The following is a 141,051-nucleotide window of genomic DNA, read 5'->3' on the forward strand; positions in this document are numbered from 1 at the left end:
CCAGGGATGCCAAGGGGGTCTTCGGGCGGGAGAATTTTGTCTGCCAATTTCCTGGGGCAAAACAACAAAGAATAGGCAAGCTGCCATTCTCCAGCCCAGCCCTTTGCATTGAACGAGGACAAAAATCTAGCTGGATTTGCCTGGATTTCTACCGATGCAATTTTATTCTATTTTCACTCTGGACGCTTCACGGCCAACGAAGCTTCTCCGTTGGCAGAAAGGCAGGAGGGTTGAGCGAATAATAACCATGCAGGGACAGTAATAACAGATGATGGGGAAGAAGATAAATGCTCGGGAAGTTAAAATATATCTTTCACACGGGGGCAGGAAAATCCAAATGACCGGGTTTTTTTAAAAGAATGGTTTTAGCTTCATTAAAAGGCTGCCGAGGGAGGGCGGAGAGTGGCCTCCTTTCTGCCCCGTGAAATCTGCCCATTTCGTGCTGTTTCAGAAATGGGTTTCTGTTGGTTTGTTGACTGAGCGGGAGATAAACGCACCATTCTCGTATGCAGAGTGTGCAGAGTAGGGGACACACACACAAACAGACACAGAGTCGGTGTTTGCTTTACTCCAGAATAAGGTGGGGGGTCTTCAGAGGCCTGCAATAACAATGGCATTTGCACAGGCTTAACACGGATCACCGCAGCCCCCACCTCCCCCCCGCAAACACATGGAATTTTAAAAAGGGACATTACTTTTAAGCAATTCCAACTTTCTCGGGTGCAGGAGGGCTAACCTCTCTTCCAAAGGAGCCAATTTGTAACCTTCCAAACTGGAGTGACTCTATGGAAGGAGGAACAAGAGAAAAGGCGATCGAGACAGTAGAGTGGTAAAACCACACCTGGAATCCTGGGTGCCCTTTTGGTCACCACAATGTAAAAAAAGATATTGAGACTCTGGGAAGAGTGCAGAGAAGAGCAACCAGGATGATTAGAGGACTGGAGCAGGGGTGAAATTCACTTACTTTCCCTGCTGGTTTGCAAATGTGCGCACTCCACATGCGCGCTGTAATCCGCCCATGCGCAAAGCCTTCTGCACATGCTCAGAGGCTGCAAGAGATGAGGTTGGTTGATGAGAATTTTCTATTATTGCTATTTTATTGGCTAGCTTTGCTGGCTGGGGAATTCTGGGAGTCGAAGTCCACCCGTCTTCAAGTGGCCCAGGTTGAGGAAGTCCTTTGTAGAACATCTGATAATTTCTCCATTCAGTAATGTTGGTTTCCCCTAAGACTGGGGTCATGTTAAGAGCTTCTCTTTGTTCTTCCTTTTTTTTCCCCCAAAAACCAAGCAAATAAAACAAAATTAAAATACTGTATTTCCCAAGGTTACTTTAAAAAATAAAATAGAAGAAAAAATAGACTACAGAGGAGTTTGTATGAATTCATATATGACATTCAGTTAATTGGAAAGCTGAGTTTTCTAAAACAAAATTCAATGCTGCCACATTATTTTGACAAACACACACACAGCAAGAGAGAGAAAGAGAAAGAGAGAGAGAAATAGAAGAGACACACAGAGAGAGAGAGAAACAGAAAGAGAAAAAGAGAGTGAAAGAAAGAAAAAGAGAAAGGGAGGGGGAAAGAGAGAGAAAGAAAGAGAGAGAGAAACAGAAACAGAAAAAAAGAAAGAGAGAAAGAGAGAGAGAATGTGTGAGAGAGAGAAAGAAAAAGACAAAAAGAGAGGGAGAGAAAGAAAGAGAAAAGAAACAGAGAGAAAGAAAGAGAAAGAGAAAGAATGTGTGAGAGAACGAAAAAAAGACAAAAAGGGAGAGAAAGAAAGAGAGAGAGAAACAGAAAAAGAAAGAGAGAAAGAGTGTGTGAGAGAAAGAAAAAGATAGAGAGGGAGAGAAAGAGAAAGAGAGAAAGAAAGAGAGAAAGAGAAAGAATGTGTGAGAGAAAGAAAAAAAGACAAAAAGGGAGAGAAAGAAAGAGAGAGAGAGAGAGAACAGAAAAAGAAAGAGAAAGAGAGAGTGTGTGTGAGAGAAAGAAAAAGAGAGGGAGAGAAAGAGAGAAAGAGAGAGAAAGAGAGAAAGAGAGAGGGAACAGACAGACAGACAGACAGACTCATCTCTTTGCAGGATTTTTCAAATCTGTTTCCTGTTATGTTAATTTTTTCAGGCAGAGCGATGTTTAAATACCAAAAAAAAGCTAATAATGAACATGGCATTTTATTATTTCAGTGTTTCCTAATCACGAATCTAATCTATTTCTTGTGGAACATTGTTTTATAAGCTGTAGAAAATACGGACAATAAACCAATTGGAGGATTCATTATGAAGGATTGTTGACTCTCTTTAGCAAACGGAATGATTAATTGGGAGGAAGGTAATGTGTATCAATTTGCTTATAATGCCGGCAAAACCCGGCTAGAGAAAGGGGTGATTTATCCTGTGTAATTTTAGCAGCATGTTCATGCCAGAAATAGAACATTTTTGTGGTCAGTTCACAAAGACTGGCTGAAATGGATTTTTTAAAAAAATATGTGCCGAAAGGACCCAGCGTGATATACAGGTAGACCATATAATTTTGAGCCCAAAATTTCCTGTTGTTAAGTGTGACGTTTGTTAAGTGAGTTTTGCCCCCATTTTATGACTTTTCTCGCCACAGTTGTTCACTGCAGTTATTCGGTTATTAAGTGAATCCAGCTTCCCCCGAAGACTTTGCTTGTCAGAAGGTTGCAAAAGGGGATCGATGACCCCGGGACACTGCAACGGTCATAAATATGAGTCAGTAGCCAAGAGTCTGAATTTTGACCACGTAACCATGGGGAGGCTGCAACCGTCATAAATGTGAAAAACGGTCATATGTCGCTTTTTTGGTGTCGTAGCTTTGAATGATCACTAAATGAATGGTTGTAAATGCTGTCTGTTCAGATCTTGAATCATTTCCCCATTTTTAAATATATTTTTTTTAAAAAGACTCATACCAACATTTTGGGCTTAATGTAAATGTTTTATTAAAGATATTTCCTTGATTCTGAATTGCGGGAGTTCCTCCTCATTTAGGGTTTCCTGCCTAGGCAGGGGGTTGGACTAGAAGACCTCCAAGTTCCCTTCCAACTCGTGTTATTCTGAGATAATCTGCATTTAATCAGATGTTCCTAACGGTTTGAACTGATGAGCCCTAATCATCGTATGAGAATTTTTTTTTTTAAAAAAAATGACGGAATATATTTGAAGCCGAGCTGAATCCTTTTTGCAAAATGCATTAAGCGGGAACAGGTTTCCATTCAGGATGAGACCTCTGATTCCATAAAATCCTCTTTCTTCCCACATTTATTAAGTTTAAAAGAAGGAAGGCTGAAGAACGAGGATAGAGGAGACAGAACAGCAGGCAAAAAATGGTTGCTTGTACTTTCTAAACTTTTCAAGTCCATTGCAAATATGGATCGGAGGGAGAGTAGTCGATACGTATTTTTAATGTCAGAGAAAAATGACACCGCCTGGGCCAACGGGGAAATCCAGTGTTAAATTGAATTTGTACCTATTGATCAGGAATCAAATTCTAATTGATGGGAAACGGTTGTCCTAGCAGAAAAGAATCAAATTCCTATTTGAAATATGGAACCCTCTAAACTCCCATTTGCTCTGGTTTATGCCGTGTGTTGTTGCTGCTTTTTTTCTAATCCAAGTTGGGGAGGGGATTTCTTGATTTTGCAATGATGTATATTCCGATAGGGAGGGGAAGGGGTTAAAAATGATGGTGGCCACAGGCAGCAAATGAATCTCTAACCCAGGGGTCCCCAAACTTGGCAGCTTTAAGACTTGTGGGCTTCAACTCCCAGAATTCTCCAGCCAGCAGTCCACAAGTCTTAAAGCTGCCAAGTTTGGGGACCTCTCTGCTCTAACCTTTTATCCATTGCAAAGCGTATCAACGAAAGCTGAGCTTCAATCGTTTCGTTGCAGCTGCCATTTTGACTTTTTTGACACCTCCCCCCCTTAGACATCCCTGCAGCTAGAAAATTCACGCCATGCGTAAGATCAAGAAAGAGACGAAGGGGCTGGAGGCAGGGAATTTTTTTAAAAATAGAAATTTAAAAAGCATAATCTGTTGAAGTGCAGGTGTTCTAACTACGCCGTGAGAATGTAAAAAAAATGTTATTTTATTCCAAGGCGGCTGCAATTATGTTCAGCACCAATTTCCTATTGTTTTCACATCCCTGGTTTTTTTTCTGAAGAAACAGCAAATGCTGCTAATTAATATTGTGTTGTGTTAAGTGTCGAACGGAATGTCCAGGGTAATTCCGCTTTTTTGCAGAAAATCCAACGCAGGCAAAAAAAAAAAAGGACTCTAGGTGGGAATATTAGAAGCCGACGATTTAATTAGGCAGTTGGGGAAAAGGGGGAAAAGAAGAAATTGTGTAAAAAGGCTATAACTAGAAAAAGAAGAGGCCATCAGACAGATGAGAGAGAGAGAGAGAGAGAGAGAGAGAGAGAGAGAGAGAGAGAGAGAGAGAGAGAGAGAGAGAGACTGGGGTCTCCTCCCCTGCCTGCCTTGGGGTGGCTGTTCTCAGCAGCCTCATAGAGTTGCAGAGCTGGAAGGGGCCCCCAAAGATCATCTAGTCCAACCCGGAGACGATGCATTTTGCTTCTCCCCTGTGTTCAAGGGTGGCATCTGCCTGTTTGCTGGGAGCACCCATCATCCCTTTTGAGGGAAAGGGGATTTTGTCGGGGGTATGGGGGAGGAGGAGGAGGAGGAAGCTGCTGTTGGGAGTCTGTGGCAAAGGATCACAAGAATCAATTGTTTTCTTGGGCATCTTTGCAAGAAATAGTAGTTTGGCATCCCTTTATAATTTATATATACATATACATATACATATACATATACATATACATATACATATACATATACATATACATATACATATACATATACATATACATACATACATACATACATATATATCCCAAATTGCAGCACAGAGTTGTTGCTTTTCAGCAAGATACAGAAAGCCCAGAAACTTTTATATATATATATATATATAAAAGAGCGGTGTTTCTCAATCTTTGGCAGCTTGAAGAGGGGTGGACTTCAACACCCAGAATTCCCTGGCACTAACACATTCCTTTTCATGTACATCCCCCATGTGGCCTGCTTGCTCTCTTGTAATCCCTTCCTCTGCAATCTCTCCCCTCTAGGGAGTAAGAGGGGGAAAAAAACCCAGGCATGATTGACTGGAGAATTCTGGGAGTTGAAGTCTACTCCTCTTCAAGGGACCAAAGCTGAGAAACACCTGTGCTAGAGAAATGTTTTTTTTCCAGAAGGAGGGGGGGACGGACACAATGGACGCAAAGCACACACCCAAACACACATACACACACCTTTAATCCCTCCCTGTTTTCAAACAGGCAGGGTTGAAACCCAACCCCCATCTTCTGCAGGGGAGGGGTACCCAATCCTTCGGCCTGATTTCCTGTCATCTACAGGCTTTAGGGATTTTTTTTCTGGGGGCGGGGGTGGGGGGGAGGAGCATGCAGGTGTGGGGATGCCGAGGTCTGCTCTCCCCACTTGTGTGTGTGGGGGGGTGTCTCTGCTATGCTGAGATGGCCCTCCTTGCATGTTCAGGGCTATTGCAGAAAAATCTGGCATGGCATGGCATGGTGCTGAATGCATCCTTGTCCAGACTCCCCCCCCCCCGCAGCTCTTCCAGGAGAGGGGGCCACTCTTTTCAGGAGAAAGGGCTTCTCCCCCCCCCATCCTCCCCCCCCACACATATCTAGAGAAGCATCTGTGTTCCTCAGCATTGTGGCTTTTTGCAAAGATAAGCTCAGAGGTTAATTAAGATCATGGCTCCCCAATTAAAGTTGGTGGGGAAAAGATGCGGGGGGAATAGGTTTTCTGGGGACTTAATTGTCTTCGGAGTCCTTCAGGCCCATGCTGCAGTGGGGGGGGGGGGCGGCAAGCGGGCTCCTTAAACAGGATAATTAAACAGCTTCTCCTGAGCAGCTGTGCGTGAGGAAGGGAGGAGTGTGCTGTAGAGAGAACCCTGTGTGTTGGATGGATGGGTGAGGGGCTTGGAGGAGACCCCTCCCCAAGATAGAGACAGACAGATGGGGCCTTCTGTCTCTCTTGAACATATCCATGCCTTTTCGTGTCCAGAGCCCGCAGCTGAAGAAATAAAACACACAGCTGTGTTGGAACTACGCTACCCAGAATTCCCAGCCAGCAGGACTCTTAGTCAATGACCACTCTGTCCAGGCTGGGGATTTTGGGGTGCTTGTCCTGCTTTCATCCCTCTTGAGGCCACGTCTGTAGCTGGGAGGAGGTGGGGAGGGGTCCCCTCCGGTTTAAATCGCCTTTAAAAGACCAGATACAGGTACCCCGATTAATGGGGGAACCTACCTAGCCCAACCCTTTCAGCCGGTTGCAATCTGTTTGGGGGTGTCCACAGGGAGGGCAGTTCAAAAAAAAGTCACAATGGTGGGCACAATCCTGTAATCCCAGCCCTGCCCTTGTGTGTGTGTGTGTGTGTGTGTGTGTGTGTGTGTGTGTGTGTCCTAAGCAAGACAACACCTGCAAGGCACTTAAAAAGGGTCAGACTCAGGGGTGAAAATAATCCAGCAGGTTCTGACAGGTTCTGGAGAACCGGTAGCAGAAATTTAGAGCAGTTCGGAGAACCGGCAAATGCCACCTCTGGCTGGCCCCAGAGTGGGGTGGGAATGGAGATTTTGCAATATCCTTCCCCCTGGAGTGGGGAGGGAATGGGGATTTTGCAGTATCCTTCCCCTGCCACGCCCACCAAGCCATGCCCACAGAACCGGTAGTAAAAAAATTTGGATTTCACCGCTGGTCAGACTTCGATTGTGCCCGCCATCTTGCCTCCTTCAACCCCTTCTCAGGGGCGCCCCAGAAGCCCTTCAACCTCAGGGTAGAGGGAGAGGTTGGGTGCTTGGCTCCATACTGCTGGAAGGAGGAACGCTTCCCCTATAGGAGAAAACCTTCTTGGGGGGTGGGGTCCGGTCTGGGGCAGCCCCCTCACTGGGAAGGAGGTTTGGGGGAGAGAGAAGGAAAAGACGCAGACTAGGCAGCTGAGTCCATAGCAGGGATGAGGGCCTGGCAAACATCTCGGAAGGGAAGGACTATCCTGTTGCGGCCCATCAGCGGCCTGTGTGGATTGTAGCTGATTCCGACAGCGAGGAGGCTGGTGTGGTGATGTTCCAGCAGCCTGTGCAGCTGGCGCTCGAGTCGGACAGTGAGGAGGCTGAAGAAGATGTGGTGCCAGAGGCGGGGATTCAGCCAGGGCCTTCAGAACCTCCAGAAGCTCCCATAAGTGAAGAGGACGAAGAGGAGGAGCCTCTTTTCGATGCACGGGCGCGCAGAGCTGCCAAAAGGCAGGAGTGGCTCCTCAGGAGGAGGTCTCCTCGAGAGTAAGGCTTGGGGCTAATTGGCCACTCCCTTAGCCTATTTAAGGAGGAACGCCGACTGAAGCAATTTGTAGGGAACAACTTTAGTTTACTCTCCTTCCCGTCTGGATTCTCTGCAAATTGCTTCTGGGCTTTCTGCCAACCTTAGTAAGATTGTGATTACTTTATCTTTGTTTTTTTGTAGGCTGTTAAGAAAGTTAATAACAGCCTTCGTTTGGAAAAGACTGAGTTATTTTAGTAAATTTAAGTTTTGTACAGACTTTGTGTGTGCTGCGTTCTTTGGGGTCCGTACACATCCCTAGTTTCTCGGGCTGCAAAGGTGGGGGGTGAGGGGGGGAAAGATCTACTTTTACAGCAGCCAAAAAGGCAAATACAGTCCTTGGTTGTATAATCAGAGGCATAAAATCAAAACCGCATGAAGTAGCACCGCTTCATAACACCACACCTGGAATCCGGTATCCAGTTTTGTTTTGTTTTTAATTTGATTTATATGCCGCCCTTCTCCGGAGACTCAGGGCGGCTTACAATGTGTTAAGCAATAGCCTTCATCCTTTTGTATATTTATACAAAGTCAGCTTATTGCCCCCACAAACTGGGTCCTCATTTTACCTACCTTAGAAAGGATGGAAGGCTGAGTCAACCTTGAGCCTTGGCGAGATTCGAACCTGCAGTAATTGCAGGCAGCTGGTCTTAATAACAGGGTGCTTTAGACCACTGTACTACCAAGGCTACCAAGTTTTGGTCATCATGTTGCAAAAAAGACGTTGAGCCTTTGGAAAAAGTGCAAAGAAGAGCAACTAGGATGATCAAAGGCCTGGAAGCTAAAACATACGAAGAACGGTTGCAGGATTGGGGTTTTGGCCAGTCAAGAGAAAAGAAGGACTGGGGGTGGCATGATATCAGTGTTTCGGTATTTGAGGGGCTGCCCCAAAGAAGAGGGAGTCAAGCTATTCTCCAAAGCCCCTGAAGGCAGGACAAGAAGCAATGGGTGGAAACTCATCAAGGAGAGAAGCAACCTGGAATTAAGGAGAAACTGCCTAACAGTGAGGACAATTAACCAGTGGAACTGCTTGCCACCAGAAAAGTTGTGGGTGCTCCATCACTTGGAGGTTTTTAAGAAGAGATTGGACAGCCACTTGTCTGAAACCGGTCTCCTGCTCCTCCGGGGTTGGACTAGAAGACCTCCAAGGTCCCTTCCAACACGGTCATTCTCTTCTGCTCCTGCAGTCCCAAACCCTGGAAGAGCTGTGTGTATGTGTGTGTATGTGCTCCCCATCGTTTCAGGGACTTGCGTGGATTTCCAGGCAAAAGATTTCTACAGAGAGAGAGAGAAATTATCTTGCAAACCCAGCCAGGAGACGGGGGCAGCCTCATTAAGCCCCTCGCGCTGTATTTTCCACTGTGCCCTGTTAAGATGGATTAAAGGAAAGCGATAACTGTCTGAGATTTCTCCGGCTCCAGGGGACAAAGACATATTAAGGGTATTAGCTTTTCTGTCAAGCTTGATGCTAATTCGCTACTTGGACGGATCAAGAGACTCAGGGGAGGCGGCAACTCCTGTGTTCAGCCAGCGGGACCCTGGCCTTCCCCCTCCCTCCCGCCCCCAGGACGACGGATGTGGGTCACCAGGGAGACGGGATGCTTGGATTAAACTGGTGGCACTTGGCTGGGTTGTGCAAACGATGCCCCTGGCTTTGTCGTGGTTCTTAAATCTGGGCCAACCGAGAGAACCAAGCTAGAATTAAGAAATTTATTTTTTTATTTTATTTTATTTTATTTTTATTTATATGCCGCCCTTCTCCGGAGACTCAGGGCCGTTTACAATGCATTAAGCAACAGCCTTCATACATTTGTATATACCTGCTTAGTAGGGCTTTTGCCCCCCCCCAGCGGTGTTCTTTTTTATACAAAGTCAGCTTATTGCCCCCACAATCTGGGTCCTCATTTTACCTACCTCAGAAGGATGGAAGGCTGAGTCAACCTTGAGCCTTGGAGAGATTCGAACTTGCAGTAATTGCAGGCAGCTGGAAGCTAAATACTACCTTTAACAGTAGCATTAGTCTGCTGAGCCACTCAGGCTCTTATTAAGAAATTATTAAGAAATAATTTCCTGACAGTGAGAACAATTAACCAGACTCGTCTTCAGATGTTGTGGGTGTTTCATCCCTCGAGGCTTTTAAGAAGAGACTGGATGGCCACTTGTCTGAAATGGTATAGGGTCTCCTCCTTTGGGCAGGGGGTTGGACTAGAAGACCTCCAAGGTCCCTTCCAACTCTGGTATTCTGTTAATTCATCAATCAATCAATCAATTAGTGGGATGGCTTACCTCCAGTCCAATATCTAAGGATCTGCCTCAAAGAAGAGGGCTCTGCCTATTTTCCAAAGACCCTGAAGGCCGGACAAGAAGCAACGGATGGAAACCAATCAAAGAGAGAACAAACCTAGAAATAAGGAGAAATTTCCTGATTGTGAGAATTGTTAGGATATGGTTTGAGCCTAACAAGTTGTCCAGGCAATATCTGTGTTCTGTGACTTTAATATCAATATGTATTGTGTGACTTTAAAGTTTTACTGCTGATTCATTGTAATGCTAAGTCATGCTGTAATTAGATAATCACTGGTTGTAAACGTATTTAAGAAAGGTACTGTAACGTATTCAGTTGATGATATGCTACCATTGTGTGTGGAGTTGCTACCATTGTGCTATCATCATTGGATGGATCTGCTACCATCGTGGTTTGTGAACCAGAGTGAGTTTCTTATTCTAATCAACTACTGTTTGTGTGGTAAGAAGAGTTTTTGTATCACTGGACTGATTTAACTGGCAAAGACTTGGATTGATTTAAAAACTATGAGATTATTTTTTCACTATAAAGTAAACTTTTGATAAACCAGTTTGCACATCTCTTATTCATTGCTTCTCTGTGCTCTACACTCTGCTGGTTGGTAACACAACAACAATATCCTTAACAAGAACAATTAAGCAGTGGAACGACTTGACTCCAGAAGTTTAAGTTTAATGCGATTTACATGCCGCCCTATCTCCAATGGACTCAGGGCGGCTCACAACAGTAAAATACACAATAACATTAATACAATATAAAATTAAAATGTCCGAATTAAAACAATTTAAAATCATTTAAAAACTATTAAGAAACCCCCCCTCCCATCAGTCCAGGCTACGAAATAACCAGGTCTTCAAATCACGGTGGAACGAGCGAAGGTCCGGGGCCATCCGGAGCTCCAAAGGAAGTTGGTTCCAGAGGGTGGGTGCGCCCACAGAGAAAGCTCTCCCCCTGGGGGTCGCCAGCCAACATTGTCTGGCCGACGGCACCCTGAGAAGTTGTGGGAGCTCCATCCCTGGAGGCTTTTAAGAAGAGGCTGGACAGCCACTTGTCTGAAATGGTATAGCGTCTCCTTCTTGAGCAGGGGGTCAGACTAGATGACCTCTAAGGTCCCTACCAACTCTGTTTTTCTGTTCTGTTCTGTTCTATTCTCCAAGGTGCCTAAGGGCAGGACAAGAAGCAACGGATGGAAACTAACGAAAGAGAGAAGCAACCTGGAACTAAGGAGAAATTCCCTGACAAGTTAGAACAATTAACCAGTGGAACAGCCTGCCTCCAGAAGTTGTGGCTGCTCCATCACTGGAGGGTTTTAAGAAGAGTTTGGACTGCCATTTGTCTGGAATAGTATAGCATAAGGGTGCCCAGCCTTGGGAACTTTAAGACTCAAGGACTTCAAGTCCCAGAATTCCTCAGCCAGCATGGGTTCTAAGTTCTGAGGTTGGACACCCCTGGTTTGACTTTCCCCTGCTCAAGCAGACGGTTGGACTAGAAGACCTCTAGGGTCCCTTCCAAGTCTCTTATTCTGTTGTTGTAGGCATCCAAAAAGTCCTGTGGGAAAATGCCACCCCTCTGCCAGGGCTGAAGATGCCACACACTGTGCGGGCACGGAGATGCTCTTAGGATTTGGAGGGCTGAGTGCAGGGAGCAGGTTTGGGGGCCGCATAAGCGCATCACTGACTCCCTAGAAATTGAATAAAAAGAAAACATGAAAACAATGTTAACATTCCAAGAACCAAAATTAGCTAGTCATAGACTCAGAATCTATCCCTCCTGGAGAATAGAATAGAATAGAATAGAATAGAATAGAATAGAATAGAATAGAATAGAATAGAATAGAATAGAATAACCGAGTTGGAAGGGACCTTGGAGGTCTTCTAGTCCAACCCCCTGCCCAGGCAGGAAACCCTACACCACTTCAGACAAATGAACAGACAGACAAATACAGGTAGTCCTCGACTTACAACCACAATAGATTCTAACATTTCCGTTCCTGAGTGAGACAGTTGTGCATTGAATTTTGCTTGCCACCGTTCTTAAGTGAGTCACAAAGTTAAGTCAGTCACACGGTTGTTAAGTGAATTTGGCTTCCCTGTTGGGGTTGCTCGTCAGAAGGTCTCCAAAGGGGATTGCGTGATTACCCCCCCCCCCCCGCAGGATACTGCAGCGGTCATAAATATGAGTCAGTTGCCCAGCCTCTGAATTTGGGTCATATGACCACAGGGAGGCTGCAACGGTCGTAAGTGTGAAAAACAGTCATAAGTTGCTTTCCTCAGTGCTGTTGTAACTTTGAACGGCCCCAAAAATGAATGGTTGTAAGTGGAGGACTTGGTTGTAAGTATTCTGTTGCATAACAGGGCAGGGGGTCGGTTTGGAAGGCCTGAACCGCAAGCATCCATTGAGAGGTGTGTGTGTGTGTGTGTGTGTGTGTGTGTGTGTGTGTGTGTGTGTGAAAAATTGACAAAAGGGCAGAATGGTGACCACAATTACGGTATATAATCAGTACCTGCCCTGTTTCTACACGAGTAATTCCTAAATGCCTCCCCACAATTACATGGCTGCCTTCAGACAACCTCTTTTAACCCGTGTTCGTCGGTGGCACCACTTCCTGGAGCCAAGCCAACATCACCCGCTCCGAAATTAACCAAAGGAGCCGAGTTTGCACCACTCCGGAGTCATGAAAGATGAGCATTAACCAGACTGAGTTGGGTTGTGCGAATTTAGCTCCGTTAACTCATTGTCAGGCAGGAAAATTGGACCGCGCATTGAGTTCCCAGTTAAGCTGACTTACTGCTCACTCCTATAAACAAGAATCTAGTTGAGTAACGGTCAGCAATAATTGGCGCTAAATAAAAGTCAACAAAATTCCAGAGGAATTAGAGTAAGAACGTTTGTGGGAATGCAAGGACTCCGGGCTAATGACTTGCTTAACTCCACCCCGTCTCTGCCTGCTCTTCTCTTACACTCATTGTGCAAACACTAGTTGTCTTTAGGAGTTGGTGGTGATAGCAAAGCCATTTTTATTTCGTTTCTTCCCAGTCTGTTCTTGAGCCTCTTCAGGACAGAGTTGAGGCCGTTCGCCGGCCGGCAGAGCCAGGCATGCCGGTGGGATCGCGGGACCAATTTTTGAACAATCCCTGCCCGACGAAATGATTTCCCCAACAATGCTGGCTTGTCTGTGTTATTTAGTCAAGAGCAATTGCCGTCTTAATTGTATATTCTCCAGATAACACCTACACTGAGCTACTGTAGTATTTATTTTAATTGGCTAATTGATTAATCATTTGAAAGAAGATGGCTAATTAGCTAAAGGACCGGAAAGTGATTGGCAGCTCTGGGATTATTTATTTTTTTTTTTTTAATGGTTTGAGGAATGAAAAAAGGGGGAGAGGGAAACACCCCAAAGGGAACCCTCCAGGCCTTACTCCCAGCTTATGATTTCAGGAAGATAAGGATGGGGGGGGGTTTCCTTGATCCGCCCTTCAGCCCTGGCTGCTGGGGTGCTCTAAAGTTGCACCAGATTCTCCTTAGTAAGGCCACACCTGGAACCCTGCATCCAGTTTTGGTCCCCACATTACAAAATAGATGTTGAGACTTTGGAAAAAATGCAGAGAAGAGCAACTAAGAGAGTCAAAGGCCTGGAGGCTAAAACATGTAAAGAACGGTTGCAGGAGCCGAGTATGGCTCAGTATTGAAGAGATTCAAGAGAAGGACTAGGAGGGACGTGATAGCAGTCCTCCAATATTTGAGGGGCTGCCCCAAAGAAAAGGGGGTCAGTACCAGAAGGCAGGATAAGAAAACAACAGATAGAAACTATTCAAGGAGAGAAGCAACCTGGAATTCAGGAGAAACTTCCTAACAGAGAGGACAATTAACCAGTGGAACTGCTTGCCACCAGAAGTGCTCCATCCCTGGAGGTTTTAAAGAGGAGATTGGACAGCCACTTGTCTGAAATGGTAGAGGGTCTCCTTCTTGAGCAAGGGGCTGGACTAGACTAGAAGACCTCCAGGGTCCCTTCCAGCTCTATTCTGATTGATTGATTGATTGAGTTATCCCATCTCCAATTGCCCCCTAATGAGCATCTTGGTTTCCCTTGGCAGCCTTTTTCACCGAGACCCCCCACGACATGACCGCCCGGGCTGGGGAAGATGTGGAGATGGCCTGTTCCTTCCGCGGCAGCAGCTCCCCTTCCTACTCGCTGGAGATCCAGTGGTGGTACGTGCGCACCCATAAGGACTGGACGGAGAAGGAAAACTGGGACTCCAATCAGGTACTGCTGCCCCCGACTGCCTCTCCCTACGTGTAGCCGGACCCTCAAGATCTGGCTCTGCCAGTTTGGTTGGGACCCCAGTGGGGGAGAGGGGCAGCCCATCGGAGCGGGTTGATCGAGGGACAGCGGACCCCACCTCCCCCCACTCTGCCCCTGTCTTTGTCTTTTAATGCTGATTTTAATTATAATTTTAATTTTAACTGTACATCAGAGGTGGGTTTCAACAGGTTCTGACCAGTTCTGGAGAACCGGTAGCGGAACTTTTGAGTAGTTCGGAGAACCGGTAGTAAAAATTCTGACTGGCCCCACCCACATCTATTCTCTGCCTCCCGAGTCCCAGCTGATCGGGAGGAAATGGGGATTTTGCAGTAACCTTCCCCCGCCACGCCCACCAAGCCACACCCACAGAACCGGTAGTAAAAATTCTGACTAGCCCTGCCCCCAGGGGGCCTTCTCTGTGGGGGCACCTACCCTCTGGAATCAGCTGCCCCCAGAGATAAGGAGAATCCAAGACCTCGGTGTCTTCCGCCGTGCCCTTAAAACTTTCTATTTTCAGCAAGCCAGGCTGGCTTAACATATTTTTTAACATATTTTTAATTTTTTAATTGGTTTGTTATCTTAAATTGGGGCCAAATTAATATATAGCCTTTTAATTGTTTTTAATGTTTGTATTGTATGTTTTTATCTGGCTGTACACCGCCCTGAGTCCCTTGGGAGAAGGTGCGGTATATAAATTTGAAATAAAATAAAAACATAAAATAAAAATCTATTCTCTGCCTCCCAAGTTCCAGCTGATTGGGAAGAAATGGGGATTTTGCAGTAACCTTCCCCTGGATTGGGGAGGGAATGGAGATTTTACAGTATCCTTCCCCTGCCACGCCCACCAAGCCACACCCACAGAACCAGTAGTAAAAAAATTTGAAACCCACCAGTGCTGTACATGCATAGATATTTTTATGACTGTAAGCCTCCCAGAGTGACCTTAGGGGAAGACGAGCAGCCAATAAATTTTATAAATAAATAACGGATTGCAAAAGGAGACTCAGAAAGTAGCCTCCCTGGTTTCTCAGCCTGTACAGGCAGTCCTCAACATACGACCACAATTGAGTCCAATATTTATTTTGCTAAGCGAGACATTTGTGAAATGAGTTTTGCTCCATTTTACAACCTTCCTTGCCACAGTCGCTAAGTGAGTCACTGCAGTTGTTAAGTTGGCTTCCCATTCACTTTCCTTGTCAATAGGTCGCAAAAGGGGAGCACAAGGACCCCAGGACACTGCGACCGTCATAAATAGGAGCCAGTGGCCAAACATCTGAATTTTGATCATGTAAACATGGGGAGGCCACAATGGTCCCAATTGTGAAAAATGGCCATAAGTCGCTTTTTTTTCCCCCAGTGCCGTTGTAGCTTTTGAATGGCCACTAAATGAACTTTTATAAGTTGAGGACTACCTGTATAGGAGAGATTTGTACTTCCAGACTTCTGCTAAAGGAGCCTTCCAACAGAGTAGAAAGCGTTCATTGGGTCATGTTTCCTGCCAGGTCATTTGGGAAGAAAGCTGATTATCAGCCTTGCAAGACAAGTCTGAAAGGGTTAGGGGCAGAGGTCTTCAAACTTGGCAACTTTAAGACTTGTGGACTTCAACTCCCAGAATTCTCCAGCCAGCTGGCTGGAGAATTCTGGGAGTTGAAGTCCACAAGTCTTAAAGTTGCCAAGTTTGGGGACCCCTGGGTTAGAGTCTTTCGTCCACCTTACGGAGGGCACCCATCACAGCCAGGTGGTCTGGTCCTCCATATTTAAAAGGCAGAGCCGACGTTGGTCCAGAGCCAGCAGGGACACCCCACCTGTGTGCAGAGAGGCCACAAAGCTGGAGAAAGACACCAGACACCTGCAAAATCAAGTGAACCCCTCATTAGATGCTTCCTGATTGATCCGTGCTCTTTTATATTCCCCTGTTTATCACTCGTATCGTTTCAAAAGCCGGTGGCACTGTCCTTTTGCAATGGACCAAGGGGACCGCAGGAATCTCTTCCGACAAATGTCTTTCAAACTTGGCAACTTGAAGAATGGGTAGACTTCCATTCTGGGAGTTGAAGTCCACCCAACTTCAAGTTGCTAAGATGGAAAAACATTGGGCTAGATTAGTATTTCTTGACTCCCTCTGATCTTTGGACCAGATCTTTCAACTAACACAGCTCTCCTCTTACGATGCCGAATCAGAAGAACAGAAGAACAGAATACCATAATAAAGAATAACAGAGTAACAGAATACCAGAGTTGGAAGGGACCTTGGAGATCTTCTAGTCCAACCCCCTGTTCAAGCAGAAGAGCCTATAGCATTCCAGACAAGTGGCTGTCCAATCTTTTCTTTAAAATCTCCAGTGATGGAGCACTTACAACCTCCGGAGGGAAGCTGTTCCACTGATTAATTGTTCACACTGGCAGGAAATTTCTCCTTATTTCTAGATTGCTTTGCTCCTTGATAAATATTCGTCTGTTGCTTCTTGTTCTGCCTAATCAGGGCCCATCATCCCCTGCCCAGGGAAGACCCTTTCCCGACTGAGCCTCACAAGAGGCCGATTCAGCCAGGCGAGTCCTGAGAAATAAATTTTCAGGTTTTTAGTCCGGCCTGATCAAGCCTGTCTGGCTCCATAAAGATGAAAGATGGATCGTTTCTATGAGTCTCTCATCCGCCAGTTTTTCTTCTTCTTCTTCTCAGAACCAGGAGAAGGTCCTCAAAGTTCATGCCCCCCCCCAGGAGCACCTGCTTCTTCTGGCCCCGAAGGTGGTCACCCTTCCGTGCATCCAAGGACACGTTTTGGATGGTGCCACCCTGAAGCATAGAAAGGGCAGCCAGCATCCTTTCCTGAACCTGTCAGGAGGCTCAAGAGACTCTGGGGGTTTTTGCTGCTTCAGATCAGGTTGCTCAGCCCTTGGCCAATTGATGATGGGTGGACTTCAATCCCCAGAATTCCCCAGCCAGCCAATCTGGGTTGGGTATGGAATTCTGGGAGATGAAGCCCACCCATCTTCTGGAGGTCCAAGGAGGACAAACACTGCTTTAACCAAGAGCTGAAAGCAAACTCTACTTTGGAATGAACCAAAGTTGGTCAGATGCTGGATACAGAGCATCTGAGAACCCCCAAATCCATGTCAGCTTCTGGGAGAATTGCCCGAGTCATTTTTCTTCCTGCCTCCCCAAGAGATGCACCCCTCATTTTGATGGACTCAGCAGAGGTCCTCCTGCCTTATTTGATGCCTCCCTTCCCTCCTCTGAGGCCTTGGTATTTTCAGACCCCCCCTCCTTTTTCTCCTCCTCCTCCTCTCCACAGACTCCCCCCTTCCTTCTAGCACTGATGATGTTGCTTAGTTGGGTCAGTAAACATCTGCAAGAAAACCACCAAGCTCGGAGGGCACCAAGGAACCCACACTCCTCTTATTCCTCCTCCTCCTCTTCCTCTCCACAAACCCCCTTCCCTTCTAGCACTGATGACATTCCCTAGTTGAGTCATGAAACATCTGCAAGAAAACCACCAAGATCAGAGAGCACCAAGGGCCCCACACTCCTCCACCTGTTTCTCCTGCTCCTTCTATTCTCCTCCTCCTCCTCCTCCTCCTCCTCCTCTTCCTCCTCTTCCTCTCCACAACCCCCCTTCCCTTCTAGCACTGATGATATCTAGTTGGGTCATGAAACGTCCCCAAGAAAACAACCAAACTCAGTGAGCACCAAACACCCCACAGTCCTTCTCCTCCTTCCTTGCTCTGCTCTCCATTCTCCGCAACTCGGTGCTGAGATACCCTCCCCCCCCACCATACTTAGCTAATCACAGATGATATAATTGCGTTTTCTGCAGCTCCTCCAAGCCCTTCAGTCATTTTTCCCTGCTGTCCCATCATCTGATGCTCAGAGGTCAGGAATAATCACACTGAGATCGGAAAGTGGGACGTGGCAAATTACAAAAATCTCTCGGAGAAGCTGAGGTTGTTTTGCTCGTTCATTGGGCCATCGTGCAGCTGCACCCCCAAGTGGGTGAGGGCCAGGAGAAGGGCTGGCCCCACGCACCAGGAGCCCCTTTGCAGAAGCTTCTTGCGAAGGGAAGACTCATGATTTTCGATCGTATGTTTATTTATTTATTTATTTTATTTATTTATAATTTAATTTATATACCACCCTTCTCCTGAAGGACTTGGGACGGTGTACAGCCAATTAAAATGTTAAGGATTGCCAGTCTTGCAAATGACAAGATTTAACCCCGCCCAAAATTTAGAAATAATTTCAGACGATCCCATGTTCGTGGCTTATAAAGCCCAATCATTAGACGTGACTCTAGGATTATGGGAAGGTTCTTCCTGAAATCCCTGATCTCCGCTCGCATCGACCCCAAACAATGCCAGTGCGACTGGGACCAAACAAAAATTATTAGCCATGCCACTACAGACCACACACGTGAATTCGTCAAAGCCTGGTAATCAATGAATGGGTCAATCAATAAACATATTGATCTGCAACCAGCCTACAAGTCTATAAGAAGACGGATCAATTGAGCGATCAACCAACGAAGGCAATGACCCCCAGCCGACTCACATGACCTCCAACCAAAGGGACCTCACCACCAGATGACCCTCACATGGTGTGACCACTCGGTCATGTGACCAATTGACCACACCAGACCTATAAAGGCAGAAGAGAACTGAAAACAAGACCACTTAACTGAAGTTCAGCTGATGATGTTACCTAGCCTGGTGACAAAACGTTTGGAAACTGAGCAGCAAGCTCGGAGAACAAACGCCAGCGACCAAGTTCTCCCTCTCCATCCTTCACTTTCTTGTGTGATGGAGGGAGAGGAAGAAGGAATGATGGGAATGACCGGAGCAGCCTGGCATTGCCAGTCTTGGCAAAGAGGAGAGAGAGAGAGAAGTGAGCGCTATTCTTAATGATTTTATTTATTACATTTGTTTGCCCTCCGTCTCGCTGTGGAGAGATTCTGGGTGGCTTACAACATTGAAAGCAGTTGGACCTCTGGTCCCCAACCTTTCTGGCTTTGTCACAGGGGGATGAGGAGTCAATCTATTTTTCAAAGTGCCAGAAGGCAGGACAAGAAGCAACGGGTGGAAACTAATCAAGGAGAGAAGAAACCTGGAACCAAGGAGAGATTTCCCGATAGAATAAGTGCAATGACCTGCCTGCCACTAGAAGTTATGGGAGCTCCATCACTGGAGGCTTTCAAGAAGAGATTGGACAGCCATCTGTCAGAAACGGTGTAGGGTCTCCTGCTTGGGGGGGGGTTGGACTAGATGACCTACAAGGTCCCTTTCAACTTTGTTATTCCAAAATGGTATAGGATTCCCCATGGTTGAGCAGGAGGTTGGACTAGAAGACCTCCAAGGTCCCTTCCAAGCCTATTATTCTATGTTCTACCTGATGGAGTCAGCAGCATACCTTTGTTGGCTGACCAGGGGTGGGGGTGGGGGGGCTGATGTAATGGGACGAGGGCAATTGACAGGTAGCCTGCCCCCCCCAGGCCAGTTGGGGTTTTATAGGGCACAACAGACACTTTGAATTGGACCCAGCACCCAATGCGGCTCTTTGCTCCCCGTGCAGAAAAATTAAGCCGGGCCAAGTCCAGATTCCCAAGTCAACCCAGGCAGCTTTCACCCTCCTCCGCTTTCCTTCCTGCAGGGTGTTGAAAAGATCCTGTGAGTGTTGGACTGGAAGCCCCCAAGGTCCCTTTTCAACTCAGTTATTCTGATATTCATCACTTTGGGGAGGCCCCCCTTACTTTTTTTCTTTTTTAAAAATTTGATTTATATGCTGCCCTTCTCCGGGGACTCAGGGGGGCTTACAATGCGTTAAGCAATAGCCTTCATCCTTTTGTATATTTATACAAAGTCAGCTTATTGCCCCCACAAACTGGGTCCTCAATTTACCTACCTTAGAAAGGATGGAAGGCTGAGTCAACCTTGAGCCTGGTGAGATTCGAACCTGCAGTAATTGCAGGCAGCTGAATGTCATAACAGGCTATAGAGTGAGTTGAGCCCTGGAAACATTGCAAAAATGGCTGGGAGATCTGGGCTTCATCCCACCCACCCACCTATCCCCCCACCCCATCCTCCCAGCCCCACTCAGCTTGCAGGGTTGAGCGCCCCTCCCTCCCCCTCCCCTTAATCTCCGCTCTCCTTCCACCCCCCCTCTAGTTTTGCCTCTGAAGCGCCCCTTAAAGGCCAAAATGCCAAGAGGTTTGATGGGCTTCCCCCCCCTCCCATGTGCCCCCAGGCCGCCTTTCTCCAAGCTGAACTAATGGCTTCTCTCTTCTTCTCTCCCCTCTTCCTCCCTTCCGACAGCTAAAAGCATCTCCGCAGGAAGAAATCGGGAAAGACGCCACGAAAATAAGCGTGAGTTTGTTTGGTTTTTTTCCCCCGATAATGACTTTTTTGGGGGGAAGGATTTAAATCAAGATGCCTGCCTCTCGGGCAACGTCGGGCGCCGGGCTGCGGCCAAGGTGGGGGGGTTGGGGGGAGAAGGAGGGAGGGGGCGGGGAACGGGGAAGGAAAGGGGGGGTCTGGAACTTCTGCGCCCCAAATTCTCAGCCGCTTCCAGCCGGCAGGGGGGGCTGGGCAGGAAAGGAGAAAAGGCTGTTTGCGCTTTTCAAGAGAGACCCCTCCCCACCGTCCTTCCTGGAAGCACCCCCCCTGCCCCCCTCCCACCTTTTCTCCCTGGAGGGGTCGCCCCCATTTTCTGTCCCTGCTCTCCCTCCCCCTGGAATCGCCTCCCCACCCCTTGCGCCACCAGGAGGGGTCCCTCTCCGGGACCTTTCCCACTCCCCCCCCCCGCACCAAAGCGGGACCCCTCCGGTTGGGCGTCTGTGCGTGCCTCGCCCTCGGCCTTCTCCGGCAGGGGAGGGGGCCCCCTCGGCTCCCCCTCTGGATTGAGCAATGGCTCTTTGAAGCTCAAATGATGGCACCGGCCGTTAATTCAGCTCATTGATTCTGACGGGGGAAGATTTACAGACTCCGGGGCCTGGGACTGCCGAGCCAGACTTCTCGCGCAGCTTCTCGGGGGCGGGTGAGGTGGAGGGGGGTCCTCGAGGGCTTGGAAACCCCCCCTCCGCCCCGTTCAGCGCAGGGATCGGTCGGCGCTGCCTTGACAGATGGCCTCGAGGCCGCCGGGGGATGAAATGGGTGAAAACGAGGCTCGTTTCTTAGCGTCTCTGGATGCCTAGCGATCCTGAAGCGGAGTCGCAGCCCACCCGGCAGAATTCACTGAATAACTAGGGTCTCTAGCAGCCTCTCCTCGGTGGGGCTGCGGGGGTGCCTGTACCGGTCCAGGATCGGATTTCTTTCACCTAAACGACGCTGCGCTCCGATGGCCCAGAGCCCTTGCTATCCGAATGTAGAGCTTGGTAACCTTCCTATTTTATTACCTTTTTTAACCCAGGTGAAATGTCAGTGAGCGGCCTTGGGTGCTTCCTGAGCCCGGTGGGCTTCCTGCAGACTTTTCATCACCCAAACTAGATAACGTCGTCAATGCTAGAAGGGAGGAGGGTTTGCAGGAAGAGGAGGAGGAGGAGGAAGAGGCAGAGAAGGACTATGGCTTCCCTGATGCTCTCTGTGCTTGGCTGTTTTCTTGCAGACGTTTCATGACCCAACTAGGGAACATCATCAGTGTTAGAAGGGAAGAGGTGTTTGCTGAGAGGAGGAGGAGGAGGAGGAGGAGGAGGAGGAGGACTCTGGGGTCTTTGGTGCTCTCTGAGCTTGGCTGTTTTCTTTCAGACATTTCATGACCCAACTAGGGAACATCATCAGAGCTAGAAGGGAGAGGTTTGGAAAGAGGAGGAGGAGGAGGAGAAGGACTGTGGGTTCCTTGATGCTCTCTGTGCTTGGCTGTTTTCTTGCAGACGTTTCGTGACCTTAATTAACCAGATGTGGATGGAGATTCTCAGTCATCCAGGTCATGATTGTCCCAAGGTGCTTTTCAAAAAGCAACTGGAGTTTGTTGTTGTTGTTTCCTTGAAGGCGTTCCACTCCTTATCCAAGAAGCTTCTTCGGTTCTGACTGAATGGTGAGGAATGGAAGGATTGACAGAGGATTCCAACCTAGAACTAAGGAGAAATTTCTTAACTGAGCAATCAACCAGGGGAACAGCTTCCCTTCAGAAGTCGTGGGGGCTCCATCACGGGAGGTTTTCAAGAAGAGACTGGAAAACTATTTGTCTGAAATGGTAGAGGGCTGTGATGGCGCACCTATGGCACGCATGCCACAGGTGGCACACGGAGCCATATCTGTGGGCATGTGCGTGTTGCCTAGGTCAGCTCCAGTGTGCATGTGTGCACTGGCCAGCTGATTTTGGGGCTTCTGGGCCCACCAGAAGTCAGGAAATTGGCTGTTTCCAGAGGGCCTCCAGGGGGATGGGGAAAGCTGTTTTTGCCCTCCCCAGGCTCCAAAAAAGCCTCTGGAGCCTGGGGAGGGTAAAAAACGGGCCTACCAGGCCCATCGGTAATCTTTTTACCGCCGAGGGCCAAAAGCGGGAGGGAACCAGGGGGAATGGGGTCCTGCGCACATGCACAGAGGTGCGGGGCATGGGGGGCATTGAATTATGGATGTGGGCACACACATGCATGACCCCCCCCCTGCACTCCCCCTGCTTTTGGCACATGATGGCGAAAAGGTTAACCACTGGTAGAGGGTTTCCTGCCTGAGCAGGGGGTTGGACTAGAAGACCTCCAAGGTCCCTTCCAGCCCTGTTATTCTGCCTTCAAATGACTCTCAAGAGAGCTAACCACTGACCTTCAGCCTTCTAAGGACCAAAGACCAGATGGCTGCAAGGAATATAAATCCTTCCATCCTCCACCATTCAGTCAGAACTGAAGAAGCTTCTTGGATGAGGAGTGAAACGCCTTCAAGGAGAAAACGGAATCCAGTTGCCTTTTGGCAAAAGCACCTTTGGCATTACCCAACTAGGTAACATCCTCAGTGCTACTCGCCCTTTCTGCTTGCCCCCTCCCCTTCGTCCCAATTTAACTGCTGGCTCCGGAGAGGGAACTTTCTCCAGCAGATTGGGGGGGCGGGCTGGAGGTGGGAGACGTGCTCTCCACCCGGACTCCTGCAGGAGGCTTCTGCAAAGGCTGAATATCGCCGTCCCCCTCAAGGGATCGGGAGGGGGGGCAGAGTTAAGCAGGTGGGGTTGGAAAGAGCTATCCGAGCTTCGACTTCCCACGGCTCCCCGGTCTCTATGAACTGCCATCCCAGCAGAGTCTAATTTTCTGAAGTTTATTACTTCAAGCCCCAGTCAGTTTTTCCCCCCTCCGTGGGGATGCCTCTGAAGTGCCCCTTTCAAGCCACGGAGGCGGCTGATTGCAGCCCTTCCCGACTCCAAAGGCTGCGCGGGATTCGCGGCTCCCGTGGCTCAGATGAAACGTGGCTTAAAGAAGGTTTGTTGAGCTCCCGTGCGATCAAACACACACACACACACACAGAGCAATCCAAATTTTGTCCTTAGAGGTTTTTTTTTTCTTTTTCTCCGATTCATTGTGGCCTTCTGGTGCTTTCAATTCAGAGATTTTATTCAATTTATTCAGCGCATGGCATATCATACGCAGACTTGCCATATATATGAATATTTCTACATGCTGTTACTTCATACCTGTGCAAAAGAGGCAATCCCCAAGCCCAGCGAGAGAACAGAAAGATCAAAAGACCCCTCCAGCACCAGCAATTGGCACCCCGGTGAGCAGAAATTTAACTCCAAGATTAACATCAGAGCCACCATCAAGAAGTAAACGGGACCCCAAATCAAGGAACCGCCAAACAAGCGAACAGGAAACAGCCCAGCCAAAGAACCCCCAAGACCATCCCCACCAACACTGACAGGGCAAGCCGCCAGAATATAAAACTGACAGCAAACCCCACTCCCTTCTAGCACTGATGATGTTACCTAGTTGGGTCATGAAAGGTCTGCAAGAAAACCACCAAGCTCAGAGAGCACTAAAGACACCACATACCTTCTCTTCCTTTTCCTCTTCTTTTTCTTCCTCCTCTCATCTCCCTCCTCCTCCTCCTTGCAAGCCCCACTGGCTTCTAGCACTGATGATGTTCCCTAGTTGGGTCATGAAAGGTCTGCAAGAAAAGCACCAACCTCAGAGAGGACCCGGGACCCCTTCAGAAGAGGTCCCAATTGGCACCTTTCCCTTGGCCGACCCTCAATCCTTAACTCCAAGCAGAGGCTGCGTTTGGGCTCTTTGCTGGGGAATGGGACACCTCCCCACAGCCACCTTGCCGAAGGACAATTTAACAATTCAATTTAATTATTCAAAATCAGTAAAAAATTATTTACATTTTTTGCCTTTCACATTTCATTCTGTCCCTCCTTTAATTATTCCCTTCCGCCGTTTCTTTGATTTTGGTGTAACTCTTGTCCCGCGGCGAGCTGGCGAATTGTCATAGACCCCCTTTGATTCAGAGAGGGGGCCAACCTCTTTTCCCTTCAGCTCAGACAATGCCCGGATGGTGTCAGGGTCCCCTTGTGCTCCCTGCTGGCTGCACCCCCTTATGTCACAGCAGGACCGCTGCAGTCAAATAAACCGGGTTGGGCATTTCCCCTTTCCTGGAGAGCCTCAAGGTCCAGCTGTATCCACAGCTGCCGCCGCTGTTGTGCCCGCGGATGAATCACAGCCCGAGCGCTGTGCGTTGGCAGACCAAGGGCAGCGCCCGAAATAAATCGCATCTGCCAAGATCTCCTTGCTTTGTCTGTCCTTTTGCTCAGATGCCAGGAATGCCATGCAAACTCTCCCCACCTGGGCACAGCATTGTCGGGGGCAGGAGCCTTCCCGGTCCTGCCCGGATTTGGCCTCCTGCTTAGAACCCCATTTGTCGAAGCAAACATGATTAATTTGCGATGCAAATTATGCAATTTGCATAATGCATGCTCTGAGATTCGTTGCCCCTTGGGAATTCAGGAAGCTGCACCTTGTTTCTTACCAAATGAAGAATGGAAGTCCCGGCTGGGAGGACCTTTTTTTGCCTAGTTTATTTGGAGTTTATTTATCTGTTTGTTTATTTGTTATCCTGTCTTTATTATTTTTACAAATCAACTCAAGGTGGTGAATGTATCCAGTAGAACTTTTTTTTCCTGTTTTCCCCACAACAACAATCATGTGAGATTGGTAGGGGTGAAAGAGAGAGAGAGAGAGACTGGCCCAAAGTCATGCTTAAAATGGGATTAGAACTCACCATCTGCTGAAGATTGGCCCAAAGTCATCCAGCTGGCTTTCATGACTAAGGCAGAACTAGAACTCACCGTCTCCCGGTGATTAGTCCAAAGTCACCCAACCAGCTTTCATGACTAAGGTGGGACTAGAACTCACCGTCTCCTGGTGATTGGCCCAATTACACCCAACCAGCTTTTGTGACTAAGGCGAAACTAGAACTCACCATCTCCTGGTGATTGGTCCAAAGTCACCCAACCAGCTTTCGTGACTAAGGCAGAACTAGAACTCACCGTCTCCTGGTGATTGGTCCAAAGTCACCCAACCAGCTTTCGTGACTAAGGCGGAACTAGAACTCACCGTCTCCTGGTGATTGGCCCAGAGTCACCAAGCCAGAACTATTGAGGCAGGATTTGAACTCATGGCCTCTTACTTTCTAGCCTGGTGCCTAAATCACCAGACCAAACTGGCTCTAAATATATTGGAATAGGGTTTCTCATCTTGTATTTCCTTAGAGAACACAACTATTGTATAGCATGGAACATTCTAGGGCAGCCTGGTCTTCCAAAACCCCCTTGAATTGCCTGTCGGCACAGTCCTTGGCACCACAGGGAACTTCTACCGGGATACAAAGCCTTAGCAGAATAACAGAATACAGAATAATAGAGTTGGAAGGGACCTCGGAGGTCTTCTAGTCCAACCCCACTCCTCAAGCAAGAAACCCTGTAACATTTCGCTTGAAGTTCAGCCTGCTTAGTCTCTAAAGCATTGCCTAAATGTCACATTAGCTCTCCCTGTTAGGCAACGCAGCCTCACAACTCAGCGCAGTGTTTCCCCACCTTGGCAACCTGAAGTTGGATGAACTTCAGCTCCCAGAAGTCCCCAGCCAAGTGTCAGAAAGTGCCAAGGCCTCGGAGAAGGGAAGGGAAGGGAGCCATCAGTCACGGCAGGAGGACCATTGCTGAGTCCAGCAAAAAGAGGGGTGGAGTTCTTGCAGAGCAAGGAAGAAAAATGAGACCCCGGCAACAACACTTGCAAAGACCGGCAAAAATCTGGAGGTTCTCAGTTGCTCTGGGTCCAGCATCTGACCAACTTTGGTTCTTTCCAAACTAGAGTTCCCTTCAGTTCTCAGTTAAAGCAACGATTCTCATCCTTGGGCACTTAAAGATGGTGGACTTCAATTCCCAGAATTCCCCAGCCAGCTTGGGCTGACTTCTCCTCCTCCAGTTTGACTGGCTGGGGAATTCTGGGGGTCGAAGTCCACCCATCTTTAAGTGCCCAAGGATGAGAATCGTTGCTGTAACTTTGGTTCATTCCAAAGTAGAGTTTGCTTTGAGCTCTTGGTTAAAGCAGGGTTTGTCCTCCTTGGACCTCCAGAAGATGTGTGGACTTCATCTCCCAGAATTCCATACCCAACCCAGCTTGGCTGGCTGGGGAATTCTGGGGATTGAAGTCCACCCATCATCAATTGGCCAAGGGCTGAGCAACCTGATCTGAAGCAGCAAAAACCCCCAGAGTCTCTTGAGCCTCCCGAAAGGTTCAGGAAAGGATGCTGGCTGCCGTTTCTATGCTTCAGGGTCATCCAAAACGTGTCCTTGGATGCACGGAAGGGTGACCACCTTCAGGGCCAGAAGAAGCAGGTGCTCCTGGGGTGGGGGGCATGAACTTTGAGGACCTTCTCCTGGTTCTGAGAAGAAGAAGAAAAACTGCTGGATGAGAGACTCATAGAAACGATCCATCTTTCATCTTTATGGAGCCAGACAGGCTTGATCAGGCCGGACTAAAAACCTGATAATTTATTCCTCAGGACTCGCCTGGCTGAATCGGCCTCTTGTGAGGCTCAGTCGGGAAAGGGTCTTCCCTGGGCAGGGGATGATGGGCCCTGATTAGGCATTGCGGGAGAGAGCGGTGTTAATCGACGGGGTCCAAAGATCAGAAAGAGTCAAGCAATTCTTCTAGGCCACTGTTTTTCAATCTCGGCCGCTTGGAAGTGGGTGGACTTCAACCCCCAGAATTCCCAAGCAGCCATGTCCATTTTTTCCCCCTCCTATCCTTTACAGGGGAGAGATTGTAGAGAAAAGGATTGCAAGAGAGCAAGTAGGCCACAATGGGGATACACATCAAAAGGAACGCATTAGTGCCAGGGAATTCTGGGTGTTGAAGTCCACGCATGATGTCTAGGGCTTTCTGGACGTTGGAAGTCCATGCATGCTGGCTGGGGAATTCTGGGAGTTGAAGTCCATCCATCTTCAAGTAGCCAAGGTTGAGGAACACTGTGGTAAGGTCTGAGACTGGCTTGTCTTATAAGGAGAACTAATGCAACATCTGCAGCCGAATCCTAGCTCTTTCGCAAGCACGATGGTTTGTACCCTAGTTACCTTCTTCTCTTCCCCTTTGCAAATTTTGAGCCAGAGAAACTCGCGGGAACGGGAGTCAGCTAATTAGTTAAGAAAATACACGTTTTTCACCTGCCCTCTTAAGGCTCCTTCTGTGCTCTACTCTGACAAGGAGGAGCCCTGAAAGCTTTTGCAATTATTTCCCTGCTCATTTCAGCAGCTGGTTTTTTGCCCAGGATAAATATAGAATATTTTAAAAGAGCTGTGCTTCTCACGTGATGTTATTTTAATACCAGCGAATCAGGCCCAGATTCTTGTAAATTGCAACGAGGCTTAAGAAGTATGGACTTCGACTCCCAGAATTCCCTAGTCAGGGCCCTTCAGACCAGGGGTCTCCAACCTTGGCAACTTTAAGACTTGTGGACTTCAACTCCCAGAGTTCCTCGCTGGCTGAGGAACTCTGGGAGTTGAAGTCCACAAGTCTTAAAGTTGCCAAGGTTGGAGACCCTTGCTTCAGACCAAAGGAAGGCACTCCAATCAACTGTAGAAGTTGTCCTCGTCTCACGACCGTCATTGAGAACGGCATTCCAGTTGCTAAGCGGGTCACTGCAGGACCGTGTCTGATTTTACGACATTTGTTTTTGTGTGTGTGGCCGTCATTAAACAGACGCCACAGGGTTAATGCCAGGTGCGAAGTTGTGAGTGCTGCATCCCTGGAGATTTAAAAAATAAAAAAATAAAAAAGGATGGGGCAAACGTTTGACAGTGATGGAATGAGGTCTCCTGCCTTGAGCAGGGGGTTGGACTAGATGACCTCCAAGGACCCTTCCCAACTCTTGTTATTCTGCACAGGCGGTCCTCGATTTACGATCACGGCTGAGCTCTTGCTAAGCGAGACCTTTGTTAAAGGAGTTTTGCTCCATTTTGCAACCTTTCTCGCCACTGTTGTTAAGTGAAGCACTGCAGTCGTTAAGGTAGTCAGACGGTTGTTAAGTGAATCTGGCTTCCCCCATGGACTTTGCTCGTCAGAAGGTCGCAGAAGGGGATCGTGTGACACACACGCATCCGGGGACACTGCGACCGTCATAAATATGAACCATATTGCCAAGTATCCGAATTTTGATCATGGGATCCTGTTGCAATGCAATGGAACGTAAAGTGCGGAAAAACAGTCATAAATCACTTTTTCCAGTGCCGTTGTAGCTTGGAAGGGCCACTAATCAAACGGTCGTAAGTCAAGGACTACCTGTATTCTGCGAGAATGGAAGCAAACGAGTGGTGGGATTCAAATAATTTAACAACTGGTTCTATGTCCTAATAACCGGCTGGGTGGGCGTGGCCATGGTGGGCGTGGCCAGGGGGTGTGACAGGCAGCATTCGGCCTCCTGCACCCCCCTGGGAGCAAAAACGGGCTGCCTGAGGGGAGGGTGTGGCACCTCTCCCCCGCCCCGCTTTGGGCCTAGTTGGCCGCCTTGCACTTAACTGGGAGCCAAAATGGGGCGCGTGGAGACTCCTGGAAGGGATGGGGAGGGGAGGGGCCAGCCAGGAATTTAACGACCGATTTGCTTGAACCGGCTCAATCCCACTGTTGAAGCAAACCCACTTTGGAAGCCTGCATTTCCTGCTTCTGAAGCCAGAACCAGTTTCCAGAAGAGAGAGAGAGAGAGAGAGCGCTGCCTCTCCAGCTTGGGGGAAGGACCCCCGTGGGATGAGCGGGGCGCATCCATGCGTGGGAAAGCCACCTGCAGCCTCAGCCATTTCTCCCCTCTGAGGGGTTCGTGCGCTGATGATTCAGAAATGGGGCAGCACCCAAGAGAGCCCCCGCCAGGGTCGTCTTGGGGAGAGGAGCCCGTAAATCCTGGCCAAGAGCGAAATTAACTTTTGTGCCGACTTCCTTGGGAAAGACTCAGGGGTCCCGTAAAGAACATTTTTGAGCCTTCCATGACTGAAATGGAGCTCTGGAGTTGTCAGGATGTAAAAAGAACCAGCGAGCAGATTTGCGGCCAAAGGCCAGCTGGGAACTGATCAGTCCAGCTTCCCAGGATGCTCCTATGGCTGAAAGGACTCCATCCGAGTAATCCAGCTACTCTTGGGGCAAATGGCAGTTTGGGGAAGAGGGAGGGGGCAGCATAGAATATAGAACAATAGGATTGGAAGGAACCCCAGAGGTCTTCTAGTCCAACTCCCTCCCTATGGCAGGAGATCGTATATTCTAGACCAAGGATCTCCAACCTTGGCAACTTTAAGCCTGGAGGACTTCAACTCCCAGAATTCCCCAGCCAGGTGGCTGGGGAATTCTGGGAGTTGAAGTCCTCCAGGCTTAAAGTTGCCAAGGTTGGAGACCCCTGATCTAGACTTCCTTTGGGCTTCATGGGATGAATACACAATTACACATGATCCTAGAAGAGTAACAGAATAACAAAACAGAATAATAGCGTTGGAAGGAACCCCAGAGATCTTCTAGTCCAACCCCTTGCTCAAGCAGGAGACCCTAGATCATTCCAGACAAATGGTTGTCCAATCTCTTCTTAAAAACTTCCAGTGATGGAGCGCCCACAACTTCTGGAGGCAAGGAGTTCCACTGGTTAATTGTTCTCACTGTTGGGAAGTTTCTCCTTAGTTCCAGGTTGCTTCTCTCCTTGGTGAGTTTCCATCTGTTGCTTCTTGTCCTGCCTTCTGGTGCTTTGGAGAATAGGTTGACCCCCCTCTTCCTTGTGGCAGCCTCTTAAATATTGGAAGCCTGCTCTCATGTCACCCCTAGTCCTTCTTTACATTAATATACTCAATTCTTGCAACCGTTCTTCATATGTTTTAGCCTCCAGTCCCCTAATCCTCTTTGTTGCTCTTCTCTGCAGTCTTTCTAGAGTCTCCACATCTTTTTTACATCGTGGCGACCATAATTGGATGCAGGATTCCAGGTGTGGTGTTAACAAAGCCTTGTAAAGCGGTATTAACACTTCACATGATTTTACTTCTATTCCTCTGTTAATGCAGCCTAGAATTGCATTGGCTTTTTTGGCAGCTGTACTACACGGCTGGCTCATATTTAAATGATCGTCCACTAGGTTGGACGCCAAGATCAGGGGTGAAATGCTCCCGGTTCAGACTGGATCGCCTGATCCAGTAGCGATGGAGGCGGGTGGTTCGGAGAACCGGTAGCAAAAATCCCTGCTCCCCGCCCTCCCCCATGCCCAGTTGAGCCGCGCAATCATCAGAGGCTTTTTTTAAAAAAAATTAAAATCATTTTTTCTACAACCTCTTCTGCCGAAAAAATGCTTTTAAAGAAAAAAAAAGCCTCTGATGATCGTGCGACTCAGCTGGGATCATCAAAGTGATTTTAAAAGCTTTTAAAAATGCTTTTAAAAGCCTCTGACGATCCCAGCTGAGTTGCCTGATCGGCAGAGGCTTTTTTCTTTTAAAAGCCTCTGACGATCCCAGCTGAGTTGCCTGATCAGCAGAGGCTTTTTTTTCTTTTAAATTCCTCTGACAATCCAAGCTGAGTTGCCTGATCGGCAGAGGCTTTTTTCTTTTAAAAGCCTCTGACGATCCCAGCTGAGTTGCCTGATCGGCAGAGGCTTTTAAAAGAAAAAAAGCCTCTGCCGATCAGGCAACTCAACTGGGATCGTCAGAGCCTTTTGAAAGCATTTTTTTACAACCTCTTCGCCGAAGAGGTTGTAAAAAAAATGGTTTTAAAAGTAAAAAAAAATAAAATTGGCCACGCCTACCCAGTCACATTAACCCTCCCACCAAGCCACGCCCACAGAACCGGTAGTAACAAATGTTAGATTTCACCACTGGCCAAGATCCTTCTCGAAGTTACTACTGTTGAGCCAGGTACCACCTACACCAGTGATGGCGAACTTTTTAGACACCGAGTGCCCAAACCGGAAGGCATGCACATGCCAGAGCACCGGAAACCCACGACCAGCTGGCTGAGCTGGGGCAATGGTGCGTGTGACCACAGAGAGGGCTCTGCGTGCCACTGGTTCACCATCACGGACCTACGCTATACCTGTGCATTTGATTTTTCCTGCACAGGTGTAACACCTTCTCACCATTGAATTTCATTTTGTTAGTTAGGGTCCAGTATTTGTTAAAGTCCTTCTGGATCTTGAGCCATTCTTCTAAACTTGGTAGAGCCTTGGTAGTACAGTGGTCTAAAGCACCCTGTTATTAAGACCAGCTGCCTGCAATTTACTGCAGGTTCGAATCTCGCCAAGGCTCAAGGTCGACTCAGCCTTCCATCCTTTCTAAGGTAGGTAAATTGAGGACCCAGATTATGGGGGCAATAAGCTGACTTTGTATAAATATACAAAAGGATGAAGGCTATTGCTTAACGCACTGTAAGCCGCCCAGAGTCTCCGGAGAAGGGAGGCATATAAATCAAATTTAAAAAAAAAAAAAAACTTAGCGTTGCAGCCTAGGCCACAATTAGATGTAAGGACTTCAGCTCCCAGAATTCCCCAGCCAGCCACAATCTGTCTCCGTTTGGGGAAGTCCAAGACTTCAACAGAGCTATTGGTTTTAGAGAACAGATTGGGGGGTGGGTGGGTTTGGGAACAGTACCCTCAAGGGGGGGCTCAGCCACTCCCAAAGTCTTCTGGCTCCCCAGAAATTCTCCAGTGCCTCTTTTCTGAGCCTCTTCCATCCGGCCTTCCTCTTCCTCCCTCGTCCCTTGTAGGAAGGGGAGCTTTTGCCCGTGACCTTGGCCCACTCTTTAAACAAGGGAAGATTTCAGCCTACAGAAAGGCGGTGGGGACCCTTCCCACACGCTGCGATTATGGGGAAGAGAGGCAGTGGCTTCAGGGCGGGTAATAAACCTGATTTATGGACCTGGCCCCAGAACAGCATCTGCAGCGAGTGAGCAAGTCTTAAATTTCATTAGGTGATAAATTCCAACAGCAAAACCATTTGCTAGGAAAGCTAATTAGCTTGCGTGAGCCGCAGACATGGACTTCAGTGCCCTGCCTGCGGGAGACCCCCTCCCAGATCTCCTTGATGGATAGGAACTGGGGGGGGGGTGGCAAGTGGGCCAAGGGGAGGGCCAGGGGAGGGGGCAAAGGCTGGTTGCGGAGGGGGGCAGAGGGCTGTCTCTGGCTTTCTCTGTCCTTTTCTCCAGTTTGGTGAGGTTTGTTCTCTAGACCTCTGGAAGTTGTGGGTGCTCCATCATTGGAGGTTTTTAAGAAGAGACTGGACAACCATTTGTTCAAAACGGCATAGGCTCCCCTGGTTGGGTTGGACTAGAAGACCTCTAAGGCCCCTTCCAACTCTTGTTATGCTGTGATTCTGAGTAAGGAGAAGTTTCCTTACAGTGAGAGCAACCAACCCATGGAAGAAGCCTTCAGAAGTTGTGGGGGCTCCATCACTGGAGGCTTTCAGAAGAGATTGGACAACCATTTGTCTGGAATGGCATAGATTAGAGACTCCTGCCTGAGGAGGGGGTTGGACTAGAAGACCTCCAAGGTCCCTTCCCACTCTATTACTCCTATGTTCTATGTGGGGTCCTTGGTGCTCTCTGAACTTGTTTTCTCATTACCCTAACTAGGTAGCACTAATGAGGCTACCTAGTTTTGGAAAGGGAACGTCTGCAGCAGTGGTGAAATCTAAAACTTATTACTACCGGCTCTGTGGGTGTGGCTTGGTGGTGGTGGGGGTAATGTGACTGAGTGGGCGTGGCCATATATATATATATATATATATATATATATATATATATATATATATATATATATATATGTATATATGTATATATGTATATATGTATATATGTATATATGTATATATGTATATATGTATATATGTATATATGTATATATGTATATATGTATATATATATATATATATATATATGGCTTTTAAAACCATTTTTTCTACAATCTTTTTGGTGAAGAGGTTGTTAAAAAATGCTTTTAAATGCCTCTGATGATCCCAGCTGAGTTGCCTGATCAGCAGAGGCTTTTTTTTCTTTTAAATGCCTCTGACGATCCCAGCTAAATTGCCTATTTTTTTCTTTTAAATGCCTCTGATGATCCCAGCTAAGTTGCCTAATCGGCAGAGGCTTTTTTTCTTTTAAATGCCTCTGACAATCCAAACTGAGTTGCCTGATCAGCAGAGGCTTTTTTTCTTTTAAATGCCTCTGACGTCAGAGGCATTTAAAAGAAAAAACGCCTCTGATGATCGCGTGGCTCAGCTGGGCATGGGGGGTGGGGAGGGCAGGGATTTTTACTACCGGTTCTCCGGACCACCATCGCTACCAGATCGGGTGGTCCGGTCCGAACCGGGAGCATTTCACCCCTGGTCTGCAAGAAAACAACTAAATTCAGAGGGCACCAAGGACCCCTCATTTCAACCCTGAGTGATAAATATTCTCCTTTATTGCTATGTTCTATGTTCCAGAAGTTGTGGGTACTCCAACATGGGAGAGACTGGACAGCCACTTGCCCACAATGGTATCGGGCCTCCTGCTGGAGCGGGGTTGGACTAGAAGACCTCTGAGGTCCCTTCCAACTCTGTTATTCTATTACTCAAAATAACGTGCCTCCAGAACTTGTGGGGTGCTCCAACACTGGAGGTTTTTATGAAGAGACTAGACAGCCACTTGTCCAGAATGATGTAAGGTCTTCTGCTTGAGCAGGAGGTTGGACTAGAAGACCTCTGAGGTCCCTTCCAACCCTCTTATTCTATGTCAGTGTTTCTCAACCTTGGAAGCTTGAAGATGGGTGGACTTCAACTCCCAGAATTCCCCCAGCCAGCGCTGCCTTTTTTGAGGTGCTTGTGTGTCTTGCAAACACCCCTGATTTGGAAGCTTAAAGAGATAAGCATCGCTCCCATCGTCCCCAGCATCTCTGCCAGGAAGCTGTCAGCTATACACCAAAAGTGGACATCTGTGCCTTTTTCCTCTGCTCTGACCCCCTGCCCACCCCCACCCCCCCAAATGTTCCTGGAATGTACAGAGCTGGTGGGGTTGTCGTTTTGTGCAACAATGCCAGTTCTGTGCATATTGGCAGGAATTTTGTGCATGACGGTAGATTGCAAGCATGCCTGGGAAGACTAAGAAATGTGCACATGATATGCGCATTTCCCTGCCTAAGGAAGGATGAAGGGGGGCTTAAAACAGTAAATTCTGCCTCCCCGCCCCCCCATGCGTGTGCCAGGCTTCCTTCTGAGGTGTGTGTGTGTGTGTGTGTGTGTTTGTGTAGGGGCCTCCCATCTCAGTCACGGGGATCCATAAATATCACTTTGCAAAAGAGAATAAAAAGAAGGTGACACAATTCTCGGCAAAGTCACAAACGCGTCAAGTGAGACATGGGGTTCCCTTCCTTCGGATTGCCTTCGAAGCTGAATGCAAAAAAACATGGAATTTTCCTTCCTCTTCCCCCCCCCTCCCCCCTTTTTTTTCCCCTTTTCTTTGCTTGGCAGCTGCCAAGTGACTTTGCAAACAGCCAACAGCCCAGGGTGCCTGCAACAAAGCTGGATTGCTGTGTCTTAACTCTTCCTATTTTCCCCTAGTACAACAACGACCCTGTAAGGTGGGCTGGGCTGGGAGAGGGGGACTGGCCCAAAGTCACCCAGCCGGCTTTCGTGCCTAGGGCGGAACTGGAACTCACCGTCATCTGGTTTCTAGCCTGGCATCTTAACCGCTGGATCAAACAGGCTTTTCTTGGGATCTTGGAATAGAGATGGAAGGGATCTTGGAGGTCATCTATCCCAGCCTGCCCAGGGAGGCCTCCCCCCCTCACACACACAGAACCCGCCCCGTCTTCTGCTCTGCTTTCTCTGGCCATAGGTGGGCAGCTTCATCTCCCAACTTCCTGCCTAAGCTAGGGCTCTGGGCACCCAAGTGGTCATCCAAACGGCATTATTGTTGTTGTTGTTATTGTAATTGTTGTTATTTCTATTTCTTTGCCGCATATCTCCCTGCGAGGCAGCATCCAAGCGCAGCGAGCCCGAGGGAGGGGTTGGGGTGGGGTGGGGTGGACCTCTGCCTTAAGATCATATAGCACGCGGTGGAGGGGACCTGGGAGGTCATCTATCCCAACCCCCGTCCCTGGCACCCACCCTCGACCCTTCTGCTCTGCTCTCTGTGCCCGCAGGTGGTGAAGGTGGCGGGCAGCAACATCTCGCACAAGCTGCGCCTCTCGCGGGTCAAGCCGGCCGACGAAGGGACCTACGAGTGCCGCGTGATCGACTTCAGCGACCGGCAGGCGCGGCACCACAAAGCCAAGGCGTACCTGCGGGTGGAAGCCGAGGACAGCGCCCCCCCGGCCGGCGGCCGCCCCCTGCAAGACACGCAGCTGCTGCTCCTGGCCGCCGGGCAGACCCCCGAGCGCGGCAGGCCGGCCGCCCCCCGCCCGCCCCACCCGCCCCGCCTGGCCAAGGAGCTGAAGAAGCGCTCGCTGGACGAAGAAGCCCCCGCCTGCGCCCGCTAGGGACCCCCGCCCACCCCCGGAGCCCGGACCGGACCGCGCGGAGGAGCCGCGCCCCGCAGGGAGAGGGTCTCCATCGCCGCGCCCCCTTCCCCGCCCGGCTCTCCTGGACCGAGGGAGGGGTCCCCTCCCAGACCCCGCTCCGGCAACCACGAACTTGCTGCGGAGGATCGCTCGCAACTGAACTGGCGCAACTGCGCGCCCCTCGCCTGTAAATAAGCCCCGAGGCTCCCCGCCTACATCCCCGAGCTCGGTGGGCGCGGGTTGGGGGCGTCCCGCCGGAGCCAAGCAGGAAGCCAAGAGACGGCGGGGGGGGTGGATGGGGGGGGAATTGGGGGAGGGGGAGGTCTGTGGGCTGGGAAGGCGCCCCCCGCATCCCCCCGGCCCAGTTCCTCTTCTGCGGGACGGGGGCTTCATCCCGGCTGCATTCACACAACATGCTGGTTAGTGTTCGGCTTCCTTAGAATTTCCGTCGCTCTGTGTCTTGTGCGCACCTGCCCCGTGGGGACCCCTGGATGGTCCGCTATATTTCTCGTCCCACTGCGGGGAGGGTTAGCATGTTGTGTGAGCTCAGCCCTATAGCCTTGGAGTTTCATAATTGCTTGTGCTTTTTTTTTTTTAATTTTTAAAAAAGGAATATTTATGCTTCTTCCCATCTTATTATTATGATTAGTATTAATATACCTGTGACGTGTTTCTATTCCAAAAGAGAGAGAGAGAGAGAGAGAGAGAAATAAATAAATAAACTTAGGCGGCACCCGGTCCCTGGAGAAGGGATGTTGGGGGGGGGACACAAAAAAAGGGAGGGGTGGGGGCCGTTTTTTCTTTCGGGGATGGGGCCAAATTTTCAGGACTGCTTTGTATTCCGAGGGTTTGTTTTATTCGTTTTTACAAAAAACAAAAAATCACCGGGAGATGCCATTTCAGAAGCTCAGATTTGGGGTTCGCTTCTATTTGGGGATGGGGTCCCCGGCATGGCTGCAAAGGGCAAAGCCTTGGGAACGCCTCCCCCCCTTAGAAAGGATGCGATTTGAGGACCTCTGCCCTTCTCGCACATATTTCTTTGGGTGGGAAAGACGATTGAGGGGTGCAGTGGATTCCCTCCCCACTCCCCGCTTTAAGGAAGTCCTTGTTTTGCTTGGGGTCCTTTTGCCTGGCTTTATAGGGGGGCTCTTTCTGGCAACTGGGGAGGGGGGGCCCTGACCCCTGAACAGACAATCATGGCTGGTTTGATTCTATCAGCCAAGATTGGGAAACTCTGATTTAATGACGGTTGTTTCCTGAAGCAAGTACACTTGGATCCAACTTTTTATGACGCAGATAGGCGAGCACCCCGCAGGCCAGGAGTTCCACCCAAGTGACCGCCCCAAGGGAGCCCCCCAAAATGCTGCACTGGCTGTTAAGCATGGAAGCTGGCAAGGGGTGGGGTGGGGGGAGAAGGGGGCGTCGGGCAGGCTACGAAGCACCCTGGCACCGTGTGAAGTAGTTTGTGACCAGCTGAAATGAATAAAAGATATTTTAAGCGGAGATTGCTTTGTGGTCTCCTTTTCTCCTGTAACCTCCAAGCCCCCGCCGCTGTCCCTTCGGGAGCCCTGCAAAATCAAAATGTCAGAGGCAGGGCAGCACTCTGGACATGGCCAGGGACCATTGTTTCTTTGGGGGTCATGTGATCGCCTTTCGTGACCTTCCCAGCTGACTACCGACAAGCCAAGACCATGCAGGAACCCAGATTTCCTTAACAGCCAGGGCAAAAAAAGAGATCATAAAATCTGACCCAGCTCTCTGAACAGTTGCCTGGCTTAGCAACAGAAAATTCTGGTCTCAGATGTGTAAGGTGAGGACTCAACATGTAACAGCCGTGTGCAGTGGCAGCCAAAAAAGCCCATGCAATCCTAAAATGCATGAACAGAGGGATTCAATCAAGATCAAGGGAGGTACTACTACCACTCTATAAAGCCCTAGTAAGACCACACCTAGAGTCCTGCATCCAGTTTTACTCACCGCACTATAAAAAAGATGCTGAGACTCTGGAAAGAGTGCAGAGAAGAGCAACAAAGAGGATGAGGGGACTGGAGGCTAAAACATACGATGAACGGTTGCAGGAACTGGGCCTGGCTGGTCTAGTGAAGAGAAGGACCAGGGGAGACAGGAGAGCATCTTCCAATATTTGAGGGGCTGCCACAGAGAGGAGGAAGGGGTCCAGCTGTTTTCCAAAGCACCCAAAGGCCAGACAAGGAATAATGGATGGAAACTGATCAAGGAAAGATTCAACCTAGAAATGAGAAATTTTCTGGCAGTGAGAACAATCCACCGATGGAACAGAAGTTGCCTTCAGAAGTTGTAGGAGCTTCATCACTGGAAGCTTTCAAGAAGAGACTGGACTAGCATCTGTCAGCAATAGTGTAAGGTCTCCTGCTTGGGCGGGGGGTGGGTGGGGGGTGAGGTTGGACTAGATGACCTACAAGGTCCCTTCCAACTCTGTTAATCTAATTTAAACTCACACCCCCTCACATCAGGGGAATGCACAAGACTGCATCAGGTTTCCAGCCATCTAAGTCAAATATTTTTCAAACTTGAAGAGAGTTTGAAGAGTGACGGACTTCAACTCCCAGAATTCCTTTGCTGGCTGGGGAATTCTGGGAGTTGAAGTCCACCCCACTTCAAGTGGCCAAGACTGAGAAATGCTGATAGGGGGAAATTTCATTTTTTAACATCCTAACAGGAGGTAGAACAGAGATGCATAGCCAAGGTGGAACTTTTCCAGTAAATTCTTCAGATGTGGCTCCCATCATCCCCAGCCAGACCTCGTGGGACTTGCACAGCGTAGAACTCTCTGTCCTGGGTTGTTTTAAAAAAAAAGAAGAAGGGTATATTCTTATTTAAACCAATAGATCTTCAATTGAATACACAGAATTCAAGGATAATAGGGGCAAGGCTAATCTCTCTGCTTTCAGGATAGGCAAGAATTTTCTGCACTCAACCATCACAAGTGAAACATTGGTGAAAACCCAGAATACTTTCCCTTATAGTGGAAGAAACCACTGAGAGAATGTAAAAAGAAGATGACTGGCCTTGATTACAGTTTGTTCTCCGGTCATCAGTTTTGTACTTTCCCCCCCCCTAAAGATAGCCATGCTATATCTCTGCAATGCCCGATGGAAGCAAAACTCCCATTTTCATTCTGAAAAAAATGTTTAAAGTTTGAAGCATTTGCAGAAAGTGAAGAAAATTCAGATTCTCCTCTGAATGTTAGTCCATTTCGCTGGATCTTTGAGCATCGTGGCCACATTCAGTCCTTCAGGCCCCAAAAGCAACAGCTACTGGTAAGTTTAAAGGCCAGAGTAGCACAACCTGTGTGGTGACACCACATAAACAACAAACCTTGGGTGTTCCTGCACTTCAAATGATGTCATCATTGGCATCCTTCAGTCTCAAGAGACTATGGGATCGTGCTCTGGAAAGAGGTCCTAAAACAGCATCTAGTGTCAAATTTAGTCTGGTGGCCTGGTGGCTCAGCAGACTGATAGCATTGTGATTAACACCAGCTGTCTGCAATTACTGTAAGTTCGAATCTCACCAGGCTCAAGGTCAACTCAGCCTTCCATCCTTTCTAAGGTAGGTAAAATGAGGACCCAGTTTGTGGGGGCAATAAGCTGACTTTGTATAAATATACAAAAGGATGAAGGCTATTGCTTAGCGCATTGTAAGCCGCCCCGAGTCTCCGGAGAAGGGTGGCATATAAGTCAAATTAAAAAAAAAAAAGAAAGAAAGAGAGAGAGAAAGAAAGAAAGAAAAAAAAGGGAGGGAGGGAGGAAAAAGAAAGAAGGAAAGAAAGAAGGGAGGGAGGGAGGGAAAGAAAGAGAGAGAAAGAAAGAAAGAAAAAGAAGGGAGGGAGGGAGGAAAAAGAAAGAAGGAAAGAAAGAAGGGAGGGAAGGAGGGAAAGAAAGAGAGAGAAAGAAAGAAAGAAAGAAAGAAAGAAAGAAAGAAAGAAAGAAAGAAAGAAAGAAAGAAAAAGAAGGGAGGGAGGGAAAGAGGGAGGGCCTGGTGGCTCAGCAGATTGAAAGCATTGTGATTAACACCAGCTGTCTGCAATTACTGTAAGTTCGAATCTCACCAGGCTCAAGGTCAACTCAGCCTTCCATCCTTTCTAAGGTAGGTAAAATGAGGACCCAGTTTGTGGGGGCAATAAGCTGACTTTGTATAAATATACAAAAGGATGAAGGCTATTGCTTAGCGCATTGTAAGCCGCCCTGAGTCTCTGGAGAAGGGCGGCATATAAATCAAATTAAAAAAAATAAATGATGTAGTTCCATGCCAAAGGAGAAGATAGCAGAGGGGAGGGGGGCACCGTGAGGGTCCTAATGGCATCCCATGAAAATAATAACAATGCAAAACAATGTCTATGTCTCACACGCACACACGGGCTCCTTTGGGTGCAGATCTGATGTTTTGGCCCCTGAAGGCTGAGACCCCTTTACATGCAGCTCCTGCACTCCTGGGGTATCTTTTATTAATTAATAAACATCCCCCTTTGTTTCCCATCACCCCCCTCCCCACCTTCCAGGCGGTGGACAGAGATAAGCACCGTAAAACAAAAATCAATAGGCCAGCCAAACTAATAAAAATGGGAAAGAGAGGAACCAAACGCCCAACCTCCTGGATTAAACAAAACAGAACAAAACAAAATCCATCGATATCCCTAAGCAAACATTAATTAAAAGCCTGCCTGGACACAAAATGGGATTTTTTTTTGGGTGGGTGGGGGCTTTCTGGAAGATGGAGAAGGAGGGGTGAGAGCTAGAAAAATGCTGGGAATCTAGAATGGAATAGGAATAGGAAATAGAATAGAATAGAATAGAATAGAATAGAATAGAATAGAATAGAATAGAATAGAATAGAATAGAATAGAATAGAATAGAATAGAATAGAATAGAATAGAATAGTTGGAAGGGACCTTGGAGGTCTTCTAGTCCCATCTCAGTGCATTTGCGTTAATTATGTCCCTTCCCCAGGCCAGGCACAGTTAGTTTGGATAAGATGGTTCCTTAAGTCCTAGAGACTCATGAAGAGAAGGACTGAGGGGGACATGATAGCACCTCCCAATATTTGAGGGGCTGCCACAGAGAAGAAGGGGGGGGGTTTTTTCCAACCTATTCTCCATAGCACCGGAAGGCAGGACAAAAATCAACGGGTGGAAGGAAGCTAATGAAGGAGAGAAACAACCTGGAATTACGGAGAAACTTCCTAACGGTGAGAACAATAAATCAGTGGAACTGCTTGCTACCAGAAGTCATGGCTGCTCCATCACTGGAGGTTAGACAGCCATTTAGCCAGAATGGCATAGGGTTTCCTGCTTGAGCAGAGGGTTGGACTAGAAGACCTCCATGGTCCCTTCCAACTCTGGTATTCTGCTACAGCTCACTTTGTGTCAAAGAGGAATTATTTCAAATTACCCGCACATACCCATACACACGACAACAGAGTAGGGGTGGATTGTGTAAATGACCTCCGGGAAAGAGATGCCAAGGATACAAGAAGAGAGGATGCAGAGAGCGGCTGTGTAACGGGTGGAGAGAAAGACCCTCAGAAAGGACCCCCTCCCTAATTTCTCAGACTGCAGAAGGGAGAATGGGAGATTTGTACTTTCCGAATGACAAGGTTCTGTCAATGCAGCCTTACATAAAAGCAGAATTCGCTTCATGTTTCCTGCCTGGTTTACCTGGGAGGTTTGGCATCAATCTTGTAAGTCTAAAAATATACTGCTGTCACTTGTAACTGCTTGATCCATTAGGGTGGATCCCAGTCAGGTGCAAAAGACCAGAACCACAGGTGAAGTTCCAATTAAACTGATTTATTCCTCCTGCGTGCCTATGCACAAGAATCTAGGCTTAAGCTTAGCACTACTTTGGTGTTAGAGAGGGGTCAATGGAATTCAAAAGGGATTTAGAATAGAATGAATGAGCTGGAGGGGACCTTGGAGGTCTTCTAGTCCAGCCCCCTGCTCAAGCAGGAGAACCTATACTATTTCAGACAAGTGAGTGTCCAGTCTCTTCTTGGAAGCCTCCAGGGATGGAGCTCCCACAACTTCTGAAGGCAACTTCTGTTCCACTGGCTAAGTGTCCTCACCGCTAGGAAGTTTCTCCAGAATTCCAGGTTGCTTCTCTCTTTGATTAGTTTTCCAACCACAGTTTGCAGCTACGTATTGATTCTAGGCTGATTCCGCTCTTGACTCCGGCTCCAAGTTCGCCACTCCTTCTAAACTTTACCTTCCAGCCATTAAGCGACTGAGGAGGGCTCCTCCTTCTCTTCTCTGGCTCTTTCCTAAGCAGCATCTCTTCCTCTTCCCCCAAGGCCATCCACACAGTCCTTTACACAGAGGTGGTCCAGGCCAGGCCAGGCCGGGCAGAGGTCCAAATCACCAGTGGCAGAGCTCACACTACACACTTCCCCCCGAACGCCACACAATCAACTGGAACCCAGATCTCATGGCAAAACGTTGTTCCAGTCATTTACTCAGACTTTGCCAAGTACAGGTAATCCTCGACTTACAACAGTTCATTTAGTGATGGCAGTGAAAAAAGGGACTTGACCATTTTTCGCATAAGTTGCAGCATCTGCCAGGGTCACGTGATAGAAGTTCGGATGTTGGCAGCTGATTATATTTAGGACGGTTGCCCTGTCCCCGGGCTCCCCTTTTGTGACCTTCTGACAAGCAAAATCGATGGGGGGAAGCCAGATTCACACAACGACCATGATACTAACTCAACAACGGCCGTGATGCACAACGGTTACAAGAAAGATTGTAAAATGGAGCAAAAGTCACTTAACAAATGTCTCACTTGGCAACAGAAATTTGGGGCTCAATTGTGGTCATAAGTTGAGGAGCACCTGTAGTTTGCGTAACAGCCCTGCAGAAATTTGCTGCTGCTGAGCATTGGTGGCACAGTGGATAAAATGCAGTATTGCAGGTTAATTCTGCTGACTGCCAGCAGTTCGATCCCAACCGGCTCAAGGTCGACTCAGCCTTCCGTCCTTCCGAGGTGGGTAAAATGAGGACCCCGATTGTTGGGGGCAAGAGGCTGACTCTGTAAGCCGCTCAGAGAGGGCTGGAAAGGACTGTGAAGCGGTATCTGAGTGCTATTGCTATTTTCTCAACTCTGCCGTTTAGCCTAGCCGTCGGGAACTTCTCCCGGTCTCTCCCAGGCATCGATCCATTCTGTGTCCGTGTCGCTGTCTGAAACCAGCCAGGCCAGACAGAATAATCGGAAGCCGGCAGATGCCCTGAAGCTGGGTGTCTACGATTCCTGCCCAACATCACAGCACTGAGAGAATCCATTTCCACAGCAGCTAATCGCTCCAGGGGGAAAAAAGCTGCTTTTCTTGGCTAATGAGAACACAATTCACAGATCACCTGCTAAGCTACAATGGAATCTGGCTTAGCGGGTTCAGTGCCCGTCGCTACAGCCCTCAAATCACCGGCAGGTAATAAGAAGAACCGATACAGAAAAATCTGCTTTACTAAATCCACTCGATGACTGGAGCTTGGATGGGCAGCTGGGAAAGGATCCGCTGGTGCCAAGAGCAATTTAGCCACCCTCCCCCCCATCACCTCTGGATTTTCTGTGCCCATTGAGCACGTTGGCATATTGCAGGAGGTGGTGAAGGGAGGGGGGGGGGACCCTGCCAGCCAGGCCTGGCAGAGCAAATCCAGATGACTTGCTGGCCGCCAGCATGGAACCCTGCCAGAGAGGCCGATAGACAGAACCACTTGGGGAAGGGAGGGGGTCAGATGGGAATAGATGAAGAAGGGGAGGGAGGGATGTGGAGGGAAGGGAGGGGATGAGAAGGGAAAAGATGAAGAGGGCGAGGGCAAGGGGGAGTGAGGGGCTGAGAAGGGAATATATTAAAGGGATGGGAAAGGAATAGATGAAGAAGGGAAGGGATGAGAAGAGAATAGATAAAGAGTGGAAGGGAGGGGAATAGATGAAGAGGGGAGGGAGGGGGAGGAAAGGGAATAGATAAAGAAGGGAGGGGATGAGAAGAGAATAGATGAAGAAGGGAAGGGAAGGGAATGGGAACTGAGGGGAGAAAAGAAAGAATGAAAGAGAAAGGAGGGAGGGAAGGTGATCACATCCACCCTAGGCCAAGGTTCTCCAGTGAAACCGATTTGGGGGAAGGGAAAGAAAGGGCCGGCTGACCCATGGAGCTCAGGCCCACCTGCGGTCTGGCTCCCCACCTTGGAAGGCTCTAAACGCCATGGGCCCTCCCCCCCCCGGGAGAACAGGGCGGATCGAGCAGGGAGGCTGGCAGGCCAGGTAGGAGGGGGGGGCGTCTCGCCAGGCGCTGCATCGAAGAGGCGCAGACAAATGCACAGAGCATCACGTCTCTCCCCGCGACGCCCCCCCCGCCAAGCCAGCGTACAACGGGATACAAGGTTAAATGGTGCAGAACCCTGTAAGTGGCCTGATTGTCTTGTCACAAATGAAATACGCACCACGGCAGCCGCTCCACGTTGGGGAGGGGAGGAGAGGGGAGGGGAGGGCCTGCTCAGCCACAATCTGGAGCCCTTGTCACCCTTTTCCCATGGATCTCCACAGACAGACCCACGGGAGGGGGGGTGCAATTCCTCCCTGCTCCTGAGGGGAGGGGGCTACCAGGCCAGGGCTGTCCAAGGGTCAGGAGGGAGGAGAGGGGGGTCCCCCCACCCCCATTCTACCCCCTCCCTTCCTTCACGGATGAGCCAGAGAGGAAAGGCAAGCGAATTGCCCCCCCCCCCCCGAGTTCTGCCTTTCCAGAGAGCCAAAGGCAGTCGGAGCCCCACATACAGGCAGCTCTTGACTTACGACAGCTCATTTAGTGACCGTCCAACATGACACCGGCACTGGGAAAAAAAGGGGCTTATGGCCGTTTTTCACACTTACGACCATTGCAGTACCCTCACACGATCAGAATTCAGAGGCTTGGCAACGGGTTCACCTTTATGACGGTCGCAGCGTCCCAGGAGGGTCACGTGAGATCCCCCTTTTGCGACCTTCTGACCAGCAACGACCGTGGGGAAGCCGGATTCACTTAACAACCGTGTGACCAGCTTAACGGCTGCAGCGATTCGCTTAACAACGGTGGCAAGAAAAACTCACTTAACAAATGTCTCGCATAGCAACATAAATTTCGGGCTCAATTGTGGCTGTTAAGTCAAGGACTACCTGCATTTTGTGTGTGGGTGTGTGGGTGTGTGTCACTCTGGTCTATTAAGAGAGGAGCCATTCATTCCAATGGACAGCAACCATCAACACTGACCCAGGGTGCAGTTATGGGTGGGTGGGTGGGTGTCTTTGTGTGTGTCCCCCCCAACTCAGGGAGGTCTTCTTATTGATAAAGCCTTGCCACTTATCTTTCAGAGACCCCAGACCCCTGCAGCAAAGGGGTGGCCTCTGGAAACCCACTGGCTGGCAGAGGGGCTACAGAGGGGGCTACAGCAGCCCCCCAGGACTGCTCCCCAAACTGAAGGCTGATTGGCTGAAATGGGCTAACCCTCCTGCCCCCCCCCCACAAAACACTCCACATTAAACGTGGTTTTGCCAGCGGAGACCCCCGAGTGGGTTGGAGCCTGTTCAGTGGCTGATTCTGAGTGTGCATTGTCACAGGTGGGCGGTGGGGTTCTTGTTTTATTTTCATTTTATGATTTTTAAAAAAATATTTTTATTTTTTTCTACATTGGTTTTTTTAATCGTCCAGAGTTGCTGTGAGCAAGCAGGCGGCTACATACATTTTCTGAAATTAACAAAGAAGCCCCTGACCCATAAGGGAACCAACCCCACCCCCCACCCCCCCCAGACTCAAGGCTCAAGAGCTTCGTTATCACCTCGGCTTTATTACAGGCAGAGTAAATTGCTTTTGTCTGAAGCCACATAATGGCCAGAAGAGGCATTTCCACGCTGCCTGCTTAATTCCTGGGTGGTGCTCTGCATATTAAGTTCGCTCTTTCTCTGCAAAGCGGAAGCCGAATGCTGCAAACTTTCAGGGCGTCCCTGGGGGAGGCTGCGCTTCTGAGCCCCCCCTCCGCACTTGCTCAAATTGTGGCACTGGGGCGAAAGCAGGGCAGGAGGTTTGGGGTCTTCTGTTCCTCCACCTGCATCTTAATCCAGGCGGCCAACCAGGATCATGTGGCAAACCAGGATACGGAGCCGGCTGGGATTCCGGTCTCCATCCTGGGCCCAGCCAGGATTAGCACCAGCTATGTTTCGTGGCTTGTTGTGACACCAGAGAATCATGCAGCCCCAAAGGGCAAAATGCAGCCTCCCGACAACTTATGGACAAATCAGGTTCCAGGTATCGTCTGCCAGCACCCCTCACGATTCGGGTTCTAGGTTCTAGCCCCCAACGTTTCTTTGCTCCAGGCAGATTCGGACGGATCTGTGGATGTTCAGAAGTCTGGAAACTGCCCTTCTCCGTGGTGGCCTCCGTCCCATGAAACAATCGCTTGCTGAAGACAGGAGGATTAAGAATTAAAAAATTATTTTTCAAAGAGCGTTTGGAAAAGAGAGGAGGGAGCCGGCTGCAGGCAGTGGCTTCTCTCTTGGTGCTGGAAAGGATTGCTGAGGGAACCCCTGGGGTCTTTGACCTAGACGGCAAATGAAGGATAGATATGGACAGAAAGGAAGAGCGGGACAGAAAGATGAATGGATGGACCGACTTGGGTTAGGGACATAAACTTATTTCTTAACGTAGTTCAGGACCAACTGTCATTCCTCCAATCAGTGAGGAGGATTCTTCTCATGATCTAGATCGGGGGGTCTTTCAAACTCGGCAACTTTATTTGTACCCTATGACTATCATTAAGTCTTGTACCTTATGATTCTTGATGAACGTATCTTTTCTTTTTATGTACACTGAGAGCATATGCACCAAGACAAATTCCTTGTGTGTCCGATCACACTTGGCCAATACAAAATTCTGTTCTGTTCTGTTCTGTTCTATTCTGAGTTGTGGACTTCAACTCCCAGGATTCCCTGACACTAGTGCATTCCTTTTCATGTGTAACCCCATTGTGGCCTGCTTATTCTCTTGTAATCCCTTCCTCTGCAACCTCTCCACTCTAGTGGATGGGAGAGAAAAAACAACAACACCAGGCATGGCTGCCTGAGGAATACTGGGAGTTGATGTCCACAAGTCTTAAAGCTGCCAACTTTGGGGACCCCTGACCTAGATGTTACATTTCTGTTCATAGCTTAAGGCTAGGTTGTTTACCAAATGTAGCCTGCTACTGACTCATTTTCTGCTTTAGATAATCTAGAACAGTGTTTTCTCAACTTTGGGCACTTGAAGATGGGTGGGCTTCAACTCACAGAATTCCCCAGGCAGCCATGCCTGTTTTTTTCTGAGCCCCTAAAGTGGAGAGATTGCAGAGGAAGGGATTACAAGAGAGTAAGCAGGCCACAATGGGGCTACATATGAAAATGGGGCTACACATTAGAGCCAGAGAATTCTGGGAGTTGAAGTCCACACTTCTTCAAGCAGCCAAGGTTGAGAAGCATTAATCAAGACCCCTGAAGCTAAATCGAGTTCTCTGCTCCCGACTTCTGTCAACCCACAAGTGTCTCTGCATGTTCTATAGCTGTAGCCCAAAAGATATCAACACCCTCACCTGCCAGGTGCAGAAGTGTGAGAAACCCTCATCTTAAAATTGACATCTGACTGGCCACCAGGCACCTTTTCAAACATGGGCTAAAGGGGGATGGACTGCTAGAAGGGGATGGAGGAACTGATGATGCTCCCTAGTTGGGTGATAAAATGTCTGCAAGAAAACCACCAAACTCAGAGAACACCAAGGATCCCACTCACTCCCCTTTCTCTTTCTCTTCCTTTTCTTCGTCCTCCTCTCCGCAAACCCCCCTCTGTTCTAGCACTGAAGATGTTCCTTAGTTGGGTGGTGAAACATCTGCAAGAAAGTCACCAAGCTCAGAAAACACCGTGGACCTACAAATATTCTCCTAAATTGCTGAAAGTTGGACAGCAAAAAATCCCAACATCCTTTAGTCATGACTGCTTCAGGATTATGATGTGGGGAGGAGAGGGGATCTTCTCCAGCTCTACTCTGCTAGTTGAAATGGCAGCCCACCTTCCCTTCCCCTTTGACCCAGGGGGGCCCTTGCCAAGCCTCCTACCTCCACAGCGCAAGTGTGCCAGGGCGCTCCTCCCTCGCCCTCAACTGCCCAGCTGGTCCAAGAGGCTCTGCACGTTGTCCGTGAACTCATTCCGCGTCTTCTCGCTTCCCGCTAGTTTCACAGGGTGCAGGCAGGGGTGGGGGGCCTCCAGGTTTCTGGGGCACCAGACGTTGCAGAGGAAGAACCAGATGGCATCCGGATCGACCTCCATCAGGCGAAGGAAAACACTGCAAAACCAGGAGGAGAGAAAAGATGCAGGCCAAGGGCTGGGGATGGCAAGCAAGGCCGGGACTCAGCTCTAACATGTGGGCAACACCCCCTCCCCACTTTCTGGTTTCTGAGTCTTGGACTCAGTTTTATCTTAATTTAATATTTTACCCTGTATATTATATTATCTACATACCATACATACATACATACATACATACATACATACATACATACATATATATAAAATTTATATGTCACTGATAAAGAAATAAAGGGAGACTAGTATAGATCTATTTCAAGCTTTTTAGCTTTCATCAGCTAGTCATACCCTTACTATGTCTCCCTTTATTTCTTTATCAGCAAAACATACATTTGGTATAAAATGGTTTGTCATGAATGCGACTGCTTGAGGGCTCCTGGATTGGAGCTGAAAGGCGAAAGGGAGCAGAATGCCCCCTCCCACTTGTTGGAGTAGACCAGGTGTCTCGATAGAAAAACACTTTATATATATATATTTGCTGATGCTTTATTTAAACTTATATTTATATTATCAGTAATTGCATGACCTCAGTAAATGCCATATGCTGCTCAATAAATATTTATTCTCGAAACAAGCTAAGCTTGATTGTGTGGCTCCGTTATCTTGTGCAAACCCAACATGCGTCATTAAGTTTATGAGTCCATGTCCGAGGGGAACCTCCTAAACGGTTTATCCATTCACCCACTCAAGGGTGTGTACAAACTGGTGTTTTAAAGAACTTTTGATTTTTAGCTTCTTCACCTCTTCACTTTTCTTCCTGAGCTGCAAGATTATGTTTTGGTAGCCATGGAAGAGAGCAGCCAAACCTACAAAACTAGCATTGCTGTCAGAACTGCCACCTTACGTCTACCCTGTGCCATTGTTCAGTGCCAGTCTGCCACGGACCTTAGGGGAAGGGGGCAAGGGAGGGTGAATGCTTGGGGGGCGGGGGGAAGTGAAACTAATGGAAAGAAGCATGCCTCTCAGATGGAGAAAGAGTGACTGTTTTCAAAAACATCATCTTTGAAACTGATTGGATGATTGGGGAGGGAGGGGAGGGAACAAGCAATGGGAAGAGCCTGGTAGGGGAAAAGTTACACTTAGGGATTTGGTGCGCGAACTTCAGTTCTGGCTTTGCTTTACTGTAGTTCACTTGGCCTTTCGTAAACTATACCTTTCTCAACAAATGGGAGTCAAGGATCGTCCTTGCTTAAAGGGCCAAGTTGAGACAGGAACCATCAGGGCCAGGTGGGTCTCAGCATCCTATCCCAAATGGTCCTTCAGCCTCCGTTCAACACCTCCTGTGCAGAACGGCATCCCATCTCTGGCCCTCCTTCACCTAAACCCCTGGCTGAAATCTGTTTTCCTGCGAACTTGCAAGTCCCAGTCTGGAGCCAGAGAGAAGTGCTCTTGCTCCACTGCTCCATAATTTAAAGACCGAAGGCAAGCTGTTCAGTGGTGGGATTCAAAACATTTTACTACCGGTTCTGTGGACGTGGCAGGGGAAGGCTGCTGTAAAATCTCCATTCCCTCTCCAATCCAGGGGAAGGTTACTGCAAAATCCCTATTTCCTCCCGATCAGCTGGGACTTGGGAGGCAGAGAATAGATGGGGGCGGGGCCAGTCAGAATTTTTACTACCGGTTCTCCAAACTACTCAAAATTTCCACTACCGGTTCTGCAAAACTGGTCAGAACCTGCTGAAACCCACCTCTGAAGCTGTTTCATTTCTTAATTGTCCTAACAGTGAGGACAATTAACCAGTGGAACTGCTTGCCACCAGACATTGTGGGTGTTCCATCACTGGAGGTTTTTAAGAAGAGACTGGACACTCACTTGTCTGAAATGTTATAGGACCATGATGGTGAACCTATGGCACAAGTGGCACAGGTGGCACGCGGACCCATATCTGTGGGCACATGAGCATTGCCCTAGCTCAGCCCTAGCTCAGCTCCAGCGCACGTGTGCGCGCTGGCCAGCTGATTTTGGGGCCCATCGGAAGTCAGGAAATGGCCCATTTCCAGTCTCTGGAGGGCCTGCGGGGGGATGGGGAAGGCCGTTTTCGCCCTCACCAGACTCCAAGAAAGCCTCTGGAGCCTGGGGAGGGCAAAAAACAGGCCTATCGGGCCCACCGTGCCATCGTGTGCCAAAAGCAAGAGTCGCATATGGGGGGGGGGGGGTCGCACGTGCACGTGCATGTGCGGGGGGTGGGGGACATTGATTTATGGGTGGGGTATGCGTGTGCATGACACCCCTGCGCTCCCCTTGTTTTTGGCATGCGATGGCAAAAAGGTTAGCCATCCCTGTTATAGGATCTCCTGCTTGAGCAGGGGGCTGGACTAGAAGACCTCCAAGGTCCCTTCCAGCTCTATTCTGATTCTAACTGCTCTCGCCTTCCCCTGAATCTTCTCCCATCTGGGTCTCAAACCCCACCCATTCTCAATGCTGTCCCCAGGATCTGGTTTTTAGGGCACTTTCTGCTTCTTCAACACTGACTACAGTTGGACAACACCCATTAAAAGCAGAGACGAAGATCCCCAAAGCTGGACTTCGGCAAGACTCATTTATCCCTCTTCCCCTCCTCTTTGCTAAGTGAAAAGGAGCTTGAAGGATTTTTAAGCTGCCACGAATGAGAGAGCATGTAGAGAAAAGTAACATCCGTGTAAATTAAGGAAGGACAAAGGGAGACAGTTAAAGCCCTCTAAGGTCTATAAATCTAGCAGTTGGCTAAGGCCACAGGAGAAGAGAAACAAGCACAATTCACTAAAAAGCACTGTAAGAATGCACAGCACTTAGATGTAGAGAACTTCCCCCCTCCCTTCCTGTCACTTTGCTCCTTCTTTCTTCCTTCCCTTTTGATTCCCATCTTCCTTCCTTCCTCTCTCCCATTTCTGCCTCCCTCCCTCTCCTTCTTTCCTCAGATCTCTCCATCCTTCCCTCCCTTTCTTTCCTTCCTCAGATCTCTCCTTCCTCCCTTTTCCTTTCTTCCTCCCTCTTCTTCCTTCCTCAGATCTCTCCTTCCTTCCTTCCTTCCCTCCCTCTTCTTTCTTTCCTCCCTTCCTCAGATCTCTCCTCCCTCCCTCCCTTCCTCCATCCATCCCTCCTTTTTCCTATTCTCTCCCAGCTGCCCTGGCAGGGAAGCATTTTCAAACCATGAAAATTGCCATATGGATTTCTTGCTTCAGAGGAAGCCTGATTTGCCAAAATGGACACCGCCTCATGTCCCCGTGGCAAAAAAAAAGCCGAGCTCCCCATTTCTAACTTTTCTCTTACGCAGGATGCCCCCAACCCCCAACAGAGTTAGAAGATCTAAAAAAAACAACGAACAACAATAGGTAAAGGACAGATGGCGGTGGAGAAAATTCACTTATGTGGTCACCGGGCGTCAAAAACAACTCGATGGGGCCTCATCAATCCATCAACCCCGCAACCTCTCTATCCGAGGATGCCTGTTTTCAATCGGGCTGCTTCTGGTGATTCCTGCCAGATAGATTTCTTTCTGTTAAATTGATTGGACAACCGGAGAGCAGGAAAGATGTTTCCCTGTCAGGCTGCTACCGCCCGATCGATGCGGCTGTCGGATGGAAATTCGGATGGGCTGCTTTGCAATCTAGACACACGAAGCTGATCCCACCTGCTCTCCTCTGGGCCCAATTTTACCTCGACTCTTCTGCGTACAGGTAGTCTTCGACTTACGATCACTACTGGGCCCGAAATTTCTGCTGCTAAGCGAGTTGTTCAGTGAGTTTTGCCAGGGCTGTGAAGTGAATCACTGCAGTTCTTAAATCGCTAACCAGGCTGTGAAGTGAATCTGGCTTCCCCCACTGACTTGGCTTGTCAGAAGGTCGCAAAAGGAGGGAAGTTGCGACTGTCATAAATACGAGCCAGTTGCCAAGGGTCCGAATTTTGATCATGTGACCGTGGGGATGCTACAACCAGTCATTAAGTGTGAAAAATGGTCATAAGTCACTTTTTTTCAGTGCTGTTGTAACTCTGGTCACTCAATGAGCTGTTGTAAGTGGAGAACTACCTGTACTGGGTGGCTCCTTTCAGCCCAGCCTTGAAACATGCCCAGTTATTGTTCTACTTAACAACAGCTGACTTTTTCTGTCAACCACCTCCACAAAAACTGAAGTGACATGAAATTGGCTGCGCTGCATTATCTTGAGGTCACCTGGGAAATGCCAGCAAGAAGCTCAAGAGAGTTATTAGCTGCAATTTGGCTCCTGCGTTTGAGTCTCTTCCCCTGCAACTCTGCAAAAAATACTTCCCCTTGCAGCCCATCTCTTCATTCGGTTTTAGGGCTTTATTTCTGCAAGGTAAGAATCTTGTACTGGCGACACAGCCAGACTGCCTGGTTCTGCAATGCTGACATGGCTGCATTTCTCCAGAAACTCCGGTTAATAAAATGTCTCTGCCATCTTGGCTATCTACAACCCCTAGAGTGGCAAGGCTCCATTTCAGACACGTACTGACGTCTGGCCAATTGGAAGGGGCCCAGGATGTTAGAGAAACAACCGTCTGTAGAGCAGAGCTGGCTGGAGAATTCTAAGAGTTGAAGTCCACACGTCTTAAAGCTGCCAAGTTTGAAGACCTCTGCTGTAGAGATTCTTAGTCATCCAAGCCATGGTTGTCCCAAAGGTGCTTTTCCGGGAGGCAACTGGACTTCGTTTTTTTTTTCTTTTGAAGACATTTTGCTTCTCATCCAAGAAGCTTCTTCAAGAAAGTCCAGTTGCCTCCAGAGAAAGCACTTTCGGGACAACCATGATCTGGGATGACTGAGAAACTCTACAGATGTTTAGCTATACAATTTGGGATGAACATCCTTTGAATGGTGTGGGAGTAGGAATGGATTTCCAGAGGGAAAAAAATTGCAGACTACAGGAACCGTTTGCACCACTTGGGTGACCCTGAAGACACAGGTAGGCCTTCAAGTGGCCTCAACAGCTCTCTAAAAGGATGCCAATGACCAGCTGTCTGCAAGGAATATAAATCCTTCCCTTCCCCACCATCCAGTCAGAGCTGAAGAAGCTTCTCGGATAGGAAGCAAAACGTCTTCAAAAGATAGTCCAATTGCCTCCTGAAAAAGCACCTTTGGAACAGCTTAACTGAGCCATAGTGGTGCAGTGATTAGAAGGCAATATTGCAGGCAAACTCTGCTCGCTGAAAGTAGTTTGATCCCAAGTGGCTCAAGGTCGACTCAGCCTTCCAAGGTTGGCAAAAATGAGGACCCAGATTGTTGGAAGTAAGATGCTGACATTGTAAAGTGCTTGGAGAGTGGTGTAAATCACTATGGTATATATAACTGCTATTTCTATTGCAATATCTTTTTCTTTCTTTCTTTTTCTTTCTTTCTTTCTTTTTCTTTTTCTTTCTTTCTTTCTTTCTTCCTTCCTTCCTTCCCTTCCCTTTCCTTTCCTTTCCTTCCCTTCCCTCTCTCCCTCCCCTCCGTCCTTTTCTGAGCCCTGATGGCGCAGTGGTTAGAATGACGTATGGCAGGCTAATTCAGCTGACTGCCCGCAGTTCAATCCTGACTATTTCAAGGTTGACTCAACTTTCCATCCTTCCAAGGTCAGTAAAAATGAGGAGCTGGATTGTTGGGAGTAAGATGCTGACTCTGTAGCTCAGAGAGGGCTTTAAAGCACTAGGAAGTGATATATAAGTGATACTGCTATTGCTATTAGAGCCTCTGTAATAACATTGATGGGACATATATTACAATAAGCTTCAGTGTTAGGCAATCAAATTAATGAAGAGAGAACTAAGAGGTGGATATGGACAGAAGATGCAAAACAATTTGTACACTGATAAAATTTTACTGCGAAAAATGTGAAATATTTAGGAATCTTCAGGGCAAATACTGTAGTAAGGATTTATTCATGGACAATTATGTGTCAACTTGGAAACAAATAGTTATTCATCTTTTTTTTATTATTCCAAGGCTGGCTGGGGAATTCTGGAAGTTGAATTGCATCTCTCTTGAAGCTCCCAGTGTTGAATAGTGCTGCTCTAGCATATATGAAGGGGTGCCAAACTTGCAAAGATATCCGAGAGGGATATTTGATTATTGTGAGCCCCTTCACTGTAGTTTCCCAACCGTAGCCTCCTCCTCCTCCTGCTCCCCCTAATAAAACTCCCTTTCCTGGAGAGGGACATTGGGTGCTTCCAGCAAGCAGGCAGGTAACATCCCTGAACCCAGGGAAGGAGAGAAGCAAAATGCACTGTGCCCAAGTCTTCAAGTTGCCATGGCTGAGAAACACTGCCCTAGGCTAGCTGGGGAATTCTGGGAGTTGAAGTCAACAGGTCTTTAGGTTGCTTAATAGAATAACAGAGTTGGGAGGAATCTTGGAGGTCTTCTAGTCCAACCCCCTGCTCAAGACCCTAGACCATTCCAGACAAATGGTGTCCAATCTCTACTTCAAAGCCTCCATTGTTGGAGCACTCACAACTTCTGGAGGCGAGCCGTTCCACTGACGAATAATCAGGAAATTCCTCATTTTCAGATTGGCTCTCTCTCTAACCAGTTTCCACCCATCTCTTCTTGCCCTGCCCTCAGGGGCTTTGCAGAACAGGACAGAATAGTAGAGTTGGAATGGAGCTTGGAGTTGTTCTAATCCAAGCTACTGCTCAAGCAGGAGACCCTTTCCCATTGCAGAAAATGGCTCTCCAACCTCTTCTTAAAATCCTCAGGTGATTAGAGCATCCAGAACTTCTGGAGGCAAGCTGGTTTTCACTGGTTAACAATCAGGAAATTCCTCTTTATTTCCAGATTGGATCTCTCTTTAACCAACTTCCGCCCATTGCTTCTTGCCCTGCCCTCAGGGGCTTTGCAGAACAGGACAGAACCGAATAACAGGGTTGGGAGGGACCCTGGAGGTCTTCTAATCCAAGCAGGAGACCCTCTACCATTTCAGACAAGTGGCTCTCCAATCTCTTCTTAAAAGCCTCCAGTGATGGAGCACCCACAACTTCCGAAGGCGAGACGTTCCATCGGGCCTGCGCAGCTGTTGAGGTTCAAATCCTGCCTCCCACCCACCCGGCTGGTGGTCCAGAGGAGTGAAACGCAGCCGATGAGATCAAGGAGGGGCTGATGGCTTGCTGGGGTCAGAGACCAACCTCTCTTTCCATTGGCTTGGAGGCCTCTGAAGCTTCGAAAGAGAACCCTGACTTGGCCGCTTTCTGTATTCTTTTAAAATAATGACTCTGGCAGTTTCCAGGCAACCTGTGTTTCCATGGAGAAAGATTCCGGGGGGGGGGGTGAACCCAGCATGTGCTTCTGATCGCGTTCGCTTTGTTCAGTTAGGTGTGATCAATTCCAGCTTGCCTTCGCTTAGCTGAGTGCTGTGGCTCACTCACGCCTGCCAAGTAAACAGAGGGGCAGCTGGGGACAGGCAAGGGGCTTCCACTGGCTCAGTCAGCTGCTGCTCCCCGATGTCTCTGAGGGGATCCAGCAGGGCGACTGCCAACTGCACAGCTGTCTCCACCAGAAAGATATGGGAGCATATGGGGAGTTATCCCTTGACTTACGATCATTCGTTTACTGACCGTTCAAAATTACAATGGCATTGACAAGAGTAAGGACGGTTTTTCACATTTAATGACCATCACAGCATCCCCATGGTTGTGTCATCAAAATTCGGATGCTTGGATCTTCAGCCTAAATTCTTCATGTTTCAGAATTGATCGTTTAAGTGTCCATCTTGTTATTTTCTTTTGTCCCTTGACTTAGGACCAGAACCATCATCTTCATTTAACAACCACATAATGCCTTGCAGAGTGTAGTAGTCTGGGCAACTGAATGGAGCTAGCCGGATGCCCTTCCTGTCACCAATGCGGAGTTTTGTTCAGCAGATCTATTCTCTGTGTGTGCCCAGAGAGAGAAATATCTGCCTCTACCTAGGATTGAACTCACAGCCTCCTGATTGTGAGGCGAGAGCCCCACCTCTAGGCCACCGGAGGATAGAATTATGCTGGCTGGGGAATTCTGTGAGCTGAAGTCCACAAGCCCTAAAGTGGCCAAGTTTGGAGTCTCCTGATCTAGATCTGTGGACTTGGTTTTTAAAATTATTTCTGCTCTGCGCCTTGGATCACTTGCCTGAGCGCTCTACATTTCTCAACCTTCGCAACTTTTGGATTTGTGAACTTCAATTTCCCTGAATTTCCCATGGCTGGCTGGAGTAACAGTGCCACATAATGCTTTTTCTTTTTTGGATCTCGAAAGAGGTCTAGGAGGAGATCAGTGAGGGCCTCCAGGGAATGGAAACCCCTGCACGAGAGGGGAGTTCCAGAGGCTGGAGAATGAACCACAAGCCAGAAAAGCTGTTCCTATGGCAGCCTTGAGGCCCTGCAGCCTGCGGGCACACCTGTCTTACCTGCGAGCAGCTTCTTGCAGCCTCACAGGCTGCCTGGCGCTGAGGTAGGGCAGGCAGGCATCCACCACCGTACTCAGGTCGTTCTCCCCTGCAGAAACAGTTAAGATGGGTGGCTCAGAGGAGGGGGTGCACCAGCCACGGCCCACTTGCACCTGCCCCTCACCCCCTCCATATCTCCCTAGAGAGCCTGCTTGAGTGGGGCAGGCCAGGCCAGCAACAGAAATGCAGGGAGGGTCACATGGCACATGCCAGGCCCACCTCAGAGTCAACTGCAGGTAGTCCTCGACTTACGATCACAATTGAGCCCAAAATTTATTCTGTTAAGCCAGACCGTTGTCAAGCATTTTGGCTCCATTATACGACCTTTGTCGCCAGTGAGTAACTGCAGTTGTTAAGTCAGTCACGCGGCTGTTAAGTGAATCTGACTCCCCCCATTGACTTTGCTTGTCAGAAGGTCGCAAAAGGGGATCACCTGATCTCGGGACGCTGCGACCGTCGTAATAGCCGAGTCAATTGCCCAGCGGCCGAATTTTGATGAAGTGACCGTGGGGATGCTGCAACGGTTGTTAAGTGTGAAAAACGGCCATAAGTCACTTTTTTCAGTGCCATCTCGTAACGTTGGTCACTAAACAAACTCTTGTAAGTCGAGGACTACCCATGGGGGCTTTGCCAGCAAGAGCTGAATTCCCCAGGATGGGGCACTACGTACACATGATAAAGGAAGGGGGAGAGAGAGAGAGCTGGATCAACATTACTCCTCTACTTCAGGGGTCTCCAACCTTGGCAACTTTCAGACTTGTGGACTTCAACTCCCAGAGTTCCTCAGCCAGCTTTGCTGGCTGAGGAACTCTGGGAGTTGAAGTCCACAAGTCTGAAAGTTGCCAAGGTTGGAGACCCCCTGCTCTACATAATATATTTATTTTTCATCCCACCCGTCCTGCCTCTAACTGCCTTCTCTGGCAGGGCGACAGCAGCAGAAGAGGAGCGCTGCCAGGAAAGTGGAGGGAGGAGGAATCAGGAAAAGCAACAGCATGAGCTGCCTAGGCCAGAAACCCCAGCATGGAACAATACCAGGAGTGTTGCGTGGCGCTCCTGCTACTCACCCAGATCCAGAGCCTGGCAGAGGGACCCGAGGCCCTGGAGCACAGCCAGCTGTAGTTTGAAGGCCAGGGTGTGGCTGTAGATGGGCCCGGCGTGGGCGCTGGTGGGGGCCTGGGCGACAAGGGAGGCCGCCAGCTTTGGCAAGACGTCTTTAGAGAAGCGGCTCCTTAGGAAATCCCCACTGTGGGCTCCGAGAGTGCACAGCACCTGCCAAGAAGCCCACCAGCTGGTCACTCATCCCCAGAGTCAGGGCCCTGACTGAACTGAACTGAACTGACGGAGGGAGCCTTTTTCTGGGGCTCTTTTATTTATTTATACATTTTCCTTTAACATATATGAGTGCTTAATAAGCGGTGTATTGTCTGAGTCAATTTGCAAATATATAATAATAGTAATAACAACATTTTTCACTTGTATATAATGGCATTCTTCCAATTTCTAATTTCTACCCGTATTATCTAACCGTAGCTAAAAACCTTACAGATAAACAGAAAAATGAACTGACAAAGAAAATAGACCTTCAGGTAGTTAAGAACGTAAAATATTTTGGGAATTTACCTAACAGCCAGATGTGCAACAATTAAAAGAAGATAACTATACAAGGTTAATGCAACAAATTAAAACCTGATTTGGAGAACCGGAAGTTCTGTGATTCACTTCCCTGTTCTCTGGGCTTGTTTCCTCCTTCCTCCTTCCTCCCAGAGAGAAGGAAGAGAGAAAGAAGCAAGGAGAGAGAGAGAGAGAGAGAGAGAGAGGAGCTCCCTGAGGATGGGCTCCATCACGAGCCCAAAAGCTCGGAAGACTAAACCTCTGGTCCTGGTGACCGACCCAGATTGGATCCTTCAGGGTTATAATGGGACACGGAGATTCGCCTTACCTTGAAGGCCCTGAGAACAGCCAAGGGGTCATCATTAATCAAGCGGCAAACGAGAGCAGGCCACACCCGATGTGCCAGTGGGAGGAGCACATTTTCATGTGGACCAAGGACTATCACACCGAGTTCAAGGACTTCGAGGGCCTGTCAGGAGATGCCTCAGAGTCAGAAGATGAACACGCCAGGATTAAGGGTGGTGATGTTGGGGAAACGGAGGCCTGGGTCTCTAATTCACAATGTACGAACAGAATATTTGTGGTTCAGGGTTGAAATGTGGGCTCCTTAGTGGTCTCCGAGCTTAGTTTGCTTGCAGATGTTTCATGACCCAACTACGGTAGGTTGCATCATCACTGCTAGAAAGGAATGGGGTTTGCTCTCTGTTTATTATCCCTTCTAGCACGGATAATGTTCCCTAGTTGGGTCATGAAACGTCTGCAAGAAAACAGCCAAGCTCAGACAGCATCAAGGACCCCATAAGTCCTCCTCCCCTTCTACACTGCACAAGCCCCACTCCCTCCTAGCACTGAAGATGTTCCCTACTTGGGTCATGAAATGCTTGCAAACGAAGCTCAGAGAGCACCAAGGACCCCACAGTCCTCCTCCTCTTCCTCTCTGCAAACCCAACTCTAGCACTGATGATGTTACCTAGTTGGGTCATGAAACATCTGCAAGAAAACAAGTTCAGAGAGCATCAAGGACCCCACAATCTATAATGCACTTGGTACTTTGAGTCAGTAACAGATTTAAGCAAAGACCAAGCAAGAAGGAAGATGGAGAGTCATATTATGCCTTAGTTGGAGGCCATGGAGCAGCCAATCCTCCTCCTCCTCCAGCTCCAATTCAATGAGAACCTTTTGCAGCAGGAAAAGGTGAAGAGAGCTCTATAAGGGGCTTCAATGCCAAGGACAGTTGGGACTAGACTTGGGGTAAGGGTAGCTCTGGTGTTCTGCCTGCCTTCTCCTTCCCAAGGTCAGGTTCTCCTGAGCCCGACAAGGACCTGCCTGCCACTCTTGTTGACCAGGTTCTGATAACTGTGATGACCAGTTAAAAGGTCCATATGATGAGATGAAAGAATGAACGTTCAGGCTTTGGAGTTGTGGAAAGTTTTACAGGAAACCACAAGCCTGTGGGTTAAATATGTCTTCAAAACCACAGAAGGCAAACATGAGTATTTTTATAACTTCTACTCCTTAACTGCCCTGTGCTGGCTTCTTCTTATGTAACTAAGTAAAAACAAGAAATCTATACATACTTGCTTCACACTGCCTTCGGGGTCCTTCCAGCCTCATGGAGGACCCACCTTTGTTCAGGTAAATAAGCAGGTTTATTATGAGAGATCTGGACTCCGTCTCCTCATTCGCACTGAGCTACACTTGTTTCTCTGGTTAAGAAATTGGGTTGGGCTTTGGAGGAGATCTTAACACTCCTGAGCAGGTGGAGGAAGAGGTCACTCCGCACTAGCCAAAGCCAAGGGCAGGCTGCCCCATGTGGGGGGACAGGGCCCTTGAGAGCTTGGCAGCATCAGAGGATGGCTGGCTGCATCGATGGCATGGCCGCCCTTACCTTCAGCCGCACTGCGAGGCTCTTGCTGGGGAGCAAGTGGACGGCTCTCTCCAGAACATCTTTTGCCATCTTGGCCTGCAAGGGCAACGGCCTGTCTGCCCCAGGAGACCCTTCCGGTGCTTCGGGCTGCACTGCAGGATCCTCTGGGGAGGGAAGAGGCCACAGCTGTGGGCACAGCCAGAGGGGCGAAGGGAAACTTGCTTTGCCAGCCTTGTCCAGTCAGCTCAACAGCTGCGGGTGCTGAGACCAGGCACTAATTCAGCCACTCCATGAGCGGGCATTGCCCATCCTCCTGTCCAACCACAGGCCAAGCTCTACCAACCTTCCTCCTCTTCTTCCTCCTCTTCGACATCCCCCTCTGCAATCTGCTTCTGCTTCATGTATGCCGAGAAGAACTCTTCCATTTCGGCTGCAGTGGGCAGGCTGGTTGGCCTCGGTGCCCGTGGGCAGGAGGAATCACTTTCCGGCTTGTGGTGGGTTTGCTGCTCCGGCTCAAACCAGGAAGCTGCCAAGAGGAGGAAAATGCAGTTGGGCCTCCTGGATCCAAGACGGGATGGGCAACGGTGAGAATTTCAGACCAACCTCTGGGGAAAACCTCTGGATGAATACAATCTAGTCCTTGTCCTCTGTCTCAGAATAACAGAGTTGGGAGGGACATTAGAGGTTTTCTAGTCCAACCCCCTGCTCTCAGGCAGGAAACTCTATACCATTTCAGACAAATGGTTGTCCAATCTCCTCTTAAAAACTTCCAGTGTTGGAGCATCCACAACCCTTCAAGAGAGCCGTTTCACTGATTAATTGTTCTCACTTTCAGGAAATTTCTTAGTTCTAGGTTGCTTCTCTCCTTGATTAGTTTCCATCCACCAAAACTTAAACTTCCTTTGCTGGCCTCTGTAGTGATCCTGACAGCCAATTATGCCAGCAGGACTTGGAAGGTGTCAGCAAGAATTAACAAGAGACTCAACGTCTTCCAACATCCGAATCCTTAAGATTTGCTATTTTGACCATATTACTAACAAAATGGTGCTCCAGAAGAGCTTTCTTAAGCAAACTACATTAACACTGTCACATGCACAAGATTCCAATTTACAGGTCATATTCTCTGCATGGAGCACAACTGAATACCTAAGGTGGCAATGAGATGGAGACACACACACACACACACACACACACACACACACACACACACACACACACTGTAAGCATTCCAGAAAGTCCCCAACTCCAATTCAAACTCTGTGGCAGGCATTTCTCAAAGTCCCATTTATTAGAGTAGGTATACTAGCACTGGGAAAACCCGAATCTGAGCGTTCAGGGTTTTCCCCCAGTAAATCAAAACCTCAAATCCAGCCCCTGCACCCATCAGTCTGTCACATGGCCCAATCATCATCTGTCCCAACCTGAGCCATCCCTGCAACCATCCCTCCTCCAGATGCAGGAACACGCTGACCTTGACCGAAGGGAAGAATGCTATTATGACTAACTACAATCACTCTCCTAAATCCCCCCTCCCACTTTCCCAAGCGCAAGAGGTTGGCAGCGGGGAAACATCTGGTGCTAACATGGCTTCCAAAGCTAACACACACACGCACGCACGAGATGCCAAACGACCAAGGGGAAGCTCTCGAAATACATGGCGAAGAATATCAGGGAAGACTTAAAGACTCTAAACATCACCTAGGAAACCGCTGAAGTACTTGCCCAAGGCCAAAAATGCCGAAGACCCCTTGCTGCCCGATTTGCCACATAACAAGGGAGGATCTAAGCCTAAGTAAGTCTGGTGAAGAGAGCTTCGGGGAAGGCAGGCCGAGGCTTTTCTCCCACAATGAAGGAAGACGCAACGGCTTCCCGTCTGACCTGCAGTTATGTGCGTAAGGCCGCCAACTGAAGGAAGTTCTCTCCATTCAATTAGCTCCCTGTTTCAAAAGCTCAGACCTGGCTCAGAGATGAACTGGTGATGGAAAGCACGCTGAACATCATCCTTGGGTGAGGGCTGCAAGCACCAAGGAGAGAGAGAAACAGGAGGAACAGAGGCGGCTCCATTAGAAGAACAGACGTTGCCTCTGCTCTATGGAACCTCTTGCTCCAGAGGGGAGGCAGGCCCCACTCTACTGGCATGGGGACCAAGAGTGGCAGGCAGCTTTGGGGAGGTTGGTGGCTTGAGGATGCCCCTTTTGCCCTTATAAACCGTGTCTCTCTTTATTTTTATTTTTTATTTTATTTTATTTTATTTTGAATTTGTATACCGCCCTTCTCCCTGAGGACTCAGGGCGGTGAACAGCCAAGTAAAAACATCAAGTACAAATATTAAAATATATGACTTATCCACTATCTAAGAATCTGCCTCAAAGAAGAGGGCTCTGCCTATTTGCCAAAGACCCTGAAGGCCGGACAAGAAGCAACAGATGGAAACCAATCAAAAAGAGAACAAACCTAGAAAGAAGGAGAAATTTCCTGATAGTTAGAACAATTAAGCAGTGGAACAACTTGACTCCAGAAGTTGCGGGGGCTCCATCCTTGGAGGCTTTTAAGAAGAGGCTGGACAGCCACTTGTCTGAAATGGTACAAGGTCTCCTGCTTGAACAGGGGGTTGGACTAGAAGACCTCCAAGGTCCCGTCCAACTCTGCTATTGTTTTTATTTGTAAAACGGCCCAGCCATGTACGTGAGGTGGGTGGTGTAGAAATGTGATCATTAAAATAAATAAAAATGCATGGATGTCAAGCTTATTTCTGCTAAGGAACAACCTGCGCTCAGAATATAAAGATTGTCAGGCTGGACAAAAAGGTACAAGACTGATATACAGCCCCCCCCCCTCCCCTCCCCTCTCTCCCACACACACATAGCTTGAAGCTTGTAGTTAGCAGCTGCTCGTTTTCTGGTCTAGTGCAGATGATGATAATAATAATTTTATACGCCATCTGACTCTCGGGGACTCTGGGCAGTTTACAAAATGCGAAAACATTTAAGAAAACGGCACACACAAAAAGAACAACGACGGGAGAGATAACAAATCCAGATGGGAACAAAGAAAAAGAAGCAAAGGAGGCTTCAATCACCCTTGCAAACAGCCAGAGGTTTAGGGCCCTTTGAAGCACCAGTAAGGTGTTTGAATCTGGGGGGAACCTCATTCCGGAGGGCTGGCGGCTGCTACAGAGAAGGGGGGTTTCTGAGATATGGATAGATGGCTTTGTTTAATAGAAGGAATGAGGAGAGCACCAGCCTTGCAAAATTAAATTGACCAGGCAGATGCCATGGGAGGTGGTGGTCCCTCAAGTAAGCAGGCCCTGTGTTACGAAGGGCCTTCGAGATAGCCACCGGCACCTTGAAGTCTATGGAGATTCTCAGTCATCCAGGCCATGGTGGTCGCAAAGGTGGTAACCCCCCCCCCCCCCCAAAAAAAAAGGCAACTGGACTTTCTTGGTGTTTTTCTTTGAAAACGTTTCATTTCTCATCCAAGCAGCTTTTAGCCCAGGTTAACAAAACACCATTGCTACATACATTCACATTTTATGCAATCTTCAACCAATAAACCATCCACCTGATGCTGGCTGGGGAATTCTGGCAGTTGAAGTCCACAAGTCTTAAAAGTTGGACAACACCCCCCATGCACTACACCAAACCACCTCTCCTAACCTGGTCTACTGTCTTCTAAACACAGACCTAAAAGCAGGCGTAATTGCTCCCTTGGTTTGCTCTTCCCAATACCTTGGAGGTGGTGGATTCCAGTGCAGCCGAAAAGCATACAGGGAATCCTCAACTTACGACCCAAAATAGAGCCAGGAATTTTGGTCGTAAGTTGCTGCAGTCATAAGTCAAACCAGCATGTGATCTGACTTGAATTTATGTCCATTCGTGTGATGGTCAATAATTGAATCACATAGTTGTTAAGCAAATCACATGGCTGTAACTCTGAATCCAGCTTATTCAATGGGCGTTTTTTTGCTGATAAAAGGGGGACTAGTATAGATCTATTTCAAGCTGTTTAGCTCTCATCAGCTAGCCATACCCTTACTTGGATTCGAACTTGGGCTGCCTGCTGATGAAGGGAGAACTTTTTTTTTAAATTTTGATTTATATGCCGCCCTTCTCCGGAGACTCAGGGCGGTTTACAGTGCGTTAAGCAATAGCCTTCATACTTTTGTATATTTTTTTTTATACAAAGTCAGCTTATTGCCCCCACAAGCCGGGTCCTCAATTTACCTACCTTAGAAAGGATGGAAGGCTGAGTCGACCTTGAGCCTGGTGAGATTCGAACTTACAGTAATTGCAGGCAGCTGGTGTTAATCACAATGCTATCAGTCTGCTGAGCCACCAGGCCCTTATTGTGGATCATAGGTTAATACAACTGCCTAACATCCAGGCAGCCCAAGTTCGAATCCAAGTAAGGGTATGGCTAGCTGATGAGAACTAAATAGCTTGAAATAGATCTATACTAGTTTCCCTTTATTTCTTTATCAGCAAAATATAAATTTGGTATAAAATGGTTTGTCGTCAATGCGACTGCTTGAGGCCTCCTGGATTGGAGCTGAAAGGCGAAAGGGAGCAGAATGCCCCCTCCCACATGTTGGGGTAGACCAGGTGCCTCGATAGTGGGTGTTTGTATGAAGGTCTTTGGTTATTCGGGTTTTCTCCCGTGTAAAAACCCGAATAACCAAAGACCTACATATACAAATATAAATATAAGAGTGTGTGTGTGTATATCTATATCTATATCTATATCTATATAGATATCACAAAATGCTATCATGTGGCCATGGAACATCGCAATCAGTTGCAAATGCCAACTGACAAATGCCCAAAATGCGATCAGGTGAGGTGGCAAGTATATTTTTTAAAAATTTGGTCGCAACTTTAAACATTAAGCAACCAGTTGTAAGTTGAGGACTACCCCCGTTGGCTGGGGAACATAGGAATTGAAGTCCAACAGATCTGGAGGCTACTACTACAGCCGCGGTGGAGCAGTGGTTAGAGTGCAGTACTGCAGGCTACTTCTGCTGACTGCCGGCTGCCTTGCAATTTGGCAGATCGAATCTCACCAGGCTCAAGGTTGACTCAGCCTTCCATCCTTCCGAGGTGGGTAAAATGAGGACCCAGATTGTTGGGGGCAAGAGGCTGACTCTGTAAAACCGCTTAGAGAGAGCTGTAAAAAGCACTGTGAAGCAGTATAGAAGTCTAAATGCTCTAAATTCTACTAGGGCTGGAAATGTAAGTTTATCTTATTAAGGGCAAAACCAGCAGCCAAGCACAACAACCAACAAATTCTGAAGCAGAGGCATTCCCAACCTTTCATTCGTAGTTACCTAGTGAGGCCATCAGGGTCCGTAGAGCCCCCAGGAACGAAGATGCCCGTTCACTGTGACATTGATCCAGTCTGGCCAAAACGTCTTCAACCAGGTCCTCCACCAAGCAGGCCCCCCCGGCATCCGAGTGTCGGAGCATGGCCTCCAGGACCTGCAAGGCGTGGGGCTCATCGGCCGGGTGCCTCAGGTGCAAGGAGACCCCATTCGCCAGGTAATCGGCATTCTGCCTGAGGAGCTCAGGGACGGAGGGGTAGCCACAGGCCTGGCAGATGTCGACAAGGGTCCCCTTTGCAGTCTGGCTGACCAGGAGTGTGCCGTCCCCGGCCTTTTCCAGCACAGGGTACAAAGCGGAGATTAAGAGCAAATGGAAGTCCTTCCCCAGGGCAGAGGCAAAGGTGCTGATCCCTTCCAGCTGGATACAGATCTGCCAAATGTTGCTGTTCATACAGCGGATGGTGGGGCTTGAATCTGGGGACACCAGAGGTCCGTGAGCTGCTCCGTACGTAACAGCAAGAGCTCTGGAATCTGTGGCTGCGGATTCAGCCCGGGACTCTTGGACCTCCAAGCTGGTGACCAAATGCCAGTTTCCCGAGTCCACATATTCTTCTAGCACGGAAGTTACGATCCCCACCAGATCCTCGGAGCTCAGCAAAGTGCTCTGCGCCTCCTGCCCTGCGGCTCCAGCGATCAGTTCATTGACAACCATGGCGGCTTGCTTCCGGTACATAGTGGATTCCCTGTACAGGTCCATGAAGTGATCCACAAGTAAGTAGAGATTGCCGTAAGTGCCCAGAGCCCGGCAAATCTGCTGCAGGAGGGAAAAAATCCGGTCATCTGTGAAGAAGCGGAAGTACTTCCTCTGGAGGCTGCCCAGCGAGGGCTGAGGAAAAGCTTCCGGGGCCCAGCTCCTTTCCTCCACAACCTTCACGTCCTTCACCTCCAGCTCCAGGACTTGCACCAGGGCCTTGGACAGACGCTGAAGGTGGGAGGCAGAGTGGAGAACCACACTCACCTTTGGGCCCAAGAGCTTCAGGTACCCAAGGACTAGGTTTAAAGTGGCCATCTTGCCTTGGTCGTTCTGGGAGGTCATTAAACGGGGCAGAGCAGTGGCCAGAGAGTGAAGATCCTCAGATAGGATGTCGGCCAGGAGCCTGTTCCCGGCCACTCTCTCCTGTGCGGTGATATCCTTCAACGCCCTCTCGCTTGGACGCTGGACCTCGGGGCTCTCATCGTTCACAAGGCCAACCAAGGCTTTTAACAACTGGCCAGCTGAGTCCACCAAAGATCGGCCGCATGTTGTCAGGAGGAGACGGGCCATTTCCACCAGCTCCCGTCGCACTTTCCAGTGGGGATGAAGAGACCCAGATCCAGACACCTTCTTGATAAGGATGGAGAGTTTGGATGCGGTATTTCTCGCCCAGTCTCCGTTTCGGTGGACCACCAGTTCCTGTATTTTACTCTGTTCTGAGGCTGGTTTCTTCCTCTCTGGTGGGATCTGCGCTAGCTGTTCATCGGCCATCACCAGAGCGACGGCCCTAGAAAAGAGTTTGATGGCCGAGACTGTGACGGCATGACTTTGCTTCACGTCTGCTGCAATAATCTTGGACAGAGCAATGGAGATCCCAGGAAGGAAGGAGGCAAAGAGGTCTCCACATTGCCTCAACTCTTCTTTCTCCAGGGACTGGTGATCCTCTGGGCATTCGCACTGCAGAAGGAGAGCCTGCAGACACCGCAAGGCCGTGATCTTAACCTGCCGGGCTTTTTCCTGTTCTGCAAGGGCCAAGAGCAGGGACACGGCAAAGCCCAGCTGGGGAAGGTTGGAAGGCTGGTAGAGAGACAGGAGGACATCTCCGTAAGCGGAGTGGAGCAACGCGAGCAGAGCCTGGCCCACGTCTTGCTTCAGTTCCTCCGACAATGGAGCCAGCTGGGATGGGTTGGAGGGAGACGCCAGGCAGACACAGAGCTCGGAGAACAGCTCTAGAAGGAGATCTGCCTTCTTCACGCATGTGGACGAAAGCACGAAGCTGACGCACTGCACCACGCTTCGGACCACACCCTCCCGCTTCGGCTCAGGGGTCTTGAGGGTGAATCTCAAAGGGAAAAGGACGTATTCCTGGAGCTCCTGCAGGGCCGAGTCGCTGACCACCCGCAGCTGGGAGTGGAGGCGCTCCACATTCTCCACTGTCTGGGCCTTGGTCAGCCGGACGCAGGCGGGGCGGAGGGCTCCGAAGGCCTCCTGGGGGGTGTCGAAAATGGCCATGGATGCTGCTGCTGCGCTCTCAGGCTCATTTGACCTCCATCTTCCTGCCAGCAAAAGAAAAGGACATTTTTATTGATTTAGTTACCGTATTTTTCGGAGTATAAGATGCACCTACCTTTTTTGGTGAGGAAAACAAGAAAAAGAAATCTGCCTCTGCCTCCCAGCAATTTTGCCTCATTACAGCAAACGGCCTGCTTTACTTTCATTTTCAGCATAGCTTGATTAGCACGAGGGGGGAAAAAAATCTGCTCCAGAAATTTACCTCCTTGCAGCAAGCAGCAGAAGCCTGCGCAAAACAGCTGAGAATCGGGAGGCCGATCCAATCAACTTGTGCTAATTAGGCTGTGCTGAAGCTGAAACCGGCTGTTACTTCTTGCTGCAAGGAGGTAACTACTGGGAGGCAGAGGCCAAAGGGTGGGGGCCAATGGGTGAGCGGGGCTACATTCAGTGTATAAGATGCACCTATAAATTCACCCCCTTTTAGGGGGGAAAAGGGTGAGTTTTATACTCCAGAAAATACAGTATATCCATGGGATAGGGCTAAGGTAGGATAGGATAGAATATAGAATGGAATAGGAATAGGAATAGGAGCTGGAAGGGACCTTAGAGGTCTTCTAGTCCATTCCCTTGCTCAAGCAGGAGAACCTATATAACATTTCAGACAAGTGACTGTCCAGACTCAGCTGCAGGAGATCCTGCCTATATTATTTTCATAAAAAATCTCATGGCGGTGAACGTAGCTAATTCAGGCAGTCCTCGACTTACAACCATTCGTATAGTGACTGTTACAATGTCACTGAAAAAAAGTGACTGAAAAGTGGCAGGTTTCACACTAACTTTTACAGCATCCCCAGGGGTCACGGGATCAAAATTTCAGGCGCTTGGCGACTGGCGTTTCGTATTTATGACAGTCGCATTGCCCCAGGGTTACGGAATCGCCCCTTGTAACCTTCCCAGCCGGCTTCTGACAAGTAAAGTCAATGGGAGAAGCCTGGATTCGCTTAAAGGACCACACGATTTGCTTAACGACTGCAGGGATTCACTTAACGACCGTGGCCAGAGTGGTCACAAAATGGGGCAAAGCTCACAGAACTGGCTTTGCTCAGCAAGGGAGATTTTGGTGCCCAAGTGTGGTCGTAAGTCGAGGAGCACATCGTTTTATCCTCCACAACCACCCTGTGAGGTGGGCTGGGCTGAGAAAGGGGGGGGGACTGGCCAGCCGGCTTCCGTCCCTGGGGCAGGATTCGAACTCCCGACTTCTAGCCTTAAGGAGCCCCTACTTGGGCGGCTGCCCGCAGAGGCCTCCTCTAGGCCCGGAGCTTTGCCTCAGAGCCGGGGAATCTCCTCAGAAAGGCGCCCCCCAACCCAATAGGGGCTCCCCAGAGGAAAGGCCTCCGCCGGTTGGGCCTTCATCGCCTACCACGGGAGCCCGGGCCAGGCAGGGTTGAGGGACGGAGAACGAACAGGCCAGCGGCTTCGGCCGGGACCCCTGCCCGACAAGGCCGGACCCCGCTCGGACGCCTGAGGGGAAAACGCGCCCCCTTACCTTGCCCGACGCTCAAGGCGCATGCGCGAACGCCCGCCCGCGCATGCCCGGAGCCTTCCGCCCGGCAGCCGGCGCGAGCGCGCGTTGCTGACCACGCAGGCGCGGCGTCCTTTTTTTTTTTTTTCCCCGCAGCGGACTGCGCAGGCGTCACCGTCGGCGCCCACCAGCTCCCCGCGGTCACTTGGCAACTCGCCCCTCCTCCCTCCGCTGACCCTTCCGGCGACCCGTAGCATGCCGCCCTCTGACCTTCGGCGGCGCCGGGGTGAAAGGGCGAGCGGCCATTTTGTGGCGGTTGGTCGCCCCTGAGGCCGGGGGCCTGGTCCAGCCAGGCCAGGCCGGGTCGGGTCGGGCGAAATCCCGCCATGTCGTCGTTCTCGGAGTCGGCGCTGGAGCGGAAGCTGTCGGAGCTGAGCAACTCTCAGCAGAGCGTTCAGACGCTGAGCCTCTGGCTCATCCACCACCGCAAGCACGCCGGGCCCATCGTCGTCGTCTGGCACCGAGAGCTCCGCAAGGGTGAGGGAGGCCAGCGAGCCGCAAGCGCCGCGTAAAAGCGCCGGGGAGCGTGACCCGGCCCCACACCACCAGGCCCATCATCCCCGGCCAGCCTCCCCCGGCGTGGAGGAGGGGCAGCCGGGCGCCTTCTGGCCTCGAGGGGCTTCGTGGGGGGGGGGGGAAGGGGGAGGGGGCTGAGGTGGGGGGAGGAGGGGCCCACGTGGGGAGGGGGGGGTCCGAAGGGATTCATCTCGATTGGGGGTCGCCAGGCCTCGTTCGGATGTAGATGGTCCTCGACTTACAACGGTCTGCTTAGTGACCAGTCCGAAGTTACAACAGCACTGGGGGGGGGAAAGGTGCCTCGTGCCCGGTCCTCGCACTTATGACCGTTATACCGTCCCGTCACGGGATCCAAATTCGGATGCTTGGAAAACGGACTCATACTTACGACGGTTGCTGTGTGTGTGTGTGATACGATCCCCCTTTTGCAACCTTCTCACGTGCAAAGCCAAAGGGGAAGCCGGATTCACTTAACGACCGCGTTGTTAACAGCTAGAGTGATTCGCTTAACAACTGTGGCAAGAAAGGTTGCAAAAATGGGGCAAAACTCACTTTAACAACTGCCTCGCTTAGCCGCGGAAATTTTGGCTCAATTGCGGTCATAAAACGAGGAGTCCCTGTACCCACGACAAAAGTTCGGGTCTCCTTGGTTGCTTCAGTTCCCCAGACCTGAGTTCTTCCTGTACAGGTCGTCCTCAATTTACAACAGTTCCATTTAGTGACCGTTCAAAGCTACAGTGGCACTGAGAAAAGAGACTTATGACCATTTCTCACGCTTACGACCGTTGCAGCATCCCCAGGGTCATGTTATTTACATTCGGATGCTGGACAACTGACTCACACTTATGACGGTCGCAGTGTCTCAGGGTCACGTGGTTCCCTTTTGCGACCTTCCGACAAGCCGGTCAATGGGCAAAACAGATTCACTGAACGACTGTGTTACTAATTTAAGAACTGCGCCAATTCACTTAACCAAACGCAGCAAGAAAGGTCACAAAACGGGGCAAAACTCACAACAAACCTCTCGCTTAGCAACCTAAATCTTGGGCTCAATTTTGGTCGCCTGTACAGATCGTCCTTGATTTACAACCGCAGCCAGGCCCAGAAATTACGTTGCTAAGCAAGGCAGCGAAGCGAGTCGCACCTGATTGGACGAACCCTTTTTGCCGTGACGGTGAAGCGAATCGCTGTGGCTGTTGAGTGAATCGGGCGGTCGTTAAGCGAATCCAGCTTCCCCCATGCTGACTTTGCTTGTCGGAAGGAGGCCGGGAAGCTCACAAATGGTGGCTACGTGACCTGGGGAAGCTACAACGTTGTGAAGGTATATGCTGTTGCCAAGCTCTTGCAATGTTTGATTACGTGACCCTGGTCTAATTTGTTGCGCTGTAACATTTATTTATTTATTTTATTTTGTTGCATTTCTATGCCGCCCAACTCCCAAGGGACTCTGGGCGGCTTACAACAGAGAATAAAACAATGCAACAATATCCGATACAAAAGTTAAAAGAAGACATTAAAACGTTAAAACATCTCTCGAACTCATTGTTTACGCAGCTTCTCAAAGTAGCTTCTTCTTTTTTTTTTTTTTGGTCCAAGAGGCAATTGGATTTCCTTGGTTTTCCCTTGAAGACCTTTCGCTTCTCATCCAAGAAGCTGCTTAGTTGGGTGGCTGTGAAAATGTTTCATGGGGAAAATATACAACTATTAGAATTAGAATAACAGAGTTGGAAGGGGCCTTGGAGGTCTTCTAGTCCAACCCCCTGCTCAGACAGGAAAACCATATACCCGTGATGGCGAACCTATGGCACGCATGCCATAGGTGGCACGCGGAGTCATATCAGTGGGCACGTGAGCTCAGCCGGCCAGCCAATTTTTGGGCCTTGTGGGCCCACCGGAGGTCAGCAAATGGGGCGTTTCTGGCCTCCGGGGGTGGGGAAGGCTGTTTTTGCCCTCCCCAGGTTCCTAGAAAGCCTCTGGAGCCTGGGGAGGGCGAAAAACGGGCCTACCGGGCCCACTGGGCCATTGCGTGCCAAAAGCGGGGGGAGTGCGAGTGGGGTGCGTACACATGCACGGGGGGTGGGGCACATAGAATTATGGGGGTGGGCACGCGTGCTCACGATCCCCCCACGCTCCCTTTTGGCACGCGTTGGCAAAAAGGTTAGCCATCACTGCCCTATACCTTTTCAGACCAGTGACTGTCCAGCCTCTTAAAAATCTCCAGTGATGGAGCAACCACAACTTCTGGTGGCAAGGAGTTCCACTGATTGATTGTTCTAACTGTCAGGAAATTTACTTCTAGGTTACTTCTCTCCTTGATTGGTCCATCCTTTGCTTCTTGTCCTTCCCTCAGTAAGCAATTCACAGAAATGTAACTCTGGGGCCTTGGAGCCACCTGCAACCCCATCTTTGAATCCCAGATGATGTTAATTGTACAGGTAGTCCTCAACTTACGACCACAGTTGAGCCCAAAATTTCCATTGTCAAGTGAGACATTTTTAAAGTGAATTTTGCTCCATTTTACGACCTTTGCTCCATTTGTTAAGTTGTTATTTCTAGCAAGACTACCACATTCTGGAACGGCTTTGTTCCCTATGCCATCCGTCTGTCAAACTTGCAAGATTCGTTTTTCTCGCCATGTACATGTATGCCTCTGAACTAGACTGTGTTGTTTCTCTGTGTCATATAGTACATGTGGGTGTAGGCATAATTTTGTGTTTATTTATTTATTATGTCATGGTTACGTAGTGTATATTGGAGGTGGTGACCCTTTGAGAGCTGTATGCAACAAAATTTCATTTTAATGGATGCTGATTAGCGTGCATTTAAAGTGACAAAGTTATTCTAAGTCTAAGCGAATGGTTAAATTGGTGACTGGGTTGTTAAGTGAATCTGGCTTCCCCATGGACTTTGCTCGTGAGAAGGTCGCAAAAGGGGATGACGTGACCCCGGGACACTGCGACCGTCATAAATATGAGTCAGTCACTGAATTTTGATCACGTGATCACGCAGATGCTGCACAGGTCATAAGTGTGAAGACTGGTCCTAAGTCACTCTTTTCAGTCCTGTTGTAACTTTGAATGGTCACTTATCAAATGGTCGTAATTGGAGGAGTACCTGTGTCCTCTAATGGCCTTTCAGCATTGCAGCATTCAGAAAAAGGGGCCTTAACCTTGGTTTGGGGAGAGAGGAGATCCACACAAGATGTACATAAAAGTACATAAAGATTTCCTTGGGGTGTAAGCAGAGCGGGAAGGGCGAAGAAGGGGGAGACCAGCAATAGGTGGAGTTGCAGGGGGGGATCAGGTCTGGAGATTGGGAAAGGCCCCTCTGTGGCAGGGGGTCTCCAACCTTGGCAACTTTAAGACTTGTGGACTTCAACTCCCAGAGTTCCTCAGCCCCTGATCTAGGGGGTCACCAAGAGTCCAGAGTGACATGATGGCACGACCGATCAAAGCGAAGACTTTGAGAAGTCCATATTGTTGGCCAAAGGGGAAGGAAAGAGAAGAAGACGATGATCGGGGTCAGAAGAATAATTTGGGGTTCCAACTCAAAGTCGGGATTGCGTGGTAATAAATGAAATGAAATCCAGACAGCTGTGAGGAAAGGAGAAATATTTATGCCCAAAAGCAAAGGGGTTTGCCCAGGGTGGCAGCTGCAAAGGGTCTTGAGACTGGGGTACAGAGACACTGTTTTATAGGGGAGTTTGTCCCAGATGTGGAAGAACAGACACGTGATTCTAGGGCAGGGTTTCTCAACCTTGGAAGCTTTGAAGATGGGTGGACTTCAACTCCCAGAATCCCCCAGCCAGCACTGCTATTATTCAGCGCTCCGTTATTCTATTCTAGTTGCCCACCTCTGTCCTATGTGGTCACTCAGAGTTCAGCACTGACTTAACCAGCCAGCCAAAAACAGAACAAGGACCCAGGACCAAAAGACGGGAAATAAAGATGGGAAATAAAAGCTAATTTATACCCCATCTTTCTATGCTTTGCCACTCTTGTCAGTCCTCCTCCTTTGGCTCCTGTCCACCCACCACTGTCCTGCATTGCCTTTTATTCTTTAAACTAATTATCTCTCTCTTGCAATCCCTCCTTTCTCACTCCTTCCCTTCCTTGCAGCTCTCAATTAAGGCACTCCGTTCTCAGTCCCTCTCCGCTTATGGCCAGGCCACTGTCTCAACGGGCTACTTTTGAATTCCCTCTTGTTCCGCTCAGGTCCCATTTATTCTTGGCCCCATCCTTTGTTCTCTTCCGCCCCCTCCTAAGTAGCCTAATCCAACCACTGCATTCAGCTTTTCTCCCGACTCTCATTTGTGCGTAACAACACAGTCAAAAGCACACACACACACAAGGAGACACCGCTGGTTTTGCTTCTTTCAACCTCGGTTTATGAATGTCGGACATTGAATTTCCCACTTCCTTAAATATTCTGTCAAGGTACCCAATTTTTCTGCAGTTCTGTATAACACACGGTCATTCATTGAAGGCTGTCCTCCAGTTAAGACTGTAATGGAGCTTACCAAATTTCGATTGTTAAGTCGTAATGGTTGTAAAACAGGTCGGTCACGGGATTGATCTATTTTACCACATTTTTTGTGGCAGTCATTAAGTGAATGCCGTGGTCGTAAGTGAATATGATGGTTGTTAAGTGAAAGCTCTGGTCATTAAGTGAAACCAAATGATGTAGAAAAACGGAATTAAATGCTGTCGCAAAACAGGGTCCCATGATCCCAGGGTGTTGTAAATGGCTGTAAATGTGGCAGAGTTACCAAAGCGCGGTCATGTGTCTGTGGGGAGGTGACCATCAGAATTCCTGATCTGGCTCATAAGCCCCCTTTTCAGGTAAGACATAATACAGGTAGTCCTCGACTTATGACCACAAATGAGCCCAGAATTTATGTTGCTAAGTGAGAAATGTGTTAAAATTTGTTTGTCCCATTTTACGACTATCTGCCAGACATTTAAAATCTGATTTTAAAGAAGGGACATTGAGTTTAATCTCTTGCTCAAAAATGTTAACTCAATAACAACATATTAAATGTATGTGCCACTCAACCCCTAGCCACTCCAGGTGATTAAGCCATCTTTAAAAAAAAAAAAAAAAAAAAAAATACCCAGCAGGAAATTCCTGAGGCCTGGTGGGAAGCCCAGCTCATCCATTTTGAAGAAAAGTTTTAAATTAAAAAAAAACAAAACTTCTAGTTGTGCAAGTTGAGGCACTTCCCTGTGTCCCACCACCCACGACTGCTGTGGAGGACTAAGCCATTTGTCTGGGATGGTATACCGGTATAAGGATCCTGTGATGGGCAGAGGGGGGGTTGGACTAGAAGACCTCCAAGGTCCCTTCCAGCCCCAGATTTCGCTTGCATCCCAACAGCGATTGCCAGGAAACAATTGTCAGTATTGTGCCCAGTAAAGAAACAAAAAACAAAAACATGCTAGTGAAATGAATCTAAATTACGTTATGGAAGAAAAACACGCTCACTTTAGTGCCATGATAGTTTTGTTCTTTTCCTTTTGAAAGTAAACTAATATTTACAGGTACTCCTCAACGTACGACCACAATCGAGCCCAAAATTTATGTTGCTAAGTGAGTTTGCTCCATTTTACAACTTTTCCCACAGCCAGTGAATCCCTGCAGTTGTTAAGTTAGTGACACGGTTGTTAAGTGAATCCGACTTCCCCCTTGACTTGGCTTGTCCGAAAGTCATAAAAAGGGATCAGGGGACTCTGGAACATTGCAACTGTCATAAATGTGAGTCTGTTGCTAAGTCTCTGAATGTAAATCACACGGCTGTGGGGATGCTGCAAATATCACAAGTGTGAAAACCGGTCCTAAGTCACTTTTTTCAGTGCCGTTGTCACTAAATGAACTGTTGTAAGTTGAGGACTAGCTGTATATGTGTTTAGACCTCAAAGAAACTGTGATGCAAGGAAGTTTTCTTTTACAGAGAGCGGATTCCTCTTCCTTTCACCTGTTTATTTTGTTTCTTTAAGCATATTTGTCTGCTGCCACAATAAAAAAATGACAGTGGCCGACATGGGAAAATCCATAGAAAACAACCTCCCCACACCTAAAACAGCAACATTAAGAGAATAAAGAATGAAGGCAAAAACAATTCAAATTATGGGAAGCCCCTCTGAAACAGCTTGGCTTCAGAAGCCAGACTGTCTTGTTTCTCTGTGTCATATAATATATGTGGGTATATACATAAGGTTATATTTATTTTGTCATGTTATATGTAATGTATATTGGAGGTAGGGACCTTTTGAGAGCTATATGCGACGAAATTTCATTTTAATGTATGTGAATTCAAAGTGACAATAAAGTCATTCTAAGTTTCAAGCTTGTCCCAAAGGTGATTTTTTTCAGGAGGCAATTGGACTTTCTTCTTTTTTCTTTTGAAGACATTTCGCTTCTCATCCAAGAAGCTTCTTCAGCTCTGAGCAGACAGTGGGGAAGGGAAGGATTTATATTTCCTGCAGACAGCTGGTCATTTGCATCCTTTTAGAGGGTCCTTGAATCTTTCCCCATTATCCTGTCAGAGCTGAAGAAGAAGCTTGGATGAAATGTCTTCAAAGAAATAACAAAGTCCAGTTGTCGCTGTAATTCCTCTCAGCCAAGGCTTCTGGTAGCCAGCTGTTTATGATGTTACTCTCCCCACGTTCTTTTGCAATTATATTTGTATTTTGATCTGTGACCGCAAATAAAAGTTATAAAGTCCAGTTGCCTCCTGAAAAAAGCCCCTTTGGGACAACCATGACATGGAAGGCTGAGAATGTCTCTCTACAGACTTTTAAGTTTCAAGCTTGCAGAAAACTATTAGAGCTCCCTGGCCTCTCTGGTGCACATCTATGGAAATAATATGGATATTGGGGGATATATCCTCTGTCTTGATTCAAAGAGTCCCAGAAACAAAGGCAGCACAAGCACCAGTTCCACTGTGGAATGAAGAGTGAAGTGTGAGATTTTTCACGCTGCCACAGTAGGGACAAATGTAGAAGGATAAAAAAAAACAAACACCAACTTTGAAATGTGCCTCCGGTATGAAATACAGAGATATCCACGTCCAGTGTGTATATTCCGTAACTGCCTGCTCCTGGCCATAGTTTTGCTCTCAGGTGTGATGATCAAGGGCAGGTACACCTGTGAACATTGAAGGGGTTTGGTGCCTGGGCTCTGGGTGGCATCTTTCTGTTGGAACTTGCAGAGTTCTTGAGCTAAAGCTTTCCTTTTTTCTTCCTGGAGATTCTGCAGTTTTATTTCTTTCATGGATTTATTAGGCCAGCCAACTGCAACCCTGTGACCCTGGGCGGGTAAGACGACAAGACAACCGAGGCCATTGATTTCCCACATCCATAAAACAGCTGGAGATCTGATCGCGGTAGAAGAGAATGTCTGCTGCTCAGAGTTGAACTTGTGGGCTCCTTCTGAGCTTGGTGGTTTTTCTTGCAGGCGTTTCATGACCCAGCTGGGTGACATCATCAGCATAGTTGGCTCATGGAACGTCTGCGAGAGAAACCACCAACTCAAGAGAGCACCCAGGACTCCATAGGTCTATCTCAGTGTTTCTCAACCTTGGAAGCTTGAAGATGGGTGGACTTCAACTCCCAGAATCCCCCAGCCAGCAGCGCTGGCTGGGGGATTCTGGGAGTTGAAGTCCACCCATCTTCAAGCTTCCAAGGTTGAGAAACACTGGTCTATCTAATCGCCTGGTCCTGTGGATCTCTGCATTCGGTATGGTTCTGCCCACCCAAGGAGCAAAGAACTGTCAGACAGGTGTGCCAAAGGTTTTTTTTTTTTTTTCTTCAAAAGGCAACTCATCCAAGAAGCTTCTTCACTTGGAGGAGAAGCGAAACGTCTTCAAGGGAAAACAAAGTCTGGTTGCCTTTTGACAAAAATACCTTTGGGACAACCATGTCCTGGATGATGGAGAATCTCCACAGACCCTGTCAGAGAAGTGGGCTGCTAATACTATTAGGGCCCTATCCATTAGCATAATCCGAACAACCGCAAAAAAACAAAAACAGAACAACCACCACCCAACCCCAAATAAGCTGCCTGCTTTATTTTAAAAAAGGAAGAGCCGCTATTGAATCGATGTCCTTAAGAGAGAGATTTTCTTTCTCCATCATGATATTGGTGGTGGTAGTTTTTAACTCCTGAATATTCCAATCAGTCCATGAACTGGGTTTTAAGTCTTGTTTTTGACATGGAAACCTCTTATAGGGGCCAGAGGCTGACCAGTAAATGACTGTGTGATACTGTTGGCTTTGCCAACCCCTGATTGCTGAATCCCCTGGAGCATTTGGCCGAAATGAAGCTTTCTTAGTCTTCCTCCCTCCACTGACTCCACTGAAGTGGGAGAAAGGTTGGTGCCCAAACCAGCCTCCTCCCCTCCCCCCCCCCCACAAGAGCCCCGGTCGCCCTTTTCTTTGGCTTCAGCTGCTCTAGGAGATAAACCTCCTTTTGACCAGTCATGGCATGGCTGCAGGCTGATAACCTTTCGCCCGGCTCTGCTGCTTGGTGCCAGTCAGTCCTTGCAGCTGGCGTAGAAGTGGGAGCTGGCAGAAGGAGCTGGCTCAGGGACGCTTGTCTGGCTCTGTATCGGTAAAAGAGCCAGCTCCATTTGCCTGGATGGTGATTCTGTTTTTCCCCACTGGGTTCTTTTTCGTGATATTATACGGGTGGAGAAGCCCTGCTAATAGGTGGATTAGTTCTTTGAGGAGTCCTTGGTATCCTCTGAGCTGGGTGGTTTTCTTGCAGATAGTTCATTTCCCAAGCTAGTCATGAGTGCAAACCTCTTTTAGCTCTCTAAAACTCTCTCTTAACACTCTCTTTTAGCACTGAAGATGTTGCCTAGTTGGGTCATGAAACGTCTGCAAGAAAACCACCCAGCATAGAGAACACCAAGGACCCCACACTCCTCCTCTTCCTCTTCCTCTTCCTCTTCCTCTTCCTCTTCCTCTCCTCTCCTCTCCTCTCCTCTCCTCTCCTCCTCCTCCTCCTCCTCCTCCTCCTCCTCCTCCTCCTCCTCCTCCTCCTCCTCCTCCTTGCAAGCCCCACTGGCTTCTAGTACTGATGATGTTCCCTAGTTGGGTCATGAAACATTTGCAAGAAACTGACCAAGCTCAGAGAGCACCCAGTACCCCTCCGGAAGAGGTTCCAATTGGCACCTTTCCCCCTCAATCCTAAACTCCAAGCAGGAGTTCAGGCTCTTTGCTGGGAAATGGGACAACTACTCCCCATGGCCAACTCACCAAAAAGACAATTTAATAATTCAACTTAATTATTTAAAATCAGTAAAAATTATTTTAATTTTTGCCTTTAACATTTCATTCTGTCCCTCCTGCTGCATCCGTTCTTTCATTATTCTCTTCCACCATTTCTTTGATTTTAGCATAACTCTTGCCCCACGGCAAGCTGCCGGTGGCGAATTGTCGTGACATAGACCCCGCCAGAGGCCCCCTTTAAGAAGAGATTGGGCAACCATTTGTTTGAAATGCTACAGGGTTTCCTGCTAGAGCAGGTGGCTGGACTAGAAGACCTCCAAGGTCCCTCCCAACTCTATTATTCTGTTCTAGTCCCTTTCTGCTGCTCCAGAGGTGGGGCTGATGGTGGCCTCCTCTGGAGAGTCAAGTGCATGAGTGAGAAGTGGACCAGGCAAGCTGGTGGGTCCAGGAAAGGCTGCCCAAGGGGGCTTCTTCCCCAACCCCCTCAGCCCCCAGCTTTGAAGAGGCGGGGCCAAAAACCCGAGGCTCACCCAAACAGCAACGAAGCGTTGTGGTCAGAACAGGGGAAGGAGGATCTATGGGAAGAAGGCCAGGTGGGCAGGATTATTCATAGAAAGGCAGGCAGGGAGAGAGGGTCAGGCTGACCCAGTACAGAGCTTCAGGCACTGTCCCAAAGCAAAGCCAGCATAAATATAGACCAAAAGGAGGGGACATTTGAACTGTGGGCTGCTCCGTGCTCTGTGAGCTGGGTTCTTTTCTTGCAGACGTTTCATGACCCAACTAGGCAACATCATCAGGGCTAGAAGGGAACGGGGAAGAGGATGACTGTGAAGTCCTTGGTGCTTTCTGAGTTGGTGGTTTTCTTGCAGACATTTCATTACCCAACCGGGTAACGTTGAGGGGCTTGCAGAGAGGAGGAGGGGTGAGACTAGCACTGAGGGTCTTCCCTAGGGCCTCATGAAACGCCTGGAAAGAAACGGCCAAGTTCAAAGGGCAATAAGGAGCCCCCAACCCTCCTCCTCCTCCTCCTCCTCCTCCTCCTCCTCCTCTTCCTCCTCCCCCCCACCCTCCCTTCTAGCAGTAAAGATGTTATCTAGTTGCGTAAATAAGCTCAGAGAGCACCAAGGCCCTGAGCAACAAATATCAGTTCTTTGCTGCACAACCTGCCCCGTGGGGTAGTCTGAAGAGTTGGCTGATCTAGATAGTTCTAGATATAACGCACCCAGTTTCTGTGTTAAATAATAGTTTTGGTAGAGGCCTCCTTTCCGGAACGCAGCATTCGGTCCTGACGCCTCAAAGCCTCTGCTCTGCTCCGGGCCCAGGGCTCCTTGTGGGCGATGCTTGCGTTGAGGGAGGAGGCTGGCACTCTGGACTTTCAGGGCCTTAAATGTGGCCAGCGGGGCCTGGCAAGGACCAGTCCGGTTCTTCTGACCTCCTTGAGCTGAGCCGGTCAAGCCTAAAAGGGAAGCCAAGAGGGGCCGCTGCTTGAAGTTTCTCTCTCTTGCTCTGCCAGTGGGATGGGTGGCATTTTGGAAAACCTTCGGTGGGTTTTTTGCCACTGGCCACAAAGGGCTGTGGGGGTTTGGTGCAGCCTGCCGGGTGTGTTGCTTGCAATGGTTGTCCCGGATTTTTCCTTAAGATGCTTTTACTGGTAGTCCTCGACTTGGCGACCACAATTGAGCCCAGAATTTCCATCGCTAAGCGAGACAGTTGCTAAGTGAGTTTTTGACAGCGCTGTTCAGTGAATCACCGCAGTTATTAAGTTGGTAACACGGTTATTAAGTGAATCTGGCTTTCCCCATTGACCTTTCTCGCCAGAAGGTCTCCAGAGGGGACCACAGGACACCAGGGACACTGCAACCGTCATAAATATGAGTCGTTGTCAAGCGGCTGAATTTTGATCACGTGACTGTGGGGCTGCTGCAACGGCTGTAAGTGTGAAAACTGGTCATAACTCATTTTTTCCACTTCTGTTGTAACTTTGACTGGTCACTAAATGAATGGCTGTAAGTTGAGGACTACCTGTACGAGAGTAAAGGGAACAAGCTTTCTGCTATTTTATTTTATTTTATTTTATTTTATTTTATTTTATTTTATTTTATTTTATTTTATTTTATTATTTTATTTTATTTTATTTTATTTTTTATGCCAGCTGTCAGAAATGGCGTAGGGTCTGCTTGGGTGGGGGGGTTGGACTAGATGACCTACAAGGTCCCTTCCAACTCTATTAATCCTGTTATATCGGTTACATCTGTTATATCTGTTTTATTCATTCATTCATTCATTCATTTATCGTAAAATGTATTAGCTGCCCATCTTGCCACTCTTGTGGGCCAACCAAGAGGCTTTAGCCAGGCCCTCCTCAGTTGGGGGTTTCGGCTGGATTGCCACTCTGCCCTGCCGAGCTGGTGCTGAGCTCCTCCTCCGCTTGAATGGCCTCCTTGTGAATTCACAACACCAGTCCTGTCGGCCCCCCGCAGTGGCTCCCCTGCAGCTCTCTCTCTCTCTCTCTCTCTCCTTTAGGGTGCTGAAGAGCAGCCCCTCTTCCCCCCCCCCCTTTGTCTGTTAACCTGCTTTTGGTCGGCTTTTAAAAGATTTTTAACACTGTGTGTGTCCGTCTTACAAAGAGCGGCCGCTGTCGAAAGAACGCAGCCCAGATGCTGCAATTCCCACGCTCCAGCCACAAGCACAGCAAAGAAAGGGCCGCTTCTCCCTACCTGGAGCTCCAATATGTTATTTTTTTTAAAGAAGGTCAGGAATAATCCAAGGCTTTGCTTTAACAAAAAAGGCAAAAAAGGCAGAGAGAGACGATTTGTAGCTCAGGGTTGAACGGTGGGGTCCCTTGTGCTCTCTGAGCTTGATAGTTTTCTTGCAGACGTTTCATGACCCAACTAGGTAACAACGTCAGTGCTTGAAGGGAGTGGGGTTTTGGAAAGGAGGATGTGGAGGAGGAAGAGGAGGAGGACTGTGGGGTCCCTTGTGCTCTCTGAGCTTGGCTGTTTTCTTGCAGACGTTTCATGACCCAACTGGGGAACATCATCAGTGATAGGAGGGAGTGGCATTTGTGGGGAGGAAGAGGAGGAGGATGGTGGGGTCCTCGGTGCTCTCTGAGCTCGATGGTTTTCTTGCAGACATTTCATGACCCAACTGGGGAACATCATCAGTGCTAGTAAGGAGTGTGATTTGCTGTCAATTTATATTCTAGTGGCTTGCCTGCCTCTGTCGGTGGGGGTGGTCTTAGATATTCTTTTGATGGGCTCTTTGGCAGTTTCTTGATTGGGATATTGTTGACTTGATTGTTGGTCTGAAGTTGACCTTGGAGTTACCGTATTTTTCAGAGTATAAGGCACACCTACCTTTTTTGGGGAGGAAAACAAGAAAAAAAATCTGCCTCTGCCTCCCAGCAATTTGCCTCCTTGCAGCAAACTGCAAAATGGGTTGCACAGAGGCGCCAATAGGCAATGGCAGTCCCTGCAGCCTGAAACAGCTGATGGTCGGGAGGCCGATCCAAGGACAATCAGCTGCTTGTGCTAATCAGATTGTGCTGAAGCTGAAATGGGCTATTTGCTGCAAGGAGGTAAATCGCTGGGAGGCAGAGGCCAAAGGGTGGGGGGCCAGCGGGTGGGCAGGGCTACATTCGTGGTATAAGACGCACCCAAATTTTCACCCTCTTTTAGGGGGGAAAAACTGCATCTTATATTCCGAAAAATACCGTAATCTGTGCTGATCTGAGCGCTGGCGGGGAGGTGCTGGGGTCTTTTTCTCCTCTTTTGGCCTCTGCATAGTCTATAGACGTTGTTAATGTCTATGTGTCTGTTGATGGCTGATTTGTCAGAGGGCCAGGCTTCTAGAAATTCCATGGCGTTTTTTGGGTTAGGACCCTTCAGTGGTAATGTTAGAATAACAGAGTTGGAAGGCACCTTGGAGGTCTTCCAGTCCAACCCCCTGCTTGAACAAGAGACCCTATGCCATTCTGGACAAATGTCTTTTCTTAAAACCCTCCAGTGATGGAGCACCCACAACTTCTGGTGGCAAGGTGTTCCACTGGTTAATTATTCTCACTGTCAGGAAATTTCTTCTGAGTTCCAGATTGTTTCTCTCCTTGATTAGTTTCCACCCGTTGCTTCTTGTCCTGCCTTCAGAGGCTTTGGAGAAGAGGTGGACCCCCTCCTCTCTGTGGCGGCCCTCAAACAGTGGAAGACTGCTATTATGTCTCCCCTAGTCCTTCTCTTTGTTAGACTATACCCAAATCCTACGTTTTAGCCCCCAGCCCTCTAATCCTCTTGGTTGCTCTTCTCTGCCCTCGTTCCAGAGTCTTAACATCGTTTTTATATTGTGGCGACCAAACCTGGATGCAGGATTCCAAGGATGGTCTTAGCAAAGTATTAAAAAATGGTGCTATCACTTTTTGTAATCTTGATTCTATCTCTCTGTTGATGCAGCTGGCCAAACACACATACACACACACACACACACACACAAGGATCTGGCTGGGGAATTCTGGGAGTTGAAGTCCAAACCTCTTATTAAATTTGAGTTAGGATATCGAGACACGGTCAGTTAATAGTCATTCCCCCACCCACCCTCAAGGAAAAAAAAAATTACGGACACCGACTGGGTGACCTTCTTTGTGGCAGCCCCCACCCTCTTTAAGATGCCCTCCCCCCCCTCCCTGCATGGTTCCTATCCTGCTTGGGTTCAGAAACAAACAAAATTTCTCGTATTCCAGGGGCCTTTTGGTTTCATTGCAAGTGGCCCTCAGAGGTGGTATAGGGGTTTTTTAAGCGAGTTGTTAAATGAATCGTGTTGTCATTAAGCGAATCTGGCTTCCCCCATTGCCTTTGCTTGTTGGAAGCTGGCTGACACAGTTGCAGACGGGGATCCTGTGACACCGCAGCCATCGTAAATACCTGCAGCGTTGCCAAGCGAGCACCTGAATTCTGATTATATGTCACCCTTGGGATGCCGCAATGGTTGTACCTGTGAGGAGTATTTGTAAATCACTTTTGTCCCCTGTTGCTATTGTAACTTTGAAAGGTCAGTAAATGAATGATTGCAAACTGAAGGACAACCCGCCGTTCTCATAATTGTGGTTTTAAAAATTCGTGTTCGCAGATTTGGGGAGCATATAAATATCGTAAATAAATAAATACTGTTATGACATCTGGTTATCTTTTTTAGTTCTTGACTCTCTGTAGTGGCACTCCAACTGCAGCAGATCACATTCTCAGACAGATTTGCCATTCCCTTCGGAGACCTTGCTTAAATCAAAGCCACAAGGCAGTCTGTTTATGAGATTATTTTTCTGTCCCCTCAATGTGGATGCATTCTAGGCCCTCTCCTTTATCAGATTCCAGGCAGGAGATCAATACGCCATGGTGTATATACACATATATGGGGTGTGTATGTGTGTGTGTGTGTGTATCCCAGCTTCCAAACACATGCAAATACGAAAATCTGAGGGGTGGTTCCAATGCCACGTTATCTAAATATTGTTTTTCTCTTTCCTTTGCCAGCCAAATCAAGTAGGAAACTGACTTTCCTATACTTGGCGAACGATGTCATCCAGAACAGTAAAAAGAAGGGACCCGAGTTTACAAAGGAATTTGAATCGGTGCTCGTGGATGCTTTTTCACACGTGGCCAGGTAGGTACAACGCCTTCTTTCCTTGTCTGTTCTGTGTATTTTTTTCCAAGAGGCAACTTTTTCTTTGAAGACGTTTCGCTTCTCATCCAAGCAGCTTCTTCAGCTCTGACTGGATGGTGGAGAAATGGAAGGATTTATATTCCTTGCAGACAGCTGGTCATTGGCATTCTTTTTAAGAGGGTCGTTGAAGCACTTGGAGGTTTACCTGTGTCTTCAGGGTCACCTGAGTGATGCAAATGGTTCCTGTAGTCTGCAATTTTTTCCTCTGGAAATCCATTCCTCCTCCCACACCATTCAAAGGATGTTCATTCCAAATTGTATAGCTAAAAGTCTGTAGAGATTCTCCGTCATCCAAGTCACGGTTGTCCCAAAGGTGCTTTTTTTCTTGTTTTTCCTTCTTTTGAAGACATTTCACTTCTCATCCAAGAAGCTTCTTCAGCTCTGACTGAATGGTGGGGAAGGGAAGGATTTATGCTCCTTGCAGGCAGCTGGTCATTGGCATCCTTTTAGAGGGTCCTTGAGGCCACTCGGAAGTTTATCTGTGTCCTCAGGGTCACCTGAGTGGTGCAAATGGGTGTGGAGCCTTCTTGGCTGCAGGCTGTTTTCTATCCTGTGTCTCCTCACTGTTGAAGACATCCCCACCATCCAGTCAGAACTGAAGAAGCTTCTTGGATGAGAAGCGAAACATCTTCAAAGAAAAACAAGAAAGTCCAGTTGCCTCCTGAAAAAAAGCCCAGTGTGTGTTTGTGTACTTGCGTGCGCGCATGTAAGTGGTCTTGCTCTGTTTCTCGTGGCATCTGCCACCTTTTGTCAGACTGCAATGACAGTGTAAGATGGCAGGTTTTGGTGTGTGTGTGTGTGTGTGTGTGTATGGGAGTGGGTGTGCTCTCTGCACAGGATCTCACAAAATGCACCTGACTAGAGGAAAATGGGAGGCATTGCCTCTGAGTGACAGCAGGGGAAGTTCAGCAGTCATGTTAGAAAGGATGCCTTCCCAGAAATAGTGGCGGAAGCTTGGAAGCCCCTTCTTCCAGTCCAGGTAACAGAATAACAGGGTTGGAAGGGACCTTGGAGGTCTTCTAGTCCAACCCCCTGCTCAGACAGGAGAGACCCTGTACCACTTCAGACAAGAGGTAGTGAGTCAGTCGTCAGTAACTCAGTTTAAACCAGGGGTCCTCAAACTTTTTAAACGGGGGGCCAATTCACGGTCCCTCAGACTGTTGGGGGGGCCAGACCAGCTGGGTGGGCGTGGCTAGGTGGTCATCTGACTGGGTGGATGTAGATAGGTGGTCATGTGACTGGGTGGGCGTGGCCAATTTACAGTCCAAACAATACACACAAATTAAACTTTAATTTGTTATGCTCCTGAGGGTGGAAAGCAGGTTAGTGAAGGGATGTGGCTGCCTTGGGGTGTGTATGAGGGATTTCTGTTTGTGTGTGTGTCCCCCTCCCCCCACCCCCTCTCGGCTGGGGAGGCCAAACCTGGGCTCGTTTTTGGCCACCCGAGGCCTCCAGAAGGTGGGTGGGGGCCGGCAGGTAGACGGGGTGATGTGGGCAGGGCAGCCTCGTGGTCCAGCACAGGCCAGATTAATGGCTTCAGCGGGCCACATCTGACCCGCAGGCCATAGTTTGAGGACCCCTGGTTTAAACATACACTGGTACCTCAGATCTCATGGTTAATTAATTCCGGAAGGCGCGATGAATACCAAAAACGATTAGTACCAATCAGATTTTTCCCATTAGGAATAATGTAGTGAGTCATGAAACAAGTTCTAGCTTGTGCTTTGAGTATCAAACAAACGATGGGCACCAGGACAACATTTTCATGTGAAAAAGGAATTGAGTACCAAATTCGATGAGTTTCAAAGCAGTTGAGCCCCAAGGTACCACTGTACTTGTGTGTACTTGGGATAAACACTTGTCCAGTAGGTAACAATTTTTTTTTTAAATTAGAAGTAAAAAATTCAAACAGCAGACTTCATGGACCACTAGGTCTTTTTCTGCCATTTTGTTTCCCATCTTTCTATGTTTTCTACATTTTAGATTAAAGCCCTTTTCCTTCCCAACTTCAATTAAGTGCAAGTGGTTAAGGTGCTGGCCTAGAAACCAGGAGACGGTGAGCAGGGTGGATTTGATTTAAATCGAGTTGATTTAAATCACAATTTAAATCATGATTTAAATCACTAGTAAAAAGGCTTGATTTAAATCAACTCGATTTAAATCACAATTTTTAAAGAGCAACTGTCATCTCTGCTACTCCTTTGACCCACTGTTGACTCACCGATAGTCCCAGTGTTGCAGAATATACAGCCTTGTGCTACATAACTAAGCTCCATTTCATGCTGAATAAACTCAATTATTTATGTATCTTAAATAGAAAACTATCTTACCATAGATTTTTACCCCCAAAGTTTTTTATTAAAATAAATTGGATAAAAATCAAAAAAATCTGATTTAAATAAAAAAAAATCTGATTTTTTTTTTTGATTTTTTTAAAAAAATTATTGATTTTTATTCACCCTGACGGTGAGTTCTAGTTCTGCCTTAGGCATGAAAGCCAATTGGATGACTTTGAGCCAGCTACCAGGAGATAGGGAGTTCTAGTTCTGCCTTAGGCATGAAAGCCAGCTGGGTGACTTTGGACCAATCACCAGGAGAAGTCCAGTTTTAGGCATGAAAGCCAATTGGGTGACTTTGAGCCAATCACCAGGAGACGATGAGTTTCACTCCCCGCCTTTAAGCATCCAAGCCAGCTGGCTGATTTTGGGCCAGTCACCAGGAGAGGGTGAGTTCTAGTTTAGATGGTGAGTGACTGCATCCCAGTTGCAATTCTTTTCCTGGGAACGGCGCAGTGGGCCGCTGCCCGTTCAGACGATGTCACGGAGTATTTATAGCTTCATTCTTTGTGATGCAAAGCAATCCATGTGACAAATTGCAAGAGAGAAGGGGGAAAAACATTTATTTGACGGAGGGAAAATAAGAATCCACTGGAAGACAACAAATCAACAACGCAGCTGCTAAAGCCTCTCATGCCCACACAATGGCCAGGTGTCACGAAAGGCCTTGCTTCACACAACCTTGCTTTGATTTCCTGGCGTTTCCCCTTTCCAGATATTTTCAGATCCCAGCAAATTTGCCTCCTCCTCCTCCTCCTCCTTGGAGAATCCAAAACAACGGCCAGCCGGCTGGCAGCGCCAATAATCCCCTTTAAAAATATCCGTACTCCTCCTTCAGATCCCAGTTGGCAGTTTTGTGTAGTTGTTAGTTATTCCGCACGCCTCGGTTGTATCTGAACAGGCTTTTAAGTGAGGTCAGCATCCCAAGTGTTGGGGATTTATCAGATATTTTTCTTTTTTTTCCTTCTCTCTCTCTCTCTCTCTCTCCTCTCCAGATTGTCTTTCTGCTTGGCTCGTTCCATCTGTCACTGGGTGACTGTTCCCTCACTGTGGGGCAAGCTATAAACCGAGCGCTCCGTGTTCTTTCCTGGCAGCTAATATATTACGAGCTAGTTAAAGACTGTGTGACATTATTTAGAGAAGGCCTTCCGCCTTCAAGAAGGATGCTATCTAGAGCACAGAGGGAAAAAAGATTAGGAAAAGCAGGTTCTGGAAGGTGCTTCCCCAAGTGGGCGCCCTCCAGATGGGTGTGAATGGCAGGCCACTTGGACTGAGGACGGACGTTGCCCGAGGCATCGGGAAGAGTCTGGGGTGGGGAAGTGGGCTGCACATTTACAGTCGGTCCTCGACTTACGGCCACAATGGAGCCCAAAATTGCTGCTGCTAAACGAGACATTTGTTGAGTGAGCTTAGCCCCATTTTACAGAGATTTCCTCCCATATTTTTCATGAGCCCCTGCAGTTGTTAAGTTAGCAACACGGTTGTTAAGTAAATCTCTTCAGTTGTTAAGTGAACAATGGGCCTGGTGGCTCAGCAGACTGATAGCATTGTGATTAACACCAGCTGTCTGCAATTACTGTAAGTTCGAATCTCTCCAAGGCTCAAGGTCGACTCAGCCTTCCATCCTTTCTAAGGTAGGTAAAATGAGGACCCGGATTGTGGGGGCAATAAGCTGATTTTGTATAAATATACAAAGAGGATGAAGGCTATTGTTTAACGCATTGTAAGCCGCCCTGAGTCTCCGGAGAAGGGCGGCATATAAATCAAATTAAAAAAAAAAAAAAAAAGTGAGTCACACGGTTGTTAAGTGAAATTCAGCTTCCCCGTTGACTTTGCTTGTCCGAAGGTTGCAAAAGGGGATCACGTGATCCCCGGAACACAGCAACCGTCGTAACTGTGAGTCAGTTGCTAAGCGTCTGAATTTTGATCACGTGGCCACCGGGATGCTGCAACGGTCGTAAGTGTGAAAAACAGTCCTAAGTCCCTTTTTTCAGTGCCGTTGTAACTTTGAACGGTCACTAAACGAACCGTTGTAGGTCGAGGGCTACCTGTATTTAATTTCTTTCTCAGCTGATTAGAGAGCCTTGCACTTTTGAAAGCCCTGATTCTTTTAAAAAAGCCAGACGTCTGTCAATCCTAGCAGGTGTCCATATGCGAAATGCACAGCATTTTAATTTATGTTCATTTAGTGACCATTTGAAGTTACAACGGCACTCAAAAAAGTGACTTAGGACCAGTTTTCACACTTAATGACCATTGCAACATGATCACAATGGGGTGTGTGTGTGTCACGTGTTCGAAATTCTGACTCCTGGCAACTGACTCGTATTTACGGCGGTCACAGTGTCCCGGAGTCACGTGATCCCCTTTTGTGACCTCCTGACAAGCAAAGTCAGTGGGGAAGCCAAGCTCACTTAATAACCGTGTTACTAATTTAAGAACTGCGGTGATTCACTTAACAAACGTGGCGGGAAAAGTCGTAAAATGGGGGCAAAACTCGCTTTTCTCACTTAGCAAGAGGCTCCATTATAGCCGTAAACCGAGGAGTACCTCTATGCTGAATTTGTCATACACTAAATCAGGGGTGGGCAAATGTGGCCCTTTGATAACCTGTGGACTTCAACTCCCAGAATTGACAGCTTGGCTGTCTCAGGGATTCTGGGAGTTGAAGTCCACAGGTTGTCAAAGGGCCACATTTGTCCACCCCTGCACTAAATAAAGGAATAAAAGCAGGTGTACAAAGGCCACTCCTCTTGGCTGGCGGAGACTTCCTAGCCGCTGTGCCCCTCACCAGGGTGTCAGGGTTCCAAGGAATACACCCGTAGCACACGGAACTCCGAGATCTTATTGGCACAGGCTGGTGAAAGCCGACTCTAAAGGTTCCCACGGTTTTTACCTAATTAAAAGTAAAAGTTTTCCTCCCCTTCCCCAAACAATCAGTCCCACGGTCCAATCAAGGTGCCGTCCGGTTGTTTGGAAACTTCACTCCTTGAAACTTCAGCCACCTGTGGGAATGTCCTTGGTTCTCAGGGGAAAACTATTTTGCTTTGGCTACAAAATCCCAGCTCTCCCTTATTCCGCCCTCCCTCCCTCCCTCTCCCTCAGCTCCAGTGTGGCAACCCTGAAGCCTCCAAGATGGCCTCGGTCAGGCCAGCTTCAGAGTTGACAAAGGGTGTGGAAGATGAGCAGAATAGGCACCCACACCCTTGGCCGTGGTGGTGGTGTCGGACTAGAAGACTTCCAAGGTCCCTTCCAGCCCTAGGAGTCTATGGTGCCCCTTGCCACAGGCATCCCCGTTTCCTGTTCCTGCTTTTTAAGCTTTGCCCTTTCCCCCCCATCTTCCAGGGAGGCAGACGAGGGATGCAAGAAGCCCTTGGAACGGCTGCTGAACATCTGGCAGGAGAGGAGCGTGTATGGCGGGGAGTTCATACAGCAGCTGAAACTGTCCATGGAGGACTCCAATAGCCCCCAACCCAAAGGTAGGTCGAGAGTTTTTTCCTCCGGTGGGACCGGTCTATCAGGGCGACCTGGTCCACTTCCGCTTTCGCCTTTCAGTGACAGTGTTTGCTTCCGTGACAAACTATTTTTGGGTTGAATTTATATTTACCGATAAAGAAATAAAAGGAGACTAGTATATTGATCTCTTTCAAGCTATTTAACTCTCGTCAGCTAGCCATCCCCTTCTGGGATTCGAACCCGGCTAGCTGGCAAGAGCTAAATAGCTTGAAATAGATCAATATACTACAATAATCTCCCTTTATTTCTTTGCTGGTAAATATAAATTCAACCCAGAAAGTTACTGTCCATTGGAATGAATGGCTCCTCTCTTAATAGACCAGAGTGACACACACACACACACAATGCAGGTAGTCCTCGACTTACGGCCACAATTGAGCCCAGAGTTTATGTTGCTAAGTGAGACATTTGTGAAGTGAGCTTTGCCCCGTTTTATGACTTTTCTTTGCCTTGTTTCTTAAGTGAATCACCGGAGTTAAGTTAGTAACACCATTGTTCCTCCTCATTGAATTTGATTGTACGGAGGTCCCAATAAGGGGATCAAGTGACCCAGAGATCAGTATGAACCAGCTGCCAAGCTTCTGAATTTTGATCCCTGCAAAGCTCGTAACTGTGAAAAACGGTCCTCGGTCACATTTTTGCAGTGCCGTTGCAACTTTGTTCACAAAATGTGAACGTTGTAAGTCGAGGGCTACCTGTATATGACACCTTGGGTGGATTTCTGGGTCCCGAGAGGCGGCAGCTGCCATGGCCAAGAAGGGAACTAGAAATCAGCTGGCATTCCAAGGGTTGATTCCTGAATGGTTGAAACAAACCACAACACGGGTTTTCCCCCCAATTTAGGTGGAGAAAAAGAAGGGGGAAACTTGTAATAATTTTCACGTGAAAGGAATTGTGAGCTCAGTTGCATCCTAGGCCAGGAGGTGCTTAGGGGTGCTGGCCCCTGGTGAGAAGGCCTCATTCTAAGAAAACCCAGACTGGCTGGTTGAGACATAAGAACAAATGTTGCTTTTGTTTCTGTGCAACCCACTTCATGTAGGCCCAGGTGCCCCCCTCCCCTCCTCTTCTGGCCTGGACAGTCTGCTTGGGTAAATCTTAGACTCCTAGGGCTGTAAGATGGTTCCTTGCTTTTAAAGACTAACGAACAGAAGGGCTAGGGGGGACATGATAGCAGTCTTCCAGTATTTGAGGGGCTGCCCCAAAGAAGACGGGGGTCAATTATTCTCCAAAGCACCTTCAGTCAGGACAAAAAGCAATAGATGGAAACTATAATCAAGGAGAGAGAAGCAACCTGGAATTGAGGAGAAAATTCCTAACAGTGAGAACAATTAACCAGTGGAGCAACTTGCCACCAGAAGTTGTGGGTGCTTCATCAGGGGAGGTTTTTAAGAAAAGACTGGACAGCCATGTGTCCCGAATGGTATAAGGTTTCCTGCTTGAGCCGGGGGTTGGACTAGACAGCCTCCAAGGACCCTTCCGGCCCTAGGATTCTACAATTTTCCTGCATCTCAATATCATTTCAAGCGCAGACAGGAAAGGAAGCCTTTGCAGGTAACCAAGAACTAATCGTGGTTTTGGGGATGTGACTAGATCAGTGATGGGGATATCACTCCTCGGCTGTCATTTGACCTTCAGCGAGTCTCCATCCTAAAGCAGCACATTTCAAACCTGGCACGAGTGTCTGCATGGATTAGAATTCCCTTTGCAATCTAGCAAGGACCTGGGAACTTGGGGGGGGGGGGAAACGGGGGACGACGACAGAAGGTTGGTCCAGAAGGACATGTGCTTGGACCTGAGATGCAAAAGACCCCTTTTGCAGATGTTTTCTCCTCCATGGCGCCTCTGTCGATGCTCGAAAGAGAATGGCGTTAGAACACCTGGCGTTCCCTGCTTGCTGGGTGAAAGACGAAGCCGCCTGCTTCAGGAGGCTGTGGAAGGCAGCCAGAAACACCGAATCTTTTTGTAGAGGGTGGCAGCAGAAGCTCCCTGGGCCAGCTTGTGCTTCGTCTTCCCTCGGTGCTGCCAGCTGCTGCGGCGGCGGTGGCTTCTTCTCTGCCAGGCCTGGCTCCTGGCATCCCTTCTCCTACAGCTGCCAGCCATCTGCCTCCACCTTCACACCTGCCCAAAAGCGTCCAAATTCTCATGCAGGGTTGGGTGGTTTATTTGGGGGGTGGCCAGGATGATGTTGCCTCCGGTATAATCTGAGGGTTTGAATAATGACCGGAAGGCTCGCCTACTCGTTTCTCTGGACTGGCCAACTCCGGCTGGGTGCCTTTGTGCCCCTCAATTGTTGGGGAAATCGCAGGTAGCTGCAGTCAGGATTGGATTGGAATAGGAATAGGAATAGACAGAGTTAGAATAGATTAGAATAACAGAATTGGAAGGGACCTTAGAGGTCTTCTAGTCCAGTGGTAGGCAAACTTGGCTCTTTCACACCCTGTGGACTTCAACTCCCAGAATTCCTAAGACAGCTGTCTTAGGAATTCTGGGAGTTGAAGTCCACAGGGTGTGAAAGAGCCAAGTTTGCCTACCACTAGTCCAACCCCCTGCTCAGGCAGGAAACCCTCTACCATTTCAGACAAGTGACTGTCCAGTCTCTTCTTGAAAACCTCCAGTGGTGGAGCACCCACAACTTCTGGTGGCAAGCAGTTCCCCTGGTTGATTGCTCTGTTAAGAAATTTCTCCTTAGTTCTAGGTTGGAATCCTCTGTCAATCCTCCCATTCCTCCATTCCATTTTCCAATGATGCCAGGCAGGATTGCAAAGTGGGTTTTGAGCATTAGGAATTCTGAGGTCCTTCTTCTCTTTCCCTCTCGGGTGGACCCTGAGCTGAAATGAGGAGTTGAAGGCCGCCGTTCCTTCCTCTCTTTATCTCTCCCACCACCCACCCCTGACCGGCTGCGTGTCCTGTGCACTTATGCAGGTGAGTCTGAACAGGGAGGTGAAGTCCCAGCGGTTGAATTGATGTGTTTGGGCAGAGGCCTCTCTTTGATCTTACCTGGTCCGGACTCTTGGCTCTGGGAGCTTTCGGATCTCCTAGGGCAAGGTTCACAGAGCCCTCCTTAGCTTTGGTTTTGGCTGGGAGCTATGCATAAACCCAGCCAGTTGTGACTTACTGAAACGGTGGCTTGAAACTCTGGTTGTGTAGATGTTGTGGCCCGCCAGCGGCCTGCGCGGATCGTGGCTGATCCCGACGACGAGGAGGCTGGTGTGGTGTCGCGCCAGCAGCCTGCGCAACCGGCATTCGCGTCGGACAGCGAGGAAGCTGAAGAGGATGTGGTGCCAGAGGCAGAGACTCAGCCAGGGCCTTCAGAACCTCCAGAGGCTCCTTCCAGTGGAGAGAGTGAAGTGGAGAAGCCTCTCCTCAATGCTCGAGCACGCAGGGCTGCCAAAAGGCAGGAGTGGCTACTCAGGAGGAGGAGGAGGTCTCCTCGAGAGTAGGGCTTGAGGATAATTGGCCACTCCCTTAACCTATTTAAGTCGCACGCAGTTAGTAAGTTTCTTGCTAGAAACAACTTGTAATTATCAACAGAGCATTTTTGGAAAAGTCTTATCGTATCTTGCTTTCTGGGCTGGTTGCCAATCTTGCCGGACTTTGATTTATTCTTGCTACTTAATAAATTTGATAAGGACCGTTGGTGTGTGTCAGCATCCTCAGGAATCCGGAGCTGGGGCAGAACAGTAGAGTGTGCTTGCCTTTCAAGTAGGGCAGTGTGGGTGATTGGGCTTCCATGGGAGCAGTAAATATCTACGATATCCTTTGAATTAAGCTTCCCTCTCCCTCCCCTTCCTTCCTTCCTTCCTTCCTTCCTTCTTCTCTCTTTCATCCATCCATCCATCCATCTTCAGCCATCTCATCTGTCTGTCCATCCATCCATCTTGTCTGTCTCTGTCTATCCCTAACCCTATCTATCTATCTATCTATCTATCCATCCATCCATCCATCTATCCACCCATCATCTCCTTCCTTCCTTCCTTCCCTCCCTCCCTCCCTCCCACCCTGTCTGTCCATCCATCCATCAAGCTATCATTTATTTATTTTATTTTATTTATTTATTTGTCAAGCGTATATAAGATAAGAGGTAAAAGTATAGACATAATTTGAATACATGAAAAGAGTAAGAGTAAAAAGGAATATTAGGACAGGGACGGTAGGCACACTGGTGTGCTTATGCACGGCCCTTACAGACCTCTTAGGAATGGGGTGAGGTCAACAGTAGACAGTCTAAGGTTAAAGTTTTGGGGGTTTGGGGAAGAAACCACAGAGTCAGGTAGTGCATTCCAGGCATTGACCACTCTGTTGCTGAAGTCGTATTTTCTGCAATCGAGCTTGGAGCGGTTTACCTCGAGTTTGTATCTATCTGTCTATCTCATCTCCCTGAGAGGGGGAACTCTGGGCAATATACAACTAAAATATTAAAACATAAAAACAGTATATAAAATTGAAAAATAAAGTGAGGATGATTAAAATTCAGTATTAAAAGTTAATTAAAAGGCACAAAGGGCGGGCTTCCAGGGCGCCAATCAGCTACATGCTCCTCTGGGCGCCCCACACAAGGCCGCAGGGCCATGTTTTTACACGTTATGCCCGCTCACCTGTGTGTGTGGGGGGGGGAGTGTTCCACAGGGCAGAAATATGCCTGAAATCTGCTTGTATAATGGGCAGGACACCCGTGCCAGGCTTGGATATAAGGGGAGCCTGGGCTCTTTGCAGCTGTAGGTTTGCTCTGTGTGTGTGCGTGTGTGTTTAATGCAGTGTTGAAGGGAACCCAGAGGAACAGAAATGGCTTATTTTGGGGTGGGGCACGCCGTGTCCTGGGTAACCGGTTTCCTTACAAATCCCCCAGCCCCGTGGGCAAGGAACTCTTGGAGGTCGACTTGGTAATACCTCACATTTTGGTGTTTTCATGCTGCAAAGATGAAAAGCGTCTTTCCCTTCTCAGTTACAGAGGAGAAGAAGTCCCTGAAGAGGACGTTTCAGCAGATGCAGGAAGAGGAGGACGACGACTACCCTGGCAGTTACTCCCCACAGGACGCCAACACCGGGCCCCTTCTGGTACGCTGGCAAGAGGGCAGCCCCTCTGGGAGAAAGAGCCACAAGCGGCCGCCAGGGGGAGCCCTTAACATGCGCGGCACGACGGACGAGCCGATCGCCTTCCTTCCCTTCCCTCTGTGCCCCTCTGGGTGGCTGAACTCCCATGCCCATCATCCACAGCCAGGATAGAGCCTTGCGGCTGATGGGGAGCAAGAGGAGTTGGCTGGAGACCCCTGGAAGGCAGTGGGCTGAGGAGAAAGTGTTTCATTTGCTTAAAGCCCCTGGCCCTTCATTGGAGGGTTATTGCTTGGCATCTCTCCACACTCCAGACAGACAGACAGGCAAAGTAGGTCTTTAGAGAGGGAGAGATGGTAAATTAAAGCTAAATGGAGATAGAGATAGATAAATAAAATAGTCAGTCAGTCAGTAGAGGTAGGAAATTAATGGTAGAGATGATAAGATAAAGATAGGGATAGATGATAGAGAGATAGATGTTAAAGATAGACAGATATAGAGATCAGAGATAGAGAGATGATAGAGAGATATGAGAGAGAGAGAGAAATAGTAATAGATATAAAGGTAAAGGTTCCCCTTGCAGATAGTCGTTCCTGACTCTAGGGGGCGCTGCTCATCTCCCTTTCAAAACCAAAGAGCCAGCGCTGTCCGAAGACGTCTCTGTGGTCATGTGGCCGGCATGACTCAACGCCAAAGGTGCACGGAACGCTGTTCCCTTCCCACCATTTTCATTCATTTTTCATTTCATTTCATTTTATTTGATTTATATACTGCCCTACTCCCGAACGACTCAGGGCGGTGAACAGCCACAAGATAAAACACACAAATACAAAATTTAAAAGTAAAGTAAAACCGAATTAAACAATTTGGCCCAAGACAGATTTAAAACACCCCAATAATTTAAAACAGATTAAAATTTACATTTTTAAAAAGGGGGGAAAGTGAAACGATTAGGCCAGGCCAGCCTGATGGAATAAAAAGGTCTTAAGAGCACGGCGGAAGGTGCGCAGATCCGGGATCCTCCATATCTGGTGGTCCCTATTTTTCTACTTGCATTTTTTACCTGCTTTCGAACTGCTAGGTTGGCAGAAGCTGGGACAAGTAAAGGGGGCTTCCCCCGTTACACGGCACTCGGGATTCGAACCGCCGAACTGCCGACCTTTCAATCGACAAGCTCAGCATCTTAGCCACTGAGCCACCATGTCCCCTAGTGATAGATGTAGTTATAGAGAGAGGGAGGTAGGAGGTAGGTTTTATTTTTTTGATTACATTTTTTATGCCATCACTCTTTCCTATGTGATTAGATAAGATGATAGATAGAAATACAGAGGTGGGTTTCAGCAGGTTCTGACCAGTTCTGGAGAACCGGTAGCGGAAATTTTGAGTAGTTCAGAGAACCGGCAAATGCCACCTCCGGCTGGCCCTGCCACCACCTATTCTCTGCCTCCCCAGCTGATCATCTGGGTCTTCTTTTGTTGCCCTGCACAGGAGAAGGGAGCTGGAAAGCAGGTTAATGGGGTGGGGAGGGAATGGGGATTTTGCAGTAATCTTCCCCTGCCACGCCCACAAGCCACGCCCACAGAACCGGTAGTAAAAAAATTTGAGTCCCACCACTGTAGATGTAGATACATCGGTAGATGAGACACACAGAGAGAGAGAGAGACTTGATAGCGAGATGGAGAGAGATAGGTAGGTGATTAGAGGCAGAGCAATGTAGGTCTCCATTATAAACCAGCATCAGGTGTGATGCGGATTCTGGTAAGCAGGTTCTCTTTTTTTCCTTCTGCTGAGCACCTGGACCGCCTGCTGTGAGGCCCTCCAGGCCTTCGGAGGGGGCGTTTGCAAGGGCTGAATGTGCTCCAGAAGGCAAATTGTGGGCAGCTGCCACCTGGGTGAGCAGTGAGGGCAGCAGCGGAATCTCATCCCTGGAATTTCTCCAAAATAACAGAGGCCGGAATTTCAAGACCTGGCCAGATAAGCCCAGTTATCTCCCAGTTGCTGGTCTGGCTGCCTGCCCTGCGGCACCTTGCAGAGCCTTTAACGCCATCTCCCCTCCCCCCCCGGGGGGGGGGGTTTGTCTTGTGGCCCATCTCCCCTTAAAAGGGCAAAGGGCTGAAAGGCAGCCTATCCTTCCGCTAAGCAGAAAAGCAGCTTTATCCCGCTCCCTCTTGGAGGGGCCTCTTAGGATGGAGCCACGGCCTTAAATTCCATTTATTCCACCGAGGAGGACACTTTGCAGATGTCGGGCTTCAAAGGAAAACCATGCAAATTAAGGAGAAGATCTCCGAAAAGCACCGGTCTTCCTTTGAACTTTCAAGGCCCCCCCAAAAGTTTTGGCTCCTCCCCTTGTAGAAACACGGCCTTTGAACTCTTGGAGAGGAACCAACGCTCCTCAACAGCAGGCTGGAGAAGGCTCTCTCATAGCTTGCCAAATGTGTGGAATATTAAGAATTTTTGAGAAAGGAATTGAGCAGGTCATCAAGATTCTTGATAGCCCTTGTTTAAATATTACAACACTGAGTCCCCCCCCCCCCTTTTCCCTTTTATGTGTACAAGTAGTCTCAATTTACAACCATTCTTTTAGAATTACGGTCTTCTTTTAATTACCCCGTAATCCCTTGCATCGGGGTAGAATCGGGGCAACTGAATGGAGTTTAGTGTTTATTGGCCGGATGCCTTTCCTGTCACCAATGCGGAGTTATATTCAGCAGATACATTCTCTGTGTGTCCAGAGAGAGAAATATCTGCCCCTACCTTGGATCGAACTCACAACCTCCTGATTGTGAGGCGAGAGCTCCACCTCTAGGCCACCACACCACTCGTTCAGAGCTGCAGTGGTGCTGTAAAAAAGTGACTTAACGATCAGTCCTCGCATTAACAACCATTGCAACGTCTTCCCATAATCCCATGACGCAAATTCAGGCCACTGGCATGTATTTAGGATGGTTGCAGGGTCACATGGTCACCCTTTGTGACCTTCCCGGCCAGCTTATGACAAGCAAAGCAGTGGGGGAAGCGGGACTCACTTAATGACCGTAGGATTCACTTAGCAACTTTGGTGTTTCGCTTAACGAAAAAGAAAGCCAGGAGGCTGTGAATTCTAGTCCTGCTTTAGCCCCAAAAGCCAGCTGGGTGACTTTGGGCCGGTCCCTCTCTCTCTCTCTCTCTCAGCCCAGCCCACCTCACAGGATTGTTGTTGTGAGGAATCGTGCTCTTAAAACATTTTTATTTCAGCAGGCTGGCCTGGCCTAACTCTCCCTTTTAAATTTTTAAATCGTTTAATTTGTTTTATAAATTGGGTGTTTTAAATTTGTTTTCGGCCAAAATATTTAATAATTTTAATGGACTTTTAATGTTTGTATTATCTGTATTTTATCTTGGCTGTTCACCGCCCTGAGTCCTCCGGGAGTAGGGCGGTATAGAAATTTGATAAATAAATAAATAAGGAATAGAGGAGGAGGAGGAGGAGGGAAGAATATTAGTTATGTTGGCCGCCTTGAATTATTTATAAAAATAGTCGGGATGGAATAAATGAAAAACAATTATGGCAAAAAGTCATCAAGCTTGGCATGACTCACTTAAGAGCCACCTTGTTGAGCCATGGGAATTCTGGTCCTGATTTTGGTTGTAAACTGAGTCAATCCCAAAGAAGTGTTCAAGGAAACCCGAAGCTGCATTTTTAAGCCTAGCTGCTTCCCTGGTTCCTCTGAGGAAGGTTTTAGCGAGCGTCGACCTAACCAGTCCTCCCAAGCTCATGGAGCTTGGCTGAGTGTCACCTGGGCAGGTAAATATGCAGGCAGAGAGAGGGCTGTCCCACTCCTGACAGGGAGAACTATTACCCAGTAGAACGGTCTGCCTCCAGAGGTTGTGGGTTCTCCATCATGGGGAGATTGACTTCAAGAAGAGATTGGACAGCCATTTCTCTGGAATGGTATAGGGCAGGGGTCTCCAAACTTGCCAGCTTTAAGACGTGTGGACTTCAACTCCCAGAATTCAAAAGAAAGAGAGAGAGAGAGAGAGGAAGGAAGGGAGGAGGGAAGAAGGAAGGAAGAAAAGAAAGAGAAAGATGAAAGGGAAGGAAGAAAAGAGAAAGAAGGAAAGAAAAAAAAGGAAGGAAAGAAAGAAAGAAAGGAATAGTATAGAGGTCTCCAAACTTGGCAGCTTTAAGACGTGTGGACTTCAACTCCCAGAATTCAAAAGAGAGAGACGAAGGGAGGGAGGAGGGAAGAAGGAAGGAAGAAAAGAAAGATGGAAGGGAAGGAAGAAAAGAGAAAGAAGGAAAGAAAAAAAAGGAAGGAAGGAAGGAAAGAAAGAAAGGAATGGTATAGGGCAGGGATCGCCAAACGTGGCAGCTTTAAGATGTGTAGACTTCAACTCCCAGAATTCAAAAGAAAGAAAGAGGGAGGGAGGGAGGGAGGAAGAAAAGAAAGAGTAAAAAGATGGAAGGGAAGGGAAAGAAGAAAAGAGAAAGGAAGGAAGAAAGAAAGAAAAGACTCCCAGAATTCTGGCAATTAAAGTCCACAAGTGTTAAACTTTGGAGACCCCTGGCTGAGCAAAGGGTTGGACTAGAAGCCCTCCATGGAAGGTCCCTCCCATCTTTATAACTCTCTTATTCTATTACCTGCACGGGCAGCCTAGGGGACTCCGGATGACCCCAGTGGCCCATCTGAGGCACCTTTGTTCCTCCTGACAGAGAGCGCCTGCGGGGGTGGGTGGGCAGTGCTTTGGGGCAGAGACGCCAGAAGCAGAGTGGTGGGGTGTCTCTGGGGAAGCCACAGCGGGCATCTTGTTCTGTCTCCCCCGGGCAGGCGGAGGACTTGATCAAAGCCCTGCAAGACTTGGAGAACGCAGCCTCGGGCGATGCCACCGTGCGGCAGAAGATCGCTTCTCTTCCCCAGGAGGTTCAGGATGTGTCCCTGCTGGAGAAGATCACAGGTGAGCCTCTGATCCGAGGGCCAGAGCCGGTCGGCTGAGAGAAACCTAAATAAACTTGGAAGGGTTCCTGGGTGTGTTAAGAGCAGGGGTTCCCCAAACTTGGCAGCTTTAAGGCTTGTAGACATCAGATGGAGAATTCTGGGAGTTGACGTCCACAAGTCTTAAAGCTGCCAAGTTTGGGGACCTCTGGTTAAGACTTTCAGCGGGAAGGTGAATGGGAGAAGTCAGAGGTGGAGAACCATGGCCCCTTTAAGACTTGTGGATTTGATTACATTTCAAATATATAATTTAAAATATTATAATTATTCTAATTCCACCAATTAAATTTATCCATATTTACCATTTTATAAACCTCCAACACTGCAATTAAGAATTGAAGAAAAGGCGAATTAAGATTACATTAAGAACTAATTAGGTCGGGGGAAAATAGAAATGATTAAGATGTGATTTATAAACATATATTGTTAATAATTAAAAAGATAAGAGGAATTTTGGGAAATATATTTTAATAAATGAAAGAAAGGTCGGGGTTGCTTGGACCCCATAGTGGAAAATATGGAAAAAAGGGAAGATTTTGGCAAAATTGTAATTGAGTAAAATGTATTTGAAATCTGAAAAATTGTATAAGACAAGATATGGCCAATACGCTGTTCAAAAAAAAAAGATGCGGGTGAATGTGGAGGGAAAAATTCAATAAAACTTGATTCCAAAAAAAAAAAAAAAAAAAAGACTTGTGGCTTTCAACTCCCAGAATTTCTCGCTCAGGAATTCTGGGAGTTGAAGTCCACAAGTCATAAAAGGGCCATAATTCCCCACCCAAGGGTATAAGTAGTTCTCAACTTAACCGCCATTTGTTTATTGATAGTTTGGAATTCCATTGGCCCTTGAAGAAGCCACAGCCTAAGCTCACATTTAACAACGGTCAAACACTGTCGCAACACCCCCTCCTCCCCTTCCAAGATCACACGATCACAATTTGGACGCTTGGCAACTGGCTCCTATTTACAACTGGTTGTGCTGTCCTGCTGTCATGTAATTGTAATTTATCACGTTTTCTTGCCAATTTCCAGCAAAAAAAAAAAAAAAACCCATTAGGGAAACGGGGCAAAACTGACTTAACCAGTGTCTCGCTTAGCAAAGCTAAATTTTGGGCTCTCGTAAGTTGAGGACTCCCCGTGCTGCGTGGTTGTTGGTGTGTAGAGAAGGACGGCCGCTGCTTGTCAGCAACGCAGAAGCTGTTAGCGTGGCCTCCCTGTAACGTGCTTACCGCTTCCGTGCGCAGACAAAGAGGCGGCGGAGCGGCTGTCGAAGACGGTGGACGAGGCGTGTTTGCTGCTGGCAGAATACAACGGGCGGCTAGCGGCGGAACTGGAAGACCGGCGCCAGCTGGCACGCATGCTGATTGAATACACGCAGACCCAGAAGGATGTGCTGACGGAGAAGGAGAAGAAGCTAGAGGTGAGCTTGGCTGTTCTGACCCAGCTCCCCAAACATGACGAAACCCTCTCTGTAGTCGAAGCAATGATTCCTTTATTAGAAGCGCCAGCAGCCCCTGCAAAAAGTTTCTCTCTCTCACCGCAGGCTAACAAGTCTGTCCATCAGGGAGATGAATAGTTGTCTGCCACATCTATTCATCTCTGCCCCCTGCCTTTTATCCCCAGAGCTAGGGTGGGGCTTCGCTAGCAGCGGTGGCTCTTCCGTCCCGAGGACCAGCCCATAGATTTCCACTGCTCTCCTCTCCTCTGCTTTCTGCACATCCGTGCGTCAGTTACGGGACCCAGCTGTTCCTCCTCTTCCTCATCAGCCATCTCCAGACCTGGGGGTTGTTGACTGTCATCTGAGGGCTGATGGACGGCCCAGGCTCCGCCTCTGTCTCTCTCTCTGCCAGGTCCATTCCCTCTTCCCCCTCGGAGCTCTCAGCTTGCCTTGATGCTGATCTTGACTCCCACGCCTCCTCCTCCTCCTCCTCCTCTGATTCGGCTTCTGGAGGGGCCGGCGGGCAACAGGCCATCACAGTGGTACCCTTCCCACCCTCCTGGCATTCTTCAAGATCCAGGGCTGGGTGGCCTTGGGGAGGGGTGAGTTGGCCAGCCTCCCCACGCCTTGCAGAAGCCCATGGGGGGGAAGGGATTGAAACTGACTGCTTGGGGGCTCTCTAGGACAAGCAGGACAGGACATCACCTGGGTCATCGTTCTGAAACAGGCCTGGTCTTCGTGGAGCAGACACGGGAAGGTCTCTCATTGTCCTGCTTGCCCGGGCCCTCTGCCAGGGGTCGTGTCATCCTTGGCAAACTGTCAGGGCTTCAGCAGACACTCTTGAGCAGTTGTGGGCCCCCATCATGACTTTGGGACCTATGGACTTCAACTCCCAGAATTCCTGAGCCAGTGTAGCATAGCGTGGAATGGAATGGAATGGAATGGAATGGAATGGCATGGCATGGCATGGCATGGCATGGCATGGCATGGCATGGCATAGCATAGAATAGAATAGAATAGAATAGAATAGAATAGAATAGAATAGAATAGAATAGAATAGAATAATAACTTTGCTGTCACTTTGAATGTACAGTAATCGGCATCCATTAAAATGAAATTTCATCGCGTACAGCTTTCAAAGGGTCACCACCTCCAATATACACTTTGTAACCATGACATAAATAAATAAATACAAAATTATGCATATACCCACATATGTTATATGACCCAGAGAGACTGCACAGTCTAGTTGTAGAAAAAAATGCCTTTAAAAGCCTCTGAAGATCACGCAGCTCAGCTGGGATCGCCAGAGGCTTTTAAAAGCATTTTTTTTACAACTTCTTCGGCCGAAGAGGTTGTAGAAAAAATGTTTTTAAAAGAAAAAAAAAAGCCTCTGCCAATCAGGCAACTCAGCTGGGATCATCAGAGGCTTTTAAAAGAAAAAACCGTTGCAGCATCCCCGTGGTCACATGATCAAAATTCAGACTCTTGGCAATCGACTCCTAATTATGATGGTTGCCATGCCCTGGGGTCACATGATCCCCTTTTGTGACCTTTTGCCAAGCAAAGTCAACGGAGAAGCCACATCCACTTAACAACCAGGTTATTGACTGCAGTGACTCACTTAACAAATGTGGCGAGGAAAGCTGTGAGCCGGGGAAAATCTCACTTAGCAAAAGTCTCGCTGAACTACATAAATTTTGTGCTCAATTGCGGCCGTAAGTCGAGGACTGCCTGTACCTGCAGCAGAAACATCTGTCGTGAGATGAGTGTACAGCAGACATTAATAGACCAACATTAATTTTGTCAGAGGGTTTTAATACCTAACCAAATAAGGGAAACATCTGGATATCTTGTGATCGTCCCAGATCTTAGAAAACAGGACTTCGCGGAAAGAGGAAGCTTGGAGCCAACTTCCAGCAGAGATAGTGGTTCATTTATCTGAGTTTTAAACATGCTCGGGATAAACGCACGCCCATCATCCGACCAGAATTTGAAAAGAATAAACTGAAACTCAAAGGGTCAAACTCGCTGGACTGCTGGCTCGTTTTCTGCCGTCCGTTGTCTACGTTTCAAACGTTCCCAAGTAATTCTTCAGCTATCCAGTTATTAAAATACCGTGTTTCCCCAAAAATACGACCTACCCCGAAATTAAGCCCCAGCCTGATTTTTTTAAAACATGTGCACCTAATATAAGCCCTACCCAAAAAATAAACCCCAGTGAAGGGGTGGGTGGGCGAGCACGCATGGGCTGACGGTATCCGGCAGCAGCCGCAGCCCATGCAGCACAGGTGAGTTGAGCACCTGTGCAAGTAGCAGGCAGAAGCAGAGGTGGGAGGAGGAGGCAGGCGATCTGGACGTGCTGTGGGAAAGCCGAGCGGCGGTCGGCCGGAGTGGCAGCCGGCTGCAGGCAGAGGCAGGCGGGGGAAGGCAGGCAATCCGGACACACCGCAGGAAAGCTGATCGGCGGTGGGCCGGACGGCAGGCAGCCATGGGAGGCTCAGCTTCACGTCTTATCATTTTCACGTCTATCGGGATCTCCTGCCTTCCGCTCTACGCAGCCCCAGAGTGCACCGACCGAGGGACCAGTGGGCTGCAGCTGCTGCTGGATACCGTTGGTCCCCGTACGCTTGCCGCCTCTTGTGCGTGCTTCGGGGGGTCAGGGCACTCAGCCGGGCTGATCACCCTGAAATCGTGTTTTCCCGAAAATAAGCCCTAGTGCTTATTTTGGGGGCCAAAAGAAAATAACACCGGGTCTTATTTTCGGGAAAACACAGATAGTTAATTCTCCTCTCTCTGGGACCGGGCCTGGCGATTTAATTGTTAAAATTCAAATTTAGAGGTTGCTGCTGACTTGGTCGTTCCTTGGCCCACGCCGATTGCAGATCCGTGTGATTCCCCTAAAAACGCCTGCATGGATTCATCATGTTTCTTGACCCGGGAGGCCTGAAATGGTCCTGGACTCCTGGACCCCTCTGACTGGGACCGCTTTTCCCAGGCGCGAGTCACGCCTGAACTCGCTCCCGGCGGGGGCGGGGGGGCTGCCCAAAAAGGGGGGCCAGAAAGGCATCTATGGAAACCACAGACGGAGAAAGCGAAGGGTCACGGGTTCCCTTTGGGAAGGTTCAAAAGGATCTGCTGGAAAAAACGAATTTTATTTACTCTGTTTTGCAGCCAGATCAAGAAAAATGTGAGATGCTCACACCCCAGCACAGGCGGTTTCCAGAAGGCGTAAAAACTCCTTGACTTATGACCGTTCCTCCAGCAACCCAGGGCCTCTCCCAGCCCCTCAGGCAGCCCGTGCTCTGCATAACGACTGCGATGCGGAGAGCTTGGATTGCACGGGAAGGTGCCTCGTTTTACGAGAGCAACAACTAAACGACTGAAATTCTGGACTCCCTTTTGGTGTAGTAATGTAATGATGTAAGTCAAGGACTACTGCGTTACGACGGCTGTAAGCTAAAGACCATAATTTGGGGCTCAGTTGAGCACAGGTAGTCCTTGACTTACAACAGTTCGTTTAGTGCCTGCTCAAAGTTAAAACAGCACTTAGGATCGTTTTTCACACTTACGACCGTTGCAGCATCTCCTCAGTCACGTGGCCAAAATCCAGATGCTCAGAGGGGGCTGTAAAGCACTTTAAGTGGTATATAAGTGAGTGCTATTGCTACCTTCCTGCCTTTCCCATTTCCTTCCTTCCTTCCTTCCTTCCTTCCTTCCTTCCTTCCTTCCTTCCTTCCTTCCTTCCTTCCTTCCTTCCTTCCTTCCTTCCTTCCTTCCTTCCTTCCTTCTTTCCCACTTAGTTCTTAGACTTATATACCACTTTACAGTGTTTTCCAGCCCTCTCTAAGCGGTTTACAGAGACAGCCAATTGCCCCTTCCTTCCTTCCTTCCTTCCTTCCTTTCTTCCTTCCTCCCTCCCTCCCTCCCTCCCTCCCTCCCTCCCTCCCTCGTTCCTAAAGGTTGATTCAGCCTTCCGTCCTTCCAAGGTGGGTAGAATGAGGACCCAGATTGTTGGGGACAAAGAGGCTGACTCTGTAAACCGCATAGAGGGGGCTGTGAAAGCACCGTGAAGGGCTATAACCGTCTTTAAGGGCTATTCCTGGTGCTCTTAAATTTCATTTTCTTGGAGGGGGCCCACTGTTTTTTCTGTAGACTCTTTAAAAAGCTGAAATTCCCTTGCCAGTTAATGCTGGGCCGGAGCCCCTGGGTGACCCCTGCGTTTCTGATGCTTTGGTGGGGCCTTTACGAGCCGAAGTTAATTTCTGGGTCCGGCTGCATCCTGGCTTGAAGTCGCTTCCTTTTAAGGGGATTTTGAAATCTCTTGTGGATGGAGACTGACTATTCCAGCAGAGTCTGGGAGCCCAGGGGGGGACGGACCGGTTTCCCTGTTAGGGTTTCCAAGGATCTCTGCCTTTTGTGGAGTTTTGCAGGTCTCCATGAGACGAGATCAAAGGGCTGATCCCCATGGAAGCCTCGGTTCTGACAACTATTTTTTTCCTGCGTGTTTCTAGCTATGCGCAGGACCCGGGGGGGGGGGGGGGAAGAGAGGTCCTCCGAACAGAGCTGTGCACTTCTCTTGTGTTCCCATGATCGCTTCCATGGGATTCCCCTGGTTTCCCCTGTACGGGTAGTCCTCGACTTACAGCCATTTTGTTTAGTGACCGTTTGAAGTTGCAGCGGCACTGAAAAAATAGACTCACAGCTGTTTTCCACACTTTTTTTTTTTTAATTGAAAAAGTTTTTCAAATACAAATTCCCCCCCCCTTTTTTTTTCCCCCTCCTCCCTAACCCCCCCTCGCCCTCCCCTCCTCCCGTGGCTTCTCCAAAATAAAACCCAAGTTAATAACAGATTATATAATACTTTACCATCCTTTTATTCCACCCCCCATATACTAACCCTTTCTTTCTAACAATATTATTATATCCCCCTTATACTATGCATTTCAAAGCAACATTTAATTGTAAAATTATATAATAAATTCTGATTTAACAATTTCATCTATTCAACTCATAATCAATATTATTATATCCCCCTTATACTATACATTTCAAAGCAACATTCAGCTGTAAAGCTATATAATAAATCCTAATTTAGCAATTTCAACTCATAATCTATCCATTTCCTCCTCCCCCATACATATATCTCTTAATTCAAATCTTTTACATATATTAATATAACATAATATCCCTTTTCCTAAACTAAACAATCAGTAAACTAACCCACTTTCCTACAGGTCAACATACATAATAGCTGTTTTCCACACTTAACGACCGCTGCAACTGCCCCATAGTCAGGTGATCAAAATTCAGACGCTTGGCAACTTGACTCGTATTTACGACGGTTGCAGTGTCCCCGGGGGACACCTGATCCGCTTTTGCGACCTTCCGACGAGCAAAGTCCATGGGGAAGCCAGATTCACTTAACAACCGCCTGGCCGACTTAACAACGGCGGTGACTCACTTAACTGTGGCAAGGAAAGTTGTGAAATGGGGCAAACCCCACTTAAGCAACGTCTCACTTAGCAACAGAAATTTTGAGCTCAATTATGGTCATAAGACAAGGGCTACCTGTAGCTGAAGAATTGCAGAAAAGCTCCTAGCACGTTTTGCTTGAGGGTAAAGCCTTCGTGTCATTTCCCTTTGAAAGGAAGGAAGGAAGGAAGAAAAAAGAAAGGGGGAGAGAGAGAGAGAGCTGGCTCGGGGATTCTGGGAGTTGAACTCCGCCTGTCTTGAAGTTGCTGAGGTTAAGAACAAGGCCTTTAAGAGACCAGGAGGAGGAAGGTGAAGGTCTCCCTTAGGCCCCAGGGGAAGTCGCTGCCTGGGGCTTTTATGGGGGAGCAGGGGGAGGCCGTCCTCCAACAAAGACAGAATACGAATTTAGCCAAGACATACAAATGAAAGCCTTGCTATTATTTTAGATGTGTTAGATCTGTTCTCCTTCTTCTGCCTGATTTACCCCTCGTCCTCTCGGATTTGGGACAAGGAAGAGCAATACATTGCATCTGTCTCCCTCCTCTTATCCTCTTCTTTTTCCTCCCTCCCTCTTCCGTCTCTCCCTCCCTCCCTCCCTCCCTTCCTTCCTTCCTTCCTCTCTGCCTTCCTTCCTGCCTGCCTCCTCCCTCCTTTTTCTTCCTTCCTCCTCCCTCCCTTCTGCCTCCTTTTCCTTCCTTCCTTCCTTCCTTCCTTCCTTCCTTCCTTCCTTCCTTCCTTCCTTCCTTCCTCTCTGCCTTCTTTCCTGCCTGCCTCCTCCCTCCTTTTTCTTCCTTCCTCCTCCCTCCCTTCTGCCTCCTTTTCCTTCCTTCCTTCCTTCCTTCCTTCCTTCCTTCCTTCCTTCCTTCCTTCCTTCCTTCCTTCCTTCCTCTCTGCCTTCTTTCCTGCCTGCCTCCTCCCTCCTTTTTCTTCCTTCCTTCCTTCCTTCCTTCCTTCCTTCCTTCCTTCCTTCCTCCCTCCCCTCCCCTCCCCTCCCCTCCCCGTCCCCGGGCAGCCTCCATCTTGACTAGAAGGCCAGTTTCAGATAGGGAATAATGTGTAATCTCAGCTGTATCATCCTTTTTTCCCACCAGGATGTTCAGAGAATCCAAAGGGTCATTTTTCCCCCCCAAAAGGCAACTGGGCTTTGTTTTTTCCTTGAAGATGTTTCGCTTCTCATCCAAGGAGCTTCTTCCATTCTGAAGCTTCTTGTTTTCTAAGAAAAAGCAAAAACTGAAGTCCTTTTCAAGAAAAGAAAAGAAAAAAAACACTTTTGGGACAACCGTGGCCTGGATGATTGAGAATCTCCAGAGATGTTCAGAGAGATTCCTCCGTCCCAAATGAAACTCCCGATTCAGCTATTAACTCATTCCTCTTCCGTCTGCGGACGGGGGCTGCTCTTTTCTGCCCACCGGCCTCAAACCGAGTCAGGGCCTTACGGAGAGAGATGTGCAGAGGGACAGAAAGGGCCCTGTGTGTGTGTGTGTGTGTTTTGGAAAACATTGACTGTGTGAACCCCTGCCATTCTCTTCCCTACCTTTGCCACCTCCCGGGCTCCCTGCCACAGCAGCCAAAATAGAGCTGGGCAGATGACTTGGGAGCTCTTTCTGCTGCAAGGGTTATAAATAGTTTAAAAGCTGCCATTAATAGACGTATTTTAGCCCACAGGAAGCCTGTGGGAGTCTCTGTCTCTGAGGGATAAATGCTTCTTAGAGACATTTATTTCACAAAAGCAGCCACTTTATATTGCCCTACTTTATTAGTGATTTATCTGTATGTTATGCTGCTAATTTTAAGAAACAGATGATCCTATCTTCTTTTTGCTTTTTTTGCTTCTTTTCTTCCTTCCCTTCTCTTTCCTCTTTCCTTTCTTTCTTCTTTCCTTCCTTCTCCCTCCCTCCTTCCTTTCCTTTCCTCAGCTCTTTCCTCTTTCCTCCTTCCTTCCTTCTTTCCTTCTCTCCCTCCCTCCTTCTTTCCTTCCTTGTGCAGGTTTTTTGCGACTGCCCCATCTCTCCTCTTAGATCCCCATAGCTGTGCTAAGAGCGCAGATCAGAGCTTCCTGGAGCCGCGGCTTCTTCGGGGCCGGCGTAAGGCCTTCCTTCCAAAAGCCGGTGTGTGCGTGTGTGTGGCACAACTCTTCTGAGTGATGGCCACGTCTGTGCTGTGGTTTGATAGTGCTGTGCTTGGGGTGCATTTTACAGCTTCATTCATTCATTCATTCATTCATTCATTCATTCATTCATTCATTCATTCATTAAGGCAATTCAGGTGGCTGCCCAATCCTCTCATGATAACTCCAGAGAAGTAAAACCACCGGCACAAAACTCAACGAAACCCCCCACCCTCCTGGTGACAACAATCACACCAACCCCTTGATCTCCCTGGGGTCTCCAGAAGCGGTGGGTTTCAGACATTCTTACGTGGAAACGTGGCTAAATAGGAGGGCATAGCGCCAGGGCGGGTGATCAGGCCCACCTGCGGTCTCTGCCATCGGTTCAAGGGAATCGGTCCGAACCGGCTGAATGCCACCTCTGGTCCCCAGACTCGCTGGCGGAATCCCGTCTTCCGGGCCTTTCAAAAGAGAGCGAAGGTGGTTGTCCGATCTTATCTAAGCAGGGATGGAGTTCCACAGGGAAGGAGCCACCACGGAGAAGGCCCTTCACCTTGGTCTCACCAGATGGACCTCCTTAAGAGAGGGGGATCTGTAACGGCCTCTGCCTCCCCACTTGGGGGGGAGGGTGTCAGGTGGATGTAGCTGAGAGATGACCCTCCATCAGTATCTTAAAAGCTTTTGGGCACCAAGGACCAGTTGCGCGGAGAGAGGCTTTTCCATGGACCAGAGGGGGGGGGCTGGTTTTCGTGTGCTGCCCTGCATCCCGTGGATGGGGCTTTCGCAGCCCGGTTTCAGGCTGGTTCACGGACCTGGGGGGGGGGTGTTGGGGGCCCTTGTCTTAAAAGGTTAAATCATGGCACCTGGAGCAAAGTTTATTAAAACTGAGACGTTTCCTTACTCATCCAAGTAACTTCTCCAATGAAGAAGTCATCCAGCACTGAAGAAGCTTCCTGGACGAGAAGCGAAACGTCTTCAAGGAAAAACAAAAATCCAGTTGTCTTTTGGGGGAGGGGAAAATAAAGCACCTTTGGGTCTTAAATTTTTGATTTTGATTTTTTTTTTTAAAGTGCGCATCTGGGAAGTCTTACTTATTTATATATGATTTTATTGGTTTTTCAAAACAAAAAAAGAAAAATTTAAAAAAAGTAGTGGGAAACTAAGGAGAGGGGGAGGGAAAAGGACAGAAAGGAAGGAAGAAAAAGAAGGAAAAAGGCACCGACTTCTGACTCTCTTTAGCACAGGAGAAGATAACATTACAACCACAACATTTTGCTTTTACACATTGGCAGGTGCAAGCCATTCCTATAACAAAAAGCAAAATGTTTTGATTTTTAGGGACCGTTTTTGCATTCTGACGTTTTAGCGCTCAAGAGTCTCTTGTTTGAGGGAGGTGGGCAGTTCAGGGCTTCCACCAAAGTCCAGAAAGGTGACAAAATAAATGAGATGAGCAAATGAATGACTCTCCCCTCCCTCTGTCTCCCTCTCCCTCCCTTTGCAGGAATACAAGCAGAAACTGGCCCGAGTCACCCAGGTGCGCAAAGAGCTGAAGTCCCACATCCAGAGCCTGCCGGACCTCTCGCTGCTGCCCAACGTTACAGGCGGGCTGGCACCTCTCCCCTCCGCCGGGGACCTTTTCTCTACTGACTAGGACACAAAACTGGGGGGGAGGGGAGGGTCTGCCTTGCCTGCCCACCTGCCCCGGCACCAGTACCAGACCCCTTTCGTCAGGATGAGGGATCCTCGCGGGAAGCTGAGCTCGGAAGGGACGGGCAGAGACCCCGCCCTGCGCCCATCTCCATCTCCACTAGGGCTGGCGTCCAGCCGGGTGACCGGGGGGGCAGAGCGGGCGGGAAGGAAGGTGGACACCGAAGGGCACCGCCTCTTGTTTTGGGGAGGGGGGCCGAAGGCGTCTTTCTGGAGGAAAATTCTGGGCACTTCCGGGGGTCACAAATCATGTGTGCCCAGAGCCTTCGAAGAATTTTTGAGTTCTGTGTTGGTTTTATTTTTCTTCTCCTGTATTTGACAAAAAAACAAAACAAAAACTGGATTGTTTTGAGGGGTGGGTCAGTGTCGATTTTTTTTGAGGGGGGGGACTTTTGAGTCAGGAATGGCAGAGGCAGCTGCTTGACGGATCAGCCCAGGGGAGCTGCTTCCCCGCTTCACTGGGACACCCACATCACCTCCCCCCCTCCCCCAAATCAGCTCGGGTGGCCCTTTCCTCTGCTTTCAGCCCTGGGACCTGGAGGGATCAGCAAAAGCCCCTCCTGCTCCCCCTCCCCACTTTCCCAGATCTCTCCTTCCACAGCATTAAACAGGGTAAGCGTGGAAGGTTCAAATTGATGGGCTTTAGTAAAGCATCTCCCCTCCTCTTAATCTCCAAAGCTGTGGAACTTGCCAATTAATTCCCTTCCCAGTCTGCGGGAAGGACAGGGATAGTCAGTGGGTACATTTTCTGCTGCCCTTGGCCCTGGATCTACCCTCAGGTCAGACTATCCCCTGCATGTGGGTGCTTTCCATTTTGCAACACAGCTAACATAGCAAATGCAAGCATTCATTTCGCCATGAGATCCCCCACCGAGGATGGGGAGGGGGGCTTTTCTGCTCTTCTTCGCGTATTTGGTGGCCGTAGGAGTCATCCTCTCTCCTCTATCTTTAGAGCGAAGGTCTCCAACTCTGGCAACTTTAACACTCGTGGACTTCAACTCCCAGAACTCCCCGGCACTAATGCATTCCTTTTCATGCGTGGAGCCCCCTCGTGGCCTGCTCGCTCTCTTGTAATCCTTTCCTCTGCAATCTCTCCGCTCAAGGGAGTGGCAGAAAAAAAAATATCCAGGCACGGCTGGCTGGGGAATTCTGCGAGTTGAAGTCCACCCATCTTCCAGCAAGGTTGAGAAACACTATATTCTGGATGATGTAAAGCAGAAAATGAGCCCAACAGCAGGGTGCATTTGGTAAACAACCTAGCTTGAAGCTATGAACAGAAAATGTCACCTCTTGAGGGGGGTCTCCAAACTTGGCCACTTTAAAGACATGTGGACTTCAACTCCCAGAATCCCCCGGCACTAATGCATTCCTTTTTATGCGTAGCAACCTTGTGGCCTGCTTACTCTCTTGTAATCCTTTCCTCTGCAATCTCTCTCGAGTGGCAGAAAACAAAAACCCCAGGCATGGCTGGCTGAGGAATTCTGGGAGTTGAAGTCCACCAGTCTTAAAATGGCCAAGGTTAGAGACCCCCGCTTTAGAAGACCTTTGATCAAATCCCTTACATGGAAGGGTTGGGCTTTCTGCTTGGTGCCCAGATCCATTCCCATCCCCACCCCCACCCCAAATCCCTTTCTCAGGGTGGCCGCTTTGGGCCGCGAGTTCCACGTTCTCCGTCAGCTCAGCCCAATTTGGCAGAGAAGGCACAACTTCCAGTGGTCTTTGAGTCTGGAAGCAAGTAGGGCTGATCCCCTTCGTAGAGCCTCCTCCCCAGCAGCCCCCCCTTGTGCACGCAGATGTGCAACCGAGCGTGTCCGAATCGCAGCGTTCCCACTTCCAACCCCCCCCCCCCAGATTATCCCATCCTTGGTTTCACAGTAATTGAAACCCACTGGATTTTCGAGGTCGAGGCGGGACCTGTGACGAAGACCCCTCCCCCACCCCCAACCTCTGCACTGTGTGGTCTTTTGGCTCAGATCTGATCCGTCCCCTCGGCCCCCACGAGGCATTTTCTTAAACCTGTACATGAATCAGTTTAGAGATTTAGAGGGACAGGCTGTCCTTTTAGCCGCAGTATATTCTGAAATGTCTCATAAATATATTTTTGAATAAAGAGGGTGTCATTCGGTGGGCAAGAAGCTGCTTCCTTGCGTTCTTTTTTTCCCCCCCTCCTGGAGCCCAACAGACCCCGGAGATGAAGTCATCACAAGTTTTCAAAATCTAAAGCAAGAATATTTCAACTTTGGCAACTTAAAAGACCTATGGACTTCAACTCCCAGAATTCCCGAGCCAACTAAGGGGTAGACTTCAACTCCCAGGATGCTCCAGGTTTTGGGAGTGGAAGTCCACCTATCATAAATTGGTTTCCCCCCCACCCAAAAGGCAAATGGACTTTCTTGATGTTTTCTTTGAAAATGTTTCCCTTCTCATCCAAGAAGCTTCTTCAGTTCTGAAGAAGTTTCTTGAATGAGAAGAGAAATGTCTTCAAAGAAAAAAAATACCCAAGAAAGTCCAGTTCCTTTTGGAAAAAGAGCAACTTTGGGACAAAATCTCTGCTCTATTTTTAAAAAAAGAAGAAAAAGGGAAAAATACTCCTAAAAATAATATAGATATATAATGAACTGTTGCAGGAACCAAGTATACCTAGTCTAGTGAAAGGAAGGAGTAGGATGTGACATGATGGCATCTTCCAATATTTGAGGGGCTGCCCCAAAGAAGGGGGGGGTCAACCTATTCTCCAAAGCCCCTGAAGGCAGGACAAGTAGCAACGGATGGAAACTCACCAAGGGGAGAAGCAACCTGGATTTAAGGATAAACTTCCTAACAGTGAGGACCATTAACCAGTGGAACTCCTTGCCACCAGAAGTGAGTGCTTCATCACTGGAGGTTTTTAAGAAGAGCCTGGGGAATTCTTGGAGTTGGAAGTCCACAATTTACCAAGGTTGGGTACCTCGATCTAAACTTTGAAATTCAGTTTTTGGATAGTCTTATAGTGCAGTGGTGGGTTCCTCCCGGTTCGGCCGAGCCGGTAGCGGTGACGATATGAAGTCACCGAACCGGTTCTCTCTGTTCGGGAGCTGGGCCCTTCTGCCCCCCCCGCGCCCCCCCATGTTATTCTTACCTTTTATTTGGCCCCACCCCCAATCTATTGCTGCCTCCTAAGTCCCAGCTGATCGGCTAGAAGGAAAAAAGCTGTTTAAACTCTTGCCCAGGGGCTTCAAAGGGCCGCCCTACAGCTGATCAGTGTTAAAAGGCAGTGTGGTGGTAGACCAGTGCGCTCCAAAAACAAATGGGTAGATGAATTGTCACATGACCATCAAGCCACGCCCACAAAATAAGCCACGCCCACAGAACCGGTAGTAAAAAAATTTAGAACCCACCCCTGTTATAGTGACAGCTTTTATACTGGTGGAAGATGGACCAACACAGGTAGTCCTTGAGTTACGTCCATAATGGACCCTGCCCGTTAAGTTAATTGCAGTCATTAAGTGAGGTGCGTGATTGACTCGATCAGAGACCGCTATCCCTGCCCTCCCAAAACTTCTTTTCCTTGCACACTGCAGGTATTTTGATTGCTGTGGGTTTTTTTTTAATCTTATTTTATCCTGGCAGTAGGTCCTGTACAGGCAGTCCTCGACTTACGGCCACAATGGAGCCCCGGACTTGTTGCTAAGCAAGACATTTGTTAAGTGAATTTTGCTCTGTTTTATGACCTTTCTTGCCAGGGTTGTTAAGTGAATTCTGGGTCCCCCCCCATTGGCTTTGCTTGTCAGAAGGTCGCCAAAGGGGAATCATGTGACACACACACACACCCCCCGGACACTGCGACTGTCATAAATGCGAATCATTTGCCAAGTGTTAAAACTTTGATCATGTGACCATGGGGGGTGCTGCATTGGTTGTAAAATAATTTTTCAGTGCCGTCGTAACTTGGTCACTACATGGACTGTGGTAAGTTGAGGACCCTCTGTATTTTAGGTTTTTTAAAAAATTTTCTTTTATATGGACCTAAGGCGAATCGATGTAAGACTGGTCTGCCCCATTGCAGAGTAAAAACAGATCTTAGTTGATCCCCATTCCAGCTGCCTGCAGCAGATTTCTCTATCTATCTATCTATCTAATCTATCATTTTATATCTATCTCTGTCTTTCATCTTTATCATCTAATCCAGAGGTCTTCAAACTTGGCAGCTTTAAGACTTGTGAACTTCAACTCCCAGAATTCTCCAACCAGCTATGCTGTGCTCTGTTATGCTGGCTGGAGAATTCTGGGAGTTGAAATCCACAAGTCTTAAAGCTGCCAAGTTTGAAGACCTCTGATCTAATCTAACGTATATCATTTATCTTTATCTTTATCTTATCTATCACCTATCTACCTATCTGTGTGTGTGTGTGTCTGTCTATATCTGTCTATCTATCTATCTATCTATCTATCTATCTATCTATCTATCTATCTATCTATCTAATCTTTATTTATTTATTTATTTATTTATTTATTTATAATTTGATTTATATGCTGCCCTTCTCCGGAGACTCAGGGCAGCTTACAGTGCGCTAAGCTATTTATTTATTTATTTATTTATTTATTTATTTATTTATTTTCTACATCTCCCATCTCTCTTAAGTGGCTCTGGTTATTTTACAACAGCATAATAAAACAATATAAACACATGAATAAAAACACAGGTTAAAAATGGCGTTTAAAACAAAGTAAAACCTATTTGAGCCTCGGATTAGCTGGGTGCTTCATTCCGGAACTACTAGTTAAGATTTGGCATTCCCTCCCCCACCCCACCCCCTTTTCTCTGCGCCCCCACCCCCCTTCTCTCTTGGTTTTATGTCTTTGAGGTTCCTGTGGCCTTGCGCTGACTTCCTTGCCTCCTTTTTTGGCTGGCGTGGGACACAAAGGGCTCTACAAAAATACTTTTGGCTGACCACGGTGTCTGCACCCAAGCCACTGTGGCTTGGAAACCCCACTCGGTGGCTTTGGGGAGCAAACCCAGCCAAGTCATTCAAGGAGAATATTTGTAGCTCAGGGTTGAAATGGGGGGGACCTTGGTGCTCTCTGAGCTTCGTTTTTTTGCAGATATTTTATGACCCAACTAGGTAACATCATCAGTGTTAGAAGGGAGGGGGGGTTGTGGGGAGGTGGAGGAAGAGGAGGAGGACTGTGGGGTCCTTGGTGCTCTCTGAACTTGACTGGGTTTTTTTTGTTTTTTTTTGTTTTGTTTTTTTTGCTTTAATTTATATGCTGCCCTTCTCCGGAGACTCAGGGCGGCTTACAATGCGTTAAGCAATAGCCTTCATCCTTTTGTATATTTATACAAAATCATCTTATTGCCCCCACAAACTGGGTCCTCAATTAACCTACCTTAGAAAGGATGGAAGGCTGAGTCAACCTTGAGCCTGGCAAGATTCGAACTTACAGTAATTGCAGGCAGCAGATGTTAATAACAGTGCTTTAGTCTGCTGCGCCACCAGACGTTTCATGATCCAACTAGGTAACATCATCAGTGCTAGAAGGGTTTGTGGAGAGTAGGAGAAGAAAGAGGAGGAGAAACAGGAAAAGAGAGGAGGAGGAGGAAAACCGTGGGGTCCTTGCTGCTCTCTGAGTTTGGTTTTTTTGCAGACATTTCATGATCCAGCTAGGGAACATTAGTGTAAACCCCCACTCTCTTCTAGCACTGATGATGTTACCGAGTTGGGTGATGAAACGTCTGCAAGAAAACAACCAAGCTCAGAGAGCACCAGGGATTGCACAGTCCTCCTCCTCCTCCTCACACCTGGTTTGATGGTGTCCTCTTCATGAGGTTCGAGAGCATGAGCGAGAAGTGGACCAGGCGAGCCGGTGGGTCCAGGAAAGCCTGCCCAATAGGGTTTTTTCACACACACACTCTTGGCTTTGAAGAGGCGAGGCAGAGGCTGGGCCAAAAATCTCAAGGTTCATCTACCCAGCACGGAAGAGGAGGAGGAGGAGGAGGAGGAGTTCCAATGGAGAGGAGGTGACCTGGGCTGAAGAAGAAGATCAGGATTATTTATGGGAAGGGACGGAAGGAGGGAGGGTCAGGCTGACCCAGTACAGAGCTTCAGGCGCTGTCCCAAAGCAAAAAGAGCATAAATATATATGATGCTACTCTGAGAGCAGTTTTTTTTCCTTGCAGATGTTTCATGACCCAACCAGGCATCATCATCAGTGCTAGAAGGAAGGGGGGTTTGCGGAAAAGAGGAAGAGGAGGACGAGCACTGATGATGTTGTCTAGTTGGGTCATAAAACATCTGCAAGAAAAAAACCAAGCTCAGAGAGCACCAAGGACCTCATGGTTTTCTTCCTCCTCCTCCTCTCTGCAAACCCCACTTCCTTCCAGCACTGATGATGTTCCCTAGTTGTGTCTTCAAGAAAACAGCCAAGCTCAGAGAGCATCAAGGACCCCACAGTCCTCCTCCTTCTCTTTCTCTTTCTCCTTCTCCTTCTGTCTCCATCTTCCTTCCTTCCTTCCTTCCTTCCTCCTCCTCCTCCTCCCTTCTAACACTGATGATGTTCCCTAGTTGGGTCATAAAATGCCTGCAAGAAAACAGCCAAGCTCAGAGAGCACCAAGGACTCCACTACATTCATATTTTTACGACAGTCTCTTTAGAAAGCTCCCCCTCCAAGGAAAAGTCACAGCCAGAAAATTAGAATTAGAATTAGAATTAGAATTAGAATTAGAATTAGAATTAGAATTAGAATTAGAATGGAATGGAAGAAATGGAATGGAGTGGAGTGGAGTGGAATTCTTTATTGGCCAAGTGTGATTGGACACACAAGGAATTTGTCTTTGGTGCATACGCTCTCGGAGTACATAAAAAGAGAAGATACATTCATCAAGAGTCATAAGGTTCAAACCTGTGTGGACGTCTGAATCAGTCGCTGCAGTGTGACAAGGGGGGCCCCTGCAGATGTGAATTGCTGTCTGGACTGGGTGCGTGTAAGTGCCAGGATGAGAGCAGGGGGTGCGAGGGTGAAGCCCACGCCTGTTGTGGTGCACCCAGAGAGGACAACCTACAACTGGGGAATTTGGCTGGGCCAGTGGCCAGAGAGCAGCGACTAGCCAAGGCAGTGGCCAGCCCCCATTGAAGGACTCCCATGCAAGCCACCACAAGCAACTTCTTTCTCACAGCCAAATGCCCCTCCCCCCAGCACGTTCCCCAGGGGGACCCCAGGCCCAGAGCCTGGACGAAGGGGCTTCAAGTCAACAAACCTGAACTAAATGACTCCTCCCCATTTGCTCCTGGTCGACTAGACTGGAATTTGCACAGTTTTGTTTTTTAAGTGGCACCCCCCCCCCCAAAAAAAAGAAAAAGCTACCCAGCAAAGATAGGAGGTCTAAATTAACTTTCTTTATCTGAAGAGGGGTTGTGCTGTGCAGCTTTTCCTTCCAGCTTGATAGGAGCTGGGCTAACGGTTCCTCTGAGAGTTCAAAACAGCCCACTGAATTTCAGATAAGAGAATAGCAAGGGTGAGACAGAAAGAGAAAAAGAGAAAGCAAGAAGGAAAGAGGGAGACAAAGTAAGGGGGAGGGAGAGGGAGGAGAGGGAGAAAGAGAAATGGAGGGAGGGGAGAGAGAGAGAGAAAGGGAGAAGGAAAGAGAGAAAGAGCAAGGAGTGGGAGAGAGAAACAAATAGGGAGGGAGGGAGGGGGGGAGAGAAAGGAAACAGGGAGAGAAGGAGGGAGAGAGAAAAAAGGAGGGCGAGAGAAAGAAATGGAGGGAGAGGGAAAGAGAGAGAGAGAACAGGAGGAGAAAGGGGGCATCAGGGGAAAATGTACAGCATCAGTGGAGTTGGGTGAGTTGGCAGATCGTTGCCCCCAATTCTTTTGTTTCTGCAACCCCTTGAGAGCCCAAGGATGCCCCCTGCCAGCTACCACCCTGGCCCCAGGTATATCTCCTTGCAGCAGCTGGCAAAAGTGACCAGCGGGAGACTCTCCTCCATAGTCAGGATTGATCCCCTTGGGTTCTGGGAAGGGAAACTGATTAGCTCAACAGCGCGAGTCCAACCCCCTACTCAGACCATTCTGGACAGGAGGCGGTCTGGTCTCTTCTTCAAAGCCTCCAGTGAGGGAGCAGCCACAACTTCTGGAAGGAAGTCATTCCACTGTTTAATCGTTCTCACTGTCAGGAAGTTTCTCCTTAATTCCAGGTTGCTTCTCTCCTTGGTAAGTTGCCATCCGTTGCTTCTCGTCCTGCCTTCTGGTGCTTTTGGAAAACAGCATGACCCCCTCCTCTCTGGGGCAGCCCCTCAAATCTTGGAAGACTGCTATCCTGTCTCCCCTGGTCCTTCTCTTCACTAGACCAGCCATGCCCAGTTCCTGCAAACATTCATCGTACGTTTTAGTCTCCAGTCCCCTCATCATCCTGGTTGCTCTTCTCTGCACTTTTTCTAGAGTCTCTGCATTTATTATTATATTATTATTATTATTATTATTATTATTATTATTATTATTATTATTATTATTATTATTATTATTATTATTATTTGTCGCATTTCTATGCCGCCCAACTCCCTGGGGACTCTGGGCGGTTTACAACAAAAAATAATGCGAACAATATACCATAAAAGTTGTTTTAATTAAAATCCCATACACTCCATTCATGGCCAGATCTCGCAAGATTGCAGCGGTAATCTTAATATCCTGGTGACCAGAAGTGGGTTCCGTGTCATGTCTTCCCCCAACCACAGCTCGGGTTCCCCTCTCTTTTGCATGGCGAGTAAGAAGGATTCATCCAGAGAAGATCCCCATCCCTCCATTCCTTCCTTTGAACCCCCTTCAGCCAGCAGCCTCGGTGAGATTCTTGGCAGAGAGGTTGAGTTTTTTCCAACAGCTTCCCGTTGCTGAAATAGGAGCCTCCTCGTCCGTCCGCCTTGACTCGAATTGGTATGTCGTCCCCCGTCCTCCCCCCCCCCCCGAGGCTTTTTTGGGGAACAGAGGTCAACCATCAGGTGGCTCATACAACATTGATGAAATCCAGAGTAACGGGAAGGCCTGGTCTTTCCAGACCAACCAACCATGGCAAAACTGAATTAAATATCAGCAGGTTGGGAAAACCCACCGAGTTTTAGTAATTTACTCTCTGTATCCTCCAGATCTAAAAGCACCCGGGAGGCCAAGGTTTAATTGTGGGGTCCTTGGGGCTCTCTGGGCTTTATTATTTTCTTGCAGACATTTCATTATCTAAGTAGGTAACAGCATCCGTGTTAAAAGAGCTTTGCAGAGAGGAGGAGGAAGAGGAAGATAACGACTGTGGGGTCCTTGAGGCTCTCTGAGCTTGGTCGTTTCCTTGCAGATGTTTTGTTAAGTGCACTGAAGATATCACCTAGTTGGGTCATGAAACATCTCTAAGAAAACAACGAAGCTCAGAGACCACCGAGGATCTCAGAGTCCATGTCATCGTCCTTCTCCTTCTTCTCCTCCACTCTGCAAACCCATCTCCCTTCTAGCACTAAAGATGTCACGTACTTGCAAGAAAACCAGCAAGTTCAGAAAGCACCAAGGACCTCAGTTCTCCTCCTCCTCCTCCTCCCTTTCCACAAACCCCACTCCCTTCTAGCACTGATGATGTTCCCTAGTCGGGTCATGAAACGTTTGCACAAAAACCTACTAAGCTCAGAGAGCACCAAGGACCCCACAGTTCAAAACCAAGCCACCAATATTCTCTTCTACAGCTACAGTTCAGAAGAGCCACGGCAACTAGATTGCCGCAGACCGCCCTCCAAGGTGGCTGCCCTTGAAGACAAGGGGGTCCTTTCAGGGATAGAGCTGCTGGATGACGGTGCCCAGCATCCCCACCCGGCACGGCTGTTGACAGCAGAGAGCCAGTTAAGTATTGGCTGCACAAAAGAAACCTAAACAATTGCAAGGTGAAAAATAAACTTTTTATTGAGTGATTGCAAAATAAATTCCCATCAGCTCTCCGTCATTTGCAAAGGCGACCAGCCCCAGAAGAATTGCAATGCAAGTAAACATCTGTCAAGATTAAACAAAAACTTTTAATGGCTTATAAACTAGATCTGCTTCTCGTCTCTCTAAGTGTGGAGGCTCTCAGGTTGGGTTTGCAAATATGTTCTAAGCAGGGTGTGACTGGGCAGCAGCCAAGGGACTTGGAAGCCAGCGCCTCCGGCCGAGCTTGCTCTGCGGAAAGCACCAGAGTTCAGGTCAAAAGGTAACGTGGTTGGGCGCTACCAACCCCCAAGAAAGAAGGGACATCACGTTCCCTGGAAGCCTGGAAGAGGTGGAGACACAGAGGCTCATCCCCCACTTGATACAATCCAGCTGGCCTGGCCTGGGCTCATTCTCCCCCAATCCAGCCAATAACAATGGTTGTAGACCACCACAGCTGGAAAAGGCTTCCCAAGTGGTCCTTCTTAGTTGGCCAACTGTCCCTGACCTCCTCTACTCATCCTGTAGACCACCAGAGCTGGAATAGCCTGGTCTGGATCTTCTCAACTGGTCCTTCTTAATTGGTCAACTGTCCCTGACCACCTCTACTCATCCTATAGACCAGAGCTGTGAAACTCGATGTCATTGAGGGCCGCATCAGGGTTGTGTTTAACCTCAGGGGCTGGGGTAGGTGTGGCCAGGTTGATGTCACTCGTATCGGGGGTGTCTGTGGTGGCCCGAGCACTCTGCCAGCGAAAACGGGCTCCTGAGCTCCATTTTCAGCTGCGACGGCCTCTTGCCACCCTCTGCCAGTGAAAATAGAGCTTGGGGAGGCTGTCATGGCTGAAAATGAAGCCTGGGAGGCCCTCCTGAGCTCTGTTTTTGCTGGCAGAGGCACCACAGGCTGGTCCTTTGCTGTTTCTAGGGCAGCCCTGCGGGCCAGATCTAAGCACCGTATGGGCCTTGAGTTTCACACCCCCTACTATAGACCAACACAGCTGAAAAAGGCTGGTCTGGACCCTCCTCCCAACTGGTCCTTCTTAGTTGGCCACCCGTCCATCTATCCATCCATCCATCCATCCATCCATCCTCCATCCTCCATTTGTGCTTGTCTTGTCCATCTCTGGGTGTGTTGGTGAATGGTTGCCAAGCACCTTCCTTGACAAGGGAGCCAAAACATGCTGAGTTGACTCAGAACCAGTAACACAGCTGGAAAAGCACTGGGGCCCAAACATCTGGCATTCACAATAAGCCACATCTTAGGCAAGTGACTACCGGCTCCCCGAAAAAGCCAGTCTGATCTTGTCCAGAAATGGTTTGTGAGTGTGCAAGGAGGCCGAATATTTCTCATGTTGCCTTCTCATGTTCCATGTTCCCCACCCAGCATGGCGGTTGGTAGCAGAGAGCCACTGGAATCCAGTAGGTCCCTGGGATCTTGCTCTCTCTCCAACCCAATCCGTTTTCAACGTTGGTCACTTGATGAGTGGAATTCCTCTCCCAGGATTTGCTGGAAGGGGAATGCTGGGAGTCGAAGTCCAACCATTCTCAAATGGCCAAGGTTGAGAAACACTGATCTAACCAGGTTGCTTCAGGGAACATGGTTTGCAGAGGCTCCAGGGGGAATTCTGGGAGTTGAAATCCACCCATCTTCAAGATGTTTCTTGCGAAAAACTCTGAAGGTGGTCAAGGTAGGGTTGACCAACTGCCAACAACTTGATGCTGGCTTCTTTTTGAAGGCACTGTTCTGTAGCCTCCATGGGTTTGTTGTCTGCCTGGAGGACTCTTTTTTATCACCTTTGCTGCTTTTAGAGAAAGGAACCCCCTCCATGGGTCTCAGAGAGGAGCCCCAGCAGCAGATGGACCATGCAACACCTTCCTTCTTTCAAAAATACTTTCTGGTAGGCAGTTTGGTGAAGGTTTAGATGCTCTCCAGCCATGATTAATTGATGTTCTGCTTCCTTGCCCTCTTCTTTTCCTGCTCGGTTCCTGAACTATTGTAGGTCCCTCCCAAGGACTGAAGGACCCAAATATGTACCACTCACCCCAGGAGACACATGACTGTCAAAAAAATCAAGAAGTTTCCCCTCTTCTTCCAAGTAGGGAGTGGAAGTCATGTAAAGCACCGTTTTTGAGATCTTGCTATCTCTCTAAGCATTTGTCTAACATGGCCACTTGAAAATGGGTGGACTTCAACTCCCAGAATTCTGCTGGCTGTGGAATGCTGGGAGTTGAAGTCCACCCATCTTCAAGCAGCCGAGGTTGAGAAATATGCTCTATAATCAGGTTGCTTCAGGGAACGTGATTTGTGGAGGCTCCAAAGACTGGTACTTCCTGGTCAAAGAAGTGGTGCCAGAAATGTACTTGAGGGCCATCAGAGATCAGCCATCAAGTCCTGGTGGAAAAATCCATTGATGGTCCACCAGGCAAACCCAGGAGTTTCATGCTCTGAGAAAAGACAGGCCCTGCATAGCCAAGAGTCCTCTAAACAATAAGCCATGGGAGTGCCTTAGGGATTGTGTAGTCATGCAAGCAATGGTGGACTTCTTTCATGCCAGCAGTGTGCCATCGTAGCCAAAGCTTGCCAGGGTGGGGGTGGGGGAGAAGGGAAGAAGGAGATGGCAAAGCCAAATGGACAAGGCTGATTGTTCTCCCCAATTGACCTCACCCCTGTTTTTATGGGCTGCCATGCCAGGAGGAGGCATGAGATCTTTTCATTCTTGGATGCTTCTGGTGGGACATCAGGATGGGGGAAGCAGAGGGTTGACATGGTCTTCTCGGTCCTTCTCTCGAGGCTTTCAAAGGCTACCAATGATTGGGAGGGCAGTTAGAGGGGAACCCTCTAATCGGGAATGTCCAACCTTGGCATCTTCCAACCCTGTGAACCTCAACTCCCAGAATTCTCCAGCCAGTGGGACATCAGGCTGAGGAATTCTGGGAGTTGAAGTTCACTAGTCTTAAAGTTGAGGTCCATAAGTCTTAAAGTTGCCAACGTGGGACCCTCCCTGCCCTCCCCTTCAGCCTGAATCACCTCCCAGCCATCTCAGGTAACCAGGATTGATGGCCAACATCTTAATAGGATCGAAAGGACCCAGAATGAGGGAGTCTGGGGGTCGTGGGACCCCTGGCATGGCAGGATAGGACACCCCCTTGAAGTCACATCCCGAGTAGAGACTCGCGACCCCCTCCCCAATGGCAGCCTGTCAAGTCTAGGGTGTTTGGGGTGCCCTCCAAGCAGCTGTGGGGCGGGTCAGTGTCCAAGTGTCAGTCTTTGGTGGTGGCAGGAGCAGAGAAGCATCTGGGTGTAGCTGGGGATGCAGGTAGGGAGAGACCCCCGTCCCCCGACATCTGGGGGGCTCCTGGAGTTGTTTGGCTTTTTTGGCTGGGGGGGCTTCTGGTTTTATTTGCGCTGGGGGGCGATGATGACGTTCCGGTAGCCCTTCACCCCCTTCAGTTGGTCGCTCTCGAAATCCACCACCAGTTTCCGCAGGCCGTATTGTTGGGGTACGAAGTCGACCCTCACCTTCGCTTCCTCCCCAGGTTCGACGGGCGTATCTCTGGAGCAGGAGGGAAAATAGAAATTTCCTGACAGTGAGAACAATGAACCCGTGGAACAGCTTGCCACCAGAAGTTATAAATGCTCCAACACTGGAAATTTTTAAGAAGATGTTGGATGACCATTTGTCTGAAGTGGTGTAGGGTTTCCTCCTAAGCAGGGGGGTGGACTAGAAGACCTCCAAGGTCCCTTCCAACTCTGTTCTTCTATTTTAAAAGCATAGGTCAAGGGGGGTGCTGGGCTCAGTTTTTTGGGGTGCTGAGGGGTCCCCCTGATCCCCCGGTCTTCCTCCAACACCCTTCCTTCTCCCCCTTAGGATGGAACAACTTTCTGCAGCCATTTCTCTGGAGGGCAATTCAACAAATACAGGAAGTCCTCGGTGTAACAACAGTCCACTTAGTGACCAAAGTTACAACGTCACTGAAAAATGGGACTGACGGCCGTGTTTCACACTTACGACCGTCGCTGCATGCCCACGGTCACGTGATCAAAATTCAGACGCTTGGCAACTGACTCGTATTTATGACGTTTGCAGCATCCCGGGGTCGTATGTTTGCGACCTTCCGGCAAGCAAAGTCCACGGGGAAGAAGCCAGATTCAATTAACAACCGTGTGACTGATTTACCAACTGCAATGATCCACTTAACAACCGTGGCAATAAAAGCCGTAAAAATGGGACAAAACATATCTTTCATTTAGCAACAGGAACGTTGGGCTCAATTGTGGTCGTAAGTCGAGGACTACCAGTTCAAAAGATGGGTGGGCATGGCTAACTTTTTTTTTTTTACTTTTAAAAACATTTTTCTACAACCTCTACAACCTTTTAAAAGCCTCTGACGATCCCAGCTGAGCCACACAATCATCAGAGGCTTTTTTTTTTTTTACTTTTAAAAGCATTTTTTCGGCTGAAGAGGTTGCAGAAAAAAAAGTTTTTAAAAGCCTCTGATGATCAGGCAACTCAGCTGGGATCGTCAGAGGCTTTTAATGGCATTTTTTTCCCTACAACCTCTTCGGCGAAGAGGTTGTAGAAAAAATGCTTTTAAAAGCCTCTGACGATCCCAGCTGAGCCACGCAATCGTCAGAGGCTTGGTTTTTCTACTTTTAAAAGCATTTTTTCGGCCGAAGTGGTTGTAGAAAAAATGCTTTTAAAAGTTTTTTTAAAAAAAGCTTCTGATGATCGCATGGCTCAGCTGGGCATGGGGTGGGGGGTGCGCAGGGATTTTTGCTACCAGTTCTCCGACCCACCCGCTGCCATCGCTACTGGATCTGGGGATCCGGTCCGAACCGGGAGCATTTCCCCCCTGCAGAGGGGTCAAGGGTTCCACTCCCCCGGCCGCCTGTTATGGGTGCAACTCCAATGCATGTTTGTGTCACCCACCCACCCACAGGAAGGCAGCCCCTGCGTTGCACGCCCTCATCCAATGCTTATTTTCAAACATCTGCTTCTCCTTTTCGCCTCTCCTAATTGGGCCTATGTTTAGCTTTAACATCTGGAACGTTGGGGGAGAAAAATATGTGTTCTGGAGCAGAAGAAGGTAAGTTTCCTTCCTGGGTGGGGGCCAGAATTTCCACGACTGAACGAGGCCAGTTGTGAAGCCAGCCGCATCGGATTTTACGACTTGACTTTTAAATCTGGACGGGTCCCCATGAGGTCATCCAGTCCAGCCCCCGCTCCAAGCAGGACCCCCTCCCCCAGTGAAATCCTCCCAGACTGGACGGCCATCAGAACGCCATGATGAGGTCACACTTACAGCTGCTGGACCTTCTGTCCCCCGGTCAGTCCGGCCCCCTCCATGGTGAAGACACAGCCGGTCAGGCTGGTGGGGAGGGGGTTGCTCAGGGTCAGCTCGGCCACCAGTTTGCGCTTCTGCATCGGCTCACCCAAAACCTGCAGGTCGAAAAGAGGGAAAGCAGCGCTCTCAGTTCGAATTCTGACAGGCAGTCCTCGACTTGCGACCAAATTGGAGCCCCAGATTTTATGTTGCTACGCGAGACAGTTTAATTTTTTTTTTATCAATTTATAATATAAAATACAAACATACAAAAGAAAATAGCAGGAAAATAAGAGCGGGAGAAGGGAAGGGAAAAGTGTAGGGAAAAAAGGGGAAGTAGAATAAGATACATGTAGTCCCCAACTTACAACGGTTCATTCAGTGTCTGTTCAAAGTTACAATGGCACTGAAAAAAGTGACTTACGACCGTTTTTCATACTTAACGACCATTGCAGCATCCTGTGGTCACATGGTCAAAATTCAGACGCTTGGCAACTGACTCATATTTACGACAGATGCAGTGTCTCGGGATCACGAGATCCCATTTTGCGACCCCCTGACAAGCAAAGTCAATGGGGAAGCCAGATTCACTTAATGACCGTTTTACTAACTTAACAACTGCAGGGATTCACTTAACAATGGCGGCAAGAAAGGTCATTAAAATGGGGCAAACCTCACTTAACAAATGTCTTGCTTAGCAACAGAAATGTAGGGCTCAATTGTGGTCGTAAGTCGAGGACTACCTGCCATAGCCTCGTACCACAACTTTTTAACTTCTACATAATAGTATAAACTGTTTCTGTAACAACAAACTTATCTAATGGGTAAAAACCAAAATCTAAGTTTCAAGCACAAAAGTCCAGAAGCTAAGTGAGAAAGTTGTCAAGTGAGTTTTGTTCCCTTTTACAACCTTCTTCGCCACGGTTGTTAAGCGAATCTGGCCTCCCCATTGGCTTGTCCGAAGGTCGCAAAAGCGGATCACATGACATCCGAATTTTAATCATGCGACCTTGGGAATGCTGCCAGCCTTGGTAGTACAGTGGTCTAAGGCACCCTGTTATTAAGCTGGTTATTAAGACCAGCTGCCTGCAATTACTGCAGGTTTGAATCTCGCCAAGGCTCAAGGTTGACTCAGCCTTCCATCCTTTCTAAGGGAGGTAAATTGAGGACACGGATTGTGGGGGCAATAAGCTGACTTTGTATAAAATATATACAAAAGTATGAAGGTTATTGCTTAGCGCCTTGTAAGCCGCCCTGAGTCTCTGGAGAAGGGCGGCATATAAATCAAATTAAAAAAAAAAAAAATGGTCGTAAGTGTGTGAAGAATGGTCATAAGTCACTTTTTTCAGTGCCGTTGTAAGCTTGAATGATTGTTGAACGGATGTTTGTAAGTCGAGGACTGCAGGTAGAGTTGGGTTTGTGCGACACGCTTCCCCACTGTTGGATGGAGACCTGATCATCTGCAGGCAAACCCAGTTAGGCGTGTTGCAGAAACACAGCTAAATTGGGAGGGGGAAAATGGGGGTCTCTAAAGGATGGAAGCAGGGGCTGGGGGTTGCTTAGAGGGCAGCCGGAGGAGGGGGCTGCACAGCAGAGAAGACCCAGTGGGATGTGGCCTACTCTAGAGCAGGGGTCTCCAAACTTGGCAACTTTAAGCCTGGTGGACTCCAACTCCCAGAATTCTGAGAGTTGAAGTCCTCCAGGCTTAAAGTTACCAAGGTTGGAGACCCCTGCTCTAGCCCAGCCCCTGCTCAAAGCAAAGGGAATGAGGCTGTGGCCAGGACCACCTGCTCTTCTTCGGCCCCCCTCCGCCCCAGCCATTCTATCCTGGGCCTCCGGATGCTGCCCCCTTCTTCTTTGGGGCAGAAAAGAGGGTCTCAGAAAGCTCAGCCTCCTGATCAGGGGATCTCAGCTTAGGAACCAGGAGTCAGGGAGTTCTAGTCCCGCCTTAGGCATGAAAACCAGCTGGGTGACTTGGGCCAGTCCTCTCCTTCAGCCCAACCCACCTCATAGGGAGGGTTGTTTTTGTGGGGAAAAGAGAAGGAAAAAAAGAGCATTTGGTATATTTGCTTCCTTCAGTTACTTATAAAGTGATAAAGAGACAAAAATCTTTAGATGGATGAATGGACGGACGGACGGACGGATGGATAGATAGATGGATAGATAGATAGATAGATAGATAGATAGATAGATAGATAGATAGATAGATAGATAGATAGATAGATAGATAGATGGATGGATGGATGGATGGATGGATGGATGGATGGACGGACGGAAGAAAGGAAGGAAGGAAGGATGGATGGATGGAAGGACAGACAGATAGACAAACAGACAGAGGGATGGATGGATGGACGGACAGAAGGACAGATGGATGGATGAATGGATGGAAGGAAGGAAGGATGGATGGATGGAAGGAAGGAAGGAAGGAAGGGTGGATGGTTGGATGGATGGATGGAAGGAAGGAAGGAAGGAAGGAAGGACGGATGGATGGATGGACAGATAGATAGATAGATGGATGGATGGACGGATGGACAGACGGATGGATGGAGGAGAGCTCTGAGCCATCCCAAAGGTTAATTCAGCCCGTCCCCCACCAGCTGCCTGAAGTCCCTCGCCCACCTTCCCTTCTCCTCGTGCAAGGGACCCTCCCTGCCGAAGCTCCCCTCAAATCTGCCCTACCCGGATTTTGACGTCGGGGTTCTTGATGTGGAAGTCCCGCACCCCGAGGAGGATCTTCCGGTTCTCCAACTGCTGCAGGACAGCCGTGACTTTGATCATGTTGTCCGAGGTCAGGCAGCTGCCGTATTTCTCGTAAAGGATGCGCAAGGGGACCGTCCTTTCTGCAGAGGGAAACACGGAGGGAGCATCGTCAGAATCCGGCTCTGGAAACGTCGTGTATCGTTGGGGTTTCAGAGAGATACATTTTCTTTCATGCCGTTTTTATGTTTTGATACATTGCATGTTTGTGGAATTGTTGTTATGATTCATTGATGGGTTGTTTGCTTTATTTAGACCAGAGGTGTTCAACTGTGGCACCTTTAAGACCTGTGGACTTCAACTCCCAGAATTCCCCAGCTAGCTTTATTGGCTAGAGCCGTGTTTCTCAACCTTGGAAGCTTGAAGATGGGTGGACTTCAACTCCCAGAATCCCCCAGCCAGCGCTGCTGGCTGGGGGATTCTGGGAGTTGAAGTCCACCCATCTTCAAGCTACCAAGGTTGAGAAACACTGGACTAGAGGATTCTGGGAGTTGAAGTCCATGAGTCTTAAAGTTCCCAAGGTTGGACACGCCTGATTTACAAAAGAGAGAGAGAGAGAGAGTGATAGAATGATAGATAGAATGGTAGATAGAATGGTAGATAGAGATATAGAGAGATAGATAGATAGATAGATAGATAGATAGATAGATAGATAGATAGATAGATAGATAGATAGATAGAGATAGATAGATAGATAGATAGATAGATAGATAGATAGATAGATAGATAGATAGATGGATGGGGGAGGGATGGATAGATAGATAGATAGGTGGATGGATAGATGGATGAACGGACAGACAGACAGAAGGATGCATGGACAGACAGACAGACGGATAGATAGATAGATAGATAGATAGATAGATAGATAGATAGATAGATGGATGGATGGATGGATGGAGGAGAGCTCTGAGCCATCCCAAAGGTTATTTCGGCCCCTCCCCCACCAGCTGCCTGAAGTCCCTCGCCCACCTTCCTTTCTTCTCCTGATTTACACAAAGCCACCAATGATATTATATATCTTATTTATTTATTTTTTGATGGTTTGATCTGTGTATCTTTTGTTTTATTTATATGTCACCCATATAAAGCGACTCCGGGGGCTCCCTCAATTAATTCCTTAAAACAACGTGCAGATCATTCACAACTTACGACCATTCATCTAGTATTCCGTTCGCAGTTACAACAGCACTAAAACAAGTGACTTACGACTGTTCCTCGCACTTATGACCATCACAACATTCCCCGCGGTCACATGACTTAAACTTGGGTACTTGACGAGCAGTGGGTATTTACAATGGTTGTAGCTTCCCAGAATCACTTGATCCACATTTGCGACCTCCCCAGCTGGCTTCACACAAGCAAAATCAACGCAGGAAGCCGGATCTGCTTAACAACCATGCAGTGATTAACCATACCGACTGCAGTGATTCGCTTAAGAACCGTGGCAAAACGGTCATAAAATCAGCCACCTTTCTTAGCATCCCGGGGTCACGCAATCCCCCTTTGCGAATGTCCGATAAGCAAAGTCAATGGGGAAGCCGGATTCACTTAACAACTGTGTTACCCACTTAACAACCGCAGGTATTGACTTAAGAACGGTTTTCCCACTACAGTCATTTAATTCAATTGAGTCAGTTCAGACACCGCCGGAGTCCAGACCAGCTCTGGGTGCTGCATAATGAAACCGAGAGAATAAAAATAAAAGGCAAGGATCGTGAAAGGCGTAGGGAGGAAGAAGGTCCAGGAATCCCTAACAAAACCCCACGGATTTCTATCAGAAAATGCTCCGCTGGGTTTCTTCCTTCAGAGACCCAACTGGGCATCTCACGGCTTCTTAAGACTTTTGCTCCCTCAAAGGAGCCGCGAAGGAGTTTTAAACGCCAGGCATTTAATTCTGGGAGGTCAACCGGAGGTTGGAGCAGTTTTTCTGCTCTACCTACACTCTTAAAATAGCCGAAGGCAGGCAGATCTGAGCTCCCCTTGGGGGGTCGGTTTGGAGCCCTTCCCAGCTATGGAAAAACCACGTCATGCTTTCCTGGGGAGAAAGGGAGAGAGAGAGCAAAGGACCGGCCTTGCCTCCCACTTGGTTCCTCCAGCTTTTGATTCCAAAAGGTTTCTGCAGAATCTGGACCTCAGGGGCAAGCTTTATCCAGAGGAAGGAATACCTGGGCATCCGAAGAAGCTCATGCATATTGCTCGTCCTTCTGTCCCTGTTGCTCCCCAGGGGCTGAGCACCAATTCCTGCAATACGGAGAGCTGGAAAGATCTTTCTCTCTGTGTGTGTGTGTCTGTCTCTCTCTCTTTCTCTCTCACACACATGCTTTCTCTTTCTCTCTTTCTTTTTTTCTCTTTTTCTCTTTTTCTCTTTCTCTCTTTCTTTTTCTCTTTGTGTCTCTCTCTCCCTCCCTCTCTCTCTCTCACACACACAGACACTTTCTCTTTCTCTCTCCCTCTCTCCCTTTCTTCCTCTGTCTCTCTCTCTGTCTCTCTCTCCCCCACACACTTTTTCTTTCACTCTCACTTTCTGTGTGTGTGTGTGTGTGTGAGAGAGAGAGAGAGAGAGAGAGAGAAAGAAATGAAAGTCGCCATGATGTAAAAAAGATGCTGAGACTCTAGAAAGACTGCAGAGAAGAGCAACAAAGATGATTAGGGGACTGGAGGCTAAAACATACGATGAACGGTTGCAGGAAATGGGCATGGCTAGTCTGATGGAGAAGGACTAGGGGAGACATGATAGCAGTCTTCGAATATTTGAGGGACTGCCCCAAAGAAGACGGGGTCAACCTAGTCCCCAAAGCTCCTCAAGGTAGGACAAGAAGCAACGGATGGAAACTCATCAAGAAGAGAAGTAACCTAGAACTAAGGAGAAACTTCCTGACAGTGAGAACAATTAACCAGTGGAACTGCTTGCCACCAGAAGTTGTGGGTGCTCCATCACTGGAGGTGTTTAAGAAAAGACTGGACAGCCATTTGTCTGAAATGTAAAGGGTCTCCTACTTGAGCAGGGGGCTGGACTAGAAGACCTCCAAGGTCCCTTCCAACCTTGTTATTCTGTAATTCTACTGTTTTTTGACAGGTTTGGGGCAGATGCTGATGCTGACCAATCCATTACTCCCCCCATCACGTCTTTTTCTCAGTCTCCAAGGGATGCCCCTGCAATAAATTTGCAGCAGGAGGCAACCTGCCAATGTCGAAGTCATTGTAGGGCAGACAGACAGACAGAAGGCTATCGCACTGCATCTGTAAACACCAGCCAGAACTCAAGAATTCAGAAGACACAATGAAAACTGCTTAATTGCACAACGCAGGGACACAATCTGTGAGCAACCTAGAACAAGTTAAGTCCCAGAAGGGCTTCCAGAGAATTTCTGGAAGGCTTTGCTGGCTGGGGAATTCTGGGAGTTGAAATCCACAAAGTCTTAAGGTTGCCAAGGAGATGCTGCACGCCTCTACTCTTATGTGGTCAGGAGCCTGCACAACTGTGCAAAAACTTTACCAGAGGTAAAACGCCACCTGTTTGGCACACAAAGGAAAGTTCGCTCAGGTGTCAGAGCCAAATTCACCATCAGGCCTACAGACATCCTGACCCACATTCTTCTCCTTTGCCTCTCCTGTTCCCCCTTCCCCCCCCAATCCTGAGCATGATGGACGAGCGAGCCCGACCATCAGCTCTGCAGCCCAACCCATGCACAAGCCTACTGTGGAAAGAATTTACGAATGCATATAATGGGGTTAGAAATATTGTACAGGGAAATCATACAGTCAATTAATCCAAGTCTCCACTAAGTTACTGATTAGCAGCCTCCGAAATCCTTTTAAACTTTCTTAAACATGAGAATTAAACACCGATGTCAAATTATAAACACACACAAGCAAACCTACGAAACTCAGTTAAGACCATGTAAACATAATTAGAATGCTTGCAGTTCAAACAGAGAGACTCAATCCACTTCTCTTGATTTACAGTAGTGGCCAAAATTGTGGAAACCTTTCAGGAAAAGTGTATTTTTTGAGGTTTGATGGCTAATAACACCAATTTTTTTGGAGTTTCAAGATAATCCTATTCCACTGCTGTGATGAATGGCCTGGGAATAGCCCAGAGCTTCACCCAATGGAAAATCTATGGAATTTCTAAATTCTAAACAGCTAAAGAAACTGGTTAGTCAGAAGCGACCCAGCAATAAAACCCAGTTAATAGAAGCCACCATTCAATTTTGGTTTCACATGATAACAGCTGCAGAACTCACTTGGTTCACTCCATGGGAAGACGTTGTAAGGCCGTCATTCATGCTTAAAGGTTACCCAACTTAGTATTAACTGACATGGGGATCATTTTTGTATATCTTGCTTTTTCTACGTGTTTCACTTTTCTCCTTTATACTGTAACTGCTATTCTAATAGCAAATCCTTCATAAAAGGATTTATTGCATTACATTCTTGATTAAATTATCTTTCCATTGATATATAATTTTATGGTACTACTCCAAAAAAAAAAGTGGTGTTATTAGCTAGTTTTAGAAAAGACATTTTCCCCCAAAAGGTTTCCACAATTTTGGCCACTACTGTAATTAACTTCTCTGGCTCAACACCCACCCACATCCCTCAAGGGTCACCCCAGAACCAGCACGTACCCACTTCCATTCCCCTCAAGACCCAAAGACCAAGGACAAGCTCCCCTATGAAGCCCCATTTTTCTGCAGCTGACACCCCTCTTTCCTTTGGGGACTAAATAATTCTCCTTTCCTCCCAGCTGTCTGGAATTCATTTGGATTTATTCCTGCCCAATATCCCCGGCTGGAGTTGGAACCCCGAATTCTTCTTCTGACTCTACCTGCGTTGGGATTCAGGCTGACGTTCAACAGGTCCTTGTACCCGCATTCGGCGCCCAGCTCCCCGTTGTAGCTGACGGTGGCGGCCGAGATCCTCAGCCGGCAGAGCCGTTCCTCGGGCGTGTTGTTGTTGATGACCACAAAGACGTCGAAGTCGCACCCGTTGTTCATCCCCTCCGAAGCCTTGATTCTGAGGGCCAAACCTTCCTCCTCCGTGGCCTGGGTCGTCTCGTGCTTCTCGAAGGAGGCTCTCTCCTGCTCTGAATCTGCAGCCAAAACAGGAGCAAAGAAACCTGGAAAATGTCCTCTTTTTGGGGAGGGGTACCCAGAGGCAGCTTCTCTCCCCCCAACACCGTAGGAGGAACGCTGCCCAAACCAGGGGTGAAATGCTCCCGGTTCGGACCGGATCGCCCAATCCGGTAGCAATGGAGGCGGGTGGTTCGGAGAACCGGTAGCAAAAATCCCTGCCCCTCCCCACACCATGCCCAGGTGAGCTGCACAATCATCAGAGGCTTTTTTTTTTACTTTTAAAAGCATTTTTTCTACAACCTCTTTGGCTGAAAAAATGCTTTTAAAAGTAAAAAAAAAGCCTCTGATGATTGCACGGCTCAGCTGGGATCATCAAAGGCTTTTAAAAGAAAATAAACCTTTTTTTCTTTTAAATGCCTCTGACAATCCCAGCTGAGTTGCCTGATCGGCAGAGGATTTTTTTCTTTTAAAAGCCTCTGACGATCAGGCAACTCAGCTGGAATCGTCAGAGCCTTTTGAAAGCATTTTTTTACAACCTCTTCGCTAAAGAGGTTGTAGAAAAAATGGTTTTAAAAGTAAAAAAAAAAAAAAGTTGGCCACGCCCACTCAGTCACATTACCCACCACCACCACCAAGCCACGCCCACAGAACCGGTAGTAACTAATTTTCGATTTCACCACTGGCCCAAACCCAACTTATTTCCAAAGAAACTCTGCACGCTGAGCTGGGTTGTTTAGTTGTAGATGTTTCATTGCTCAAATTACGTCCAAGTAGTCCTTGACCTACAACAATTCGTTTAGTGACCGTTTGAAGTTACAACAGCACTGGAAAAAAGTGATTTATGACCATTTTTCACAGTTATGACCGTTGCAGCCTCCCCATGGTTACGTGATCAAGATTCAGATGCTTGCCAACTGATGGTTTAAAGGTAAAGGCTCCCCTCGCACATACGTGCTAGTCGTTCCTGACTCTAGGGGGCGGTGCTCATCTCCGTTTCAAAGCCGACGAGCCAGCGCTGTCCGAAGACGTCTCCGTGGTCATGTGGCCGGCATGACTCAACACCAAAGGCACACAGAATGCTGTTACCTTCCCACCAAAGATGGTCCCTATTTTTCCACTTGCATTTTTTTTGCAACTGCTAGGTTGGCAGAAGCTGGGACAAGGAACGGGACCTCACCCCGTTATGTGGCACTAGGGATTCGAACCGCTGAACTGCCGACCTTTCAATCGACAAGCTCAGCATCTTAGCCACTGAGCCACTGCGTCCCACAACTGATGGTTTATTAATATTAGTATTATTAATAATAATAATTATTATTAAATGCTAATTAATTAATAATATTAATTAATAATATTAATTGATATTAATGACGGTCGCAGTGTCCTGGGGTCACCTGATCCCCTTTTGGGACCTTCTGATGAGCAAAGTCAATGGGGAAGCCAGATTCGCTGAACAACCCGGTCACTAATTGTATAATGGAAGTGATTCGCTTAACAACGGTGGCGAGGTAGGTCGTAAAACGGGGGCCAAACTCACTTGACAAACGTCTCGCTTAGCAATGGAAATTTTGACCTCAGTTGTGTTAATAAGTCCAGGACTCCCTGTAACGTCATCGCTGCGCTTCAACCCTGAGCAACAAATATTCTCCTTTACTGAAACTCTGCACATGCTTAAGAGCTGCAGATGGCCAACTGATGGTGGAAGTTGGGAAACAGGCTGTTTCTGGCCTCCAGAGGGCCTCTGGGGGTGGGGTGAGGTGGGGAAGGCTGTTTTAGTCCTCCCCAGGCTTCTAGAAAGCCTCTGGAGCCTGGGGAGAGCGAAAAACGGGCCTACTGAGCCCATTGTGCCATCACATGCCAAAAGAGGGGGGAACACGGGGGGCAGGCTGTTGTGCATGCATGTGTGGGGGGCGGGGTTATGAATGATGGGTATGGGCACAGGTGTGTGTGACCCCCCGTGTTCCCCCCACTTTTGCCACGTGATGGCAAAAAGGTTCGCCATTACTATCCTAGGCATTTCTTCAGTATTTCTCAATATTTGGGCTTCCATTAAACATACTCAGAAGCCCATTAACAGGTGTTTCTCAATTTACGACTGATTCCTTAGCACCGATTCGAAGTTACAACGGATCTCTCCAGGGCAACATCCAAGGCAGGCAGATTCAAAGTTCTGATGATCGTTCCCACGGTCCTATGATTGCTTGGCAACTGACTGGTACTTATGCCTGTTTCCAGTGACCGCATTCATGTGACCGCAATTAATGTTTTGGCCAGAATCTGGTCTTTCTTTCCAGCAAAACGAAAACGAAAAGTAATACAGCCGAGGTGGACAAATGGATTTGCTTAATGATGGCTGCGTTCACTTAACAACCATGATTCACTTCAATGGCCACCACCCAAAGGTCATACATTTGATCCTGTCCATGTGGGGATCCACCTAAGGATTGGCCTTGAGTTATGATTGTAATTCCAGGCTCAATTACGGTCGTATTTCCTGCCCGGATGAGCTCATTGGTGCCCACCCAGTTTTCCCACGGCCCCTCCGAGTACCTTCGCCATGCTTGTAGGTGTGCGTGATGTCCTCCTTGGTGTCCTTCCCCACACTCTTGGTGCTGATCTTCTTGCCCACTAAGGTGGGGTGAGTGGTCTTCTTCCGGGACATGTCGCTCTGAAGCATCAGGAAGGCCACGTCGGCGTTGACCTCGGCAAAGACGAACTTCACATCGTACTTGAAATCCAGTTGTCCATCCTTGACGGCTTTCACCGGAGTTGGCCCACAGCAGTAGACTCCTGCGGAGGGAGCACATACAACATAGAAGAAGAGGGTTGGATGGGATCTTGGAGGTCTGCTAGTCCAGCCCCCTCCTGGAGCAGGAGACTCTATATACCCGTGATGGTGGCACATGGAGCCATATTGGCACGCGATCGTCACCCTAGCTCATCTTCAGCACGCATGCATACGCCAGCCAGATGATTTTCAGGCCTTCTGGGCCCACCAGAAGTCGGGAAAGAGGCTGTTTCCAGCCTCTGGAGAGCCTCTGGGGGAGGGAAGGCCTGTTTTTCACTCTCCCCAGGCTCCAGGGGCTCTCTAGGTCCCACTGGAAATCAGCAAACAGACTGTTTCTGGCCTCCAGAGGGCTTCCGGGGGGGGGTGGAGGTGGAGAAGACCCTTTTCACCCTCCCTAGGCTCCAAGAAAGACTCTGGAGCCTGGGGAGGACGAAAAATGGGCCTACTGGGCCCACCGTGCCATCTCGTGCCAAACGCGGGGGGGGGGGGAGCTCAGTGGGGTGGGATGGGCATGCGCAGGGGGGCGGGGTGCATTGAAGAAAAAGTGCAGAGGAGAGCAACCAGGATGATGAGGAGACTGGAGAATAAAAGTTACGATGAACGGTTGCAGGAACTGGACATGGCTAGTCTAGTGAAGAGAAGGACCAGGGGAGACATGATAGCAGCCTTCCAATACTTGAGGGGCTGCTACAGAGAGGAGGAAGAGTGAAAGCTATTTTCCAAAGCACCAGAGGGCCAGAGAAGGAATAATGGATGGAAACTGAACAAGGAGAGATTCAACCTGGAAATAAAGAGGAATTTTCTAACAGTGAGAACCATCAACCCATGGAACAGAAGTTGCTTTCGGAAGTTGTGGGAGCTTCATCACTGGAGGCTTTCAAGAAGAGACCGGACTGCCCTCTGTCAGAAACGGTCTAGGGCCTCCTGCATGGTTGGACTGGATGATCTCAAGAGTCCATTCCAACTATGTTATTCTGTTACTCTTTCTTTTCATTATACTAAAGGTAAAGGTAAAGGTTCCCCTCGCACATATGTGCTAGTCATTCCTGACTCTAGGAGGCGGTGCTCATCTCCATTTCAAAGCCGAAGAGCCAGCGCTGTCCAAAGATGTCTCCGTGGTCATGTGGCCGGCATGACTCAACACCAAAGGCGCATGGAACGCTGTTCCCTTCCCACCAAAGATGGTCCCTATTTTTCTACTTGCATTTTTTTACGTGCTTTCAAACTGCTAGGTTGGCAGAAGCTGGGACAAGTCATGGGAGCTCACCCCGTTACGCAGCACTAGGGATTCGAACCGCTGAACTGCCAACCTTTTGATCAACAAGCTGAGCCACCATGTCCCCACTTCATTATACTAGACATACCCAATTCCTGCAACTGTTCTTTGTATTTTAAGCCTCCAGCCCTCTAATCATCTTCGTTGCTCTTCTCTCTGCACTCTTTTCAGAATCCTTTTTGACATCATGGCTGGATGCCGTATTCCAAGTGTGGACTTGGCAAGTAACAGTCTGGCCATCCCAGAGTCTCCCTTAGCCTTTAGGAGAGACCTGGTAACACAACCTTTCCATCACTTACCTTCACTCTTTTCCTGTGGAGTTGGGTCCAAAGCTTGCCAGCCATCATAGCCGCTTGGGAGGTCTGGACGGGTCATCCAACATTCCACCCAGCAATGATAATTCCTGGGTCAAGAAGGGAAGGAGAAAGAATGATTCAGGAGATCCATGGACAGCCTCCTCCTCCTCCTTCACATTCCTTTTGAGGTCATACAGGGTGGAAATGTCCACCAGGCTCCCAGTGATTCATTCTCCACATTCTCCATCATCTACAGAACAAGGTGTTCTCATCGCAAATATGGAAGAAAAGGCCAGAAAGTACTGCTCCTCCTCCTGGTATCCATAAAGACAAAACAACAACAACAACAGCACCAAGCCTGGAGAACAAATGCATACAAAACCAGAATTGAGAAGACAGCAACAGACAGCAAGTGCCGCCTCTGCAAAGAAGCGGAAGAAACAGTGGTGCATCTCGTTAGCTGCTGCCAGAAGATCACCCAGACGGACTACAAACAACGGCACGACAAAGTAGCAACAACGATGCACTGGGAGATCTGCAAGAAATACCCTTTGCCTGCAAAGTGAGGACTGCTGGGATTATAAAATAGAGAAAGTCATTGAAAAATGAAGACTTTAGACTTCAAACAGACACCTCAGACTTAACCATTGTCAATAAGAAAGACCCAAAAAAGTCTGGATAGTGGATATGGCAGGACCTGGGGACAGCAGAGTAGAAGAGAAAGAACTGAAGAATATAACTAAATACAAAGACCCACAAATGGAAACAGAACAACAAAGAAAGCAAAGAATGTCCCAATAGGGATAGGCATTTTGAGTTCAATCCTAAAACATCTGGAACACCATTTGAACACCATCAAGACTGAGAAAATCCCCATCGGTCAACACAAAAAGCAGTTTGACTTGGAAGATTTTATATCCTACCTTTAATACTGTTAAGCCACATCTGCTCTCCCAGGTCCTTGGGAAGGACGGGATAGGTGGATAAAATGCCAGAGCTACTCTAAACACCTGGCTGTGTAATTAACCCTAATAATAATTCTGGACATGTGGTAACAAATGGTCTAACCGAGTCAGGAGAGTTGGCTGAGTGACCACAGCCAGCAGCTGTTGACCCAGTGCTGGAAAAGGTGTTTACAAGTTGCAAACATATGTAGATTGAAAACCTAATTATCTGTTATTAATGACTGTTGCAGGAGCAAGCAAAGGGAGTTCCAATAGGGAGGGATAGGCACCTTGGCTGCAATCCTAAAACATCTGGAGCATATGTTGACCACCAGTGGCATTGACCAAATCCCCATTGGTCAATTGCAAAAGGCAGCTGTGCTCAGAACAGCTTATCTTCTACATCTAACATCATCAAATGACCACATCTGCCTATTCCAGGTCCTTGGGAAGGACTCGAGAGGTGGACAAAACTGCCAAAATCCAGTCTGAACATCCGGCTGGCTATGCAACAAACAACAACAAAAATAATAATAATAATACCATCGGCGTTGACCAAATCACCATCGGTCACTTGCAAAAGGCAGCTTGACTTGGAACAGCTCACATCCTGTGAGGTTACATCTAACCCCGTCAGACAGCCACATCTGTCTGTCCCAAGTCCTTGAGAAGGACTCAACGGTTGGACAAAAATGACGAATCCAGTCTGAACATCTGGCTGACTGTGCAATCAACCATATATAATAATCGTCACGATCTTAAATTGCACAATTTGGGAGGCGGTGGAGGTTGTGGCCATGAGGAAGCTCCAGATCGTCCGAGTTAAGAAAGAGCCTTCGCTTCTTGTTGAGGTTGGAGAAGTCCCAGCTTCCCACCAGCTTCTGCCAGGGAACTGCAAAGCCCAATTAAGACGGTCAATGATCCAAACCAGGAGGATCAAAGCCTCTGGAGGGGTCACGGGCAGTCATGGCACCTCCCACGCCCCATGAGGTCATTCTGCCACAAGTCACGGGAGGATCTGGGCAGGAGGACCACGATGGGTGAATCTCTTTCCTAGTTATGGACTCCAGACCGGCTTCTCTGTGGATTCCCATCCTCGTTTCTCACGAGAATGCTAATTTGCTAAATGCTAATTAGCTAATTAGTATTTAGCTAATTTGTGGACTTTAATTAGCTGACCATGGCTCAGTCTGTAAGCCTCTTGCTTTAGGGCAGTGTTTCTCAACCTTGGTAGCTTGA

General features: G+C 48.4%; 4 protein-coding genes and 1 long non-coding RNA gene across 13 annotated transcripts in view; 2 read left to right on the plus strand and 3 right to left on the minus strand.

The window, feature by feature from the left end:
• The window catches only part of VSTM2L (V-set and transmembrane domain containing 2 like), a 66,363-nt gene extending 28,899 nt beyond the window's left edge, over positions 1 to 37,464 (plus strand). Inside the window, exons 2-4 of the mRNA XM_087888925.1 lie at positions 13,805 to 13,974; positions 20,317 to 20,367; positions 35,605 to 37,464. Coding sequence (XP_087745051.1) covers positions 13,805 to 13,974; positions 20,317 to 20,367; positions 35,605 to 35,940 — 557 coding nt within the window. The 3' untranslated portion in view covers positions 35,941 to 37,464. The remainder of the gene's footprint in view (positions 1 to 13,804; positions 13,975 to 20,316; positions 20,368 to 35,604) is intronic.
• On the minus strand, positions 10,364 to 16,084 carry LOC148114459 (uncharacterized). The gene is made up of 2 exons (XR_015732939.1): positions 15,725 to 16,084; positions 10,364 to 11,388 (listed from the first exon to the last, which is right to left on the minus strand). It is a non-coding gene; the product is annotated as an uncharacterized LOC148114459 (long non-coding RNA).
• Positions 37,465 to 45,633: 8,169 nt separating the features above from the next.
• TTI1 (TELO2 interacting protein 1) lies at positions 45,634 to 69,710 on the minus strand. 8 transcript variants are annotated; one of them, XM_087888926.1, is made up of 9 exons: positions 69,347 to 69,710; positions 65,541 to 67,844; positions 60,561 to 60,743; positions 60,239 to 60,381; positions 58,679 to 58,819; positions 57,804 to 58,008; positions 56,701 to 56,788; positions 48,102 to 48,328; positions 45,634 to 46,558 (listed from the first exon to the last, which is right to left on the minus strand). In XM_087888926.1, exons 1-8 carry the CDS (start codon positions 69,708 to 69,710, stop codon positions 48,142 to 48,144), a joined length of 3,615 nt encoding a protein of 1,204 aa, XP_087745052.1. In that variant the 3' UTR covers positions 45,634 to 46,558; positions 48,102 to 48,141. The 8 variants fall into 8 exon arrangements, 5 of the variants coding, with proteins under 5 accessions (XP_087745052.1, XP_034275295.2, XP_034275294.2 ...); XM_034419404.3 differs by having other exon boundaries at positions 45,634 to 46,420; positions 69,347 to 69,453; XM_034419403.3 differs by having other exon boundaries at positions 69,221 to 69,348.
• RPRD1B (regulation of nuclear pre-mRNA domain containing 1B) lies at positions 69,709 to 113,573 on the plus strand. 2 transcript variants are annotated; one of them, XM_034419406.3, is made up of 8 exons: positions 69,709 to 69,859; positions 84,648 to 84,777; positions 90,519 to 90,652; positions 95,632 to 95,744; positions 100,547 to 100,673; positions 101,956 to 102,131; positions 109,881 to 110,020; positions 111,233 to 111,365. In XM_034419406.3, exons 1-7 carry the CDS (start codon positions 69,709 to 69,711, stop codon positions 109,995 to 109,997), a joined length of 948 nt encoding a protein of 315 aa, XP_034275297.1. In that variant the 3' UTR covers positions 109,998 to 110,020; positions 111,233 to 111,365. The 2 variants fall into 2 exon arrangements, with proteins under 2 accessions (XP_034275297.1, XP_034275296.1); XM_034419405.3 differs by lacking the exon at positions 109,881 to 110,020 and having other exon boundaries at positions 111,233 to 113,573.
• A 7,749-nt stretch (positions 113,574 to 121,322) lies between these two features.
• TGM2 (transglutaminase 2) overlaps positions 121,323 to 141,051 on the minus strand; it is a 71,277-nt gene continuing 51,548 nt past the window's right edge. The window contains exons 8-13 of the mRNA XM_034419407.3: positions 138,872 to 138,975; positions 137,059 to 137,298; positions 134,262 to 134,525; positions 129,353 to 129,513; positions 126,653 to 126,789; positions 121,323 to 124,902 (exon numbers count right to left, since the gene is read on the minus strand). Of these exons, the coding sequence (XP_034275298.2) occupies positions 124,746 to 124,902; positions 126,653 to 126,789; positions 129,353 to 129,513; positions 134,262 to 134,525; positions 137,059 to 137,298; positions 138,872 to 138,975 (1,063 nt within the window). The 3' untranslated portion in view covers positions 121,323 to 124,745. The remainder of the gene's footprint in view (positions 124,903 to 126,652; positions 126,790 to 129,352; positions 129,514 to 134,261; positions 134,526 to 137,058; positions 137,299 to 138,871; positions 138,976 to 141,051) is intronic.

The sequence above is a fragment of the Pantherophis guttatus genome, chromosome 3, assembly GCF_059756535.1.
Source record: "Pantherophis guttatus breed Tessera chromosome 3, ASM5975653v1, whole genome shotgun sequence".
NCBI classification, from domain to species: Eukaryota; Metazoa; Chordata; class Lepidosauria; order Squamata; family Colubridae; genus Pantherophis; species Pantherophis guttatus.

Excerpts from the sequence above, each read along its gene's own strand:
- RPRD1B (XM_034419405.3), top strand. The coding sequence starts at position 69,709 with ATGTCGTCGTTCTCGGAGTCGGCGCTGGAGCGGAAGCTGTCGGAGCTG. Across the intron at positions 100,674-101,955 it reads CCTGCTGGAGAAGATCACAG|ACAAAGAGGCGGCGGAGCGG; the intron begins GTGAGCCTCTGA and ends TTCCGTGCGCAG. Across the intron at positions 102,132-111,232 it reads AGAAGGAGAAGAAGCTAGAG|GAATACAAGCAGAAACTGGC; the intron begins GTGAGCTTGGCT and ends CTCCCTTTGCAG.
- TTI1 (XM_087888926.1), bottom strand. The coding sequence starts at position 69,710 with ATGGCGGGATTTCGCCCGACCCGACCCGGCCTGGCCTGGCTGGACCAG. Across the intron at positions 60,744-65,540 it reads GACCCTGATGGCCTCACTAG|CTTCCTGGTTTGAGCCGGAG; the intron begins GTAACTACGAAT and ends TCCTCTTGGCAG. Across the intron at positions 56,789-57,803 it reads CTGCCAGGCTCTGGATCTGG|GGGAGAACGACCTGAGTACG; the intron begins GTGAGTAGCAGG and ends CTGTTTCTGCAG.